At 37.7% G+C, this 134,914-nt stretch overlaps 3 protein-coding genes across 24 annotated transcripts; 2 read left to right on the top strand and 1 right to left on the bottom strand.

The window, feature by feature from the left end:
* Nucleotides 1–20,420: 20,420 nt before the first annotated feature.
* LOC306879652 (mitochondrial import receptor subunit TOM70-like) lies at nt 20,421–30,317 on the top strand. The gene is made up of 12 exons (XM_079432793.1): nt 20,421–20,750; nt 24,181–24,354; nt 24,451–24,577; nt 25,622–25,731; nt 25,839–25,987; nt 26,656–26,863; nt 26,965–27,099; nt 27,973–28,080; nt 28,279–28,395; nt 28,522–28,619; nt 28,711–28,833; nt 28,961–30,317. Exons 1-12 carry the CDS (start codon nt 20,514–20,516, stop codon nt 29,112–29,114), a joined length of 1,740 nt encoding a protein of 579 aa, XP_079288919.1. The 5' UTR covers nt 20,421–20,513; the 3' UTR covers nt 29,115–30,317.
* A 5,863-nt stretch (nt 30,318–36,180) lies between these two features.
* tbc1d23 (TBC1 domain family, member 23) lies at nt 36,181–67,470 on the top strand. Of its 6 annotated transcripts, none has more exons than XM_079432736.1 (20): nt 36,201–36,247; nt 37,316–37,367; nt 48,340–48,454; nt 50,565–50,670; nt 52,122–52,326; nt 52,672–52,795; nt 53,188–53,312; nt 53,435–53,475; nt 53,580–53,683; nt 53,840–53,962; nt 54,439–54,531; nt 54,732–54,902; nt 55,026–55,068; nt 55,303–55,409; nt 57,907–58,034; nt 58,330–58,374; nt 60,194–60,282; nt 61,072–61,207; nt 63,967–64,161; nt 65,677–67,470. In XM_079432736.1, exons 3-20 carry the CDS (start codon nt 48,452–48,454, stop codon nt 65,759–65,761), a joined length of 1,923 nt encoding a protein of 640 aa, XP_079288862.1. In that variant the 5' UTR covers nt 36,201–36,247; nt 37,316–37,367; nt 48,340–48,451; the 3' UTR covers nt 65,762–67,470. The 6 variants fall into 6 exon arrangements, with proteins under 6 accessions (XP_079288865.1, XP_079288860.1, XP_079288861.1 ...); XM_079432737.1 differs by having other exon boundaries at nt 37,316–37,373; XM_079432739.1 differs by lacking the exon at nt 58,330–58,374 and having other exon boundaries at nt 36,181–36,247; nt 37,316–37,373.
* On the bottom strand, nt 67,089–107,928 carry tp63 (tumor protein p63; the record flags this gene model as incomplete). 17 transcript variants are annotated; one of them, XM_079432740.1, is made up of 14 exons in its annotated part: nt 67,089–68,429; nt 69,404–69,497; nt 69,600–69,747; nt 71,061–71,203; nt 75,299–75,423; nt 76,118–76,200; nt 76,423–76,559; nt 76,641–76,750; nt 76,907–77,022; nt 77,121–77,307; nt 85,152–85,400; nt 99,008–99,137; nt 99,497–99,628; nt 107,658–107,928. In XM_079432740.1, the coding sequence occupies 14 exons, from the start codon at nt 107,708–107,710 to the stop codon at nt 68,127–68,129; spliced, it is 2,010 nt and encodes a 669-aa protein (XP_079288866.1). In that variant the 3' UTR covers nt 67,089–68,126. The 17 variants fall into 17 exon arrangements, with proteins under 17 accessions (XP_079288866.1, XP_079288875.1, XP_079288868.1 ...); XM_079432749.1 differs by having other exon boundaries at nt 76,435–76,559; nt 107,658–107,710; XM_079432742.1 differs by lacking the exons at nt 99,008–99,137; nt 99,497–99,628; nt 107,658–107,928 and adding an exon at nt 91,209–91,386 and having other exon boundaries at nt 69,581–69,783.
* Between the last annotated feature and the right edge of the window lie 26,986 nt (nt 107,929–134,914).

Genomic DNA, 134,914 nt, shown 5'->3' with positions numbered 1-134,914 from the left:
TTGACCAATGGACTTTCATTTCTGTCCTGTGTAGTTCCCAAAACTGGATTTATGGTGTTTGTAAATCAGCAAAAGCAGAAAAGACTGTGGTTAAGAGGGGATGTAGCTCAGTGGTAGAGCGCATGCTTTGCATGTATGAGGTCCTGGGTTCAATCCCCAGCATCTTCAAGCTTTCTTTACTGCATTTCACCAATGGACTTTCATTTCTGTCCTGTGTAGTTCCCAAAGCTGGATTTATGGTGTTTGTAAATCAGCAAAAGCAGAAAAGACTATGGTTAAGAGGGGATGTAGCTCAGTGGTAGAGCGCATGCTTTGCATGTATGAGGTCCTGGGTTCAATCCCCAGCATCTCCAAGCTTTCTTTACTGCATTTCATGCAAATTTGACCAAAGGACTTTCATTTCTGTCCTGTGGAGTTCCCACAGCTGGATTTATGGTGTTTGTAAATCAGCAAAAGCAGAAAAGACTGTGGTTAAGTGGGGATGTAGCTCAGTGGTAGAGCGCATGCTTAGCATGTATGAGGCCCTGGGCTCAATTCCCAGCATCTCCAAGCGATGTTTAATCCAAATAGGAGCAGAAGAAATTCATTTCAAGCAGATTTGAGCAAACGACTTTCATTTCAAAAGCAGAAAAGCCTGTTATTAAGACACAGCTGGATTTATGGTTTTTATAAATTTATAAAAGCAGATGAGAGCTTAGTTAAGTGGGAATGTAGCTCAGTGTTGGAGCGCATGCTTTGCATGTATGAGGTCCTGGGTTCAATCCCGAGCATCTCCAAGGGTTGATTAATGCAAATTGGAGCAGAAGAATTTTGTTTCATACAAATGATTTTCATTCATGCACTGTAGAGTACCCACAGCTGGATTTATGGTGTTTGTAAATCAACAAAAGCAGGAAAGACTGTGGTTAAGTGGGGATGTAGCTCAGTGGTAGAGCGCATGCTTTGCATGTATGAGGTCCTGGATTCAATCTCCAGCATCTCCAAGCTTTCTTTACTGCATTTCATGCAAATTTGACCAATGGACTTTCATTTCTTTCCTGTGGATTTCCCAAAGCTGGATTTATGGTGTTTGTAATTCAGCAAAAGCAGAAAAGGCTGTGGTTAAGTGGGGATGTAGCTCAGTGGTAGAGCGCATGCTTTGCATGTATGAGGTCTTGGGTTCAATCCCCAGCATCTCCAAGCTTTCTTTACTGCATTTCATGCAAATTTGAACAATGGACTTTCATTTCTGTCCTGTTGACTTCCCAAAGCTGGATTTATGGTGTTTGTAAATCAGCAAAAGCAGATGAGACTGCAGTTGAGTGGGGATGTAGCTCAGTGGTAGAGCGCATGCTTCGCATGTATGAGGTCCTGGGTTCAATCCCCAGCATCTCCAAGCTTTCTTTACTGCATTTCATGCAAATTTGACCAATGAACTTTCATTTCTGTCCTGTGGAGTTCCCAAAGCTGGATTTATGGTGTTTGTAAATCAGCAAAAGCAGAAAAGATTGTGGTCAAGTGGGGATGTAGCTCAGTGGTAGAGCGCATGCTTAGCATGTATGAGGCCCTGGGTTCAATTCCCAGCATCTCCAAGCGGTGTTTAATCCAAATAGAAGCAGAAGAAATTCATTTCAAGCAGATTTGAGCAAACGACTTTCATTTCAAAAGCAGAAAAGCCTGTTATTAAGACACAGCTGGATTTATGGTTTTTATAAATGTATAAAAGCAGATGAGAGTTTAGTTAAGTGGGAATGTAGCTCAGTGGTGGAGCGCATGCTTTGCATGTATGAGGTCCTGGGTTCAATCCCCAGCATCTCCAAGCTTTCTTTACTGCATTTCATGCAAATTTGACCAATGGACTTTCATTTCTGTCCTGTGGATTTCCCAAAGCTGGATTTATGGTGTTTGTAATTCAGCAAAAGCAGAAAAGGTTGTGGTTAAGTGGGGATGTAGCTCAGTGGTAGAGCGCATGCTTTGCATGTATGAGGCCCTGGGTTCAATCCCCAGCATCTCCAAGCTTTCTTTACTGCATTTCATGCAAATTTGACCAAAGGACTTTCATTTCTGTCCTGTGGAGTTCCCACAGCTGGATTTATGGTGTTTGTAAATTGACAAAAGCAGAAACGGTTGTGGTTAAGTGGGGATGTAGCTCAGTGGTAGAGCGCATGCTTAGCATGTATGAGGCCCTGGGTTCAATTCCCAGCATCTCCAAGCGGTGTTTAATCCAAATAGGAGCAGAAGAAATTAATTTCATGCAGATTTGAGCAAACGACTTTCATTTCAAAAGCAGAAAAGCCTGTGATTAATTGGGGATGTAGACCAAAGGGCATTCATTTCTGACCTGTGGAGTTCACACAGCTGGATTTATGGTTTTTATAAATGTATAAAAGCAGATGAGACTGTATTTAAGTGGGGATGTAGGTCAGTGGTAGAGCGCATTCTTTGCATGTATGAGGTACTGGGTTCAATCCCCAGCATCTCCAAGGGTTGATTAATGCAAATTGGAGCAGAAGAATTTCGTTTCATACAAATGATTTTCATTCATGCACTGTAGAGTTCCCACAGCTGGATTTATGGTGTTTGTAAATCGGCAAAAGCAGAAAATACCGTGGTAAACTGGGGATGTAGCTCAGTGGTAGAGCGCATGCTTAGCATGTATGAGGCCCTGGGTTAAATTCCCAGCATCTCCACGCTTTCTTTACTGCATTTCATGCAAATTTGACCAAAGGACTTTCATTTATGTCCTGTAGAGTCCCCACAGCTGGATTTATGGTGTTTGTAAATCAACAAAAGCAGGAAATACTGTGGTTAAGTGGGGATGTACCTCAGTGGTAGAGCGCATGCTGTGCATGTATGAGGTCCTGGGTTCAATCCCCAGCATCTCCAAGGGTTGATTAATGCAAATTGGAGCAGAAGAATTTCGTTTCATACAAATGATTTTCATTCATGCACTGTAGAGTACCCACACCTGGATTTATGGTGTTTGTAAATCAGCAAAAGCAGATGAGACTGTAGTTGAGTGGGGATGTAGCTCAGTGGTAGAGCGCATGCTTCGCATGTATGAGGTCCTGGGTTCAATCCCCAGCATCTCCAAGCTTTCTTTACTGCATTTCATGCAAATTTGACCAATGGACTTTCATTTCTGTCCTCTGGATTTCTCAAAGCTGGATTTATGGTGTTTGTAATTCAGCAAAAGCAGAAAAGGCTGTGGTTAAGTGGGGATGTAGCTCAGTGGTAGAGCGCATGCTTTGCATGTATGGGGTCCTGGGTTCAATCCCCAGCATCTCCAAGCTTTGTTTACTGCATTTCATGCAAATTTGACCAATGGACTTTCATTTCTGTCCTGTGTAGTTCCCAAAACTGGATTTATGGTGTTTGTAAATCAGCAAAAGCAGAAAAGACTGTGGTTAAGAGGGGATGTAGCTCAGTGGTAGAGCGCATGCTTTGCATGTATGAGGCCCTGGGTTCAATCCCCAGCATCTCCAAGCTTTCTTTACTGCATTTCATGCAAATTTGACCAAAGGACTTTCATTTCTGTCCTGTGGAGTTCCCACAGCTGGATTTATGGTGTTTGTAAATCAGCAAAAGCAGAAAAGACTGTGGTTAAGTGGGGATGTAGCTCAGTGGTAGAGCGCATGCTTAGTATGTATGAGGCCCTGGGCTCAATTCCCAGCATCTCCAAGCGGTGTTTAATCCAAATAGGAGCAGAAGAAATTCATTTCAAGCAGATTTGAGCAAACGACTTTCATTTCAAAAGCAGAAAAGCCTGTTATTAAGACACAGCTGGATTTATGGTTTTTATAAATTTATAAAAGCAGATGAGAGTTTAGTTAAGTGGGAATGTAGCTCAGTGTTGGAGCGCATGCTTTGCATGTATGAGGTCCTGGGTTCAATCCCGAGCATCTCCAAGGGTTGATTAATGCAAATTGGAGCAGAAGAATTTTGTTTCATACAAATGATTTTCATTCATGCACTGTAGAGTACCCACAGCTGGATTTATGGTGTTTGTAAATCAACAAAAGCAGGAAAGACTGTGGTTAAGTGGGGATGTAGCTCAGTGGTAGAGCGCATGCTTTGCATGTATGAGGTCCTGGATTCAATCTCCAGCATCTCCAAGCTTTCTTTACTGCATTTCATGCAAATTTGACCAATGGACTTTCATTTCTTTCCTGTGGATTTCCCAAAGCTGGATTTATGGTGTTTGTAATTCAGCAAAAGCAGAAAAGGCTGTGGTTAAGTGGGGATGTAGCTCAGTGGTAGAGCGCATGCTTTGCATGTATGAGGTCTTGGGTTCAATCCCCAGCATCTCCAAGCTTTCTTTACTGCATTTCATGCAAATTTGAACAATGGACTTTCATTTCTGTCCTGTTGACTTCCCAAAGCTGGATTTATGGTGTTTGTAAATCAGCAAAAGCAGATGAGACTGCAGTTGAGTGGGGATGTAGCTCAGTGGTAGAGCGCATGCTTCGCATGTATGAGGTCCTGGGTTCAATCCCCAGCATCTCCAAGCTTTCTTTACTGCATTTCATGCAAATTTGACCAATGAACTTTCATTTCTGTCCTGTGGAGTTCCCAAAGCTGGATTTATGGTGTTTGTAAATCAGCAAAAGCAGAAAAGATTGTGGTCAAGTGGGGATGTAGCTCAGTGGTAGAGCGCATGCTTAGCATGTATGAGGCCCTGGGTTCAATTCCCAGCATCTCCAAGCGGTGTTTAATCCAAATAGAAGCAGAAGAAATTCATTTCAAGCAGATTTGAGCAAACGACTTTCATTTCAAAAGCAGAAAAGCCTGTTATTAAGACACAGCTGGATTTATGGTTTTTATAAATGTATAAAAGCAGATGAGAGTTTAGTTAAGTGGGAATGTAGCTCAGTGGTGGAGCGCATGCTTTGCATGTATGAGGTCCTGGGTTCAATCCCCAGCATCTCCAAGCTTTCTTTACTGCATTTCATGCAAATTTGACCAATGGACTTTCATTTCTGTCCTGTGGATTTCCCAAAGCTGGATTTATGGTGTTTGTAATTCAGCAAAAGCAGAAAAGGTTGTGGTTAAGTGGGGATGTAGCTCAGTGGTAGAGCGCATGCTTTGCATGTATGAGGCCCTGGGTTCAATCCCCAGCATCTCCAAGCTTTCTTTACTGCATTTCATGCAAATTTGACCAAAGGACTTTCATTTCTGTCCTGTGGAGTTCCCACAGCTGGATTTATGGTGTTTGTAAATTGACAAAAGCAGAAACGGTTGTGGTTAAGTGGGGATGTAGCTCAGTGGTAGAGCGCATGCTTAGCATGTATGAGGCCCTGGGTTCAATTCCCAGCATCTCCAAGCGGTGTTTAATCCAAATAGGAGCAGAAGAAATTAATTTCATGCAGATTTGAGCAAACGACTTTCATTTCAAAAGCAGAAAAGCCTGTGATTAATTGGGGATGTAGACCAAAGGGCATTCATTTCTGACCTGTGGAGTTCACACAGCTGGATTTATGGTTTTTATAAATGTATAAAAGCAGATGAGACTGTATTTAAGTGGGGATGTAGGTCAGTGGTAGAGCGCATTCTTTGCATGTATGAGGTACTGGGTTCAATCCCCAGCATCTCCAAGGGTTGATTAATGCAAATTGGAGCAGAAGAATTTCGTTTCATACAAATGATTTTCATTCATGCACTGTAGAGTTCCCACAGCTGGATTTATGGTGTTTGTAAATCGGCAAAAGCAGAAAATACCGTGGTAAACTGGGGATGTAGCTCAGTGGTAGAGCGCATGCTTAGCATGTATGAGGCCCTGGGTTAAATTCCCAGCATCTCCACGCTTTCTTTACTGCATTTCATGCAAATTTGACCAAAGGACTTTCATTTATGTCCTGTAGAGTCCCCACAGCTGGATTTATGGTGTTTGTAAATCAACAAAAGCAGGAAATACTGTGGTTAAGTGGGGATGTACCTCAGTGGTAGAGCGCATGCTGTGCATGTATGAGGTCCTGGGTTCAATCCCCAGCATCTCCAAGGGTTGATTAATGCAAATTGGAGCAGAAGAATTTCGTTTCATACAAATGATTTTCATTCATGCACTGTAGAGTACCCACACCTGGATTTATGGTGTTTGTAAATCAGCAAAAGCAGATGAGACTGTAGTTGAGTGGGGATGTAGCTCAGTGGTAGAGCGCATGCTTCGCATGTATGAGGTCCTGGGTTCAATCCCCAGCATCTCCAAGCTTTCTTTACTGCATTTCATGCAAATTTGACCAATGGACTTTCATTTCTGTCCTCTGGATTTCTCAAAGCTGGATTTATGGTGTTTGTAATTCAGCAAAAGCAGAAAAGGCTGTGGTTAAGTGGGGATGTAGCTCAGTGGTAGAGCGCATGCTTTGCATGTATGGGGTCCTGGGTTCAATCCCCAGCATCTCCAAGCTTTGTTTACTGCATTTCATGCAAATTTGACCAATGGACTTTCATTTCTGTCCTGTGTAGTTCCCAAAACTGGATTTATGGTGTTTGTAAATCAGCAAAAGCAGAAAAGACTGTGGTTAAGAGGGGATGTAGCTCAGTGGTAGAGCGCATGCTTTGCATGTATGAGGCCCTGGGTTCAATCCCCAGCATCTCCAAGCTTTCTTTACTGCATTTCATGCAAATTTGACCAAAGGACTTTCATTTCTGTCCTGTGGAGTTCCCACAGCTGGATTTATGGTGTTTGTAAATCAGCAAAAGCAGAAAAGACTGTGGTTAAGTGGGGATGTAGCTCAGTGGTAGAGCGCATGCTTAGTATGTATGAGGCCCTGGGCTCAATTCCCAGCATCTCCAAGCGGTGTTTAATCCAAATAGGAGCAGAAGAAATTCATTTCAAGCAGATTTGAGCAAACGACTTTCATTTCAAAAGCAGAAAAGCCTGTTATTAAGACACAGCTGGATTTATGGTTTTTATAAATTTATAAAAGCAGATGAGAGTTTAGTTAAGTGGGAATGTAGCTCAGTGTTGGAGCGCATGCTTTGCATGTATGAGGTCCTGGGTTCAATCCCGAGCATCTCCAAGGGTTGATTAATGCAAATTGGAGCAGAAGAATTTTGTTTCATACAAATGATTTTCATTCATGCACTGTGGAGTACCCACAGCTGGATTTATGGTGTTTGTAAATCAACAAAAGCAGGAAAGACTGTGGTTAAGTGGGGATGTAGCTCAGTGGTAGAGCGCATGCTTTGCATGTATGAGGTCCTGGATTCAATCCCCAGCATCTCCAAGCTTTCTTTACTGCATTTCATGCAAATTTGACCAATGGACTTTCATTTCTTTCCTGTGGATTTCCCAAAGCTGGATTTATGGTGTTTGTAATTCAGCAAAAGCAGAAAAGGCTGTGGTTAAGTGGGGATGTAGCTCAGTGGTAGAGCGCATGCTTTGCATGTATGAGGTCTTGGGTTCAATCCCCAGCATCTCCAAGCTTTCTTTACTGCATTTCATGCAAATTTGAACAATGGACTTTCATTTCTGTCCTGTTGACTTCCCAAAGCTGGATTTATGGTGTTTGTAAATCAGCAAAAGCAGATGAGACTGCAGTTGAGTGGGGATGTAGCTCAGTGGTAGAGCGCATGCTTCGCATGTATGAGGTCCTGGGTTCAATCCCCAGCATCTCCAAGCTTTCTTTACTGCATTTCATGCAAATTTGACCAATGGACTTTCATTTCTGTCCTGTGGAGTTCCCAAAGCTGGATTTATGGTGTTTGTAAATCAGCAAAAGCAGAAAAGATTGTGGTCAAGTGGGGATGTAGCTCAGTGGTAGAGCGCATGCTTAGCATGTATGAGGCCCTGGTTCAATTCCCAGCATCTCCAAGCGGTGTTTAATCCAAATAGGAGCAGAAGAAATTCCTTTCAAGCAGATTTGAGCAAACAACTTTCATTTCAAAAGCAGAAAAGCCTGTTATTAAGACAAGCTGGATTTATGGTTTTTATAAATGTATAAAAGCAGATGAGAGTTTAGTTAAGTGGGAATGTAGCTCAGTGGTGGAGCGCATGCTTTGCATGTATGAGGTCCTGGGTTCAATCCCCAGCATCTCCAAGCTTTCTTTACTGCATTTCATGCAAATTTGAACAATGGACTTTCATTTCTGTCCTGTTTAGTTCCCAAAGCTGGATTTATGGTGTTTGTATATCAGCAAAAGCAGATGAGACTGCAGTTGAGTGGGGATGTAGCTCAGTGGTAGAGCGCATGCTTTGCATGTATGAGGTCCTGGGTTCAATCCCCAGCATCTCCAAGCTTTCTTTACTGCATTTCATGCAAATTTGACCAATGGACTTTCATTTCTGTCCTGTGGATTTCCTCAAAGCTGGATTTATGGTGTTTGTAATTCAGCAAAAGCAGAAAAGGCTGTGGTTAAGTGGGGATGTAGCTCAGTGGTAGAGCGCATGCTTTGCATGTATGAGGCCCTGGGTTCAATCCCCAGCACCTCCAAGCTTTCTTTACTGCATTTCATGCAAATTTGACCAAAGGACTTTCATTTCTGTCCTGTGGAGTTCCCACAGCTGGATTTATGGTGTTTGTAAATTGACAAAAGCAGAAACGGTTGTGGTTAAGTGGGGATGTAGCTCAGTGGTAGAGCGCATGCTTAGTATGTATGAGGCCCTGGGTTCAATTCCCAGCATCTCCAAGCGGTGTTTAATCCAAATAGGAGCAGAAGAAATTAATTTCATGCAGATTTGAGCAAACAACTTTCATTTCAAAAGCAGAAAAGCCTGTGATTAAGTGGGGCTGTAGACCAAAGGGCATTCATTTCTGACCTGTTGAGTTCACACAGCTGGATTTATGGTTTTTATAAATGTATAAAAGCAGATGAGACTGTATTTAAGTGGGGATGTAGCTCAGTGGTAGAGCGCATTCTTCGCAAGTATGAGGTCCTGGGTTCAATCCCGAGCATCTCCAAGGGTTGATTAATGCAAATTGGAGCAGAAGAATTTCGTTTCATACAAATGATTTTCATTCATGCACTGTAGAGTACCCACACCTGGATTTATGGTGTTTGTAAATCAACAAAAGCAGGAAAGACTGTGGGTAAGTGGGGATGTAGCTCAGTGGTAGAGCGCATGCTTTGCATGTATGAGGTCCTGGGTTCAATCCCCAGCATCTCCAAGCTTTCTTTACTGCATTTCATGCAAATTTGACCAATGGACTTTCATTTCTGTCCTGTGTAGTTCCCAAAGCTGGATTTATGGTGTTTGTAAATCAGCAAAAGCAGATGAGACTGTAGTTGAGTGGGGATGTAGCTCAGTGGTAGAGCGCATGCTTCGCATGTATGAGGTCCTGGGTTCAATCCCCAGCATCTCCAAGCTTTCTTTACTGCATTTCATGCAAATTTGACCAATGGACTTTCATTTCTGTCCTGTGGAGTTCCCACAGCTGGATTTATGGTGTTTGTAAATCGACAAAAGCAGGAAATACTGTAGTTAAGCGGGGGTGTAGCTCAGTGGTAGAGCGCATGCTTTGCATGTATGAGGTCCTGGGTTCAATCCCCAACATCTCCAAGCTTTCTTTACTGCATTTCATGCAAATTTGAACAATGGACTTTCATTTCTGTCCTGTTGACTTCCCAAAGCTGGATTTATGGTGTTTGTAAATCAGCAAAAGCAGAAAAGACTGTGGTTAAGTGGGGATGTAGCTCAGTGGTAGAGCGCATGCTTAGCATGTATGAGGCCCTGGGTTCAATTCCCAGCATCTCCAAGCGGTGTTTAATCCAAATAGGAGCAGAAGAAATTCATTTCAAGCAGATTTGAGCAAACGACTTTCATTTCAAAAGCAGAAAAGCCTGTTATTAAGACACAGCTGGATTTATGGTTTTTATAAATTTATAAAAGCAGATGAGAGTTTAGTTAAGTGGGAATGTAGCTCAGTGTTGGAGCGCATGCTTTGCATGTATGAGGTCCTGGGTTCAATCCCCAGCATCTCCAAGCTTTCTTTACTGCATTTCATGCAAATTTGAACAATGGACTTTCATTTCTGTCCTGTTGAGTTCCCAAAGCTGGATTTATGGTGTTTGTAAATCAGCAAAAGCAGATGAGACTGCAGTTGAGTGGGGATGTAGCTCAGTGGTAGAGCGCATGCTTTGCATGTATGAGGTCCTGGGTTCAATCCCGAGCATCTCCAAGGGTTGATTAATGCAAATTGGAGCAGAAGAATTTCGTTTCATACAAATGATTTTCATTCATGCAGTGTAGAGTACCCACAGCTGGATTTATGGTGTTTGTAAATCAACAAAAGCAGGAAAGACTGTGGTTAAGTGGGGATGTAGCTCAGTGGTAGAGCGCATGCTTTGCATGTATGAGGTCCTGGGTTCAATCCCCAGCATCTCCAAGCTTTCTTTACTGCATTTCATGCAAATTTGACCAATGGACTTTCATTTCTGTCCTGTGGATTTCCCAAAGCTGGATTTATGGTGTTTGTAATTCAGCAAAAGCAGAAAAGGCTGTGGTTAAGTGGGGATGTAGCCCAGTGGTAGAGCGCATGCTTTGCATGTATGAGGTCTTGGGTTCAATCCCCAGCATCTCCAAGCTTTCTTTACTGCATTTCATGCAAATTTGACCAATGGACTTTCATTTCTGTCCTGTGTAGTTCCCAAAGCTGGATTTATGGTGTTTGTAAATCAGCAAAAGCAGATGAGACTGTATTTAAGTGGGGATGTAGAGCGCGTGCTTCGCATGTATGAGGTCCTGGGTTCAATCCCCAGCATCTCCAAGGGTTGTTTAATGCAAATTAGAGCAGAACAATTTCGTCTCATACAAATGATTTTCATTCATGCACTCTAGAATTCCCACAGCTGGATTTATGGTGTTTGTAAATTGGCAAAAGCAGAAAATACTGTGGTAAGCTGGGGATGTAGCTCAGTGGTAGAGCGCATGCTTTGCATGTATGAGGCCCTGGGTTCAATCCCCAGCATCTCCAAGCTTTCTTTACTGCATTTCATGCAAATTTGACCAAAGGACTTTCATTTCTGTCCTGTGGAGTTCCCACAGCTGGATTTATGGTGTTTGTAAATTGACAAAAGCAGAAAGGGTTGTGGTTAAGTGGGGATGTAGCTCAGTGGTAGAGCGCATGCTTAGCATGTATGAGGCCCTGGGTTCAATTCCCAGCATCTCCAAGCGGTGTTTAATCCAAATAGGAGCAGAAGAAATTAATTTCATGCAGATTTGAGCAAACGACTTTCATTTCAAAAGCAGAAAAGCCTGTGATTAAGTGGGGATGTAGACCAAAGGGCATTCATTTCTGACCTGTGGAGTTCACACAGCTGGATTTATGGTTTTTATAAATGTATAAAAGCAGATGAGACTGTATTTAAGTGGGGATGTAGCTCAGTGGTAGAGCGCATTCTTCGCATGTATGAGGTCCTGGGTTCAATCCCCAGCATCTCCAAGGGTTGATTAATGCAAATTGGAGCAGAAGAATTTCGTTTCATACAAATGATTTTCATTCATGCACTGTAGAGTTCCCACAGCTGGATTTATGGTGTTTGTAAATCGACAAAAGCAGAAAATACAGTGGTAATGCGGGGGATTTAGCTCAGTGATAGAGCGCATGCTTAGCATGTATGAGGCCCTGGGTTCAATCCCCAGCATCTCCAAGCGGTGTTTAAGGCAAATTGGAGCAGAAGAATTTCGTTTCATACAAATGATTTTCATTCATGCCCTGTACATTTCCCACAGCTGGATTTATGGTGTTTGTAAATTGGCAAAAGCAGAAAATACTGTGGTAAACTGGGGATGTAGCTCAGTGGTAGAGCGCATGCTTAGCATGTATGAGGCCCTGGGTTCAGTTCCCAGCATCTCCACACTTTCTTTACTGCATTTCATGCAAATTTGACCAATGGACTTTCATTTCTGTCCTGTGGAGTTCCCAAAGCTGGATTTATGGTTTTTATAAATGTATAAAAGCAGATGAGACTGTGTTTAAGTGGGGATGTAGCTCAGTGGTAGGGCGCATGCTTTGCATTTATGAAGTCCTGGGTTCAATCCCCAGCATCTCCAAAGGTTGTTTAATGCAAATTGGAGCAGAAGAATTTCGTTTCATACAAATGATTTTCATTTATGTCCTGTAGAGTCCCCACAGCTGGATTTATGGTGTTTGTAAATCAACAAAAGCAGGAAATACTGTGGTTAAGTGGGGATGTACCTCAGTGGTAGAGCGCATGCTGTGCATGTATGAGGTCCTGGGTTCAATCCCCAGCATCTCTAAGCTTTCTTTACTGCATTTCATGCAAATTTGACCAATGGACTTTCATTTCTGTCCTGTGGAGTTCCCAAAGCTGGATTTATGGTGTTTGTAAATCAGCAAAAGCAGAAAAGATTGTGGTCAAGTGGGGATGTAGCTCAGTGGTAGAGCGCATGCTTAGCATGTATGAGGCCCTGGGTTCAATTCCCAGCATCTCCAAGCGGTGTTTAATCCAAATAGGAGCAGAAGAAATTCATTTCAAGCAGATTTGAGCAAACGACTTTCATTTCAAAAGCAGAAAAGCCTGTTATTAAGACACAGCTGGATTTATGGTTTTTATAAATGTATAAAAGCAGATGAGAGTTTAGTTAAGTGGGAATGTAGCTCAGTGGTGGAGCGCATGCTTTGCATGTATGAGGTCCTGGGTTCAATCCCCAGCATCTCCAAGCTTTCTTTACTGCATTTCATGCAAATTTGAACAATGGACTTTCATTTCTGTCCTGTTGAGTTCCCAAAGATGGATTTATGGTGCTTGTAAATCAGCAAAAGCAGATGAGACTGCAGTTGAGTGGGGATGTAGCTCAGTGGTAGAGCGCATGCTTTGCATGTATGAGGTCCTGGGTTCAATCCCCAGCATCTCCAAGCTTTCTTTACTGCATTTCATGCAAATTTGACCAAAGGACTTTCATTTCTGTCCTGTGGAGTTCCCACAGCTGGATTTATGGTGTTTGTAAATTGACAAAAGCAGAAAAGGTTGTGGTTAAGTGGGGATGTAGCTCAGTGGTAGAGCGCATGCTTAGCATGTATGAGGCCCTGGGTTAAATTCCCAGCATCTCCAAGCGGTGTTTAATCCAAATAGGAGCAGAAGAAATTAATTTCATGCAGATTTGAGCAAACGACTTTCATTTCAAAAGCAGAAAAGCCTGTTATTAAGACACAGCTGGATTTATGGTGTTTGTAAATCAGCAAAAGCAGATGAGACTGTATTTAAGTGGGGATGTAGCTCAGTGGTAGAGCGCGTGCTTCGCATGTATGAGGTCCTGGGTTCAATCCCCAGCTTCTCCAAGGGTTGTTTAATGCAAATTAGAGCAGAACAATTTCGTCTCATACAAATGATTTTCATTCATGCACTCTAGAATTCCCACAGCTGGATTTATGGTGTTTGTAAATTGGCAAAAGCAGAAAATACTGTGGTAAGCTGGGGATGTAGCTCAGTGGTAGAGGGCGTGCTTAGCATGTATGAGGCCCTGGGTTCAATTCCCAGCATCTCCACACTTTCTTTACTGCATTTCATGCAAATCTGACCAAAGGACTTTCATTTCTGTCCTGTGGAGTTCCCACAGCTGGATTTATGGTGTTTGTAAATCGACAAAAGCAGAAAATACAGTGGTAATGCGGGGATTTAGCTCAGTGATAGAGCGCATGCTTAGCATGTATGAGGCCCTGGGTTCAATCCCCAGCATCTCCAAGCGGTGTTTAAGGCAAATTGGAGCAGAAGAATTTCGTTTCATACAAATGATTTTCATTCATGCCCTGTACAGTTCCCACAGCTGGATTTATGGTGTTGGTAAATTGGCAAAAGCAGAAAATACTGTGGTAAACTGGGGATGTAGCTCAGTGGTAGAGCGCATGCTTAGCATGTATGAGGCCCTGGGTTCAGTTCCCAGCATCTCCACACTTTCTTTACTGCATTTCATGCAAATTTGACCAATGGACTTTCATTTCTGTCCTGTGGAGTTCCCAAAGCTGGATTTATGGTTTTTATAAATGTATAAAAGCAGATGAGACTGTGTTTAAGTGGGGATGTAGCTCAGTGGTAGGGCGCATGCTTTGCATTTATGAAGTCCTGGGTTCAATCCCCAGCATCTCCAAAGGTTGTTTAATGCAAATTGGAGCAGAAGAATTTCGTTTCATACAAATGATTTTCATTTATGTCCTGTAGAGTCCCCACAGCTGGATTTATGGTGTTTGTAAATCAACAAAAGCAGGAAATACTGTGGTTAAGTGGGGATGTACCTCAGTGGTAGAGCGCATGCTTAGCATGTATGAGGCCCTGGGTTCAATTCCCAGCATCTCCAAGCGGTGTTTAATCCAAATAGGAGCAGAAGAAATTCATTTCAAGCAGATTTGAGCAAACGACTTTCATTTCAAAAGCAGAAAAGCCTGTTATTAAGACACAGCTGGATTTATGGTTTTTATAAATGTATAAAAGCAGATGAGACTGTAGTTGAGTGGGGATGTAGCTCAGTGGTAGAGCGCATGCTTAGCATGTATGAGGTCCTGGGTTCAATCCCCAGCATCTCCAAGCTTTCTATACTGCATTTCATGCAAATTTGACCAATGGACTTTCATTTCTGTCCTGTGTAGTTCCCAAAGCTGGATTTATGGTGTTTGTAAATCAGCAAAAGCAGAAAAGGCTGTGGTAAAGTGGGGATGTAGCTCAGTGGTAGAGCGCATGCTTAGCATGTATGAGGCCCTGGGTTCAATTCCCATCATCTCCAAGCGGTGTTTAATCCAAATAGGAGCAGAAGAAATTCATTTCAAGTAGATTTGAGCAAACGACTTTCATTTCAAAAGCAGAAAAGCCTGTTATTAAGACACAGCTGGATTTATGGTTTTTATAAATGTATAAAAGCAGATGAGAGTTTAGTTAAGTGGGAATGTAGCTCAGTGGTGGCGCGCATGTTTTGCATGTATGAGGTCCTGGGTTCAATCCCGAGAATCTCCAAGGGTTGATTAATGCAAATTGGAGCAGAAGAATTTCGTTTCATACAAATGATTTTCATTCATGCACTGTAGAGTACCCACAGCTGGATTTATGGTGTTTGTAAATCAACAAAAGCAGGCAAGACTGTGGTTAAGTGGGGATGTAGCTCAGTGGTAGAGCGCATGCTTTGCATGTATGAGGTCCTGGGTTCAATCCCCAGCATCTCCAAGCTTTCTTTACTGCATTTCATGCAAATTTGACCAATGGACTTTCATTTCTGTCCTGTGGATTTCCCAAAGCTGGATTTATGGTGTTTGTAATTCAGCAAAAGCAGAAAAGGCTGTGGTTAAGTGGGGATGTAGCCCAGTGGTAGAGCGCATGCTTTGCATGTATGAGGTCTTGGGTTCAATCCCCAGCATCTCCAAGCTTTCTTTACTGCATTTCATGCAAATTTGACCAATGGACTTTCATTTCTGTCCTGTGTAGTTCCCAAAGCTGGATTTATGGTGTTTGTAAATCAGCAAAAGCAGATGAGACTGTATTTAAGTGGGGATGTAGAGCGCGTTCTTCGCATGTATGAGGTCCTGGGTTCAATCCCCAGCATCTCCAAGGGTTGTTTAATGCAAATTAGAGCAGAAGAATTTCGTTTCATACAAATGATTTTCATTCATGCACTCTAGAGTTCCCACAGCTGGATTTATGGTGTTTGTAAATTGGCAAAAGCAGAAAATACTCTGGTAAACTGGGGATGTAGCTCAGTGGTAGAGCGCATGCTTAGCATGTATGAGGCCCTGGGTTCAATTCCCAGCATCTCCACACTTTCTTTACTGCATTTCATGCAAATTTGACCAAAGGACTTTCATTTCTGTCCTGTGGAGTTCCCACAGCTGGATTTATGGTGTTTGTAAATCGACAAAAGCAGAAAACACTGCGGTAATGCGGGGATTTAGCTCAGTGGTAGAGCGCATGCTTAGCATGTATGAGGCCCTGGGTTCAATTCCCAGCATCTCCAAGCGGTGTTAAATCCAAATAGGAGCAGAAGAAATTGATGTCATGCAGATTTGAGCAAACGACTTTCATTTCAAAAGCAGAAGAGCCTGTTATTAAGACACAGCTGGATTTATGGTTTTTATAAATGTATGAAAGCAGATGAGACTTTAGTTAAGTGGGGATGTAGCTCAGCGGTAGAGCGCATGCTTTGCATGTATGAGGTCCTGGGTTCAATCCCTAGCATCTCCAAGCTTTCTTTACTGCATTTCATGCAAATTTGACCAATGGACTTTCATTTCTGTCCTGTGGAGTTCCCAAAGCTGGATTTATGGTTTTTATAAATGTATAAAAGCAGAGGAGACTGTGTTTAAGTGGGGATGTAGCTCAGTGGTAGAGCGCATGCTTCGCATGTATGAGGTCCTGGGTTCAATCCCCAGCATCTCCAAAGGTTGTTTAATGCAAATTGGAGCAGAAGAATTTCGTTTCATACAAATGATTTTCATTGATGCCCTGTACAGTTCCCACAGCTGGATTTATGGTGTTTGTAAATCGACAAAAGCAGGAATTACTGTGGTTAAGTGGGGATGTAGCTGAGTGGTAGAGCGCATGCTTTGCATGTTTGAGGTCCTGGGTTCAATTCCCAGCATCTCCAAGCGGTGTTTAATACAAATAGGACCAGAAGAAATTAATGTCATGCAGATTTGAGCAAACGACTTTCATTTCAAAAGCAGAAAAGCCTGTGATTAAGACACAGCTGGATTTATGGTTTTTATAAATGTATAAAAGCAGATGAGACTTTAGTTAAGTGGGGATGTAGCTCAGTGGTAGAGCGCATGCTTTGCATGTATGAGGTCCTGGGTTCAATCCCTAGCATCTCCAAGCTTTCTTTACTGCATTTCATGCAAATTTGACCAAAGGACTTTCATTTCTGTCATGTGGAGTTCCCACAGCTGGATTTATGGTGTTTGTAAATCAGCAAAAGCAGAAAAGACTGTGGTTAAGTGGGGATGTAGCTCAGTGGTAGAGCGCATGCTTTGCGTGTATGAGGTCCTGGGTTCAACCCCCAGCATCTCCAAGCGGTGTTTAATGCAAATTGGAGCAGAAGAATCGATGAAAACTCACGGGGCAGGTAGAATCGGTGGCAAATAATGGAAAGATGTTAGGGCGAGCAGGAACGCGACAGAATGGAGATATTCCTGGGATCACACCATTTCTTGTTAATCATGAAACACACTCCTCCACCCCTGGATTTATCGGCCTCTGCTATTCTGTCCATCTGAAAAACAGAGAAGTTATTACTTGGCATTATAGCAGTGTCCGGGACCATGGACGAAAGCCACGTTTCTGACAAACAAAGGATGTTGCAGTCCCTTATGTCCCATTGGAAACTAATCCAGGCTCTAAGATCGTCCATCTTATTCTCCAAGGATTGGACATTTGCGAGCAGAATGCTCGGAAGAGGAGGACTGTGAGCCATTTTCCTGAGTCTATCTCGAATTCCAGCACGTTTCCCGCGGTGTTTCTTGATCCGTCACCTCGGAGGATTATTGTTCATCTCTGCGTTCCGAAGAATCCATGCTGGATTCCTGGATAAAGTGTCCTGGAACAGGTTGGTGTAGCGGTTTCCAATGCCCAACAGTGTTTCTTTGTTATAGGTGATCAGTGCCGACATGAGATGTGTAAAAAGAGAAAGTAAAACTAAGTAAAAAAGTAGATAAAAACACAATGTTAGCGGAGCAACCTGGACGGCGTCCGAACAAAGCGGCGCCATCTTGGCTGATGTCTTGCAGAGTTTAGCTCCAATCCTGAAAAAAAACTCACCTGCCTGTAGCCCTAGTAATTCCGAAGGCCTTGATTAGCTTGTTCAGGTGTGTTTGATTAGGGTTGAAGCTAACCTCTACAGGACAGTGGCACTCCAGGGGTGCTTCTCAATATCCCTCCTCGTTTCCTCGCTCCTCCGTCCTCCATCCTATGACCCGGAAACCGATCGAGCTCAGCCATCTTGAAGGACATCTCAATTCTCTAGTTGCACCATGAGGCGGCGAGGATCGAGGATGCTTCCTGAGGAGTCATGAGCAACACAGGTGTATCCTTTGCGGAAGTGTTTTATCGACTTCCCCTTCATTTCTGTCACAATAATTTACATTTATATTTTACCTTTACAGTTTAAATAAACCTCACATGTCATATATTTCAACAGGGCATCTTGCTTTATTACTATTTATTATGAATGCCTTACATAACGAATTTTAACAACATAAGGGCAGATCCCTTTAGCGCAGCTGATGACGCTTTGAAGTGACGCTTGAGTGGTCAAGAATATTCCAATGTTCATCCTTTGATTCCTCCATCCTCATTTCCTTTCCTTGCATCCTTCCCTCGTATCCTAAGGGGGTGGAGGTAAGACACAAAGAAAGGAACCGAGGATGCACAAATAAGAATTGAGAAGCACCCCAGGACCGACGTTGACTCAAGCTCACACCGTTTTGCTATGGTTTCCGAGTTGAACGACATGTTTTCTGGAAACGGTGTGCAACAGGGTTTGAGATATGTTTTCTCTTGTTTGGTGGGTGTGTCAAAAATGTCAGCCCAATCAGCAGCAGCATGTATAGAAACCACACGGTATTAAAGATACAGCTCGCACAATGGGTCCAAGTAAAGTCGTTTACAAATGTGTCCGCTGCAGCTTGGTATACACAACAATTGAAGATATCAGAAGACATGTTTGTCGTAAGAGTTTTATAGTAACATAGCATATCAACATGATGATGATGAATGTAAGCAAATGTAATTAACATCAAAATAAATTCAAAAGAGCAAGTATATTGTTTGCACATGTTTATTTAGATTAAAGGCAAAATAACTGAAATAATAAGAGCACAATATAGATCTGGAGCTTCTTTAAGTCTGTCTAAATATCATGTAGTAATTGCAATGTCTTCTGGTCCATAGCCTTTCCTTAGGAAGGTGTGCTAGACACTAATTAATGTAACATAAAAATACTATACATATTTATATATTTTGCTATTGTATTGTGGAGTGACACTTTTATAAACTTGTCTATGCTCCTTTGATTATATAATGGTAAATATTACAATATCATAGCACAACAACAATGATCAGCAATAATGGTAAGCCTAATACTCGCAATAAAAATAATAAGGTCATATAGATCATAACACAGGCTCTGAGGTAAGAAGTGGACTATCCTTCACCTGAAATGTTTGTCTTTTCATCCTGAAATGCGAAGGAAATGTTGGATCACAATAATTAGGAACCACAGTCAAATCCCTTTACTCGATTGGGATGTTCTCTTTTATTCTGGACGGCAAGGGCAGTGACTGTAACATCGAGCGTATTTTGCAGTATTAAACACACATTTATACTGATTTCATCAGGCTCTGAAAATGATTCAAAAAGAACACACAGAGTGGCCTTCTCAGCTGCCATAGTTGCAACACTTGCGTCATCAGAACAGTGTGTTCAACGCATCACCGTTTCCGTTTAATAAACGTTTTGCACCGTTTTTTCGGGGCTGAACGCAGCCCTGCTCTATGGAGTTCACGTCAGGTGAGTTGGTTGGCCAATCAAGCAAAGCAATATCATCAGCAGTTCATAGTATTTTTGGCCCTGTGGGCAGGTGCTAAGCCCTGCTGGAAAAGGAAATCGGCATCTCCATAAAACTTGTCAGTAGACTTTAACATGAAGTACTCTGAAAGAGTTAGCATATGACATGACACCCCAAATCGTCACAGACTGCTGTATTTCAAGAAACTTGGATTCTGTGCCTCTTCACTCTACCTCCAGACTCTGTGGAGGGTGACAAAATAATGATAGTCTTCTGGATTACTGTCAAGTTTTGAGCTAGACCAAGAGCTGGTATTTAGAGTATGAATGCTAATTTAATTAAATTTAAAATGAAATATTCTAATATTTTGAGAAAGTTTTTATTATTTACTTATTTGCTGTAGGCCATAATTGTGGATTTCAAGTTGCAATTACAATATAGAATCAGAATCAGAATGAGCTTTATTGGCCAAGTATGTTTACACATACAAGGAATTTGTTGTAGTGACAGAAGCTCTGCTCCACAGTGCAACAGAAAGACAGCAACAGGACAGGACACAGATAATAAAACAATAAGAACAAATAACCAAATAGGCAATGTACAAAGCAGCAAAAAGACAATATATGATATAGACAACATATATACTTGTATATGCGGAGTAGGGGCAAGATCCTTGAACAGCAGTGCCCAATTTCTGAGAAAAAAAATAACAAAGAAAAGAGGGTCTCTGCAAATAGACTACAAAGTTCAAGCATTAAAAATAACATGGTTAAATGAAAACAAAACAAAAATTTTAATAAAATATATATATATTTTTTTCTGTGGAATACTGATTAAGCAGTTTACCACATTATGGTTTAGAAGCAATCTATCCAGCCCTTTCATATTTTAAAATAAATGCTGAATACATATATCAATATAAAAAATTCTGTTCATTGTGGATAACAAGCCGTAGTCCTCCAGTATCCCATGATACCACCTGCTGAGTGCTCAGCGCGGCGACCTCAGAGTAGCTTGTGTAAAAGAGGTGGTTCGTTGTTGCGTGCGCACGTCAGTGTCTGAGTTTGCGCGTTAGCTGGGTGCTGCTGCGTGGATGATGGCTGCATCGAAACCCGTAGAGCCTCAGCCCGGGAGTGGGCTCCCCCGTTGGCAGCTAGCGCTCCTGGTCGGGACTCCGATTGTCCTCGGCGTCGGAGCTGTCTACCTGTGGAACCGAAGTCGCGGCAAAGAAAAGCAAGGGAAAGGGAATGGGGAGAGGAAAACCCCCGAAGGAAGCGCTAGCCCTGTCCAGGGCCAGCACGGTGCGAACAATCCAGAGCTGGAAAACATGGTAATGAGCCCATTTATAATGCCAAACTGTCCACGTTTTTAATACACATTATTGATATATTTGGACCTGTTATTTTGGCTGTAAATATTTTCTTGACACACCGATATTACCGCATTCTCAGTCAAGGACACTGTTTGACAAACTAGCCCATGTTAGCGAAAGTGCATTAACGTTAGCCAGTTAGCTTCAAAACCTGAGTTTCTGATCAGAATATACGTAACGTTAGTCTGCTAGAGTTGTAAACTTCTCTTGGTTTTATAAGTTAACACTTTATAATGCAGGATATATTTTGATCCCACGCTTAATGGTTCAGATTTTTTGCATGTATAAAAATTATTGTGGTGTGTTATAAACGAGGGCGGGGAGGCAGTCAGAGTGGGACAAATCCACATGTGACAGTCTTCTTATAAACTATTAGTCGTGTTTCTGTTTAATTATTGCATGCTTGTACTTCATATGCTGACAGCGTCGCCTATATTTTAACTATAGTTCAGCCTAAAAACTTTGTCGCACATGGACCTATGCATGCTTAGCATTTATGAGACAGTATAGTGTCAGTCACACAGTCAGGGTCAAACACAGTCCATCCCCTCAGTTCACATGGTTCCGGTCAAAGAAAACTTAACTTAGTGGTGTTTGATTTGTGAACTAAAGCGAACTTGATTCTTTTTGGTCAAACTACTAGTTTGTGAACCATTCTGATTAAAATTCTTAACCAGTAATATCAAATGACTGGAAAGTAATTAGTCCAAAAATGTGGGAACATTTGGTCACATAAAAAAAAATGTGTGCATTAATTACACGTAGAAATCCATTTAAAAAAAATATGAAATAGCCTCCTGATTAAACCAGTGGAAATTGAAGTTAAATTTGTGGAACATAAATGTGAGGATGTGTGGTAAGTAACAGTAATATGTAACAATACATGAATGTGATACAGCAGCTGTATTTAATCTATTATAGGCTTGCTCTGCCAAACAAAAATGAAGAAGCAAAGCATGTACTTGCAGTTTCCAGCCATAACGTGGAGTCATGTTCAGATTTAAAGATCAGAGAATTCCATCCTTTAGAGTTTCTGAATAAGAGATGTGTATATCAAGCAATAGTACATTGCATTATATCTTGCATTGTGTGCAAGGTGCATTATATCTTTCAGTGTATTTCAGTTGTACAGAAAATTTTAGGTGTTCCTTTTTTATTGTTAATTTTTCTTTTCATGCATATGGTTAACAACAGTTGGCAGTATGCTTCCCTGTTTGTATTGTTTTGAATGTGCTGAAAAGGACATCTCAATAATACTTCTGTGTATCCTACAGCTGAGTTGTGGAGTTATTGAGCTATTAAGATGTGTTGACAAAATGGCATGGCAATATCTAGTTGGAGTTGCAGGGAATGCGTAGATACTTCCATCAATATATACACGTTGCAATTTGTGAATGTACACTGAACAAAATTATAAACGCAACACTTTTGTTTTTGCCCCCATTTTTCATGAGCTGAACTCAAAGATCTAAGACTTTTTCTATGTACACAAAAGGTCTATTTCTCTCAAATATTGTTCACAAATCTGTCTAAATCTGTCTTAGTGAGCACTTCTCCTTTGCCGAGGTAATTGATCCACCTCACAGGTGTGGCATTTCAAGATGCTGATTAGACAGCATGATTATTGCACAGGTGTGCCTTAGGCTGACAATAAAAGGCCACTCTAAAATGTGCAGTTTTATCACACAGCACAATGCCATAGATGTCGCAAGTTTTGAGGGAGCATGCAATCGGCATGCTGACTGCAGGAATGTCCACCAGAGCTGTTGCCCGTGAATTGAATGTTCATTTCTCTACCATAAGCCATCTCCAAAGGTGTTTCAGAGAATTTGGCAGTACATCCAACCAGCCTCACAACCCCAGACCACGTGTAACCACACCAGCCCAGGACCTCCACATCCAGCATCTTCACCTCCAAGATCGTCTGATACCAGCCACCCGGACAGCTGCTGCAACAATTGGTTTGCATAGCCAAAGAATTTCTGCACAAACTGTCAGAAACCGTCTCAGGGAAGCTCATCTGCATGCTCGTCGTCCTCATCGGGGTATCGACCTGACTGCAGTTCGTCGTCGTAACCGACTTGAGTGGGTAAATGCTCACATTCAATGGCGTCTGGCACTTGGATGAATCCCGGTATTCACTGTACAGGGCAGATGGCAGACAGATTGTATGGCGTCGTGTGGGTGAGCGGTTTGTTGATGTCAACGTTGTGGATCGAGTGGCCCATGGTGGCGGTGGGGTTATGGTATGGGCAGGCGTATGTTATGGACAACGAGCACAGGTGCATTTTATTAATGGCATTTTGAATGCACAGAGATACCGTGACGAGATCCTGAGGCCCATTGTTGTGCCATTCATCCACGACCATCACCTCATGTTGCGGCATGATAATGCACGGCCCCATGTTGCAAGGATCTGTATACAATTCCTGGAAGCTGAAAACATCCCAGTTCTTGCTCGGCTAAGGAGAAGTGCTCACTAACACAGATTTGTGAACAATATTTGAGAGAAATGGGCCCTTTGTGTACATAGAAAAAGTATTAGATCTTTGAGTTCAGCTCATGAAAAATGGGGGGAAAAAACAAAAGTGCTGCGTTTTATAATTTTGTTCAGTGTGTATATGCTTCTTTTGTACTATCTGTGATATAACTGACTTCATTCTCAAACGGAAGATCACCTCTGTAAACTCTGAGGATTAGACCGACGTGGGGTGGGGGATTTGGCCAGGACTAGACAGGGGGAGGAGTCTTAGGCAGATATTGTTTTTTTATGCAGTTAGAAGTGTTTTTGGGTGGTTTATTGGCAGGTGAAGGGGAAATTATTCTAAAGTTTCATTTTCACTTCATCTAGGTCTATTTGTTAAAGCTTTACAAGCTCAAAAGGAACATCAACATGGAAAAAAAGAGACAGTTTTTTCATTTGTAGATTAGGGAAAGACATGCATTAGGCACACAAACAGAATCACCATATGAAGCTTACTGTTGCAATACCTACTAATCAGTAGCTTCATTTGAGAATAACATTGATTAAGCTTACGACAAAGAACTTTGCGAACACAATTAACTTTTTTCTGCTGGTCTGTTTGCTGATGTCCCGTCAGATTTGACAAATTCTTGTATGTAGCCTGTCTTCTGAAAATGTAGGCTAATTGCTTTTTTGTGTGTGTTTGTAGCTAGAATATACAATTTTCTAATTTTCTAAATTACAGTGATTTAGTTTGTGTTTGAATTTACTGTCATTTGAAAAGGGAACTAGTTAATTTCTACTCTGGGTTTAATTAAAAAGATTAATAGAAGCATAAATATAACGTATAAAAATAATCAAAGCATGCTTTTTTTTTTGATACTTTTGTCATTTTGATTAAAATAGCTGTGTCTGCCCATCCAGAGTCCCCTTGACAGAGCACAGTCTGCTAAGAATAAGGGCAACAAATACTTTAAGGCTGGCAAATATGAGCAGGCGATCCAGTGCTACACCGAAGCAATCAGCCTATGTCCCAAAGAACAGAAAGGAGATCTGTCCACCTTCTACCAGAATAGAGCAGCAGCCTACGAACAACAGGTTTGTCTCTGTCAGATTGTCATTTGTATCACATACAAAATGTTACATGTCTGAATGATTGTTTTTTTTATTTTTATTTTTTTTATTGTATTGTAGCTGAAATGGACAGAAGTGATACAGGATTGCTCTCAGGCAGTTGAGCTGAATCCTTGCTATGTAAAAGCCCTTTTTAGGCGTGCCAAAGCCCTGGAAAAACTGGGTAACAAGAAGGAGTGTTTAGAAGGTAAGCTTTATTGCTGGTTTTTGATCTGTGTTTTTGTCATTTGAAATTTACTAGAATGTTTGCTTTGTGTGGAAGATTTTAAAGTCATGAATGATGTTTCATCTCTTAATGCTTTTAAGCACCACATGTTGCTAAAAAAACCTGCTGTCACAATCACAGATATTTAGTGGTCGACCGATATTGTTTTTTTGACAGCCAATGCCAATATCTTGGAAAGCAAGGTGGCCGATATAATTTTATTTATTTTAATTAATATTTAAGAAATTTGAAATTATTTGTAAATGGATTAAAACATAAATGTGTAAAATAAACATACTTTAGATGACTTTTTTTTTTTAACACATAAATATTTAATAAAAACTCAATTGAAAAGGAAGTAAAGACTGTAACTGGTCAAATGCATAAAGCGCAGCATAATTTGAAATCACGTGTTTAAAGTTAGTCGATTGTGTGTCTCCAGTGAAGCTGAACTCTCCTCCTGTCCGCATTCAATTCACACAGATCGACCGACACACAGAACACACAATCATACAGGATACAAATTCACACTTCACAAGATCTCACAGCTGGATTAGACTAAGTTTACAAGGCTTCTGAAATTAAATGTTCATTAGTCGTTCAAAGAATTGTTTAAATGATATAAATGCGTATTTGCTGAATGCTGATGGAAAACGAGAAAATATTATAATGTTTGCCTTTCTATTACTACTAATATGAAAGCAATCATTATAATACGTTTTGTATACATATTAATTCCTTTGATTAATCGTTCTATGTGATTATTAGACAGACTTCTATCCGTATTAGACAGAACTGTTAACTATCACAGCTAACAAGAATGAGTCAGGGAGAATGTGAGAGCTGTGTGCTCAGGCGCTGCCATTCTCAGAGCAGCCAAAATAAAAGTCCCGCCTCGAACGCATCGGCCAAACAGGAAAAACTTATCGACCAATGCCGATATTTGAAAGATGCCAAATATCGGCCGATATATCGGTCGACTACTTTAGCTATCAAGTTGTCATGATTTTTATTTTTGTTTTGAAGATGTGACAGCAGTATGTATTCTGGAGGTTTTCCAGAATCAGCAGAGCATGCTACTGGCAGACAAGGTTCTGAAACAGCTGGGAAAAGAGAAGGCCAAAGAAAAATACAAGGTGGGAATGTGACTGAAAGGTACAAATCTAAGACTTAAACTACATCATATATTTATAGCATCTCTCTCTCTCTCTCTCTTTTGCTTTCTCATGTTTGCTCTTCTCAGAACCGGGAGCCCCTTATGCCATCTCCTCAGTTCATCAAGTCCTACTTCAGCTCTTTTACTGATGACATAATTTCACAGCCTTTACAGAAGGGGGAAAAGAAAGATGAGGATAAAGACAAAGAGGGTGAGGCCTCAGAGGTTACAGGAAGGTGAGACCCGAGGGCATTTTATTTTGCCCATTCACACTGAGATTTGTACACTCAGTGTTTACTTTCATTGCTTTTAAAAATAACTGCAGGTTTTTAAAAATGTAAGCTGTTCTTGCAGCTCGCTGTTCTAAATTACGGAATTTGGATGATGACTGGTGATCTTTGATATGTTAAAAACATTAATTAGGAGTAGTTTACAAGGCAGAGAGCTGAAACAATTCAGTTGCAAACAAGTTCAAGATCACTTGCGATTCATAGATTTCACATCTGAAAGAGAGGCATATGTGCATTTTCTGTGCATACGTTCATTCTATGAATCTCACACGCATATTTGAGAGATGATCATAAGACCATATTTTGGATGTTTTCTGCACAACATTTTATAAATGAGGCCCCTGATCACAAGCTAGGGAGTGTACCATTGCAACCCCGGCGGTGTAAAGTAATTTGCCTTCACTTTCCAAAGATAATCTACTAGCTCCCCTTGATCAGCAGAGATGAATGAATAACTTATTCATAACCAATAATTCAATAATTTACAAAAGTAAAAAAAAAAAAAGATTTTTATTGCTGCTATTGTTTTTTTTTTTTCTCTCATTTGAATCAAAATTATTTTCTAAATTATATATATTACTGTTAACTACAGTATTGAACTTCCATTTCCTCAGCTCAGGCTACTTAAAGGCTAAGCAGTATATGGAGGAGGAAAACTACGATAAGATCATCAGTGAGTGCACAAAGGAGATCGAGTCTGGAGGAAGGTACACAGCCGAAGCTCTTCTACTGAGGGCCACCTTCTACCTACTGATAGGCAATGCTACAGCTGCACAGCCTGATCTTGACCGTGTTATCAACATGGATGATGCCAGTGTCAAGGTAATGGGATTAGGATCAGAAGAAGCCTTCTCTTACTGCCATCATCTTCCAAATGAAGTGTCTTATACTATTTGTGTTAAAGCATCTTTCTGATGTTTCAGTTACGTGCTAATGGACTCATTAAACGTGGAAGCATGTACATGCAGCAGCAGCAGCCCCAGCTCTCCACGCAAGACTTCAACATGGCTGCAGAGATTGACGCCCGTAATGCAGATGTCTACCACCACAGGGGACAGGTATGATGACTTTGCATACATGTTGGAGTTTTCATCAAAAGAAATGCTTAAAAGAAAGTCCTTATGTAGAATGTTCTTGATGTTAATATTTTCAGCCATAATCTTCATTTACATTTTTTGAAGAATAAGGTGCCGTTGCAATAGCAACTCCGATCCCTGCTGAGTTCATGACCCTGCCAAATTCATGATCTTGTCACCTCAAATACATTTTCTGGCCTGCTTAATATTATCGGTAGAGGAGAGTTGTGAGCTGCTTGCATTGAAAAATTGACTACCCAAATTCCTATATGTATCTAATCCATGCTAAAAAAATAATTAATAACTTTCTGAGGCAAAAATTTGTTTTTTTTTTGTTTGTTTTTTTAAAATGATAAATCTTTGTCTTGTTTAGTCGGTCAACTCTTTTCTATTCTTAATGGGCAGTCAAACTACATTTTTTGTTCTAGTGACTTTCATTTACACACGTTCATATGAATTTTGTTGAATTCCAAAGTTTGGTGAACTCTAACCTGCAAATTTGTATCACATAAACAGATTTGACCAATAGAAGGTTTTTATAGAAATCTACCAATCAGTAGATGGAAAATCCTCTGTGAAAATAGTTGTTGTGAGTCAGTTAGTGACTTAGATGTGCTTCTGGGCATTTTGGATTGTTTCTGTCTGTAACATTCTTGATGGCGTTCACCAATTTACCTTAAGATGTTTGTACACCATAGCAGCTATGTGGAATTTATGACGCTCGTTTTCATTTACTATCGGTCTTAATTACAATTTGCTTCGCTGCTCTGCAACATTCTCTAACAGCTGGTAATTAGCAACGTCAAACTTGTGGAAATGTCTTGACATCCTATTGGTAATGTTTTCATTTCTCAGTTGAAGATTCTGCTGGATCAGGTAGAGGAGGCTGTGGGAGATTTTGATGAATGTATAAAGCTTCGACCAGACTCCGCACTTGCCCAGGCCCAGAAGTGTTTTGCGTTGGTAAGTACCACAGGAAGGTTGCACCTTTATGCTGGTACTGTTCTTGAAGCTGTTTGAATGAGACTGATACCTTTGCTTAATATATGTGGAATGTGGTCTACTACTATTGACTTTCAACTAGAAGAACCTGATCTGAGAAATTCTAAATTTTACTCATTGTAAAAATGATATGAATGTTATTGGCATTTTTTCTCATAGTACCGGCAGGCCTACACTGGAAACAACCCATCCCAGGTTCAGAAAGCCATGGATGGTTTTGAGGATGTCATTAGGAGGTTTCCAAAGTGTGCTGAGGGCTATGCTCTTTATGCACAGGTATTGCTCCCCTTGATTGCATAAAACCATTTATAAAATATGCGTCATTTGTTTACCTCTTTATCATTATTTACTTAACTATGATGTATTTTCTACTTTTTTTTTTCTTTTTCTTTTTGATGATAGGCACTAACAGACCAGCAACAGTTTGGTAAGGCAGATGAAATGTATGACAAATGTATTGAACTAGAGCCAGACAATGCCACAACATATGTCCACAAAGGGTTAGTTTTATGTTTTTTTTTTTTTTTTTTTTTTTGTATTTAAAGAATCCTGTTAAAAGTTCAATTAAGAAAAAACTTGTTTCTTTTGCAGTCTGTTGCAGCTTCAGTGGAAACAGGATCTGGAAATGGGCCTTGAACTCATTAGCAAAGCCATTGAAATTGACAATAAATGTGACTTTGCTTATGAAACCATGGGAACCATTGAAGTCCAAAGGTTTGTGATGAGTCTTTGGTTATATTGAAACTTGTATGTGGCTATTACAACCTTATGATTTTAGCTTCGGGTGTGGGGGACAATTTTTTTTTTTTTAAAACAAAAGATTTTAATTTTTTTTCTACAGAGGAAATCTGGACAAGGCTATAGACATGTTCAACAAGGCCATCAACTTGGCCAAGTCAGAGATGGAGATGGCCCATCTCTACTCCCTCTGTGATGCTGCTTATGCCCAGACAGAGGTGGCCAAGAAGTATGGGCTCAAGCCTCCTACGTTATAACTCTTGCCTCCTTTTGCCACTCTCTACTGCTGGGCCACAGTACACATCCCATAACCCATTATTTTTTTTTTTCCCTACATTATAAAGATGATCATTATGAATGGGGGGGGGGGAGGCCGGACAGGTTCTGCTACAATGTTCACACCAGTTTTTATTTGAGTACTGGAAGAGGTGAAAATGGTGGAGGAGCAGCAAAAAGAAACAAAACAAAAAGTGAAAAAGACTAATGGCTGCTTTGTTTGATGTCAAATCATCAGTGGCATAGCTCACATCCTCCCTCGTTGAGTATGGCTTAGGCTATCTTGCAACTTGTAACAGTACTCATTTGTTCATCTTTAGCCTCCCCTGCCAATTGGTGTGACAAATGTGAATCGTTTTGATTTAATCTTAATTTAATTGTCAACTGTGGACACTGGGGTCCTTAATCAGTACTTTTTACTTTTTTTTTTTTTTTTTCATCCAAGACACCAGATCGAGTAAGTTTGTACCATTAAACCAGTGTATGCCATCAGCAGGACTGCATTATTGATTCATTGTTTGCTGTAATGTGCGCAAGTTTTGTCCTTTTACTGTCACATCCTAGCAAACTTATTTACGGTCTTTGTTGTATGGGAAGTGAGGGATTAAAGTTTTAGTTGAGATGTATTTGTGTTATAAATTTGTTCTTGAGGTGCCACTCCTGTGATGACACTGTGTTTATAAGAAGGGGATTATATTGAGGGTAAATGCGAAATTTGGCCATACTGTTATTCATTTTTGTTTATTTTTACCCTGAGCTTTGGGATTCCTTTTTTTAACATTCTGTGCTGCATTTAATAATACATGTCAATACAAATTATAATATCCTATAGATGATATTCAGCCTATTAAAAAAAAAATCAAGATAAAGTGCACATTATTTAATATAGTTAAAGATCGTATAATTACTTTAAAGTCCTTTTAGCCCTGTACAAGAATTTAGCTGTGAAATCACCTTGCCCATCTCTTCAAAATGAGGCACTAAAGTGTTAAATGTTAAAAACTTAGCTGCGAGAAACAGTTTAATTTTTGTGCAAGAACATGAATCTAGAAAAAAATGTGAATCACCAAAATTACATTCCTGTCTGTGAAATAATGTCATTGAGGTGTATTTTTGAAGAATGGCTCCCTTCTTTATAAATCTTAATGCAGGAAAATAAAAGAAACGCCTTGCATTTAGCAACTAAGTTCTTCCTCCCTGGTATTTTTTTTGTTCAAATTTTGCATTCATTTGTAATCTTGAGATATTAAGGTACTTTTAAAGTCGAAGTGGCATGCCCTTAAATACATACTGTATATTTGTGTAGAATCCAAACTAGTGTGTGTATATATATATATATATATATATATAATAAAAATGAACACACTGTTAGTAGTATAAGTCCCTGCTTTCATTTAATTTAAGAATGGCATTGTTCTTGTTCATATTTAATAAAAAAGTAAGATTTTTTTGTTCTTGACTATTGCAGCCATGACTTCTTCACTACATTCATATATCTATCTTTTAAAAGGAAATTGATTATATATTGTTTGCCTGCTTAAGTTTTATTACATCAACAAAATCAAAGTGGCATTACTGTCTTTCAAATATGGTTTGAGATATTTTCTCTTGTAGCTCTATTTTTAAACCATTGTTGACAATGTGTAACATGGTGGTCTTGGACTTTAACCTGACCAGAACTAATAGTTAACAAAAATAGGATTTGATCATTTCCCTGTATGCATGTATACATTGATAATTAAGCATTGCCTAATGTAAATGTTTACATCTGTTGGCTTATTTCTATTAATCCAGTCTGATCAATTAATAGTAATGGATTTACTGACCAATTTTGAGGGAACAAATCATTCAAGACTGCTGCATGTTTGAAGAGCATAACTGATTGTTTAAAATACACTTTATAATGCAAGCTAAGTGGCGCCACCTAAAGGTTAAAAATGAATTTGTTGTGCTTGATCTGTTGAAAATAGCTGTGCAAAAAACGCCTCAAGTAAAAATAAATATAATAAGAGCGGAAAATGTGGTGTTGGTAATATTAATGTATAATAATGTCAAATAAAGAAATGTGTTGCCCACAATTATTCAAAAAGCCAGCTTGGTTTTGTGTTTTGATGCAAATTACTTTCGTCTTTAATTACTTTTATTTAATGTTTATTAAATGTGCTTTTTAGATAAATGCATGACCGCCACAGCAGATGAAAACGGGCTATTTTGGCTTAAACTGGCACATTTATACATCTCCAATATTAATGTGTATGGTTCTTAATGAATAAATAAAAATAGTTTTAAATTTAATTATTTTATTATTATACATCTTTGTGGAAGTCAGTGTTTCAATTTCTGAATAATTCTGAAAGTAAAATGACAATGACAAGAGGCACTGACCAATATTTCTGTACTGGTACTTTCACTGGTATGGGCTCTTCAGAGTTCTTTTCCCAAATGTTGTAGAAGTGGCACATGTGTTTCCCGTGAGATCCTGTGAGGATGGCATGCCTCTGCACTTTTTGCCAGGGTAAAAATATCTAATGAGATCAGTAAATTAGTATTTGCATGCAACCCTTGATTTCAAAGGCATAAAAAACTCATTTAACAAATGTGTTCTTTAAAACAGGTGTTACTCCTTTGTCTTGCCAACATCCATCTTTCAGTTGTTCTTTGCATGAAAGTGTAGACGTTATGAAGATCATTGTCATGATAGCCTATAATAAAAACAAAGTACATCTTAAAAAAAGGCAAAAGTACCTACAGAGCCAGGTTGATGTAATAACTTGAAGTCAGGGGCGTAGCCATCATTTCAGAAGTGAGGGGGACAGAAATGTTATATATATATATATATATATATATAACATTACAATATAACTTTCTGTAATATATAACCTACCAGCCAAAAGGTTTTGAACAGTAAGATTTTTTTTAATAATTCTCTTCTGCTCACCAAGCCTGCATTTATTTAATCCAAAATACAGTTTTACTATGCAAAACAACTGCTTTCTATTTGAATATATTGGAAAATGTATTTTATTTCTGTGATCAAAGCTGCATTGTCAGCATCATTACTCCAGTCTTGTGTCACATGATCCTTCAGAAATCATTCTAATATGCTGATATGCTGCTCAAGAAACCTTGTTTAATTATTATTATTGTTTAAAACAGTTGAGTAACCTTTTTCAGGATTCTTTGATGAATAGAAAGATCCAAAGACCAGCATGTATCTGAAATAAAAAGCTTTTGTAACATTATACACTATACCATTCAAAAGCTTAGAGCCAGTATTATTATTATTTTATTTTATTTATTTTGGAAAATAAATTATTAGTTTTATTTAGCAAAGATGGTTTAAATTGATCAAAATTGATGATAAAGACATTTATAATGTTACAAAAGATTTATTATTTCAGATAAATGCTGTTCTTCTGAACTTTCTATTTATCAAAGAAACCTGGAAAAAAAATTCTACTCAGCTGTCTTCAACATCATCATAATAATATGTTTTTTAGTTTTTTTGCAGGAAATCAGAATATTAGAATGATTTCTGAAGGATCGTGTGATTGGAGTAATGATGCTAAAAATTCAGCTTTGATGTCACAATACATTTTTTAAATATAGGCTATTCAAATAGAAAACAGTTATTTTAAATAGTGAAAATATTTCAAAATTGTACTGTTTTGCTGCAGGCTTTGGATCAAATAAATCCAGGCTTTCTGAGCAGAAGAGAGTTCTTTAAAAAACATTAAAAATTTCATCAATCTTTGTTCAAAAACTTTTGACTGGTAGTGTATAGGCAACTTCAATTTTTCTCTTTTTCTAGCTTTTAATTGGCTTAGAAATCAGATACACTGCTGGACAATAACCAATAATAATGATTTGTTTATATAATACAAACGCTTTTTTATCCCATGAGGCAGAATAGTTTCTATACTGTAATGAATGCTATTAGTAGCTACTGCATTGTTCATATGCTTTATTTATTACATTTACATTTACATTTAGTCATTTGGCAGACGCTTTTATCCAAAGCGACTTACAATTGGGGAATACAAAAAGCGATTCATCTTGAAGAGGCAGTCAGACAGAGGAAGTGCTCGTCTCAGTCATTGTTCAAATAAGTACAAACTAGTAGGTGGAGAGAAAGATAGAGGGAAAGTTTTTTTTTTTTTTTTTTTTTTTTAAAGTTTAGGATGAAGTCAAGTACTGCCGAAAGAGATGAGTTTTGTTACCTGGAGACTTGAAAAACCTAATTAAACATTGTTGCAATCGCAATTCCAAACTCGTCGTTTTTTTCTGTGAAAACAGCTGTTTTCATTCATTTCATATAAAAGGAATTTCATGGTGCAACATTCTGCACGAGAGCGTCCTCCGGCTTCGAGTATGAATGAACACACACTGCATGTAATGAACGTTTAGCGCTCCGTGATGTTCATCTCACCTTATTCTGCAACCGAATAAAACATCAGGTCATGCAACAGACTATCCTGTCTCTTTGAATTTAAATCTATATTTATTCACACCGGCTCTTGAAAACCTTTATGCCAACACACTTGCCCAAAAAAGTGCAGGGGACGAACTACCAAACTGTCCCTAGCAATAATTTTGATCAAATAATTAAACATATGTATATGTTTTTGTCATTTCAGACGCATCTGAAACGTCAAATCATTGATGTTAGCCTCCCTAACAAGTTACGCTAGAAAACTGCGCGCTCTCATGGACGCGCCTTTAATACATGCGCGGAATGTAGTCGGACACCTGACGAGAAGCGCAGCCGTGTTTAGAACAACTCACAGGTATCGCACCCAATTCAAGACAGCAGTCCAAAACAGTTCATATAAAAGCCCACATTCAGGAATGAACAAAGTTGCATCGATGAGTTCGAAGTGGTGTTTGTTTGACAAAACAGAGCAAACGGAAAGAGAGCACGATCTATGCCTATTATCAGCTCCCTCAGTGGCGGACTGGCCATTGGGAGCACTGGGAGAATTCCCGGTGGCGCTGGCCGCTGCCCTACATATTTTTGTTGTTGCTGTTTTTGTTGCCTGCCGAATGTACTAAAGTGATTATTTCCGAATTCGCCATTTAATAATATTAATTAAAAAAAAAACACCAACAACGAATTAAAATAATAAATGATGAAACGGTTAGTCTTGACTGGCATCGCGCTTCGCCTCGCGCACGATCCGCGCGTCCGCCAGAGGGATGCGAGACTGGAGACTGGAGTGGAAGCGACCAGGTGGAGCAGAGAGGCAAAACGGTCTTGTTCAGGACTTCAAGTGCTGACACTTTTTTATTTACATCTGTAAATAGACTATTGTAGTTTTGTTGTACTGCAGTTTTGTGTTTGTTTACTAAGTTAAACATATAAGACTGCTAGCAAATGTTAGCAATAGCAGCCACTTAATACTGCAAAACTACCAAAAGGACATAGTTACTACTGTAAAGAGTAGGAATTTAGCAGACAAATATTCACATCGTTTTATAACAGGTTTAGAGGGAGCTAAGGCAAACAACAACACAACTAAATTTAACATGGTTACTATAGTTAAACCATGGTTACCACAATTAAAATTTGTTTTACACTATATAGTTCACCATGGTATTTGTAGTAGTAAAACTCTGGTTATACAATTGGTAATTAGTCTACCAAAAAAAAAGGGTTACTTTTACCATAGGCCTATAATACCATGGTTAATGTTCCTTGTAGGACAAACCATGACCCATGATAATGCAAAAACATGTTCAGTGTTAAGATTTTTTCTATAAAGATATATTCAGGATAGCTTGTTGTACCAATTTTGACATTTAGGTAAGATAAAACAATAACATATGGTCCTAATGTAATACTTATTTTTTTTCTAAAATAAAGTATGCTATGTGCAAACAATTTATAATGAGGTGGTTGTTTTGCAACAAGGTGGAGATGTGTTGATGAGAAAAAATAGTGAAAAAAGTAAACGCATAAGGGACAGAGAGATGTCAGGGAAAACGAAGAGAAGAGACTAAAAAGGGAAATGGAAGTTCAAGTGATAACCTTGAATTATTCTGCACGGCCTCAGCCTAGAGAGTTAAACATTTCATGTGATGATGATGATGGTCATGCAAAAAATATAGTTGTCCGTGGTTTCCAATTTTGTTGTGGGTTTATAGGATGGCCTGGATGAGTGTGAGATTTCCTGGCCCAGTCCACCCCTGCTCCTTATATAAAGGACAGAAAGACAAACGTTGTGCGGAAAGATACACAATCTTTCAGCCTAGGATAAAGCCATGAACAAAAACAATAATTTGGAACAAATATAATGTGATTTTTTTGTTTTTTGGTAAACTATGCAAGTGTAGCAGGATTTGGAACAGCAAAGAGTCTTTAACTTTAAATTAATGTTGTTCAACTGAATGTACAAATCAAACTGTTAGCTGAAATATCCACAAAATAAAAAACAACACTGATATAAGAGCGTGCAGTTTATCTGTCAATCAGTTTGGTTACTACAGCAACAGCAGAGTATTGGGTTTATGTCCCCACCAATGCCGAAAGCAAACCTACGCCCTTGTATGTATGTATATATATATATATATTTTTTTTATATTTCAGCTAACAGTTTGATACACACACACACACACACACACACACACACACACACACACACACACACACACACACGTGTTAATTAGAGCTAATTAAAAATTCATCAAGAAGTCGTCTAATTTATTTATTCAATAAAACGTTACAAATTACATACATCATACAACAAGGAGATGCAACATTAGAGAAAAATTATGTCTATTTACAATTCATCCCAAATCAAATTCAACAGCAGCAATTGGACTAGGCTGCATGCATAACACAAAATGAACGATTGATTTATTTTGGAGTCAGGCAACAAGTGTCATACCATGTCGAAACCGAGCGGGTTTAGAAAGCTATTTTTTTATTTAATAAGCTAAAATCTCGGCCTTGTAGAATAAATACACAGTTCCGCTGATTATCGCCTTCTACGTCGCGTCTATAGCGCGTGCGTCTGGTCGTAGAGACAAGACGCTGGTATTTACGACACAGTTTGACGTGGACCGTCACCACAGCAATGGCGGATGCTGTAGGGGAAGAGCTTGAAGGCAGCTGGTAAGAAAACACAACTGATCAATTTTACCGCAGAGTGATTCACGGTTCCCAGACTGATATTGTTATTGAAACTTGAAGTCCGTTGACGAAAGACTATTAATGTTGTAGCTTTTTCTCGACAGCCGTTTAAGTGGCATGTAGACAGCGATGCTGTGCTAAACAGCTAACTTAGTCTGACTAGCCCAGGCAGCCAATGTATTTTTTGGACACTCCAGCTGTTTTGCAGACCTTCTCAGCAGTTTGACATTGCCGTTTTATTCATATTGTGATCTGTTTAATGCGCATTTTAAGTGATTAAACGTCGCTGTGTTTGCGTAGAAGTTGGTTGTTAAAACAGCTTTTGCTAGATGTTGCGCACAATAGAGTTGTGATGATTATGAAACAATCTTAGTTTTCATTACCATTTCACTATGGCCAAGTTTTCCCCCACTAATATAGTAACGTATGGTTCGTGTTTACGCTTCTCGGCCTTTGTTAAAAGTGTGAATTCTTCTGTTTGGCTGTGCAAGACGTCTTTAATAGCTATTTAGCTTTTCTTAAACTGTTATCACGTAAGTTAACTGTTTAGACTGAAACAGCATTACTGAGTTGTTCTCGAAATAATGACAAGGATCATAGTTTTAATTATCTACTGAAATAACAAAATTGAATGGTGGATTACTTTACTGTAATCCAACTAAACTGACAATTTACTGTCTTTTTTTTTCTTTTATTTGTATTAAAATAAGTTCAACAGAACTATGCTGAAAAGTATTTTAAATCTTGACGTAATACACAGCCATGTGTTTGTTACCATTTGTAACTGTCTTTTACCTGCAAAGCACACTTTTTCTCGTAATCTACCAATACCATTATAGTTTTCTAAACCGTTTTGCTTAACATTCTAGAAAGGAACTGCGTAATGACAAGAAGTTAGGCAAAAATAGTTTTAATCCTAGATTTTAAGTTTAGTGGTTTTTCTACAAAAGGAAGAGGTTCATGCATAGAAATCACAAAGACACACCTCTTTTTGTGAGCATTTGTGTCCTCTTCCTCTCCTGCTGAATATGGACCTTCCTGTTTTCACAGACAATGACCACAAAGACAAATGATCCCGTAGGAGAGATAAATGGAGCAAAGTGTGAGGGTGACGTATATTTCAGTCTGTAAAATCAAAGTCCATTACCCCAGATAGCGCTTTACATGTTCTTTTAGTTCCTAGTTTTAGTTTTACCTAAAAAAAGAGAATATGTTGGCTCTTAAGATTCCTCTCTCATTATTAAGGCATTCAGACAAAATATCTGAATGTGGCAACTTGCATTTTTCTCACTTCAGTTTGGAATGCTTTGTATTTTATTTCCTAAGTGTATGTCAGGAATTTAGAATGACAGTGAAACCTATCATCTAATCATCAATTTTGGTTTCTTGATGTATTGTAACTAATTCCATTAATGCAAATAAATGTCACCATGGTGATGCTGTTAGGGTGGATCACAAATTATTAGAAATTGAGAGAATGTGTCTTAATAATCAGTTGAATGGGTAGAAAAATATACAAAAAAATGATAAAAATTGATAAATAATTTAAAGAAAGAAAAACAGTTTGTCTTTATACACATTAAAGGGTTAGTTCACCCAAAAATTAAAATTCTGTCATTAATTACTCCCCTTCATGCCGTTTCAAACCCGTGAGACCTCCGTTCATTTTCGGAACACATGCATTATCTACTGACGAGCCTTCAGTGGGCGTGACGGATAGCACACAAGATTATATAATATTACAATATGTAATACTGCCTATTTAATATATATATATATATATATATATATATGTATGTATATGTATGTTTTCCCACTTACAAAGAATGGAGAGATCTGTAATTTTCATCGTAGGTACACCTCAACTGTGAGAGACAGAATATAAAAAAAAATAAAAATCCAGAAAATCACATGGGTAACGAAATGCAGTGAGCATCTAACCAGAAGTGCAATAAGCAGAGGTACAGGATATACAGTGCCTACAATATGTTACATATGTACAGAAATATACAGATAAGGCAGTACTATGGACATAATTTACAAATTTTTAAATACTATCAGTATGATATACAGATGGGTTATATGAACATACTATGCAGATGGATTATGCAGTAAATGTATGTACACTATGAGCAAAAACTATGAACATAATTACAAATGGATATGAATAAGCTATACAATAAGATATATAAACACTAGTGCAATGAACACTGAAAGTGCATAGAAAATAAAAATTTCCAGTACATAGTACTCAGTGTGTAGATGGATTTAAATTTTTTTAATCCGATTTAGTGATGGGGAGGAGTGAAGAGTTTGCAGTGGTGTGTGAGGGGGGTATCATCGGGCAGAGTTCAGTAGGGAGACAGCTGTAGGGAAAAAGCTGTTCCTGAGTCTGCTGGTCTTTGTTCAGATTCTCCTGAAGCGCCTCCCAGAGGGCAGTAAGTTAAACAGTCTATGGTCAGGGTGAGAGGAGTCCTTAAGAATGCTGCGAGCTCGACGTAAACAGCGTTTTGTCTGGACTTCCTCAATGGCAGGAAGTGGTGTCCCTGTGATGCGTTGGGCAGTTTTCACCACCCTCTGTAGTGCCTTGCGGTCAGCAACTGAGCAGTTCCCATACCAGACTGTGATACAGTTGGTCAGGATGCTTTCGATCACACACCGGTAGGGCTGGGTATCGTTCAAAAATTTTCGATATCGATACCTTGAGTTCGATACCGGTTCCTGAACGATACTTTTTTCGATACCAGTTTTATGAAATCAGTTTTAATAAGATTACATTAACTCAAAAAAACTATTTTTTAATGTTGATATTTATACAGATTCAAAGCCTCATCTCCTGAGCCACTGCACAAAGGAACAAAATATATCCAACACACAATAAATAAATAATTTTAATAGTTCAAATTGTTTTCAGTTTACACATCTGTTAGGCTACGTTTACATTAGTGCATGTTCATTTTAAAACACATCATCATTTCTAGGTTGTTAAAGACTTCAAGAAATTTAAAATCTTCATCCACTTTCATAAGTGGGTGTTTTATTTTCTTTCACCATATGTTTTATTGTTATTAAATTCTGGTGTAGTATGTCTAATTATTTGAATGCATAAAAACAACTTAGTTTATTTAAATGTATTCTTAAAATAGCCTTATGAAATTTTTTATTTTTCCTCAGAAATTCTGTGTTCTGTATCTGGTTTTCAAATGAAGACATAAAACATTAATTTAATTTATTTAAATTATTGAAAATCAAAGTTTATTTATTTTGGCAAACAAAGGGGGTTTACTATTAAAATAAAAACATTTAATAACTGTTGTGTGATCATTACTAAAAAAAAATTATAATAAAGTTTTAATAATTTTAATTAGGGATGCACGATATTGGAATTTTTGCTGATATTCGATATGCCGATATTTTTCAACTCATTTTGGCCGATATCGATACCGATATATTTCCTTTTGTTTGGAAACAACACCAAGTCTCTCCTGTGCAGAAATTATAAGCAAAATATTATTAATTTTGGTTAGTTTTTAACAAGAACTTATTTATTAGAATTAAATAAAAAATAATAAAGGTTTTTTAACAGTACATTGAAGCTTTGAAAATAAATATAAATCAACTATATCAATCGCTGCATTTTTTCCCCCAGAAAGATGCAGTGTTAACCCTAATATTTTATTTTAAGATTTAACATTTGTAGATGGTCTAAAACAAAAGAGTTGTAAAAATTCTGAAAATCTTTTAGAGCTCATGATTTGTTTAAAAATAAAACGTTACACATTAATGAATAAATCAGTATAAATTATTTAATTTACAAGTGTCATGTTTGTGATTTTTTTTTATTTTTTTTTTTTTTTTTTTATGTAAGCTATAGCTTCTGACCATTAAATCAAAACATACTTATTTTATTACATCAATTACTGCTTTATTTAATCAGAAACACAGTCTAAATGTTATTTGTGTAGGCTATTTTACTTTTAATTTAATTAGAAGTAGGCCAACTGCGCCCCTACTATTAAAACTACTTACCGAACGGGCATTAGGACCTGGGGGAGGCTGTCACTGCTGCCCCTGCTTGTGCTATAACTGTTTACTCTATCCCACACCGAACGCGTCATTCTGTACATGCCTTCACACATTAAATGCAGCGATCCAAAACAGTCAATCTATTCATCATTCAGACAAAACTTTGCTTCACGAATGAGCCACATTGTTGACATGATCTAATCGCTAGCACACCCTGAGCACATGCGAGTTAACCCCTTCCCCTTATCGGCAAGACATATCGGCATAATTTTGCATGTCAGGCCGATGCCGATATTTACATTTAAAGTCATTATCGGCCGATTTCGATATCAGTCCGATAATATCGTGCATCCCTAATTTTAATAGTAGCCTAGTAGTAGCAGTATGTACTGTCCGCTGAACAATATTAATATATTTCTGCCGCAGTGTCTTCCAATTTAAACCGAACTTTTATTTTGACGGGTTGCCTGGAATACCTTTACAGTTCTGTGTGTATATGATATGACGTTAGTTTTACTCGAATCAAACGGTAAAATGCTCATTAATTGACTCTCACAGCAGTTCTGAAGATGTTGTTCATGTGTTTATGTCCTCATTTAGTTAGGCGGCAGACACTGAAATCACCGCGAGCGTCAGTCTGTGTGTAGTAAACAAACTGCGCGATATAGAGAGCAGACTGCTCCGTGTGCTTTCGAATTGCTCTCGCGGATGTCAAACACTGATCTATCAGCGCCGCGCTGCTTCTAGTCAAACACACCTAGTGCTGCAGGCTTATTGGCTCACTGACGGTGATGAGATTAACCCCTTAGGTATCGAAATTTGGTACCGAACGACAAGACGTTTTTCGATACTCGGTGGTATCGAGGCAATTCGGTCGGTGCCTAAAAAGTATCAAACTCGATACACAGCCCTACACACCGGTAGAAGTTCACCAGGATGGCTGGAGACAGGTGGTTCTTCTTCAGTGTCCTAAGGAAGAAGAGGCGTTGGTGAGCCTTCTTGACAAGACTGGATGTGTTGGTGGTCCAGGTCAGGTCCTCCGAGATGTGGGTTCCCAGGAACTTGAAGCTGGAGACACGTTCAACAACCATCCCGTTAATGTGGATGGGATCATGCGTGCCACTTTTCTTCTTCCTGAAGGCCACAATAGGGATGCACCATTCCGATACTCGGTATCGGTATCGACTCCGATACGCCATTTTCTGCGGATCGGGTATCGGTCAGATGAGACCGATCCAAATCCGATATTGTGCGTATACTATTATGTTATTGTTGAGCCCCACGAAAGGCACAAAAACATTATAAAGCACCATAAAGTTTTCGTGCACTATATTTCAAGTGTTCTGAAGCTGTTTAATCTGAGGTATAGATGAATATTTAAGTCTTTAAATTCAAGTTCAGGTAAACTCTTCTCTCCGCTGCGGCTGTCTGTCATCCTCCATTCAGCGTTCAAACTGCGTGTCGCGTTCGGTTACTACAGTCAAACTGCAGTATAGGTTTAAAATGGTTAAAAGAAAAGGCTTAATAAACGTACGCACAGATTTAATACACTACGCATCAATATCTCTTCCCTTTGTACTTTGAACGTTTCTATGCGGACTCAGAGGGCTGCGCGCTGTGACTCTGTGTCGCTTCAAGCGCATCATTCTGCGCACGGGATGCGCATAAGCGCTTTCTGCTGCTCTATATTGGAGCCTTACATATTATGATACTTTTGCGCAATGAAAGATTATTAACAGTCTTTCTTGTTCTGTCCTATCTATCATATGTTGCTGCCTTCATTACTGTGCTATAGATTTAAAAGAAATATATTTTAATTTTATAGTAGCCTATATATTTATATATAAATGTATTTGCTTGTTTTTTCATGAATGCATTTTACAACAATTCAAAGAGCAATGTGTATAATTTCACCAGATTTAGTCCTACACTTATTCACTTTTAATTGTAAATAAAAATGTTTCACTAGGTTTTATAAAATTATTGTGCACCCATGATTTTTCTAGAGTATCTTTTGCTGTATTTTAAACCAAGGTTATAATAGTATTTTTGTCATAGATTATGATTATATATTTTTTCATTTGTTATTTTTCATTAAAATTATGGTATCTATATGTAGTAGATTGTGTTTAACACACAAAAGAGTAACACACACTGACACACAGAAGTATAGAAATTCTACATCGATTAAAAAAACTGCGCTGGTATCGGATTGGATCGGTATCGGCAGATACTCAGAATTTTCAGGATCGGATCGGTTCTGAAAAAAATGGTATCGTTGCATCCCTAGTCCACAATAAGTTATTTTGTCTGGCTGGTGTTGATGAGCAGGCTATTGTCAGCGCACCATGCAGCCAGGTGCTGTACCTCCTACCTGTAGGCAGTCTCATCGTTGTCTCTGATGAGGCCAATCACTGTGGTGTCATCAGCAAACTTGATGATGGAGTTGGATCCATGCACAGGCCTGCAGTCATGGGTGTAGAGGGAGTAGAGAAATGGGCTCAGCACACAGCTCTGTGGTATGCCGGTGTTGAGTGTGATGGTGGTGGAGCAGGTGTGGCCTGACCTAACATACTGAGGTCTGTTGGTCAGAAAGTCCATAATCCAGCTGCAGAGGGAGGTGTTAACACCCAAGTCTCCAAGTTTAGTGGTCAGCTTGGAGGGAATGACGGTGTTGAATGCTGAGCTGAAATCAACAAACAACATCCGTACATATGTGTTGTTGTTATCCAAGTGTGTGAGTACCGAGTGCAGTACTGTGCATACTGCATCCTCAGTGCGCCTTTTGCTTCGATAGGCAAATTGGTGTGGGTCCAATGTGGGTGGGAGGCAGTTCTTGGTGTGCCAGGACCAGTTGCTCAAAGCACTTCATAACAATGGGTGTGAGTGCTACGGGGCGGTAGTCATTCAGGCACGTCGGGGAGGAGTGTTTCGGCACTGGCACAATGGATGTGGACTTAAAGCATGTTGGCACAGTTGCTTGGGTGAGGGACACGTTGAAAATGTCTGTGAAGACCCCTGTGAGCTGCTCTGCACATGTCTTGAGCACACGTCCAGGAATGCCGTCGGGGCCAGCAGCCTTGCATGCATTGATCCGGCTCAATGCTGTGCAGACACCTGTGGAGGTGAATTTGAGGGTCTGATGGTCTCCTGAGAATGTGATCTTGGTGGCTGTCTCCTTGTTGTTATTGTCAAAGCGAGCATAAAAGTCATTTAGCTCATTAAGGAAGGAGACGTCTGAAAATATTTTTTTCCCCTCTTAATTCTGCTACTGGTTAATTAGAATATGTTGCAGTATTCTTGATACTCACTTTATATTAACAGAATTTATAATTTTAATGTACACTACCGTTAAAATATTTGAGGTCGAGACTAAATTAATAATTTTCAGTAAGGGTGTATTAAATTGATCAAAAGTAAAGACATTTTATATGTGACATTATGAAAAATAAATGCTGTATTTGTGAACTCTTTATTCATCAAAAATCCTGAAAACTATTTTGCGGTTTCCTCAAAAATATTAAGCAGCACAGCTGTTTTCAGTATTGATAATAATAGAAAGAGCAATGTTGCTTGAGCGTCAAATCAGCATATTAGAGTGATATTGTTACAATGAAGAATTAATAAAATGGCTACTGAAAATACAGCATTGCCATGACAGGAATAAATTCCTTTTTACTTAAAAAAATAAAAATAAATTAAAAAAATAAATAAGTATTCTATTAAAAGAAATATTCACAATATTTCTGTTTTTACAGTATTTTGATTAAATACACATAGCCTTGGTGATAATGAGACTTTTTGTCCAATATAGAATAACGTAGAAATTTGCTGTTGAAAAAAAAAATTACTCTTGGTAGTGTTTTCTAGCAAACACATTTACACTTGAATAAGGTTAGACTCTATCCTTGACTTCTAAATGTAGTTCGAGTGATTTGATCACAGTGTCATATGCATTTATTGTGTGTGTTGGGCTCTCGGGGATGGTACTCCAATGGTTCAGGTCATACTTAGAAGGGAGAGGTTATTATGTGAGTATAGGAGAGCATAAGTCTAAGTGGACGTCCATGACATGCGGAGTCCCACAAGGCTCAATTCAATCAAGTCAAGTTGAGCTTTATTGTCATTCCGCTACATGTGGGGACATACAGTGGAACGAAATGTTGTGCCTCGCAGGACCACGGTGCTACATAAATACAGACATACAACAATGAAGTAAAAAAAACAAAACACTATAAACCTATACACAACTAACCTACTGACAGATTTTAACTAAGTATACTATATATAAATATTTACCCTATACAAACTAAAAAAGTATAAGATAAAAAATACAAACTATACGAATGTTTCACATAAATACTGTACATGTGCAAGGAGAAACATTTTGAGTCAAGCAGCTGGTTGGGGAACAGTGCAGGATGATTTGTTGTGCATGAGCATGTAAACATACATATATTCCTGAGTCTTTTGTGGGATTGAGTACACGCAGCAGTGTGTGTAAAGTGTCTAGTGCACATAGAGGAGAGTGTGTTACTACAGGTGGTTTGTACAGGCCCATTCACCGGTGTGTAGTACACTTCGAATTGCACAAAAAAGTTCCATACTGTTTTTTTCTTTGGTGTGGTAAGGTTTGGGGTGGCGGGTGGTCCATGTTTTAGGAGGTAGGGGTTTGCATGGGGTTTCAGAGGGGGGCGGGGTGGTTTGAGTTCAGTGCTCTCACAGCCTGGGGGAAGAAGCTGTTGAGCAGTCTAATGCTCCGGTACCGTCTTCCTGATGGTAGGAGCTGGAAGAGACTGTGGGATGTATGGGTGGAGTGCTTCACGATGCTGTTTTTTTTGCTGGAGCATCGTGTAAGGAAAATGTCCAGGATGGAGGGGAGAGGGGCACTGATGATCTTTGCAGCTGTGTTCACTGTCCGCTGGAGGGTCTTGCGGTCAGCAGCACTGCAGTTCCCGTACCAGACAGTGATGCAGCTGGTCAGCACACTCTCAATGGTGCCCCTGTAGAATGTGGTGAGGATGGGTGGAGGGAGACTTGCTCTTTTCAGCCTGCGGAGAAAGTGTAGGCGCTGTTGTGCCTTTTTGGAGAGTGACATGGTGTTGGTGGTCTAGGTGAGATCCTCTGTCATGTGCACCCCCAGGAATTTAGTGCTGCTGACTCTCTCCACAGTCGAGCTGTCGATGGTCGGGGGTGGCCAGCGGAGTTTCTCCTGAAGTCCATTACAACCTCCTTTGTCTTCCCCACATTGAGGGCCAGATTGTTAGTGCCACACCATTCAGCCAGCTGTGCCACTTCCTCTCTGTAGTGCGTTTCATTGTTGTTGCTGATGAGACCTACCACTGTTGTGTCATCAGCAAACTTGATGTGGTTGGAGCTGAACTTGGCAGTGCAGTCGTGGGTCAGCAGTGTGAAGAGCAGCGGGCTGAGCACACAGCCTTGTGGGGCACCTGTGCTCAGTGTGGTAGTGCTCGAGGTGTTGTGGCCGACACAGACTGACTGAGGTCTTCCGGTTAGAAAGTCCAGGATCCAGTTACAAAGGGAATTGTCAAGGCCCAGCAGGTTTAGTTTATTTATGAGCTGTTGTGGGATTATCATGTTGAATGCTGAGCTGAAGTCAATGAAAAGCATTCTAACATAGGAGTCTTTGTTTTCTAGGTGGGTAAGAGCTAGGGGTCGACCGATATGTGTTTTTCAGGGCCGATACCGATTATTACAGACCAAGTAGACCGAGAACCGATATATATGTCTGGTGTAAAAACGAAAATGAATGTCAAAATTAAGAATAACAAGGGCTCTGACAAAAACGGCCTTCCCTAGTGTTGGTTGCACTTCTTACTCTTGTCTTCCCCCATGCATCCATCTACAATAAGGGTAATATATAAAGAGAGAGTTAAAAGTGGGGCCACTGTATGCTTCATGATTAAGCCTATGAATACTAAATACTACAGCTAAACAGCTTGGGGAAATGCAAGTATTTGGCTTCAATAATTTACATGTTAGAAATGTATGTGTAATAGCATAACCTCTCATAATTCTTCATTAATTATTTTCGGTTGACTAAATCATAACCTACAAGAGGGGACTATTCAATTCATCATCTAATGCACATCAGTTGATTAATTTAAAAAGCGCAATGTATATAATAAGTGTAAATAATTTAATTGTCTTCATAGCTCCATTGTAGAAGTTGCGAAGAAGACCGCAACTATTTTAATGAAACTATAACACTAATAGCCTGTTATAGGCTCACTTGGTTCAATAGCCTATTGAAATGTCTCAATCATCCTAATCTTGGCCAATGTGACAGTAACTTAATCTTGGCCTATGTGACAGTATCTTAGTCTTGACCTATGTGACAGTAATTTCCATTAGTTTTCATTTACAGAGCAGTGCAAATGAAGGCATAAAACATTAATTTAATTTATCTTTTAATCAAATGAGAGTTAAACTATTTTTTGGCAAACAAATGTGTTTACTATTAAAATTAAAACATGTGAGAAATAGCGTATTGTGTGATAAAAGTTGTAGTAATTGTAGTAGTATTAGTAAATAAACCGAACTTTTATTTTGACGGGTTGCCACGAGGACCTCTTAAGTTTCTGTAGCCTATTTATGATATGACGATCGTTTTACTCAAACGAAACAGTCAAATGCTCATGAAGTAACTCTCAGAGCAGTTCTGGGGATGATGTTCATGTATTTATGTCCTCATTTAGTGACATGGCAGATGCGGAATACACCTCGAGCGTCGCGCACTTCAGTGTGTGTGTGTGTGTCAAAACCGCGCGTCTGTGCCTTTCACATATCAGAGACACGCCGAACATGCAGAATTCATATTTAAATAGTATTTTTGGAGCTTAATGTTTACAGATAGTCCATATCATGAGTCGATTTAAGTGTACTGACCTACTTTTGATTAATTAATCCAAACATGACTCCAAACGTGTAGTAAATTACATTTTATATGACTGGATTCCGCGATTTCCCCCTGCGTTTCCCCCATCTCGGAAACCATAAATAGATAATATTGAGGTTTTTACAACTTCAGTGTAGTGGATTGTAATTTATTGCAACTTGTGCAAGGTCTGCTGCTGCCTTTGAGAGATAACTGATGCGAGATGAAGCAGCACCAGTTAGCAAGCGGTTTCGGTGTGAGAGTGCCTTTAGTCTTCCACGTTGATTGGTCGGACTCCTGACTCTCAACAAATCAGATGCGCGGTGGGCGGAGACTGCTCTAGGCCACAGAGTGGTGAGTTCCGAAAGGCTGCATCAGAGCCAAATAGCGCGTTTCAAAATTAAATAATGTTATCGGCACATCGGTTTTGAAAATGACCGATACCAATTATCATAAAAATGCTTAATATCGGTGCCAATAATCGGCCAGACCGATAATCGGTCGACCCCTAGTAAGAACCAGGTGGAGGGTGGAGGTTTAGCTATTATGCCGCCCACAGTTGGAACCAGCTTCCAGAAGAGATCAGATGTGCTAAAACATTAACCACATTTAAATCCAGACTCAAAATCTGTTTAGCTGTGCGTTTGTTGAATGAGCACTGTGCTACTTCTGAACTGATTGCACTGTATTTTATGTATAATCATTTTCTATTCTTAACTGTTTTAAATTAATTTTAAATCAATTTTCATATTTTAAATGTTTAAACAGAAGGCTAAAGTAAGTGATGTGATGGTAAAGAGAATGTGGGCAAAGAAAGACAAGTGTATTGGTTAATCAGTTGAAAGTAGGACCTCTGAGTTCTATTTGTTTGGTTTATGATGGTCAAAGTAAGTAGGGGGTGAAGTAGTGGAATAGTTAGGCGTTTTGGAAGGTTTTTTTCACTTAGCGCGGAAGCGTTTGAACAAAGCTTGAGACTGTTTGTTTTTAAATTCCTTGTTTTTATTGTTGTGATTATTATTAATTCCTTATTTTTATTGTCTTGATTATTTTTTAATTACTATTTTACTTCCTTTTATGTAAAGCACTTTAAATTACCACTGTGTATGAAATGTGCTATATAAATAAAGTTGCCTTGCCTTGCCTTCTGAAGGACTCATGATCTGGCTGACGCACTTGACTCAGCAGAATGTGATCTGGACACTAACCAGGATGGTGTTATCCAGCTCCCAAACCTACCCCCACAACAGCGGGCCAAGTTATGGATGGTAGGTATACTATGTGTGTGTGTGTGGGTGTGTTTGAAGATAAAATGGATTGACTAATCAGCCTGCATAGCATCATGTGGAAATATTGACTTTCTGGATTATGAAAAAGCTTTGAAAAGATTGTACGTGCTGTGTGTTGATGAGAGAGACAGAAAAAGCATTCATGCTTATGGCAGAATACGAAAGAGATCCATGCAGAGCTTTGTTTAAAGGGTTTCCTTTAGAGTCAACGGTCCCAAAGGGCTTTAGAGAGCCTCTGTATCGATTAGATGGCCATTAAGGAAACTGTAGTAGGCTTAAAGTCAGGGCTTGAAAACGAAAAAAAGTCAATCGGTTCACTCCGAGCAGAATCGATATTTTAACGTTTCCGTTCCTGCGTTCCTCTGTATTACTACGAGTAGAAAAATAACTAATAATAATTATATTTTAATATTTTTAAAATAAAATATTATAATATTTTTTAAATTGGCTTTGCCAATAATATAATAATAATAAAGTACAGTGTTTTCTTTACACAAAAAGAAAAAAAAAAATACAGAAAGAGATGGTATCTTAACCCGCTGCGCTTAGTCACAGCCAATACAGCATCATCTTTTCTAGATTTTTAAATTTCTAAATGTAGGCTACTAAACAAAAGAAAAAAAATCTAATAATGCTTTAAAGACATTAAAGTATTTTTTAAAGATATTTAAAAATGTTTGCTGCAAATTGTTAACAAAAACGCTACTTGTATAAAATTGCGTTTTGAGGAAAAAAAAAACAAAGGCTAAGCCGCGTCGCATTTTATTAGGCTATTATTGAGAAATGATGTAGGCTAAAATGCCAGTAAATCAAAAATGTTTACAAACATTATAAACGCAGTTATTAGTTTCTCTCCACAACGAATCCTCTAAACTTAAGGATGTAGCCTATAAGCTATAAAAATGGCATTCGAAAAACAAATTATAGGTGAAACTGATACCTACCTCTCTCGCTCGGCATGAATCCAAATGTTTCCATATTCTCGACGTATACTAAAATATTATTTATTGGCTTTTACTTTCATCGGCATAAAACATCATCCTTTACATCGGCAATAACAGCACAGTGAGGTGGTGGTCACGCTGAACGCAACAGATTGGACAACGGAGCACTGTAACTTTTTACACATTCCTTTAACTGTATTTTATTTTGATGATAAACTGGCTGCAATGTCGCAAAAATATGTGTCTTTGTGTGCGTGAGGCGCCAGCGCGGTATGGCCATACCAACGCTGGTTGGTTATACAGATGCAAGACATCGTTCAAAACTGTCAAGCTATTGCAAAAAAAATAAAACTGTAAAGGTTTTGCAAAATAAAGAAAACTACTTTCTGCCGTCTCGTTTTCCTTTCCGAGAACGCGTCATAAAGAACCGTAGGCCTAACTCAGCATATTTTTTTTTTCTTTCGTTTGGTTAATCTGTCAATGATTTATGTGAAATATATTTAGTGTATAGGCATATATATTCCTTTTTATGTAAGCCTATAGTTTTGTTTTCTCCGTTTACAGAAGCGCCGCAGGTGCGCAAGATCTGTTGAATCCATCTTACACTGTCGTCGGATAAACTCTAACGCCCATGTTCTGACGATTTGTGCTACCCTGTCAGATTTTGCTACCTCCCATTAAAAAAGATGGTAGCAGAATTCATTGCCATTGCACTAGAGTTCACAGCTGAGCGCGGCGTCAGCCTCACATTTGCATAGTCTGTAGGCTACTGCTTGAATTCCTGAATGGTTGACAGCAAATTTCAAATATTAAATGGAACGATAAAATAACGTTATTAACCGGTTAATGGCCATTTCAAATTTTCGATTCTGTTCGGAACTATACAATTTGATTTAGTTTCTGTTTCCGGTTCTGTTCCAGTCAAAATTACATTCGTTTCTGGTTTTCATTTTCGTTCCTTGAACCGGTTCAGAGCCCTGCTTAAAGTGTAGGACCCTTTAAACTTACACCCATGGAGATGGCATTAGCTTATATCACACAGTGAACTTCACGAGGAACTGCAGTTGCTTTCATTGTTTCCACTAATCTTTTCCTAAATTTTAGTTTCTGGCTCTGATGATTGTTGATTGTGTCTGTGTTAACAGATTGCTTTGAACGTGTCTGGTAAAGGAGATAGTCTGTCCTCATGGGATGGGGCTTTGGACCTACCAGAACAGACGCTCATTCACAGCCGCAGTCAGCAGATCATTGGTGAATAACCTTTGCACACTTCACCTCATTTTCATTGTGCCATTTATGTGTAGTAATGCACTACACATTTATAGCATATCAGTTCTATGAATGTGTAGTCAGACACTCTACATTATAAGTCTACTGGTTATTCAAAACATCCTGTGACATTGTGCATTCCACACACATTTACCTGTTGGCAAGTCTTTCTGTTTGTGTACTTCTGAAGTTTTAAAACACTTACTGCAGGTGTGAGTTTAATTGTAAAGCATGTCTTGAAATTAAATTAGCAAATTACTTTTGAATCAGGAGTACCTTCCTTACCTGTTAAACATTATTTTGATGTAATCTGTAATACATTTTTATTAAGAAGCTTCATTGGAGAATTTTAGTAATGTGTCATGGTAAAGATATTATTGTGAATTATTCATTCATGTATATTTCTTTTTCTTTTGGCCTCATAGTGTATAATAAAATATCATAAGTCAGTCTTCCAGGGAAAGCTACAGATCTCTGGTGACATGCTGGATTTGTCCAGTCACGTAATCTACTTTGACCACCCCTTCACAATCGACTACAAACTCTCATTCATTTTTGTGTGCAATGCCCACATCTCAAAATCCAATCTGTTTTTTCCCCCCTGCTTTTTTATGATCTGTTACTCTCGAATATGTCACAATACAGAAGGAAAGATCTGCCGCTATTAAAGTTTCATTGCGACTTATTTGTTTTTTTAATTTTCTGTATAAATTATTTAGTTGGTCAAATTAATTGGTTTGTTTTTCCACCTCATTGTTTCTGTAAAAATAGCTGACATGGCAAGAACAGGGCGTCAGGCAATATGTGGCAAGAACAGGGCGTCAGGCAATATGCTGCGACTTGTAAAGTAAAGTCGTGACGTATTGTCAAGTATGGTGACCCATACTCGAAATTGGTGCTCTGCGTTTAACCCATCCAAGTGCACACACACAGCAGTGAGTAGTGAACAAATGCACACACACACACACACACACACACACCCGGAGCAGTGGGCAGCCATTTATGCTGCGGCGCCCGGGGAGCAGTTGGGGGTTCGGTGTCTTGCTCAAGGGCACCTCAGTCGTGGTATTGAGGGTGGAGAGAGCACTGGACATTCACTCCCCCCACCTACAATCCCTGCCGGCCGGGGACTCGAACCCGCAACCTTTCGTTTACGAGTCCAATTCTCTAACCATTAGGCCACGACTTCCCCCAGTCGTGTACTAAACATAACTAACACTAAGAAAAGAAGGTCACACTAAGAAAAAAGTGGTTCTATCACATGATCAGTCATGTCTTGCAAGTTAATAAACCTACAGCACTATCTTGGAAGGATGCTCCGCGAGTCATGATAAATCCCATGCATTCTTTTAAGTTCTGTGCGCAAACCCATTCTCAAACAATATACTAGGGAAAAATATGAATATGAATTTTTTTTTTTTTTTTGCATATAGATGAGCTAGGGTTACCAGCGGAGGAAGGGCGGGACCTGGTATCAGATGTGGAGTCAGTGATCAGCTTTTACTGCAAGTCCAGAAATGTCACCTTTACACCAGATCTTAGTTGGCCACACATCCTCAAGCCACTCCTGGGCTTACAGCTGTCCCGAAAAGACCTCTACAACTGCTTCTACGCCATCGTGAATAAATACATCCCACGGTAGGGGTGTTCATATGTCTGTCTGTGTGTTTTTCTCTACTTTAAAAAAAAATAATGATAAAACCCCCCCCAAATTACCTCAAAACCAACTTTGGAAAAAACTAACTAAAAAGTAATAATTATAATGAAATGTTGCAGATAATGTAGCAAATCTGAATCCTTGAAATGATTTAAACTGTAAGAAAGTTTCAGTTTGGTTAAAGGTGGTTGAATGCTGCTGAGTGCCACCTCTTCAGACGTTTTCTGTGGCCAGAAAGGTCAATTGAGACCATGTTAGGTTGGCAGAGGGGGAACATGCATGCTTCAGTTTTCTTGAAATAGGGTCATATTATTTACCGTTTGCAGAGACTGCGTTGCGAAGGGAAGACCATTTCACCTCTTTAGACTCCTGCTGCAGTACCATGAGCCTGAATTCTGCTCATTCCTGGACACAAAAAAGATCACTCCTGATTCCTACGCCATCAACTGGGTCAGTCGATCTCTGGCATGTTTGAATATTTTATAAAGTATTTGGCTTAGTACACGTTTGTCCAATCCTGCTCCAACTTGCCACAACACATCTTCCTAGAAGTTTCTAGTACAATTTATTAATACCTTGAACAGCTGTTCATGTGTGTTTAATTGAGGTTGAAGCTTTTATTCTGCAGGATAGTGGCCATCCAGGAGCAGGATTCGAAACCCCTGGCTTAGTATATAAATTATACTTTTACACACTATGGATCAATTCTTAAAAAGTGTTATGGTCATTTTCCTGACCATAACCATTAATGAATAAAAAAAAGTTATTAGGAGCTGTATGTTAAAAATCTTTTTTTTTTTTTTATCTTTTTTTTTTTTTATTATTTTTTTTGTCTCCTGCAGCTAGGCAGTCTCTTTTCTAGCAGCTGTCTCCCTGAGGTGTCACAGGCCTTATGGGATGTTTATCTCCAACAGGCTGACCCTTTTCTCATCTTCTTCCTCATGCTCATCATCCTTGTCAATGCCAAGTATGTGACAATTCAGACTGTTCAGTGAACTCAACTGATTAATGAACTGCACCAAGGCAGTTTTACTTTCCTGTTTATGAGATCAAGCAAAAACATGTTTTTCTTTGTTTTTTCATGTCCAGAGATGGCATCCATGAAGGAGAAAGCAAGGAGGAAATTATCAGTAAATTCTTTCATGCGTTATTTATTAAAGTACAAAAATCTGTTGCATTGTACTCTATGACCAAAGTGTACAGCTGTAATTCTTTTTTTTTTCCTTTTTCCCAGGTAAACTGAAGCATTCACCAGAATTCCTAGATGTAGAGGACCTTGAAGACTTGTTTTCTTTAGCACAGTATTACAACAGCAAGACGCCTCTATCTCTTAGAAAGGTAAGCGTTAAATCTGTGCTCTTTGGGCTGTGTATTAACAACTTCCTTTCAATATGATGCACATCACAATAGATGCAGCAAGATAGAAATGTGGAGTATCACAATAACAGTTTAGCAGGTATCGCATGACCAATTATCTGGTTTATGTGTGTGCAGGAGAACCATAATCTGTTTGGCAGCAGTCTGGTGGCTCTGAAGGAAGAAGACATGGACCTGAGTCAGGCTCTCTGTTTGCCTGTATCAGTCCCTGAGATCCTGCAAGCCAACCAGCTACAACCTGTGAGTTCACAGTCATCTTTCAATCATCTTTCAGATTTATTTATGCTGATGATCAGGACTCAACATTCTAGTTCACCTAGAATTTTTTACTTGTCCTCATAATCTTTGTAAACCAATAAGACTTTGTTCATGTTCAGTACAAGTGGAGATATTTTTAATATTATCTCACTATTCATCAAAAAGCATTGTAAAGTATGAGTCAAGTGGTTTAATCCAAGGAGACTAGATTGATTGTACGCACATTTACAATATTTTAAGTCAAACACACTTTTACTGCTATTTTATATGTTCAATGTATGTAAATTGCAAATAAAATAAAAAAGAAATAAAACCTTGAAAAACAAATCTTTTAAGTATATTATTTTATGACACCTGTGCACACGAATCACTAACAGATGTTTCACCATGTGATGCCCTATTTCTAGTGATCTTATTCCTATTTAAATGTATGTTCTTGTGATTTGCATGCTGTTTAGGAGGGCGTGAGGTTTTTTGTAGTTGACTGCCGTCCTGCTGAGCAGTACAATGCTGGTCACCTCTCCACTGCCTTTCACCTGGACTCTGACCTGGTAAGAATTTTTGCAAGCAGAGAAAGCTGTATTTGTTCATAATAGTTCTAATAGAGATTGATTTCCTTTGGATGCACTTTGTTTCCTCAAAAATAACATTTTTAATATGTGTAGCTGCCTCACAGAGTAATTGTGCACAGCTCTATGAACCTCTGTGTCCTTGACCTGTAAAACTGTAATGATATGGTATTGATTCACAGATGCTTCATAATCCCTCTGAGTTTGCCCTGTCAGTGAAATCTCTTTTGGAGGCACAGAAGCAGTCTCTGGAATCAGGCTCTGTGGCAAGCGGAGAGCATCTGTGCTTCATGGGCAGTGGACGTGAAGAAGAGGACATGTACATGAACATGGTGCTTGCCCACTTTCTACAGGTCAGAACTGCATTTGCTGCTACATATTGAATTGTGCGAAGTATTATTGAAAGCATTTAACAAATGTTAAGAATGTAAGTGGTAAATCTAATTGTTTTTTGTTTTCTTTTCTTTTTGGTCTAGAAAAATAAAGAGTTTGTGAGCATAGCAAAAGGTGGTTTTATGGGTAAGTTCTTTTTTTTTTTTTTTTTTAGTTGCAAAATTACTAACACTTGGTCATTGCACAGTACTGTCTGACCAAATTTGAGACCAAATGTAATCAAATATAAATAATTAAATAAATGTAATTGTATTCAAATACAAAAAAAAACAAAATGTGATCAGCAGGTTTACATAGTGACAGCAGCAGTTAAATTGTGTTGATGAAACTGAAGCTAATTTATTTTTCTTTAATGCTTAGCATTGCAGCAGCACCTGGCAGATATTAATGTTGAAGGGCCGGATAATGTTTATGTTCACTGGATTGTGAGCACCTCAGGATCCCACAACAGCCTCAGCTCCGCTGACGTGAGTTTAGTGTGTGTGAGATGCATTTTACATGATGTATTAAAAGAGTGCTACTCAGCATGAAGCCTTCAAACCATGCTTTTGTGGCCCATGTTCTCATCAATTTTCTCAATACATTTTCAACAGAGGTTCTATGGGTCTTAAAGTCCTAGTTTGTCCTTCCACAATTTAAGGCTCTGTAAAGGTTTTTAATCTGAGCAGAAAGTCTTAAATTCACAAGTTATTTTGCATGCATTGCAAAAAGGAACATCTTTCTCTATATTTTTGTTTATAGTAATATCTAAATATCTAATATTTTAATATCTAAACATCCTAAAATCAAGATAAATTTACTTGAGGTGCAAATGTAAAATGAAAAAAAAAAAAGCAAAAATAAAAAACTGAAATTATTTCAGTTTATGCTTAAAACAAAAACAAATGTCTTTCAATGGGGTAACTTTTCTGTAAAATGAATTCAAAAGTAAAGGAAATCGTTTTTAATTTTTTTTTTTTGCTGTTTTTTTTTTTTTTTTGTTGCTAATTCAACTCACTGTCCCCTCACTAGACATTTACATTTAGAGAACATATTGGTGTATTGTGTTCCCTTCAATTGATTCCTCACATTTTCTTTACCTAAAAGGTCTTAAGTTGTGAAAGTCTTAATTACCTCCATAAAACACTGTTTTAAGTGTATTTTTGGTACACCTCTGAAGCTATATCCACCTTATTTTTTAAGTGAGAGCAGTGCCATTTTTATCTCGAATGTGCAAGGTGTCCTTTGTCTTTTGCATATTAGTATTTATAATATTGAAGACATTGGTTTGTAGCTCATTGGTTTGTTGTACTTTATTCTTCTAGTTATTTACTTATAGTGGATAATGAAGTCCAAATAATGTACATTCAGAGGAAATATCTTATTTCCGCATTTGAAAAATAAGGTGGATACATATAGCACATGAGTGTCAAACTCAGTTCCTGGAGAGCCTCAGCCCTGCAGAGTTTAGTTCCAACCCTGCTCCAACACAAAAACCATGTAGTTTTCAAATAAGCCTGAAGGACTTGCTTAGCTGGATCAGGTGTGTTTAATTAGGGTTGGAGCTAAACTCTGCATGGCTCTGGCCAGTACCGCCGCTCCCTATACGCAGAGTACACAGTTTGCATAGGGCACCAACTCCCATGGGGGCACCATCCCAGTTCAAAAAATAAAATAAAATAAGAAATCTTGACACACACCATTCCCGCATCCGCGGCCGCTCACACCTCATGTTTGCGGCTGAATGCAAATGATCATAATTGCTGGACAACTAAGCCTGTGAAAAGACATCAGCAATCCGGCGACTAGAAAAAAAAAAGTGGAAGCCTATGCATCACTTCATAATCCTGTGAAACTTTTTTGGCTGTTGACATTAATAACGTGTTTTGATGTCGGAAATAATTTCACCACCACCAACGCATCGAATATTCTCTCTTGAGTTTCCATGTCCTCTTACGAAAATTAGTCATGGTTTTAACACTATTAAAACCAAAAATTATTATTCTTGTAGCCATGGTAACCGCAAATTAACCATGGTTTTGTTACTTCAAATAATAATTTACAGACGTATTAAGAATTTTTTGGGTTATAAAAACAGACCTAAGCCAACAATAGCCTTTAAAATGACTTAAAATGCATTATATAAAAACAATGAGGCAATAATGATTGGTAAATTAATAATTATATGGTTTCATCGATTAACTGTTAAAATACATAATGTAGGCTAATACAAAAGAAACTATTAATGTACATTACATGTTATACAAATGCCTGCAAACGGAGCCAAAGGCCTGGTAAGTGCTGCTGTTATAGTTACAGGATGATCAAATCCTTGTTTAACAGGCTATTGACCAAACAATTTAATTCAAATATCCACTTAATCTTTCATTTTTGGCCACCTTTTTGCTATATAACACAGCCTCTATAATTTCTTGAACAAAAACATGTGGACATCACAGCCTTTACAAAAATGAACTGGTTTTATCGTAGTAAAACTGCTTAATTTTCTTTTGCGTGCTTTCTGAATGCTTGAGACTATAAAATCAATCAGACAACTGTATTAATACAGTCATAGCCATAGGTAACTGTTTAGAGCTACTTGTTTTTGTAAATAATACAATTTATTTATTTATTTACTTGTATATTCTATTAAAGTTCTATTTTGACCCTTTTGAGTAGGGTTTTGTAAAAAAAAATTTTTTACTTCCATAATATTTGAGGGAGGGGCCCGAGGGGGGCACAACAATACAATCCTGCTTAGGGCACCCATTTGGCCAGCAGCGGCCCTGGCTCTGGCCCTCCAGGAACTGAGTATGACACCCCTGATGTAGCATATTCCTTTCATTTTCTGGGTGGCGTGTAGTGCCATCTTGTGGACAAGCCATTAAAATGCGTTAACTTCCATTGTGATAAGGAAATACCTCTTTTGGTTTTGGATGAATTAACTTCCAAGTTTAACTCAGCCCATCTCTTATATTGATACAGGGGGAACTGAACAGCACAGGAGTTAAATCGCTTGTCAACAAAATGACCTTTGCACTCAAGTCAAAGTCGGTTAATGTAAAAGAGAAGGTGATCAGCTTCATTGAAAACACTTCCACACCGGTGGACAGGTGAGCATCTTTCATTTTCTTTGCATTCAGGCATTGTTTCACATTTTTTTCTTTCCAGATATGTATTCTATTAGTTAAAAAAAATAATTGAGGGCTGTTTAATGATCAGTTGCAAAAACTTAGCCTCTAGACTGTCGTCTTTTTTTTCTCTCCCTGCCCTACTTTTATTTAAAAAACAAACAAACAAATTATATAGTATAGAGGAAAAATTTTAAATTTATTACAAAAGATGGGTTCTCTGACATCTTTCTGTTTTAATCATCCTCCCGACCTATGCCCTGTTATTTCACACTAGAATGTCTTTCAATCTACCCTGGCCAGACAAGGGAATACTGGATCGGTAAGACTTCATTAATGTTTGTCTGTGCCCCCACCAGCGTGCATCCAGCGTGCTCTCTCAAGGTGGCGCCGTCAGCTTTAGCTCATTGTAGGGGTTTTTAAAACCCTGATTAAATGGCACACTCATGTATGCTCTAACACCATAAGCATCTGCATCACCTGCATCTATAGTACTAATATCCTTTTCATCCTTTTGAATTTCCTGTTTCCTGCTAAAATTCTTCTGAGAATATCATCAGAGTAGAGTAACATTCTAGAATTTGCTACTTTGCCATCCACTACCAGACATTCACACGCATGTGTAGTTGAATTCACAAACACTTGGAATGGTGGAATCTGTGAACCACTGGTCTTGTCACTTTCTGACAGTGTTGGCTGCTTTGACCTCTAACAGTGCGTTTGCCACTTTGTGCCTTTCTTTGTTTTATGCCAGCAGTTCTGTCTCCACAGTCTGAAGTCTGATCTCTGCTGTCTGGGTCCTCTTATATGTTCTTAATAGAGATACACCGATCGGCTGCCAGGGAATATCCGTGAATATCCGTGAATATCACTGCAATATGACACTGATTTTATACTATAGTAGTTCAGTAAACAAGAAGTTAAAATTAGATTTTAGAAACAATATTGACTTTTATTTTTTTTGCTCAATTTCGTTGACGAAAATAGTTCCTATCAAAGTTTCAACAGAGCAACACAGCGGTGTTTCATTACTGAATGAATCCACGTTTTTGAATGAATCAAGTGAGTCAATGATTCAGTAACCCATTCATAGAGAGTCGCTTGCCTTGTTTTGGAGTGGATCAGCCGTAGGGACAAATCTGTTGAACTAAATGACGCACTCATTTGCCGCCACCTACTGGTGATTTGATCTCATATTTAAAAGTATCGTTGCATTTTTCCCAACATTTCTTTTATTTGCATGTGTAAAAAATGTAAAACATTATTCTTATAAAAATCTTTATGCATTCAGTCTGTGTAAATACATCTAGTGCCACTTCAGATGCAGCTTCTGTGTTTCCTGCAGTGGAAAGAGGGAGTGTGTTGATTTAATTTGAATGGTAACAACTCTACAGTTTCTTATTATTTTAACTAAATTAATTGAAAGAATGTAAGAATTTGATGTGAAAGATGACACATTTAATAAGGTTAGGGAAAAATTACCATTTAAAAACATAGTGGGAAATTACATAAATTACATGTACAGCAACTCCTTTTCAGTGAATTATTTCTGCCTCTTTTCAGTCACAGAGCACTTTATTTTGAGAGCTGTTTAAGTGAGAGAACATCTGTAGTTAGTCCAGATTTTTTTTTGCATTGAAAAAAGTATAGATTTTTTGTTTGTTTGTGCTGTCAATTATAGTTCTTAGAAGAAAATCGGTATTGGCAGGTCACACTTACAAAAAAATCGGAAATCAGAAGCGGCCAAGGAAATTGCAATCGGTGCATCTCTAGTTCTCAATGAAGGACTGTAGTCTCTCTCCAAACAAATTGTTTTTATACAGATTTGATCACAGCTGTGGAAGACTGGGGTAGTTGTGATTAAATGTTAAAGTAAAATGGACTCAAAACATTCACTTTTGTGAATTACCTGACCTTCCACACTTTTATTCTCATCTCTGGTAAAATGCAAACATGTTAACTTGCCTTTCTTCCAACTAACAGTGCTCACCTTTCTAATCCTGGAGGATACCTCATCTCACTGCCATTGCTTTTAGAATGCCTGTATTAAGACAAGGAAAACAATGTTGGTGTGAAGGACAAAACGTTATTCTTTTAGTGGGTCTTGTAAGTACATGTGATGTTTTTCTTATATCCTTCAGGCACATAAGCAGCAGTGATCGGGTGGGGAAGCCATACAGGGGTGTGAAGCCGGTCTTCAGCATTGGTGATGAGGAAGAGTGTGATACAGGTAAATACACAAATTTAACATGGAACCTGCCTGAAGAACTCAACTTTTCAGCAATTTTCTGCAGAGTTAGTTCATACACATTTTCACCAGTGTTGTTATCTATCTATAAGAATGATTATTTTTATTTATTTATTTGTTTTTTGGTAATTGAAATAAAGCTGTAATAAATTGTAAATCTTAAATGAGAAACTTAAACTTACGAAACTTGAATAAATAGAAATGTTGCTGTGGCAACTAACTGAAATACCTTTAAGTTGAAGTAGAAATTTTAAATAAAACGGCATTAAAGCTAAACAGAAATGTATATAAAAAAGGGAAAAAAAATGAAAACTGAAAATATAAAAAAGCTGATTGAAAATATGAATGTGAATACTAAAATAGTGTTATTTTAGCATTTATATACTATTTAATCAAGGTCTTCAAAGTTTAGCTGCAGAGGCAAGTTTGAGTATCCTTGATCTAATGACTTTGTCATTATATTTACATTTGATATTACAATTTTTTTTTTTTTATTGTGGTGGTTTACCAAAGAAATTTAAATTTGGTCGTTAAGTTTTGGTGTAAACTTTTGGTCATTTACTTTTGTTTTTCAAAAGCCATATTACCTTTTTTTTTTTTTTTGGAACAAAAGAAGAAATTAAACAGAAAGATGATGACCATTTTAAGCTTAGAAAAACAAAAAATATCCCATGTAACGAATTAGAAATTCAACATTTGCTACACTCCATCTCGTATCTTTGTTCCTGTGTTTTTACTTAATGTTTTTCTTATTTCCTTCCCTCTTTTCAGATGAGATTGACAGCTCATCAATATCAGATGATGACAGGAAAGAGATTGTCAATATTCAGACTTGGATCAACAAACCAGATGTGAAGCAACATATTCCATGCAATGAAGTTAAGGAGACTGGACACATGTTCCCAAGGTGAAGCTACCTTTCTGAACACATGGCATAAGAATGGCCAAGAATTTAAATGGCCAAAATAGTCAAATATAAGTTTAAATACAAAAAAAATAATAATTACACACACACACACACACACACATATTAGGGCTGCCACTAACGACTACTTTTATTTCGATTAATCTATCGACTAATTTATCGATTAATCTAAACAATTAATTTCCCACAAAAAAATCTACAATTTTACTTAAGAATATTTTATTAAACGAAATGAAATCCTAATTTCTATAAAATCCTTTTTTAAAGCAAAAGTAAAGTGCAACATGGAGTGCAAGAAGCAAGTGTTCATCTCATAGTCCAAAGTTCAGTATTACAGTGCAAGAATGACAGCATATCCACGTGTTCTAGTCTACTATTAATACAATTATAATCAAAAAACAGTTTTTAAAGGAGTATTTACCAGAATTTATTTAGGTGAAAAATGTAAATGTGCAGTATTTCTGAAAAAAATAAAATATAAAATCAATGAATTGGAGATGCTTTTGATTATTAAAATTTAATGGAACCATTAAAATGGCATCCAGAAAATAATGGAAAACAGAATTTGGTCCAGATAAAACTGTAAAACTCAATTAATTAGACCGGCTTTTTGATTAATAAAATTTTATTTAACCATTAAAACAGAGTATAGAAAAAAGAAAATGGAAAAAAAAAATGAATTTGGAAATAAAAACGGCCCATAGGGCCCTATAATTATAATACTTTTTTTTTTTTTTTTTTGTGGTAATAGATGTAAGTGAACAATAGCTTTTAAAATGACTTAAAATACATATATAATAGCAATGATGCAATAATAATTAGTTCAAATAATGTATCAAAAGCAAGAAATTATATGGTTTTATTGAACAAAACTGTTAAAATACATAATGTATTATAAACTATAGAGCGAATGTGCATTACGCATTACAACAAAGGCCTGCAGGGGGCGCCGACGGCCTGATGATGGTTTTTACACATTACTGTGTGATCTAGTCCTTGTTTAATATTGCCCAAGCACCATTTAATTCACATGTCCACTTAATCTTTAATATTTGCCCATTTCTTTAGGACAGAAATGCTATAGCACTGTAATTAATTGAATATGTGTAAACTCAGAGTGAGGGTTTGAGCTTTTATTTTGAAAGCGCGATGTATTCTCCTGTTTGCAACTTTACAAATCTGATGAAATGGCGCACGTTGCGTTCCCAGGTGAACGTTATAGTAAACCCAAACTCACAACAACATGCAGAGATGAGTTTGAGACGCTCCACACATGTAAATGATAACAGTTTCTGCGGAACTACTGTGTGGTGCACTTACTTAACCTACACACATGGAAATAATTATAGCTCATATACTGTATTAGAACTGCATTGCATAAAATTATTTAAGTCATAGCGTCTGAGAATTCACAATTATGCTTAATTATGATTTTTAAATGGGTTTAATATATCATGCAGCCTGAGAAAATAATGTGAGTTATGGATTCTCGTCAGTGAAATGTGCCACTTCTGGTATTTTTATATATATATATATATATATATATATCTATCTCACACACACACGCATGCATACACTCACTGGCCACTTTATTAGGTACACCTTGCTTGTACTGGGTTGGACCCACTTTTGCCTTCAGAACTGTCTTAATTCTTCGTAGCATAGATTCAACAAGGAGTTGGAAACATTCCTCAGAGATTTTAGTCCAGATTGATATGATAGCATCACGCAGTTGCTGCAGATTTGTCGGCTGCACATCAATGATACGAATCTCCCGTTCCACCACATCCCAAAGGTGCTCTATTGGATCGAGATCTGGTGACTGTGGAGGCCGTTTGAGTACAGTGAACTCATTGTCATGTTCAAGAAACTAGTCTGAGATGATTTGAGCTTTGTGACATGGTGCATTATCCTGCTGGAAGTAGCATCAGAAGATGGGTACACTGTAGTCATAAAGGGATGGACATGGTCAGCAACAATACTCTGGTAGGCTGTGGCGTTTAAACGATGCTCAATTGGTACTAAGAGGCCCACACCATTACACTACCACCACCAGCCTGAACCGATGTGACAAGGCAGGATGGATCCATGCTTTCATGTTCTTTACGCCAAATTCTGACCCCACCATCTGAATGTCGCAGCAGAAATCCAGACTCATCAGACCAGGCAACATTTTTCCAATCTTCTATTGTCCAATTTTGGTGAGCCTGTGCGAATTGTAGCCTCCGTTTCCTGTTCTTAGCTGACAGGAGCTGTACCCGGGCTCACTGGATATTTTCTTTTTCGGACCATTCTCTGTAAACCCTAGAGATGGTTGTGCGTGAAAATCCCAGTAGATCAGCAGTTTTTGAAATACTCAGACCAGCTCGTCTGGCACCAACAACCATTCCGCGTTCAAAGTCACTTAAATCCCCTTTCTTCCCCATTCTGATGCTCGGTTTGAACTTCAGCAAGTCGTCTTCACCACATCTAGATGCCTAAATGCATCGAGTTGCTGTCATGTGATTGGCTGATTAGCAATTTGTGTTACCAAGCAATTGAACAGGTTTACCTAATAAAGTGGCCAGTGAGTGAGTATGTATATGTATTATATTAGCTAGTGTAGTCAGTAAAATAATCCTGATGCATGTGAAAAACTGTTACGTTATAATACTTCAGCCCATCAGATATTGGGCCATTCCAGCTGGTGGATGGTGGGTTGAGTATAGTGGTGGATAATTCTATCATTTTATCTTCCACAGCCATCTGCTCATCACTGCAACACACATGTACTGTTTGAGAGAGATCACTGCCCGAAAAGGTTTTGCTTACATCCAATCTAGGCAGGCCCTAAACTCTGTGGTGAAGATCACCTCCAAGAAGCAGCATCCAGAACTTATCACTTTTAAGTTTGGCAACAACAATGCTGCAGGAGTGGAGGTACTGGCCGTGGAGAGGTATGGTGACTGACCACTGGACACCAATGTTTTATTTAATTTAATTTTGTTAACCCTTTTTACACATCCCCTAATCTGTTTACTATATACCAGTGTTATTTTAGTATTACTTTTATATTATTGTAGTTTTAGTAATATTTTTAATTAGCTTTTGTTTTATACTTTTCGGTTTTCATTTTAATTTGTTTATAGTTCTTCATAAGAAAGCATTAGTCAATGTGTTAACAATAATTAACTATGAGTAATACATTCAAGATTAATAAATGCTCTAGAAGTATTTTAATTGTTTTGTTAACCAATGTTGTAAACTAATGGAACATTATTGTGGTGTTACTTTTTTTGTGTGTGCTTGTAAATTTGAGTCTTTTCAATGAAAAAAATATTTAATAGTTTTAGTTAATGATAATAACTCTAAATAGCTAATAGCTTAATAGTATATACAGATATTTGTACTTTTGATTAAAAACTCAAATTAAACTCATTGACTGTTCAGTTTTAAAATGTTTACACATCCTTAGTGTTTAGTATGTTTAGGGTAAACGTACCTATTAAGCTCACCAAAATCTACATCGAGACATTTTTAGTGCACAAGATATTGGTTTCAGTACAAAAAATTGTTAAAATATTAATCTCTCACACACATTGAATTTTATTTTAAATGACAAAATAAGAGTTTTTAAATTAAATGCTTTTAAGGAACATTTTTAAAGAATAATTGTAAAAATATATATTTTTTGAAGGTACAAAGTAAATCACAAAAAAACAGAACACATGAATTAAAATGACAGGAGTCTAGAATAGTCTAGGTCATGTATTAAGTTCATACATATTTTAACAACTATTATTAACAATATCTATGAAATTATACTTTTTCTTATTGATGTCACTCTGAAGCTGAAAATTACAGCACTGTAAAACGAGAGACCAGCAATAAACTGTCAATTTATAATATTATGGATGTAAACGTACAAGCCAGTAATGCCTGTGAAATAATATATTAGCGTAGCACACAGTTTTATACAGCTAGTCAGCTAACTGTTCTGTAGCATCTGCGCTGTGTTACTAAAACTATCTTTTGGATCTAATGTAATTATTTCCCACATCCAAGTTCCAGGTTATAATATGCAAAAGTCTGAACATTAATCTCTTAATTTTACAATAAGTAGTGAACTTACCCAAAATCAAGGCTTAAACATCTAAAAAAAAACCGCACATTTAAGGGGCTCCTCTTTTGGTGAATGTTTATAGACCGCTTTCAAAATGGCCACCAGACAGTGTGAACACATGGAGAGCCATATCTCAGTGTGCTATGATCTGATTGACTTGAAATTATAGGAGGTATATAGTAACAAACATATCACTTGGTTAAGACATCAAGTAGGATAATAAATATTTTTTCTTTTTTATAATCTGATCTCAAAATGGAAGTGTGCTTAATTGGGTATTTGAGCTTAATAGGTACGTTCACCCTACTTATTTTAGGCAGTGTTCTGATATTTCTTGTCTTTTCTGAAGGTATTTAATTCCAAACGCCGGTGACGCCACTAAAGTCATCAAACAGCAAATCATGAAAGTTTTGGATGCTATGGAGAGCTCTTAATGACAGAAACATCAGAGATGCTGCACTCTGGTCATCCAGGAGACAACCACAGCTTCAACCAAAACCACCGAAAGGGGAAGGAGGGAGTAGAGCATTCCCACAGTTTTTTGTCATCAGCCCCCCTCCACCTCCTCCCTGGGCAACATTGACGTGGAGTTCTGTCATGACTGTTTGGGCACGTTGCCATCAAGATTGACAGGAGTTCTAAAACTTTGGGCTTGGAGATTGGATAGAAATGGTTATTTTGTTCATTTTGCTTTGTGATTATGATTTCTGTTTTGAGAAACTGACCTAATTAAGCAAGTTAGATTTATTATCTCTCCTTTATCTGTCTCGAGCCTTAATGAGCTATAGCTTTTTATATGAGTCTCAAACAGCTCCTGTGGATGAGAATACGGTTTTGGAACCTAAATCAAGGAACTTCATTGCTCTTTATCTGCTTCAGTGTTTGAAGTCACTAATTCTTTAGCCATTTAAAGATGTAAACATCATATAATGCTGTATACTTATGTAACTGAGAAGAGTTTAATTTATTTATCAGAGCAGCGTTTTTACAGCAAACAGATTCTCCAGGAGCCTCATCACAGGTATTGAGGTGAAGAAATATACTTCATTTTCATATTTGGAAAGTACGCTACCCTACAGGATGCAGCTTGCACAAGTGGTTACACCAGTGTGACACATGAATACTTCCATACAACTCTGCTGTTGTCTGTGCTGATTGACTAAAACTCCCTGAAATTATTAGAACCTTTTGTTAGTTTCTGCAATTTTGTGATCGCACCTTTCAAGAATAAAGGGAACTGGTTTGTGAGGCAGTTAAAAGTCAAATGGGTCTTCTAAGCAATGGCCAAGTTTACCAAATAATGTATTGAGAACCTGAAGTTTAGGATGCCTACCAGCTTTTATTGGGAATAGCTATTGAGTAATACAAGTATTTATATATGCATTCTGAAGCACTAAAGAAAAAATGGCTTGTGAATGCTGTAGCCGTCAAAACTATGTATATACACAAGTCCAGTGAGTGTAAGGAAAACTAAAGGTAACGTTAAGATTAAGGGAGGGTGATACGTAACATTTTGTCACACTATGCAAGTTCAAAAAAATAAATTTGAAAGTCTTAAATGAGAATAAGATTTCCTTACGTCCCCAACATGAACGGATATTCAGAGGATCGTGTTCCCAATGCTCAACTTTTTAACCTTTGTTTATTGTCTGTTAAACCACAGAATGCTATTGATATCTCATATTTAAATAAATCAAAATAAGGTCCACAATGTCTGACTATTGTTTAAATAAAATGATTGTTTTTGTACAACAATACAATCAATGTTGCATGATATGTTTTATTTTGTTTATATCAAAAGTACATTGCAAAATATTTACAATAATAGTTTGATAAAGAATTGTCTACTCAGTTGACACATGAAAGCGTAATAAAAAAAATCTGTACAATATTGCCACAACAGGCTAATAAGTATCAAGTGAAGTGGAAATTTGTTTAAAAATACTGAAGCTACATTAGCAATGTATAAAGACATTGGCCAATGTATCAATGCAAGTCACTTTTATACTTTTAGAGGCCAGTAAACAGCATGTCTATGCATTATCACAACTTTCAACTATTGCATTGCAGTGTGTAAGTATTGAATTGAACCAGTGTTTGCGACTCACAAATAAAAGATACAAAGAATGGTTTACAGTATTACATAAAGGCTACATGACAACATCAGTCTTACACCACGGATGAATAACACTTTCTGTGAGAATAAAGAACCATGTGGGATTTGAAATACATACAATCAAAGCTGACAAACGTCAACATTTATAAAAAAAAAAGACATTGTTCGACCGCAAGGAATGATCATCACAACACAGAATACAATTAACATTAAAGCTCCTGCTGGGAGGAAAATAACCCAAAAAAACCATGTAACAAAAAAGAAACCCCCGAAAGTTCAGTGTGTATTTTGCAAGTAGTAACAATATGTTAGCATTTCTTAAGTGCTCTGTCTCAAGAAACAGTAAAAATGACAATTTAGCAAAGCACCATTTCCCCTCAGCTACAGCTGTTTGCGTTTAATAAAGGGCTTGAAATGACAACCAGAGCTAAATCCACCAGAAGAAAAATGAAACCATAAAGGACTTTAAGTGCATTTTATCTGCCCGTTTAAGTTTAAGTGAACAAGACTATGAGGCTCACAGTTTTTTTAATCATCACTTGCAGAGGAAAACTGTGAAACGATCTGGACCAACACCAAGTGTGTTAATATAAAACAGCGCGTGAGTGTGTGTACAGTAAATGTGCACTGTTGACATTGTATGTATGTATGTATGTATTATTGTGAACTGTGATGCACTACATTCATTCTCCCTCCTCCTTGATACGCTGTTGCTTGTTGCGGCGAGAATCTGGAGCCAGGTCAAAAGAGAAATCGGTCCAGTCGTCTCTTGGAGGAAATGAAATGGTCTGACGAAGAGTGAAACGCACTGCATCGATCACACGCTCGCCTCTGGCTTCGGTGGAGCCCACGCTGACGGTGGATGTCCCGCTAGAGGTGCGCAAGATGTGGGGAGGTGGAGAAAACTCCATGGTCTGCCGGTACTCCATGATTCCTTTCCAGATGATGTGCTGGAATTCTGTGGGAATCTTCAGCCTGGACAAGTCCTGTGGATAGATATACCACAGAGCTCATGAATACAGTAGCCATTGCTCTGATCTCTCCGTCAACCCAGTCACACCAGATCCAGATTTTCATATGGATCCTCTGCAGTGAATGGGTGCCATCAGAATGAGAGCTAAAATGCTGATTAAAACACAATCCAAAATGAATCCACACAACTCCAGTTGATAAACTGTTCCCGCTTTTGAATTTGCTGCCCCAAATGATTGGAATGTGCATTCAAAAAATTACTAGTAGTGCTCTGAGCTTGACCTGTAAATTATGTATTGTAATATGTTTGTATGTTTCTCAGGATATATGTTAATTCTCCTGACAGGCTGTTATTGAAAATAAGAACTTGTTCTTAAAGAACTTGCCTGTTTAAAAAAAGGTTAAATAAATAAATAAAAAGCTGCTTGTTTGTTAGAAACATATCCATCAACATGTCTGAATTTTAAACCATCAAATGAGTCCATAATTCATAAAAACGCTACCTCTATGACAACGTCTGTTCTCTGTTGTCCTCTCAAATTACACCAACATATTTGCTTAGAACCGTTTTCGTCTGTTATAGACAATGTATCTATGCATATTTCTCTCCTAATTCAGGAGAGACTTTTTTTCTCTGGAGAAAGCAATAATATGAATAGAGGTTTTAAGTTAGAACGTCTTGATTTATTTACATGCAGTTTTTCAGTTCACAAAATGTTAAACGAGTTTTGTTGTGGACTATTGTGATGTTTTGATCAGTTTGAACTCATTCTGACGGCACCCAGAGAATCCACTGGTGAGTAAGATACTAAATTTCTCAAAATCTGTTCCGATGAAGAAGAAAAACCTCATCTACATCTCGGATGGCCTGAGGGTGAGCTAATTCTCATTTTTACATGAACTATTCCTGTAAACATGCACCTGCTAAATAGTTTTTCCAAATATGAATGAATATGAAAAACATTAAGGAGAAAGGCAAATTCCTCACCTCTAAGTTGTAATTCTCAATCTGGTAGATATTGGTCAGTCCTTGGGCTGTGAAATAGTCCAAACAGGCTGAGCAGCCCAGCCTCAACAGGAAGCTGCAATTGACAGATATTAAGCTTTAACACATGATTACAGTAATGCTATTACACTTTCATTGAGCAATTTCAGAGAGACTTACTGTAAGTGTATTTGTGTACCTGGAAATGCTGTTGTCCATGGGGTAGGGTGGCGGAGGTGTGCAGTGAGAGGGCACCATTTGTAACTGAGGCTGCAGGGGGTTGGTGGGGCTCAGGGCACTCATGTCTGTGTTCATGGGAACAGGGCCACCCATCATGGGAGGGGTCACTGAAGGGAGGGGAAAGGGTTGAGACTGTAATAAACCTCAAAAGAAGGGAAATAAAATGGTAACACTTTACAATAGGGTTCAATGTGTTAACATCAGTTAATGCATTAGGTATCAGAAACTAATCATATATAAACTTTTACGGCATAATACTTGTTCAAAGTAATTTGTACAAAACAATGAAAAAACAAAAACAATGAAGAATACACTGCCGGTCAAAAGTTTGGGCGTTTTTTATTTATTTATTGTTAATGTCTCTAATGCTCACTAATATTGCATTTATTGAATCAAAAATACAGTAAAAGCTGCTCTCTGTTATAATATTTATTATAGAATGTAATTATTTCTATGTTAGCAAAGCTGACTTTTAGAAGCCATTACCCCAAGTTTTCAAGGTTACATTGTTCTTCAGAAATCATTCTAATATGCCGATTTGGAGCTTAAGAAACATTTTTATCTATGTCAAAAACAGTTGCTGCTTAATATTTTTGTGGAAACCGTTATGCATTTTCATTCAAAAGTTTGGGGTGAGTAAGATTTTTAAAAACTGAACTGTCTATTTATTAAAGAATACTGAAAAAATGTTTTACAGTTAAAACGTTTTTTTGTGAAATATTGTAATATTTCACAATATCACTTTATTTTTTTATTAAATAAATGCTGGATTAGTCAGCATAAGAAACTCATTTTAAAAACATTTTTATAAAATCTTAATGATTCCAAGCTTCTGACCGATATGGAAAAATATTATTCATTGTTTATTCATGAAACCAAATGCATTAATGTTTATCCCTATTGTAATGTGTTACCAATAATATAAAATCATGCAATATTTTCTGTCCCCATCCTGCTCACATTTATTATAGCCTATATATTATACACACACACTACATAAACTGTCAAGTCTTTGACTGAAATCGACTGAAATAACAAACACCTGAGGGCACTAAATATGAATTAGGTCATCTCATCTCATTTCACACAGCAGGCCAAAGGAGAATGCATATTTGTCATGTGTAAGTACATTTTGACAGTGCCAAAGTGTGCCGAAGGGAAGGCAGACTGTCCCACAAAGATCTAGTTCAATTTTAAAAGGAAACTCTGTCAGATTGACATTGAGAACTGAGTGTTTCTCAAGCCCAGACAGGATATTCTTCACTAGGGAGAAAGTGTTCACTTTTTGTACAATTTAGATCCGAAATCACTTTAACTCTATTATAAGATCTTTTGTTAGCCCTAAACGACACTGACACATTTGTAGACAAACTATAAAGATATACGAATTAAATGATTAATGATTTTATAGAGGCCTTACTGTCAGTTAGTCCTCCAGCCATGCTGGATGGGGTGAGTGTGTTGCGATGTTGGGGATTGATGAGCTGACTGACTGATGGCAGTTTGTTCTTGCAGAGGGTGGGTGAGCAGGACCCAAAAGCAGGTTGGGGTGGCAGAGAGCTCCTGAGGGAGAGAAGATGATACAGATTCTGTATTAATAATGCCAAGTCTCTTGCATAGGCTTTATTATAGAAAATGTGCAACCTTGTCATGATTAAATGCTTTCTTTTAATGTTTTGGACACTATGGAAGGCCTAAACTGTGGAGAAACACAGAACATGTCTGTGTTGTTCTGTAATTCTTAATGAATTACATACTTTACATACTTTATATTATAAACTTTTAACCATATGGGTTACAAGTCACATTGAGAGGAAACTAAATCCATATACTTGTGTAACATGCAACTGCTAAACTGCAGATCAAACAATATTACTACTTTAAATGACTGCTATACTGTTTATGTGCAATGGATTTCTGTGCAATAACAAATGAAAAACTAACATTTATTGGGCATTTACATGAACTACTTGTGTAATATAATATTAAAAGGATAGAACTATCCACATACAAAGAAAACACCATTATTTAATTATGTTATAAAAATTTATAGTTTCTTTTTGTTTTTTTAAATCACAATGATTTGGTTACATTCTTCAAAATATATTTTATGTTCATTGGGGAAAAACAATACTGGTTTGGAATGCCATGAGGCGAAGAATTGCTGAATTTTCATAACTGAGTGAATAAATTATTCTGAACCTGAATGTTACTATCTTTGTCGATATTATTGATATTTTTAAATGCTCTGACTAAAAGCCCCTGACAATTCAAGTAAAAAGAAGAGTCGAGAAATAAAGAAAAGAGAACAGAGAAGAAGAGCAGGGATAGGAACACAAAAGCAGAGAAGTCATTTATTGAATAGTAGTAACTGACAAAAGTGCAAGAGCCATTGAGAATACAACAACCATTAATTTCATATGAAACAACAAAAGAATCTGTCAACACTATAGCATTCATTTCCTTTTCTCTTAACTGCCATGTACACCGCAGAAAATACATCTTTAAGAAAATGAACAAATAATCAAGACAAAACACACAAATTACTGCCCAGCAGTGCACTTTACAAAACATGACCAGCATTATCAAAATTCAGTCATCGATAAAGTCTATCCCCCCACATTTATAGACAACTCAATGAGTCCAGCTCCAATAATAAAATGAAGACAGAGGCAAAAAACAATAAGCTATTTAAGATGAACCATCATCAAGATCTTAAAGAAAAACTATGAGTCCCATAAAAAATATGTGTGCTTGGTTCCTGGTCAGTTTCGACATTCAGGATTGTTTAGATAGATAGAAAGAAGAAAAACAGATGGAAAGAAGAGAGAAAGAGAGAAATAAGGTGGTCAGCTGAGAAGTTGCTATACTGTTTATGTGCAATGGGTTTCTGTGCAATACCAGCAGATCAGTCCAACAAACACATGCTGAGGAAACAAACCACCTCAGTCACAAGGGCCCTTTAAGTAATATTAAAAAAAAGTATGGACAATGAAATGTTTTAAGAAACTTTTGACACTTCAGATGATTGAACAGTAATACAAATGCAACTAAATCTGACTGTAAGGTGAGTGTAAGCAAATTGAACACACAAATGGATTATTTCAATTAATAAATGAGCGCCATAGTCTAGATAATACACTTTGGAGGGACAAAATCATGCAATGAACTTTCCAAAAATATCTAAAATGACTTCACTTGAGAGCTCACATTTTTAAAACGAGGTGTTCAGGTGGTAGAAACAAAATCCTGCATTCAACCTATTTGTGGCACAGAAAAAGTCTAGGAGTTACCACAGGTGAAGCACAGGGAGCCCCTTTGAGGGGTAGAGGATGAGATGAAGAAGAGATGGAGAGAGATGAGGGAGGGATGCTCTGAGGGAGGAGGAATGTGATTCCTACTTTCAGGAAGCACTGAAGCGCCTCTTCTGCTCACCTATTGGGTCCAGAAGCTCAGAGCGCAAACGGGCCCTTAACAGGCTGTAGGAAAGAGTCAAAGATAGACAGTGAGAAATAGAAAGACAGGAAAATGCAGGCAAGAGAGAAGAAAGAAAGAAAAAGTGGAGGAAAATGTCAGGAAGAATGGAACGTTACAATATTGAAAGATATTAGACTGCATCGTTAAATAATAGAAAGAGAGAGACCCCAGTGATAAGCAGTTGATGATGAATAAATCAAACTTGAATTGTACAGAGTATTTGCCTAAAATAAATGTGGTATGTTGTAAAATCATGCAAATACAAATCTTTCAAGCCTCATTCATTTGAAAAAAATTTCATTATGTGATTTAAATGCGCTGAAAAAATTTATGTCAGCTAGTAAAAAGTCTCAAACAAAGATGAAACATCTGATAGTAATGAAACAAGATGCATGATTTTTTTTCTTCATATTTTAGCAATGTGCAATCTCTCCACAAGTTGGCAGTACGTTGCAACTTCGGAAGTAATTTCAGTGTTTGGACTGTAGAAAGAGTGAGAAAGTACGAAAAGGAAAATCAACAAAATAAAACACCCAACCCACTGAATCTAAGGCAGAAGGAGCTTTATTGAAAAGGAAGAAAAAAAGTCTAGTCAGAAAAACAGGTTTATGAATGAAAAAGAGAAGTAACAGCATGCAGACAATGCTGATAAGGATCAAACAACATTTGCTGCTTGGAAATGTCAACCAAAAATCTATCAAAAATCTGAACAAGGATGGGGCTGCCTTTAATATATACTGCATTAACATGCTATACTCGAATAATAGTTTAGGAGAGTCAAAAGATGCACATTTCACAGCATGTGTGTTCGGTCTTTGTCCTACAACGGGACAGTTTTAAAGATAATGGCTACCTGGTCATTCTTACCTAGTCATTTAGCTCAGACCAAAGCTTGAGAAGATCAAAAGAACCCAATCAACAGCCTTTCTATATTTTCTCACACTGAACAGAACACTTTGAGCTGTTTTAGCAGCTTATAGTCCTAAAACCCAGTAGAGAATAAGCATTTTTTAGCCATGGGCTCCCTTGGGAATATCTATGTGGTTTTAGAATAGTGATTTTTGATTTAAACGTATAGCGTGTTCTGTGGTTAACATTACTGAACCATTTTCACATTCTGTTCTACAACAATTGCTAACATAATGACTACAATTGCCAAAATATGTGTGATTACGTAAACCTAACTCTTTAATTTACTCAATAATTGAAAATAGGCTATTAGAACTTCCCTAGGGAATCCATGGTGAATCCAGTTGACCTACAAACTGACGTCATGACTGAACAGCTCAACTGGGTGTGGATGGTTTAAGCTGTCTTAAAGAAATTTACAGGAAGAAAAGCATTGACATCCAAATCCCAGTGTAAGGGAGACAAGGCTCTCCCTCCCCCTCTGTTGAGCACTATTACAGCAGATACAGAATGCATTTCTGAGAAAACTATGCTCAAGGCTAAAGGCAGTAGAGAATACAGACTTAATTTGCATTTACCGTGAAGACCAATAACAATTTGTAGGCAGAGTTTTAACTTGTTTGACTCAGATTCAGTTCTGAGGTAATCCGAATGTCATAAAATGGGGAGCTGAATAAATCAAAGCACCATCTCAGCAAGGTACACCCTTAATGAGAAGCCAAGCAGAATTTAAAACAGTTATTAATACTATGTGCATTTATGTCGGTCATAACAGCAGGGTTTGCTTAAGGGCTAACAACATCAATGATGCACAACACAAATCTCATGCAAGATGCAATCCAACCTCATACTTTCATGCAGTAGCCAAGATTATACCATCAGTGTGAGAGAATTAAACTGCCACGTTAAGCTCCAGTGTTTGCACTATAGAAACTCTGAGATGGGGCAGAAATTAATTGCTGAACAAACAAGCCAAATACTTAAATGACAAAGTCAGTTCACAGTCAGTCAATGAGCAATCACAATCAAATCCATAAGTGTTAAAACCAAGCAATAAAGTTGATCAAGTTATTAAAAAACTGACACACAGATATCAATCTGTGGGTGGACCTTGCTAACACTAGTATGTGCCTATAGTTTGACTGGCTAGTCACATTATAAAAATTAAGAGATGAGGAAAAATTCTCCATTTTTGTTTTTTATTAATTTTCAAATGAGGTAGTACCACCCCATTTTTATTGGGGAATCTTCCTGCATGTGAAAGGTACTCACTGTTTCTGCAGTAGGTTCTGCTGTTGCTGTCTGTATGACTCAATAGTCTGCTGAGGGAGGAACTGCATAAGTTCCAAAGACTCTTTGATTTTCACCAAAATCTCATAGATTTCACGGCCTTTAATCTGAAGCACAGAGAAGGAGAGAGAAGGGGTAAGCCTGGGTGTCAGACTCCTGAATTATGCTCAAATCTTCACTTTGAATATACTTTAAGAATGAGAGATTATGTTTTCAGTGTCAAATAGTTCTGTGACACTTTCTATAAAGCCTACATATAAATTTAAATGTAAAAGTATTCTTAATGTGTTGTAAGGTGTTCATCATTCATCCGTCTTGATGTAAATTTTTAATACAGTGCTGTTCATGTACAATTTGAAATATGTAATATAGTATATGTAAAAGCATGTATGTAAAAATTAACATTAACCTAGATTGATAAATGCAGTAAAATATTTTGTTGATCATTTATTGCGAGTACACCCAATGCATTGATGTTAAAATGATGAATTATACTTTTATTATGAATAACAGTTATGAACAATCAATTATTATAATTATATTTAACCAGTTTTTTAATGGATTATATAGTATGAATAATACCAACAATGCATAATATAAGCAGGTTTCATAAAAGTTTCTACCAACACTTCCTTATCAAGTTAGGGACTGTTCACAAAGGCATCATTCTTGTGTGTAAAATTAATTAAATAAAGAGCAACAGAATGGAAGACAATGCAGATTTATCTTTAAAAGCGGATTAAAAAAAAAACCTTTCCCTAGTGAATATTTACATTGGAAAAACAAATTTGAGATACTCACAGGCAGACAAAACACTTCCTCATCAGTGGATCTTCGCTTCTTGATGGAGTTTAGCTGAGAGAGGTGAGAGGCCTGACGGAAAGCTGTGGAAGACGGAGATAGAGGAAGTGAAATAGCCATAATACAAGTTCTTAAGCACAAAACACAGAGCTAAAGCAGAGAACAGGTGGAAAAGCTGCAGTGTGTGTTTGTACAAGAGGGCATGCAGTATGTATGGAGGTAAGAACTATCTAGGAATAAGAAACATGCGATGCAAATGTGTTTGTGTTAGATAAAGCCCAGTCACCAGCCCCAGCACTACTTACGGCGTTTCGTACCCTCGCTGCTCTTTGTGCCATCGCTGACATGCTGTTTACGGATGCTGTCCTCGTCAGCTTTGCGGTCACGTCCAGGGCACGCACATATACGAGCCTCAAAACAGCGTCGGCCCAAAACCTGACCACTGAAGAAACAATCAAGCAATTAATGCATATTTCTATATTTCCTCTAAGGGAATAAAATCCAGTGTTTAAAATGGTCTTACTCTCTGCTTTCCAAAGTGACGATTATGAGGATAGGGCGTCTGTTCATTCCACCAACACAGCTGGAGTTACACATAAAATTGTACAGGATGGTTGTGAACTCTGTGCCCACCTGTTAATAGGGAACAGTTGTGTCATACACTACTCACTGTTGTTCATTTCTCTAGAGTGTTTATGTTAAATTAACATCTGTTGGGAATGATTTCAGGTGTGCAGTGTATGTATGGACAGCCAGGTTTCTCTGAAATGTGTGTGAGAGTGTGTTCACCTGAGGGGGCTCGTAAGGCACCAGTACACTCTGACGCCCAGTAATGGAATCCTCCATGTACTGAGCATGACTGTTTCCCTCAACCCTAATCAGGTGACTGGGTGGGGCTATTTGACCTATTAAACACAAAAGTCAGTCAATTATATCACAAAGCTGAAGATTAAAAACATGTTTAATCGCATTTGCAGACAACAAATTTAGAGAAGTAATATACCGTCATTGAACTCTCTGCTCAGTTCATGGTTCGGGCATCGTTTGACCACCTCGGTAACATGCTCAGCTTTCTTATAGACAGGCATGGCCCGTATGACTGCACCCTGGGGTGGGTTGGTAAGGACCTTGATTTGAATGGGACATGTTTTGGCAATCTGACAGTACAGCTTCTTCAGTTCTGTGGAGTACTAAAGAAAAGAGAGAATAGTTTGGTTAGTAACTGCCATAAAACAATTAAAATTTACTTTATGCATCTGTAATAAAAGTGAACTCCTATTTTAACAATATAAGCTGATTTGAATCTGTATTACTAAAGTGTTTTTGCTTTGAGAGCTTTTGTCAGATGTTTTAATGCTTAAAAAGTTATTTTTTTCTTCGTTGTTTAAAAAGAAAATCTAATGGAATAGTAGTTGCTTTAAACTACCAAACATCCATTAAAGGTCACTTCTTTATCTAAAAGAAAAGAAGCCTTTCTCACAAACACATGCAATGTAGAGCTAAAACAGCTGCAGTTTGGCAACCCTTTAGTGGAAGAAGTGCCATATAACAGTCTTTAAAGGGAAGAGCAGCTGGCTTCAGGCGGCAGGACTTCTGGATTTGCCCTACCTGTGATTAAGGACACACACTGAAATGTGCTTTCCAAATCACCTGAAGAATGATTAATCTATGAAGACGTCAGAAACATTTTGACACAGAAATCTGATGTTAAAATTATTGCCCTGATGTGATGATTTTTCTAGTGTTGAGCAATGAGAAGCTTAGACTTGCCCTTGGATGCCTTTAAAAGGCCTCATTCATGTCATAAAACGAGTAAAATAAATGTTTATTTGAATCTAAATCAGTGGTTCCCAACCTTTAACATTTTTTGACCCCCCAGTACTAAAAATACTAAAATAAAAATGAATTAAATTGTAGAAGTCCAGTTCTGGAGTTTGGGGGTAAATGTACTTAATAAATAATTATTTTTGTTTTGTTTCTTTAAGCTTGCTTTGTCTCGTTTTAAAACATTTTAAGCCAGCTTGATGCCCCCTCGGAAGTTTGCTGAGGTCTCCTATTGGGCCCCAGTCCCCTGGTTAAGAACCAATGGTCTAAATCATTCATAATGCCATTCTAATATAAATTGACATGTTCAAATCAACATTTACTTTTATTTATTTATTTATTTTATTGAAACAGAAGTTTGCTCTGCTGAAGTTTCAGGAATGGGGTTTATAGTTTCTCAATGTGCAACTTTACTTATAATTATTAAATACAAATTGTATAACGAAATCTCAACTGCATTTCCCAACATCCTCTTTATCACTGATGACAGCTTGATGTTCAGGGTGTCACTGACCACAAAAATCACAATTGCATCACACCGTGTGCTTGAATCATCCTCATCACCACAGGCTAACACTCAGGTGTTACTCATACTTACAGCATTGTCAGGTGTTTAAGATACTGTCTAACCATACACAATAGGTGAAAAAGAAAGGTCTACATGATTAAATAGTACCACAAAGTGTGACCGCCAACATTGTGACAACTGCAAATCATCACTCAGCCACCAAAGTTGCAAAAACTAATGGCATGCCACACATTTTGTATTGTAGATAATGACTGGTTGCACATCACTTCTTTTTCAAGAAAAATAGCACAGATACTTTTCTTTAAATTAATTCTTGTGCTGAAAGCAGCGTATCAAGTACATGGAAAATAACTGAAGAAAAACAAAGTTCGTTTGAAAAGGTGCAGAAGAAAGAAAAAAAGAAAGAAAGAAAAAAAGGGCTGTGAATGTTGCCAGGGGCTGTTTTGAAGAACAATGCCACATTAAATTCCATCTCTATTAACTTTTGATATGAAGTGTTCCAATGAGCTGAGCCCGTCCCAACACCAGCTTGTGAGCTTTCAGAATATTACACAATCTTGACATGAACACACATACTTAAAAAAAAAACTTTACCAAAGCTTAATCTAGCATAATGTTAATTTCTGCATATAAGAATACATTTGTTACATGTTAAACATTAACATTTAATTCACAAATTCACAATAAAATATTATGTTTAAAAATAACAGAAATTAACAAGTTAATAAATTGCTTTACACATCATTATTAATTAATATAATACAAAAACTCATTGTTAGTTTATGACTAATGCATTAATTAATGTGAACAAATTTAGCCTTTTTTGGTACACATTTTATGTCAGCTGCACTGAAAATAGATTTGAATAGTACATATTTTTGGCCCCTGTCCTGCCATGTCACTTGCTGATGATGTCTTCATCAGAATATCAACAGCATGAAGTATCATCACCTGCACTGTCAGAACTGACTTGACCCATTTTAGCTGTGACTAATTTAGCACCAGGGTGCTTTCACCGGTGGATGATGAAGGCGTTTTGTGCGTGAACTGAATGCTTTTTTAAAAGGTGCTCTATAAAAAAGAAAGATAAATAACTGTAATTGCCTCTCTGCTCCCAACCTGATATGCCTCTGTATGCTCCTGTCATTCAGTTAAATGAGGATAGTGAGAGAGAGAAGGGGAGAGGAAAGATCTCTAGGACCAAAGAGAGAGTTGTAGACATGAATGCCAAAGGGTCAGCTACACAGAGGCCCGGCAAAAATGCCAGAGACAGATATAAATGACAGAAGCTTGACATACTGACAACAAACACCGTTCTTACATATTTTGGAACATTGTAGACTCCAACCTGCAAACCTTACCACATAAACAAAGCAGTTGATGTACCAATTCTAGCCCTAAAGCAACAGATTTTGAGAATGCAAATATGTGTGGAGGCTGCTGTGTTTGCTTGGGGCCAAAGAAGCCGCTTCTGACAGGGAAAAACACACACACATACATACAAGGGTGGGGCCACAAAGTGATCTGATGAATTGGAGGCATTCGTTTTTTTACAGGGAGGGGCACAGTGGTGTTAGCGTGTAATTATGTTCCAGTCATGGGCTACAATGTGAATTACACACACACACACACACATACACACACACACACACAGGTTAGAGTAACTGTTTAAACAGAAAAGAGGGATTTGAGAGAGTGACAATGATGCGATTGTTCATTGTTTTTAATGTTACTTCATAATACTAAAAACAATACATTTTAACGTTACTTATAACTAATGTATTATATTATTATATACCATGTTAATGGTATAACATGTTAATATTTTTATATCTCCAGTTTTCAGTTTTTAATGTTAGTTTCAGTACTTTCGTTGTGGATTTGTAGTTTTAATTAGTTTTGACATTTTATTTTTCTATTTAGCTTTTCTATTTACTTTCAGTTTTAGTTTGTGATTTTAGTACTTCAACTTAGTTCTGTCAACATCGATCAAATAGTTAATAGCAGTGTTGGGGGTTGCGGGGAAGTCGTGGCCTGATGGTTAGAGAGTCGGACTCGTAATATCGGTCACCATACTTGGCAGTACTTCACTTCATTACAAGTACACAGTTACGTAATCAGATTACTTTTTTTCAAGCACCTAGTAAAGTAACGCATTACTTTTCAATTTAGAAAGAAATATCTGAGTTACTTTTCCAAATAAGTAACGCCAGTTACTTTGTTTCCCATGTCTTGACTGATAGCTCGTGAGTAATCGTGAAAAAATCGTGAGTAAGTGCAGAGGCGTGTGCACTGTGTGAACATGATGTTACTGTAGTTCTAGACTAAATGTCAACATGTATTTACTCATCTCACCTGCACAAAAAATAGATTCAGTATGTGCAGAAACAGTTGTGCTGCTTTTTTTCTTTGTATATTTTTTTTGGAATGTGTAATACTTTTTCCGGGATTCTTTGAATAGCATTTATTCCAAATAGAAACATTTTCTAACTAAAGTATTTACTATCAGTTTTTTTTATTTTTTATTTATCACAACCTTGCTGAATAAAGTATGAATTATATATTCATATTTATATTAAGCAGCACAACTGTTTCCAACATTGATAATAAATTAGCATATTAGAATGATGGAGGACCATGTGACACTGAAGACATGGCTGATAAAAATTCAGCTTTGCATCACAGGAATAAATATCTTAAAGTATATTAAAACAGAAAACAATGATTTTAAAGTGCAATAATATTTTGCACTTTAAAAAAAAAAAAAAAAAAAAAAAAAAACCCAGATAAATGCAGACTTGATGATAATAAACTTCTTTGAAAAAAATATTTTAAAACTGGTTTCTTCAAGAGATTTCTACATACAGAGATTTGTGCACACACAGTAAAACCACAGTCGCACCAACAACAAATGCACACACATACAGTGTTGTACGTGTTGTGACAAGTTTGCAGCTGTAGTTTGTGTGTGTTTGAACAGAGCAGGGCTGCAGGCTAAGGCTGTATTCGTGTCTCAGCATGGCAGGGCGGGTTGGCCCAACGCTCTGGCGCCTCTGGTCTTGTCCCACCTCATACCTGACATGTACTGTCATGCCTGTTGTCTTGCCCAAAACCTGTTTCATTGGGAAAAAAATTAAACGTGCCCCCCCCCCCCCCCCCCCCCTCTCTCTCTTTGGCGCAGTGATAAAAAATACCTGTTTACAGAGTTTTGCTTTCCAAACATTTGAAATAAAACTTTGAGCACAGGGTGCAAAAATGCAATTATCAATAGGAAAATGCAATGCTGTTCAAAAGCAAGTTTCACAGGATATTGCTCATTATCTGTGCTCAATACTTTTTGCTAGAATAATATTTCTTGCAGCTAATAACTCATGCATTGCACAGGAAAACAGGGCTACAAATGTTTTCTCTAGTGCACGTTTGCACCACTTAGTTTGAGCAAAATGTATGCAGCTACAGTTCTGAATAGCGAATCAACAGCCGTAATATTGCTCATCATGCCTGAAAACTTTGGATGGTATTTATATACTTCAGTTGATTCCAAAGTGAAAAATATGCACAGAATATTGAAGCAAAACATAAATATGAACATTTAAATGTAACTGGTTTTCAAGCATCAATAACTCGCCATGTTTGTAGTGCATTTGGAGGAAGATCATCATGTAACCAACCCTCATCAGATTCATACTTTCTCTAGTGATGTAAACAAATGCCCCCATACTTCCTGGCACTAGTTAATGCCCTGTGATTAAATTATATGCTTTGGAAATGTGATCTTTCCCAGAAAACGTGTGACAAGCTTTGGTGTAATTATGCTGGATTTCCCCTCGTTTTGCTCAATGGTTGCCCTGAGTGCTGCCAAATTCTTTCCATACAGCTACCTTTATTCCTTCTTTCGCTGAAAATGAAGGTGTTTGCATTTCTGTTCTCATTCAATTGCACAAAAAAGGTGGGATTTAAGGTCACGTCTAATAAGTAGATGGCGGACCTTTTCAGGTAGCACTATGGCATCTCGACTGCATGAGAAGATGGAGATTATGATCGTGCAAGTGAGCTAAAGCAGACGTGGCGGCATACTGGGGCTGACAGACTGGTCTTCTCTTTGACTCAGTCCAGCTCTACCTCTTGCATGGTCATTAAAAGCACAGGTAATCTTTCATTGTTCAAAGACACAAAACAACAAGAACAACAGATCTCCAAACAGAACCTGTCAGAGAAGTGGGCTTTTCCAGATACGCCTTTCTTAGAAATCATTTCCCTATCATAAAAATCTTTTCAACCCCAGATTTTTTTTTTTGGTAAATTAACCTCTCCCTCCTTTTCTTTCTTCTTTCTCTGCTTGCTCTAGGTTTTAGGGCTTTACGTGGCAATGTCAGACGAGTCTTGACAGGCTCGTTGACACAAACAAGTCTCAGCTCCATCTCACGAGGCGTGGGACGGGCCTGCAGATGTTCCATGAACAAGTTGTATCTTGCCACATGAACACTCGTCTCTTTGAGTGCTTCTGTCCTCCCCCAACTTCTATCCTCGTTCTCATCTCCTTGTCCTACGGCATTATAAGAGACGCAGTCGACAAGCTTTACTCATTGAGCAAGTAACAGCCCCTTCGGCACTGCAGGGTTCAGGAGGAAGGCATGGAGTATTTGCACGAGTATTACTGACCCATTCTTCTAATCCCCAGCTCACTTCTTGAGACAACAACTCCAGTGGTCGCATTCCTTTAGTCACAGCGCTCTATACAGGTGAATCAATGGGCAAACAAAACCGTGCCGTACCGTTGGATGCGCTGTTGATAGGTTGACAGGAAAATGCAAATGGTGGCTCTGCTCAAAAGAACATCAAACAAAACAAACACCGCGCCAAAAAACTGAACTGAAAATGATAGAGGGGATGGGTTTCCTCTGAAAATTGAAAATGAACAAAAAAGGTTCATGAATGGTTTGTCTTATCATTGACATCAACAAAAAAGCAGGATTGCAAAAGCTTTCCAGTAAATGAGGAGTGGTAGGATGCGATGCCAGGAAATACGTGTGTGTGTGTGTGTGTGTGGGTGTGTTTTTCATGGAAGCTATATGCAGGATAGATTGAGCTGTGTACGAAGAACAAGTTTGGGTTACATTAAATGTAAGCCACAAAAATGCCTTTCATTTGGCTAAATTGTTATTAAATTAAAGGAAGAGATATTCTTCACAATGTTCTGTACACTGTGAGAAACGGAAATATGAATGAGTAGGGATGTATTAAATGAGACAACCAAGGGTGTGGTGTCTTTCTCACACCCAGAAGTCTGCTCTAAGTACGGTGAGGTGTCTGACAACTTCTGCTGTATTGGTAAAGTCAAGGAGTGAGGATGACAAGGGCTGTTGTGGGAATAGGGTAAATGTCACAATCCCACACTGCACTGTAGCCAATGAGCACTGAGCAACTCGCAAACCAAACTCCGCTCAACTTGTTTACTCAAAGATGTGAGACAGCATTACCACAACTGACTCACTGGTTTTTCAAGACCACAATCTGCCAAATTCAAGATTAATGAGGCATTGGTTTATAATGGCTGGGATCAATTAGCCTAAAATAATCATAGATATTTATCTCATTTAATGTTTGTGATTAAATAACTTCCACTGAAGCTCTCAATTTAGCCTAGCCAGATTTAGCGCAAAATTACATAATTGTAATAGTTCTTATAGCCAACATACAGTAAATGTAGGTAATGGTGTGAAGATAAGATTTAAGACCTTAAGTAACTATAGCTAGCTAGCAACCGCTAGGGTACGCTGTCCAACCCAAAGCCACTTTTTGGTTGATAGACATCAGGCTCCCTGTTCCCGTGCTACTACAACTAGCCTTGCGGGTTTAGTTGGTTTAGGTGACACCTATCTATGCAAAACAAAGTGACAGTGACACAGCTATTGTAATGCTCACTGATGTGCATTGTTTCTGCTATGTGGACATAGCGGTTTAAGAAAAAGATGATGCGCCATCAAACAGCTCACCAGTAGGGGTCAGTCATGGCCCTTTCTGGATAGAATTTTCCTTTTGTATATTACAATTTTAACAACTTTTATTGAAATAAAAAAAAAATATATCAAAACTATTTAATTATTTTTTTTATACATTTTATTGTTTACATAATTTAATACGATTTTTAAAAAAAAATGAATATGGTTGCAACTATTTCAACTAATTTTGTGCAAACACTCAAAGACAGCAAAACTCAAGTAGTAGTCTACTTTGCAGTAAAACAGACCGCTTTAAACCTATGCCTGCCTTTTTTTGCTTTGGTCAGGTGGAGTTTTGTAACTGAAAACTTTCATATAGATAAAAAAAAACACTCAATTCACAGACAAATGCCATGTATGGGATGAATGGTTATGAGTGATTTGTGACCAGAGGGCAGGAGGTCCAATTTCTGCACCAGGAAATATTTGGTTGTTGCCCTAAAGCCAGACACTTAACCCCAATATAGACTGAAGGGACAACATGCTCTCCTCTCTATGCTCCCGTATTGGTTTGACCCCAATACCTTACCACAAGAAATCTTTTTTTTTTTTTTTTTTTTTTTGGTATAATGGTATAAATGGGTTTTGTTTGTAGTTTATTAGCAATATTGAATATATAATAATGCAAAAATTATATAAAAGTCATAAGTATTACACACATACTTCCATTATGTCTTACCGTCCAGGTGGCTGATTTGGCTGTGCTAGACTGCTGGAAGGACACATCAAAGGTGTGTGGGCCAGCATAGTCTGTGTTGGATGGGATGGCAGGTGATGGAGACAAGGCCTCGAAGGTGGAACTGGGTTGGGCGTAGGGTGATGGAGCCGTTACATTGTTCTGAGCATGCTCATTGTTGTAGGGGCTGGTGGAGGTGGAGCCACCATTTTGATCCATGCTGTTGAGAAGCCCCAGGCTTGTATACTGTGGCTAGAGGAAAAACAGAGAGTATTTTTATCAGTATAAAATCTTTTCAAGTGTTTGTGGTATTAGAATTGTCACACGAACAAAGACACAATATTCATCAAAATACTAATGAGTTGTTGCCATAATACAGCTTCTTTTGATGTTAATACATCAGGCTATGATGTAATGGTGGGCTTAGAGAAACAGATGATGTGCATAACAGCCAGTGCTTGGCAAACTTAAATAAGTCTTTGTATAGTATATGTAAGTCAAAGAGAATTATGACCCAAGAGGTTATGCTCTTTATCAAATTGTTCATCAAATAGCCCTGTCTGTGTACTTGTGTAAAGAAAGGCAGTAAATGTCCTTCTATTACAGCCACAGATATGTCAACCGTGACAGGTGAGAAGGGCTTACCAAAAGAATAGTGATGCATTATGTAAAAAGTAATAATTTACAAGATGTAAATTTTCTAGTTATGCTGTCACTTAGACAACATCACTATCTAAAGGAAAGGAAAAAGGAAAGGACGTGACGTGTGGCCAAGTATGGTGACCCATACTCGGAGTTTTTCTGTTTTTCATAGCTCTGTATTTAAACTATCCAAGTGCACACACACAGCAGTGAGAAGTGAACAAACACACACACACACGCACACACACACGCACACACACGCGCACACACACGCACACACACACACACGCACACACACACGCACACACACAATCACGTACACACGGAGCAGTGGGCAGACATTTATGCTGCGGCGCCCGGGGAGCAGTTGGGGGTTCCGTGCCTTGCTCAAGGGTCATGTAATTGAAGGTGGAGAGAGTGCTGGACATTCACTCCCCCACTGACAATTCCTGCCGGCCTTGAGACTTGAACCCGCAACCTTCGGGTTACAAGTCCGACTCTCTAACCATTAGGTCACGAATATAAATTACATTTTCTTTTTTCTTTCTTTTTTTCTTTTTCAAAGGAAAGCACAAAAAAGTGTCAACATCACTATAAAACACTACCTAAAGTATTGGAAAAAATAATTCCAAGCCATGATTCAATATGTGATGATCCAAGAAATTTAAAGTAGCCTAACAGGGACTAACAGGGTCTTAAAATTTATAAGTAGCTAATTCTGAGTTAATTTGAAGCGTCAATTAAGACGTTCTTTATCCCAGTCATTTTTATTCTATAGGTGTGAAACTGCAGTTGTTTACAATGTAAATAATTTAGGACCAATTAAGTCTTTCGCCTGCCTTAATTGCTCTAAGGTTGTTGGTGAGGTCTGTAGGAATGAATAAAGACTCTAGATGAACTGGAAGATGTAGTAATAACAAAGGAAGGTGGGTACAGCGAGGGGGGTCAGCAGTAAATGGGCGATACACAGTTCACACGGCTCCTGTTGCCTTGTTCCAGTGAAGGCGCAGAGAGGAATTAAAATGACTGTCATTTGAGAGAAGAAAGAATGTTCTGGAGGTAAGCCAGCCTTCTCCAACCCAAACTCCTCCGGTCCATTCCTTTCCATTTATACACGCCACATTCCTGCATGAGGTGCCATGGTTGTATGGCTCTTTAGACCGTCATTAATCTCAACCGAGTCTCTTGTTTATTTCAGGCATGGATGGAGGCAGCTGTCCAGCTTGCACGCTTATTCCTCTTTCTCTCTCTTTTCCTGTCTCTTTCTCTTTCACTCTCTCACACAAAATTCTCCTGGTGCTGCTTGAGGCTCGGGTCAATCACCATCATTCAAATTTTTTTTTCAATAGAATTATGCATTTTGTACACCTGCACACCTGAGAGTGGGTCAAATCACTGACCTCAACAACCCTCTCCAGCAGTGCCGTAGGGCATAAGAAAAGAGGTGCCATTTGCGATGTACAGACAGGGGTCAGTGTGTGTGTGTGTGCCACGAGTCTGCTCAGCCTTCTGGAAACAATGAGTCTCAGGCTTTTAAGAGCCCGTCTGAAGAAACAATAGACCAGGTCTATTGGTGTATGAAAAGAAGCGTATTGTAGAACAGACGCACATACCCACACAAAGAGGACCCAAACACTAGAGCTGTACCCTCCAGCCTCAACAGCGCTTCTCAAACACACACATCCTTTACAATGAAGCAATTAGGACATAATGGAAACTTTTAGAGACAGTAAGGCCACATAAGTCAGTCTGTGTGTCTGATCCCACTAGGGAGGTGTAGGGCAGTGTGCCGTCTACTTAAAGCCATTAGCAGTACATTAGCATTTGTTTGAAATTTACTTAAACTAATCAGAAGAACAATTTGCACAAGCCTGTAAACTGTAAAAATGCAGAAGGAAAAACGTAATGCATTATGTATATATATAATTGATATATATATATATATATATATATAAAATATACTCTATATAAAATATACTCTATACTCTCTACTTTTATATATATTTAAAAGTAGAGATTGTAAAGTATATAAACAAATGCACTAGTAAATAACATCTGTGCCTATTCATGTATAGTTTAACTCCAAGAGCTGGTCTCATGTAGTGCATAGTAAAATGTGCAGATGTTTACAAAAATTCCCCTAAAATTCCCCAAACTTCCTAATTTCTAAGACTCTTAAGCAATACTTAGCACTGAAGTTTGCACTGATAGTAAAATGAGGGGGACATTTATCAACCGTGCTAAATATTAAGAAACAACTAAATCAATTCAAATGTGTGTGGACATAAAACATCCAGTACAACAACATTTAGTATTTAGTCCACCTTTTTTGATCATATTGTGATTTTCTCTAGCACCTTTTTATCAAACACTATTCCTCCACAATGCAACAACCATATAACAACTGCTTTAGCTGCTCTTAAAAATACCAGCCTGTTTATAGCCTCCTCAGAGAGTGAGCCTCTGGGATTGTCAAGATGCTTAAGCAGAACCATAAATCAAATGGCCATGACGCATCTGTCTTTTACAATACCAGTGGGGAAAAAAAGTGTAGCAATAATAATGCAGGTGCATATATGTTGATATCCATGACCTCAGTATTATTCAGTTTAAGTTGATATATTTATTATATATTTATATGCAGTGGGGGTGCTCAGTCATTCCCACAGAGTTTAAATTTAAAATGATACTGAAAAATGTAATATAATATAATATGATATAATATATAAAGTAACAAGCTCAAAGTGTAGAACATGGCACCAGCAACACCAATGTCATGGTTTTGATTCCAAGGGATTGCATGAACTGATAAATGCAACGCAAGTTGCCTAGGATAAGGTCTGTCAAATGCATAAATGTAATACTATAATAATATATACAGCATTTACTACATTTTTATTTGCAAGCAAAACCCTCTTTTAATCCGAAAGATAAATATGTCTGTTTCTAAAATCAAGACAATCTTAAAGTTCAATATTTATCAGTTTCTTATTACAGCAAAATAACGAATGATTAAGATTTCAGTTTCAGTTCTGGATTGACAGTCTCAAATGAATTCCCGGGTAAAACAAAGAACTGCAGTTGCATCTTTTAACGATGCATTCTAACAATGTGCTGTTGACAGATGTCAGCAGTGCCAGCATTACAGTTGATTTTCAACCTCAAATGCTACCTGTCTTTGTTCCTGTTTCCACAAGATGAACCCTAATGGCCAAAACCACTACATTACTACTTCATTCTAACAACTACTTAAGTCTAGAGTTTGAGAGCAAAATGAGGGCTCCTAACTCAAGCGTAGTGACAGGAGCTGAGGCTGTCCTGGCCTGGGGGGTGAAATGGCTGCCATTCCTGGGTGTGTTCCAGTGACCTGGGCAGTTTGTAACCCGGGATGGGTGTTAAGAACATCTGTGAGGCCTTGATGAGTGACCACAGGGGTAGAAAGCATTAAGCACTAAATTGGGGTGTGGCGGGGGGTTAGGTGGGAGCGCTCTTATTTTCTTCGCACTTCGTACCCAGTGGGCTGGGCAGAGCAGATGATTGTATCTGTATCCACCAGAGTTAAAACAATTACAATTCCTAGACTTCTCAGGTTCACTTTGATGCACACATTCTTCAAATTGGCTCCGCAATCTATCAGTCAGACGAGCGGGAGTTTAACCTGAAGCCCTTACAAAGAGAGAAAGATGGACGCATCTTTAGGGACAATCTGCTGTCAAAAAGCAAAACCAAACCTTAACCTAAAACTAAAAGTAAGCAAACCTCACCTCACAAAAAAAGATTAAGATGCAACAAATTACCAAATTAGATCAAGAAATTACCACATTTGATCTATTTGAACCATCATTTAAAACATTTACAAAATTCCTTGCACCTCTATGTCTCCTCTTACAACACAAAACATGCATGTCTACGGACCCGTAACCCCTACCATGATTAAAGAGAGTGAGAAACAGAGTGTTTTAAAAGCATTAATCAAAGCTGTGTGGGCTGTGGATTGGTTACCTAAAGCCAGCTTTAAAAACACAAGGGGGGGGGGGGGGGGGGGGCAGGACTGTGTTTCTACCAACAGGTCTGTCTCTGAGCTAACGGTGTTGTGTTGACAACTGCTTTGTGCAAGAGAATGGCAGCACTGAAATCACAGTCTGAACTACCACCTGTCAGGAAAGAATGGGGGTGCTTTTAGACAACAAGCACAGATCCGGCCGCTGTCTTAGATGGTTTACAACGCATTACATTATACTGTTACATTATAAATACAAGTTACATTATACTGAAAGTTCTGTTTTATTCAACTTATTCAACATAAGGTAATTTTTATTATTACACAAATGAATACATTATAAAAGTCAAAACAGTATAATTTTGGGGTAATAAATAAATATGCTTTCCATATATTAGCGCTGGCATATTGCTGCATTTTAACAAAAATACACACAGAAATTTGATAACCATAATCCATGACGATTCAAAAACACATTAGCAACCTGACATGAAATTCAAGCTTATCTGTGAAATCATGATCCTTTTGACACCTCTCTCAATTATATGGGCGTAAATTATTATGTATTTTTTTTTATTGTTTTTTCCTGTCCTGATATAGCAGCGCAATGACTTGAAATGACTAAAGTGCAAATGCACAAATTAAGCTAAAGAAAGGCTTTAGAGCAATTTCACATAGCACTTTTTTTATATATATACACATAAAAATCCCTGCTGCAACAGTTTGTAAACAAAGGTAAACATTCACTGAGTGATATTAAGCTTAAGTAAAAGTAGATTCCATTAGTACTTTCTCAAAGCAAACTGCCCAATCGCAGCCCATTGTTCTATACAAACAAGATTATCAGTCTCACCGTCCCAGACAAATCCATTATTTGCCAAATACCTTGACTCAACCCAAGAGCACCGTACACCGTAGACAAAACAGCAGCTAAGCAAACCATTAAGGCAATACACAATGATTTTTATCTGTATAGACACATGTCCGATTTTTCACACCCACACATCATTGTAAAATCCATTATCACAGTTCAAACCGATGACTTATTAAATGCAAACATTTCACTTTCTAAAGTGTTGATATAAAACAAATTGCCAAACATGTGCACAAAGCAGTAATTAACCAATAAAAACCAATAATTAACCAATAATTTCTTGTTAAAATTCAAATGCAAAGTGTTATACTAGGACCACAAATCACAACATATTCTTAAGTAACAGCATCCCATCAAATGTTTTTGGTTAACACCGTAAGAGGCGAAAAAACATACGGTACACAATATATATCCTAAAGCCTTTACAAGGCCTACTTTTGATGCCACTCTTGCCAGTTACTCCAGAGGGTTCCCTGAAAACACAGAATTTAGCACTGGGACCAACTCAATCTCCAGATGGGCAGTGGTAGCACAAGGGCCTTACCTCACTGTATGATGTGGGAGGATTGGTCTCCAGGTACAACATATTGGCGCTGAGGTTGAGCAGTGCAGCCGCTGTTTGCTCCACAGGCTCCAGGATTCTTACCCCTTGTTTTTCTTCTTTTATCCCCTAAAAGTGTGATGTGGGCTACAGAGGTGAACGGGACAGGCTTAAAGTCTCTATAGGAATTCAATGGGATTGCCATATATACCAGGGACGAAGAGGGAGGGCCTGAGAAATTACCTGTCCAATACCTGAGTCCAATACCACACCCTACTTTTGGGAAGGTGTTGCCTGTCTTCTGGCACTTCCTTTAAGATTTAACCCTAAGGAGTTGCGAAGCACTAGACCTAGATGTTTTGCAAAGCAACTATTTAATTGCTATTATTTTTCACTATTGCTTTTTTTATACATATTATCTAGACAAATAAGTGTTCTTTAATGTATGAAGTGATTTTATTTTACTTAAATGTTTAAAATGAGTAAAATGTGAATCAAACACTAATTAAAATCTGTGCAACTGAGATGATAAACAATGAAACAGGCACTAACAGCTAAAAACATTAGTCAAAAGGAATTATATCAGGTCAGCCATTTAACTGACTTATTTTAATTCAATAAAGAAGCACACTTAAAATTAAAATCAATTACCTATAAACTAGATTTATTTATTAATAAAACAAATTGAAAACTTTAATGATTTTAGTATTTGATGACATGATAAAATATGATGGATAGAATTGTGAGACACAGTAAATGATTTTGCACTGAAACATGGAGCCTCCAGACAAACAATTCTCTCTTGCTTTTGGAGGGAATCCTCTTTATAGTTCTACAATGACCTTAGAGCACTAAATTCTCTCCAGTAGTAGCATCCATAGCCCCTGTTTGCATAAGAATGAGCCCTCCCCAGCAGCCAAAGAGCCTCTAGCATGGCCCTATGACAGTCTCATGAGGAACAATACGACTACAGCTGATGGCTTGTATCTATCAGAGATGACTGGTGTAGATTTGTTTTGAATACATTAATGTTGTTTCAGATAAAGGTAAATCAACCCACTTCTTTGTGAATATTTAAATGTATTCATGTTAGAGTCAACAGGTGATAGAGAAGAAATGCCATTAAATCTCTTCTCAGCTCAAGGTACTAAGATGATTTTATGCACTACATAAATGTAAACTGTTGTTAAACTGTTACTCTATTACATCTCATTTATGATATTTGCCCTGTAAATGATCAGATACTTCAGCAATGGATTCAAAACCATCTTTTCAAACCTAAAACAAATGTGCTAAATTTGGTCCGTTTACCAGACTGACTTAAAACTGTTCACTTATGTATTCCTAAGGTTGGCAGTCCCATCCCCATGTACAGCAGTGTCATGCCACTTAATCGTTCTGAAATTGGCAGACTGTATTATTAATGCACTATGAGTCACTTTTACAGTATATGGCACTAAACTAGCATAAGAACACATTTAAACTATTACCACCTATATAACACCTAGAATATGCTTCAAAATACTTCAAAAGAGTAGCTCACACCCTCCTGGGGGTAGATGTTATTCAGAGCACTTTTGATGGGGGGTAATTAGAGTTAGCTAAACAAACTTCTAATTACTTTAGAAAAACACTGCTGCAAACAACAATAGGGGTTAAGGCCCTCGCTGCAGTAGAAGCACTGAAATCACTATGGGCTTCTGCTGTCAACTCACCCAAGGTGTTGTGATTAATTTAGCTGACGGTAGCGGAACTCTTGCAAAAGTCTGAAATCATTTAAAAAGACCAGAGCTAAATATTCCTTGTTTACGTACAATACGCAATTCATTATGCAGTGTGCACATTTGCTATTAATTATAGAAAGTTCTTATTGATAATAAGAAAACCTGCTAACTACAGTATTAAATATCCTGGAAGCAAAGCTGTAGCGCTCCATCAGTCTGCAAGAATAGATGTTACACATACACCGTTTAAACGTTTTAAGTCAGTTTGATTTTTGAAAATACTTTTATTCAGCAAGTGGGCATTCAATTTAACAAAAAGTGACAGTACACAATTTGCTAAATATTTATAACATTTTACAATGTTGCAAAATGTTTATTTCAAATAAATTTGATCTTTTTAACTTTATTCAAAGAATGTTGAAAAAAAGCACATTTCTTGAGCACGAAGGCATAACAGAATGATTTGTAAAGGATCACTAACCTGATATACTTAAGTCTGCTAAATTGGAACAACTACGGTAATTTTGTACCTAATGGACGTTAATTGTGCAGAAGAAGTGAAGAAGTCCAACTAAAGATATACTGAAATATATTTGATTGCGCTAAAGTGGAACTATTGCAACTATACTTTAGGTACACTTTAAATATCTAACTTTTAAAGACGATATTATTCAAAGATCATACAATTCTCATCAGTAGTGACATTAAAACACATTTGAGGCTTAAAATTAAGAAATGTACATAGTGTACAAGTAGCACTCCAAATAAATTTTAATAAACATTTTTAGATCAGTAAGTCTCAAGCGATGTGTCAGTAAATATGTAAATAGATTTGAACTATACTTTGTATGAAATAAATGTATATTAAATATATTACCTTTTTTTTAAACCACAGATGTAATTACTGTTTATACTCTATTTCTGATCAAATAATTGCAGAATTGGTGAAAATACAAGACTTCTTTCAATTTTTATTTTTGAAATTCTAGAATATTTGTCTGCACTTTCATTATTCCTATAATCTTAGATTGTTTGTACTGTTTGTATGTTTTATTAACAGATGTTAATATGTAAAATGTTTTTAAAGTGTTTATTGCACTGCCTTGTAAGGCTACTTCTGGTTAAGAACTTATTTATGTGTCCCGTGGGGGTCAGAGGTGACAGAATTAAGGGACAGCCTCAGGTAACAATAGTCATGGTGCACAAAGGGCTGGACCCCTAAAGCTGACCCACCTAATAATCACAAATTATACCACAGACTAGAATCAGAAGTAATAAGCCCCTAAAAAGATTTTGCTTTAGGGAAGCATGGCCATTCATAAAACAGAATATGTAGATTATATTTACTTAGATCATTAGATCAAATAGATCTGACTGTTCTGGTTATCGATTGTATATAAAATGTATATTACATTTAAATTTAGATAATGATGTGGCCGTTTTTATTATTTATTTATTTTTGTCCTATCCAAGCAAACATCCCAAACACCCTATCTGAACCAATCTGAATAAAGATTCTACTTGTCAAGTCAATTCCTATTTGTGTGATAAATATATATTCATACAGACATGTAAAACAATTAGGCTAAATTAGGCAACTGCTGTCAGGTAATAAACAGGCTCTGCATAAAGGTGGTGAACCCAGCTGAAGCTTCCCGGTGGCTCAGACAAAGGATGCTGCACTTAGATCTATATGGACACTTAAAGGACTGTTTGGGCTTACAACTCTCGGATTAGTGAGGTGTCATGTGTCAGGTGGCTTGTGTTTTGAAAGACACCTGTTCAAGAAAGTCTGCATCACCCCTTTAATAGAGGAGTAGGAAATAAATAGGGGTAAGAAGTTTTTTTTTTTTTTTTTTATTTTTTTTACTTTAACTGAGTTCACTAGCTGATGGGCAATAGTGCTAGTTCAGGATAATAAGCCGTTTGTGATGTCAAAGACTAAACACCTGTGGACATCAGAGAGCAAAAGTCAACACCTGTACTCTGAACTTTAGAATAGTTTTACAGCATAATTGGCACTAGTCCTCACTATCCTGTTTTGATCCATGTCTAGTCTTCGAGGGATGGTTACATTCTGTTATTAGTTAAAAGTTATTCGTTTCAAATCATTATGATGTCTGACCTGGTATACTGGTGACAAACATTTGTAAGACGAATTAAAAAAAATGCCAACTACTACACAATCGTACCACAATGCAGAGCCTTTCAAACAAACCAGGTCAAAGGTAACTGCTGTAATTTTCAGTATGAGACAGAGGTAAGACAAAGATATTTTAGTAATTTAGAGATACATTTCTTCCTTTAGTTTTGCATTTATATGGAGTCGTCTAACTCTTACAAATACTTAGCATGTCCTAATGCTTTGATGTAAGTTGTAGTTGATGTAAGAGAAAACCGTGTAAAAGGAAGAGAGTGGAGGAAAGGAAAGAGACAGAGGGAAAAAGAGAAAGAGAGAGAGAGAGAAAGAGAGGTAAATGTTTAGATGGATTACTCTGTACCTTGCCAGTACTGTTTCATTTTGCTTGAGGCAAACTGGTGGGGTGAAGAATCAGCAGTGATTTAGTCGTGAACTGTGGAGTTAAATCTCAAATCAAGAGTCAAAGAGAATTAATTGAAATATATTTTTTTAAGAAAACATTTTTAAGTGGCTCTGGTGATCTGAACTGAACATGCATCAGCACTATGAAAACGTTCACATTTATTCATTCATTCATTCATTCATTTAGCTGACGCTTTTATCCAAAGCGACTTACAATTGCTATATATGTCAGAGGTTGCACGCCTCTGGAGCAACTAGGGGTTAAGTGTCTTGCTCAGGGACACATTGGTGTCTCACAGTGGATTCGAACCCGGGTCTCTGTCACACCAAAGGCATGTGTCTTATCCACTGCGCCATCACCACCCCATTTACACGTAAAAACATGTTTTTTTTAAATAAATGGGGAGAAATTTACGAATTTGATTAAATAACAAAAAATGTACTAATCAAAATTTTAAATAATTCACAAGAAATGTTTAGGATAAAATATAAGATGAACAGTAACTACAGAATGGATGGATGGCAGAAAGAAGCACGCCTTAATTGTGTGTTCCTGCCTAATGCTGAGTCAGGCTCTACTTGAAAAGAACACTACAAATGACTAATCAAGGGCTAGGGCACAACACAGCCTAAACAAACCATTGCCTCACCACCTTCAATGTATTCAAGGGACATATTATTTTGAATTTTTGCTGCTCAGCAACACCCAGATCCAAAAATGTACTCAATGCACAGCCGTTTTCTCTCACCAATATGTCAGTACCTATTTATAACTGAAACGGTTTGCAAAATATAGAATGGGTTAATGTGTCACTTTATTTCGTTTGATACTGGTTTTGATGGGAGAGAAAAAAGCAGCACTGTGCATTGTACTGTGTAGAAAAGTGATACAAGTAAAAGCCGTCAGGCTTAAATTCATTTCTGTCTGGAGTGTTTATAAGAGTTGGTGTCACCCACACAAAATTATTTAAGGCTGCACATATACATACATGCATACAAAACAAAACAAAAAATCTGTTGAACTGCAGTTTTTATGTACCCCTGGTTGAGCATCACTACTTTAAGATCAGGCTACACCAGGCTAAATGTCCAAAATGTGGGACAATGCATCTGTGATTTCACCACATCTCACCGTGATATCAGCTGAGCTGTTTGATGTCAGGACACAACCTTTCCTCTATCACATTCCTCCATTCTACCTGACTCTACACCTCTGTTTCTCCTCCCCCATCCCGATCTAACACAGACAGAAAAGGACGCAAGCCTCAGTCAGTCACAGCGGCAGGTGCTGCTCTAAATTGTTGCCCTGCAGCTACAGAGAAAGCACACCTCCCAAAGAAAGAGCAATTTCAGATTAAAACACAACACCCCTGCACAATACAAACACAGAGGACCCTGAAGGCACCAAACAGTGCACATCATCCAATAATTAATGAAGGCGGCAAACCTTTTTCTTTTGGTGAAGGAATTCACCGAACACTCATAAACTGAAGATAGTTTAGCAAAAAGGAAAATTCTGTCTCAGTATTTGTTGTACATTTAATAAGTCCAATATTGCTTGGACCCCAACATTCTTCAAAATTCCTACAGAAGAAAGAAGCTCATACAGGTTTGGAACGACATAACGGTGAGTAAATAGACAATTTTGTACTTTTAGGTGAACTATTCCTTTAATGGGGTGGCAACTATGCCCACCGCTGTCTAAAAGTTTGTTCCTCAAAGTTTGATGAGCATCATTGCAGCAAACGAATGGCAGGTTGCCACAGTTTTTCTAGGTTTTCGATCAACACGAATGCTAGCTGGCAAGGGACGGAGTGTTAGCGTGCCAGTGTTAGCGCACCACGCCCGATCTTCACTGCGAGGAAGATGGGGGCGGGTGGTGTTGTATGGGGGGGTATTAATCACCAGATCAAGAGAAAAGATAATCCCTCAGGGCCAGAGAAGTAAAGCGTTGCTCAGTCTCTCCCTTTTTTTCCCCATCTTTACTACCAGACAACTGCATTCCTCTGCTGGGAGGGGAGCCACATCCACCTAATTCTCCTGCGTGCCCAGAGAAAACCGACAAGGCCTCAGCGTCAGCTACAGGTCATACATTTAATGTCAAACTTTCCATTGCTCTTCTGTTGTGTATAAACACAATGTTAGAACTAAACGTGTTGATAGAATCTGCCCAAGGGATACACAGATTTTGCATGACCTACATCAAATTACGAATGAACAGTTGTTAAACAGTGTTACAGATTACAAGAACAAATTTTAGAATGAGTTAGAACAAGAAACAAATCTTGTCTTGAGTATAGAAGGGGAAAATGCTAACTTACACCAAAGAAGAAACTGTCTGATGTGTAGTATTGTTGAAAATCTTCATCTTCATAATTCATCGATCCACTTCAGACCCTTAGATTTTTATGCTCACCCAAAAAAATATTTTTCTTGCATGACACAATGAAAGTTGCATCTGAAGCACTTCAAACAGGACGTTCCATTGCAGGAAAGCAAGGCTATCGTCATCAGGACTTTTTATTTAGTGTGTTCATCCGGACCTGGACAGACCTTTTGACTTTGTTACCACCAAAACTATCCAGAATGACCAGGGAAAACCCACAAACACACCCAATAAACAGTAACACCTCCACATGAAAGTGCAAAATAACTGTTTTTGCGGGGGCTTACCACTAAATTCCCCACTACTGAAATTATTCACTTGATTGGTCACACTAAACAAAACTAAGTTTCATAAGTGATAAAATAATTGTGGTACTCTACTTAACAAATTTCGTACGCATTCAAAAATGTTTGGTTGCTGTTCAATATTTAAAAGCAAATTAGACAAACTAAAATTAAAAGGCACTAAAACAACTGGACAAAAATATTACAGAGATTCAAACGGTTATTATTGTATTGAAAATCTAATTATCTTCTGCTACCATTAAAAAAAAAAAAAAAAAAAAAACAGCCCGTATGAGACCTTTCAGTTGGAGGTTTAAAAAAAAATCCCCATGTACATTTGCTTTAAACTTTGCAGGGGATTTTGACAGAATTCAACAATTAAATGCTTGAGCGCTACAAGTAGTAGGAAAACAAGCTAAGTATTGAGAAGATATTCTGTATTAATCACTTTTGTTCATTTAAAAAATCTAAACTTTTTGTAGTTTTAGGCCACATGAAGTTACATTAATGGTCAATTTATAAAACAGCCTAAAGGGCTATTTATGTCACTATTACATTACATAGGAGGTATATCTGGGAGATAGTTTGATTCAATAACCAGTTATCAACAATCTACGTTGGCTCCTCCTTTAGAAAAATGAAACCTAACTAAAATTAATATTCAAAGAGGATTTATTCATTCAAGAAGTTCACAACTTGCATTTTGCATAATCTGCCATCTTGAAATGTGTCAAGAACAGGGTACCACAGTAATTCCTCAGATCTTTGTGACTCACTGCAATATCTGACATTGTTATTGCACTTTAGTGCAGTTTTTAAATGTGAAAATGTGTGAAAAGCTGTTTTTAGTGAAATGAAGTACTCACTGTAAGGGGCTCCTCAGGCCCACGCATTGTGATGCAGTCCATACTAATCTGTATGGTGTTGGATGTTGATCCAACTGCAGAGCCCTCAGAAAAGTTGAACTCGATAGGCTGCATTGAATGTAGCGCAGACCTAGAACAGAAACCAGTAAATTGAATGAAAACAGTTTTGTTTTCTTATTATTTACAATTGTATATTTTTACTCTTAAAAAGATAAAGTAAAATGTATTCATTAAAACTTTTGTTAAATAAAATGTGATCCAATAAGTGGGGGACTGCTTATACACTAATAACTGGTGTTGTAACTATTTTTATTCTTAAGTTGACAGTAAATTTCACAATTACAAAGAAACAGCAAGTAATACATTGAACTGAAGAAGTAGAAAGACTGAAGTTGTATTTTTATTTGTATTCATTTTTTTACAGTTTATTGCTTTTATTTAAATATTTATTAAAATATGAGTGAATTTGCAAGGTACTTTATAACTCACTGGTCCAGCATCTCCAGCAGCTGGTTGAGGACGTCTTGTCCGAGGATATCTGTACCCTGAGAGCCCTGGCCTTGTGACATGGAGGCCAGGAAAGAACCTTCAGCCCATGAGAGACAGGCTGGTTCTCTCAATCTAAAGAGATGGAAACAAAATTTTAGTCAGTAATTCTGCCAAGTGTATCAGGGCACAATTTCTATGTAAAATGTTTCTCAGGTTAAGAAAAAAAAATGAACAGTATTTTGATAAATTTCCAAAATGGCAGGTAATTGTATTGGAAACATTTTAAATTATCTAAAGAAAACATGGGTGTTGGTTTTGCCATGCAAAAGTCACTTCCAGGATTTTGGAGGGTGTTGTGGGTGGTTTCCAGGGTGTTAAAATATAGTTGCTATGGTTTTCTGAATGGTTTCTAAGGGTGTTGCCAGGGTTTCATTAATTTTAGATGGTAGCTTCAGGCAGTTACTTATTGGCTGTGTTATTTTAGTATCATTGAGATAGTATAGCTTTTATTAATATTTCAAATTCATTTTTTGTGTAATCAATTTCATTTTCATTTTAGTAACCTGTGTTTTTGTCATTTTTTATAGTTTTTTTATGGCTATTTTCTATAAATATAAATACTGTCACTTTTTTTATTCATTTTTATTTCAAGTTTAGTTATTTTTGCAAGTCAAGTTACACTAAAAATGAGAAATGTCTGGCAACTAGCTGAACTAAAATAGGTTTACCTATTTCAAATATTTAATTTTTATTTTAGTTAACATTTATTTTAAATAGTAAAAATGTTTTTAAATAGTTTTAGTTAACTATAATAATAACCCTGCTTACTGGCTCTGAGTCTAACCCAGCCTATATTTTTGTCACAAGAAAAAAACAAAAAAAAATCACAACCTGCACATTTTGAAAAATCATCCATATCTTGACTATGAGAAACAGAAACAGTGATGTGAGTTGCAATACTGCTAATTACAGTAACAACCGACTTGAACTCAAATCTCATTTAGTAAACTGATACAGTATTCATTACTGCGTTAATGGTGGAAAGAAGGCACTGCACCCATTCAGAATGTAAAAACACAGCCCATTCTTAATTGCCTCTCCCCCCACAAAGGCCATGCTCTGTGCCTGTCTAATGCAACACCAATAACCAGTGTTAACATGACATTTAGGAGCAGTAGAGAGAATAAGACTGTCAGTGAAAACACAATGACCCTCTCCATCTGAAATATGACACCAAGCCAGAGCCCAGCGTCTCATTGTTCCTGCTGAGGAGCAGCACACGCTGACGACCAAGCAGAGCGGAATTCCCCCTCACTGTCTATATGATAGCAACACCACCGCTATGCAGCATTCGGAATGTGTGTGGCAGAACTGGGCTTGGCTGTGGAAGGGGGTTGAAGGTAGTAAATGTATGTATGCGTGTGTGTGCGTCTGGGAGTTGGGGTGTCAACCCATAATCTACCGTTGGCACTCGGGTGTGGGGCCGGAATTCCCCTACATTCTGTGAGGTGGGGAGATATTAATATACTAAGCTATGCAGGCATGCCTAATAAATGCTGAATGCTTTAAGGCCGAAGGATGTCAGATTACTGTATCCTAGACAGATACACAAAGTAACACTAGTCTTTGATATCACTGTAAAATGACACTTCCATGCCAGCCTTTGAAGATAAAATTCAATTTATAGTATTTAAAGGGAAGGTTCACCCAAAAATGTGAATGATGCTGTCATTTACTCACCCTCAAGTTGTTCCAAACCTGTCTGAATATTTTTTTTTTCTTCTGTTAAACATAAGACATGAAGAATATGGGTACATTTACATTACATTTACATTAAGGGTAACCAGCTGACTTTCATAGTACAGCAATTAAAAAAGAAAGTCAACTTGGAACGGCTTTAGGTTAAGTAAATGATTACAGAATTTTCATTTTTGAACGAACTATCCCTTTAAGATTTTTTTTTTTTTTTTACATTCCTTTGATGAGTTTAAAAAGTTTACATAGTTAAAGGGGTGGTTCGCCTAAAAATTAAAATTCTGTCATCGTTTACTCAACCTCAAATTGTTCCAATTCTGTATGAGTCCCTTTCCTCTGTTCAGCACAAAATAAATTATTTTGAAGAACGTAGATAACAAATGGAAATGTATCAGGAAAAAAATACTACGGAAGTCAATGGCTACCGTCAACTGTTTGGTTACCAACATTCTTCAAAATAACGTTTGTGTTCAGCAGAAAATAAGAGACTCATACAGGTTTGGATGGACATAAGGTTGAGCAATTAACAGACCTTTCGTTTTTGTTTGAACTATCTCTTTCTCCTAATGAACGCGGTTCATACTTTTTTTTTTTTAATGTACCATATATATATAGAATAAGTTGGGAGCAATGGGTGTTTTAATTAAACATCTTTTGTGAAGAAGACAGAAATGCATGCAAGTTTGGAATGATACGAGTAATTTCTGAACAGAATTTTCATTTAAAGGGATAAGGGTCAAAATGCACGTTCACTTTTTACAATATAATAAAACCAGTTAAAATTACGCCCATTTCCTAAAGGAGGAAAATGGGAGGTGCAAAAAAGGATTTGGAATTCAGCTTCAATACCATGAAAAAATTCCTCTTTTCCATTTTCTTTCCATGGGTTCCCCAAACACAGCTCTTCAGAAGAAAAGAAGTGTATATACTCTTTTTGTCTTTGTTCAGTTGAAGAGGTGTGGCACAAAGTGAATGCTAGAGTTGAATTACTGGGACAACGGTGTGCTGCCAGGCCTGTCACTGGGGATAAAAGCTTTTTCAACCCTAATGTTTACTTTAAGCCTCATAGATATTGTCATTTGGCACACTGGAAGACGCACAAATGCCAAGCCCAATGCGTCAATTGTCACGGTGTGTCCACAGGTCCATACCTCAGCATTCCTACTTCCCATTGTAAGATACAAATCTAAACCCCACTGCATTTTACACTGTGAACATGAACAGTCTGAGGGGCTTCTAAGGGAGTAAGCAAATACAAAATAAAAGCTGGGGCCTAATTTACTGACAGCTGTTCATATAGTTAGTTGTATTAATGAATTAGTCACCCATTACAAGTACAATCAAAGAGAATGGCGCTATGGAGAACAAAGGGTACTTATTTATTGGATGTCATTTTTATGAAATGGGTGGGATCTTGCACAGATAAACAGAACTGTGTATAACATTGAGATGATTTTGCAACGTTTTTAGGTTTTGCAATTTTTGCAAATTTTCGCAATCTTTGCATCTATATTTTTTTATTTTAAGTTATAAACAACATAAGGCGATGCATCTGGAAATAAAAAAGAGTGGTATATTCTACTGCTAAGAAAAAGTAATATTGCTATTCATTATTCCATGCAGAAATCAATTGTGCTATCACAAACAAGCAGCATCACTCCATCACTGTAGATAATATTTTTAGTATTGGTTGGTTTACTTTTTATGCTGAAACAAATACAATCCCTCTAAGCAAGAATGCAATGATTCTGATAGAGACCCTAAGTCAATACATAGACAATATTAAAATTATATACTAATAACTTTGAAAATAAATAAATCATTAAATTTGAAAACAAATAAATAAATTAATTAATAAATAAATAAAGTGGATTTAAGCATTACAATATTACACCATTACAGGAACACCATAACAAATTATATTCATTTTTGAAATGATGTAAAGATTATATTTAACAGTGTTATCAAATTATTAGTGTTTTTAAAGATTAAAGGGAGAGTTCAATAATGTTGTACAATAATGTAAATGATCAGTTTCTTGCACAGATCGAATGTTTCACTAAAAGTTCTCAATATAACGTCAGGAGCCACAGGTATTAATGTTGTGTTCCTTTTTATTTTATTTTCCTTTTATTCTCAAAAACAGGCAGCTGCTGACTTTTTATGAATTTCCAAGGACCACGGTTTCAGTTAAAAATCTCAAGAAAAAAAAAGTCACCTACATCTTGGATGGTCTGAGGGTGAGTAAAATAACTGCAAATTTTCATTTTTGGGTGAACTGTTCCTTTTATATATTTATTGGGATTATAGAAACAACAGCATTTTAATTACACAAAGCTACATTTTAATTTTCCTTGCACTTGAATTATCTCTAAAAATCCTTATAAACAACTCAGCAAGAAGCAACGGTCAATAAACCAGCGGAAGCAACTTAAGCAAAGTGTTTATGTCACAGGGGTATGTCATCTATATCACATATCATGGAAGACTGTTTCATTTATAGTTCTCTGAGAGTGCTAAATGGCTCTACAATTGTCAGAACGCATACATTTAGCTTTTGCTATCACACTCAACAAAACCACAAAACAAGATACTACTTCTCTCATGTCAGAGAATGTAGTGGCTAATAACTTACACAAGGTTCAGCAGCTCTCTGTATAGGGATTACATGTCTCTCTCTCTCTCATTGATATGTTATTGCATTTAATATTGTCAACATTACAGGTTGGTGAGAGCATGAGGACTATATAGGTCTCCAGCAGGTGCTGAGTGGCTGCTGTCTCAGGTCACACATTGTGACAGGACATGTTTCAGATCCCTGGCCGAGAAGTGAGAGCTGGGTTGACAGCCTTGGTGTCATGACATCATCATCATCATCATCATCAAACCGGTGCCAGGGAAATTATCCCCTATAAAGTTGAGTGAGGATGCAAGCCCTTCAAAAGGTCAGAAAACGAAGGACAAGCGGAAGAAATACAATACGGTTGACAGAGATTTTCAGCCAAGAATGACATCATTGTCCCACAAAAGGTGCAGCACCCATGCATGAAAATATCCAGCTTTGATTTACACCCACAGATATGACAGCTGACGTTTATGGGCAGATTTCTGATCCACCATCAGCAAAAGTGGGAATGACCAGCCCGATCTCACGGCAATTCGTACATATTTTATGAGGTGGCTAATTCGGACGACCTCACTCGTACAAATTCATACGATTTTTGCTTAATCGTACATATTTTACGAGTTGCCAATTCGTATGAATTTGTACGAATGACCTACACCTAACCCCGCCCCTAAACCTACCCGTCACTGGGGTTTAGAAATATTAGAAATAGAGTAAGGTCGTATGAATTCGTACGAAATAGCCACCTCGTAAAATACATACGAATTGCCGTGAGATGTGTTGGAATGACCATTTCAATTAAACATCTAGATAATTTATGTTTACTTATCAATTGGATCAAACATAACAGCCTGATAAAGCAAATAGTGCAACCTGAGAATGAGTAATTCTAGAGTCATGCAGCAAAGGAACACTGTCACTCTCCGTCAAGTTACTAAATCCTAAACATGCTCAGATTTCCTCTGAATTCTGCTTTAACACTTTTGCTGCCACATCTGTCATTATCTCAAATCAATCATCACATCCCCCAATTTAGCCAAGAAATCATGCTTCTTTTCCTTTATTTTACCCTATAATGGGTAATAAAAAAAAGTGAGACAAAAAAGAAAAAGGCTTAGCTTCCTTTTTCAATTCCTCTAAAAATGGCATAAACTTCTTGGAGACAAAAGTCAACTGTAGTTTTTCATTGTGGATATGTGTAGGGTGGGCTTCATCTCTAGTGGTAGCTTCTTTGGAAGCTGTGGGTGGGTGTCTGGTTACTGGGGGGAGTTATGCATTCTGCCTGAGGGAGAGGCTGCACTGCGTCCACTTAAACACAGACCAGGCCCCTCGCAGACAGGACGGGGTCAAAAGTCGCAGCTTAACAGGGCTGCCCATTGTCTCCTGACAGGTTGGGCACATCCAGCGATGAAAATGCAATCAAAACAAACAGAGTCCTGCAATCTGGGGAGACAAGTGAGAGGGGCTTCTCTACTATCTTCATTAATCAGAGGCCAGAGAACGTTCAAAGGGATCTGCCAACCCTTCCCTCATCCCTCAAACCCGGGGCTGCAGGATGGACACGGTGGCTCAAACAAAAGAATAGTGGCCCCCATGATTTCTCCTCCATTTAGACGCGTGCTTTCACTGTGAACAGCCCCAAATTCTGTTAAATGTGGCAAAGGACTGAACCGTCCCAAAGTTATACAATTTCATATGGACTTATTTCACTCTGCACTCGTTATTTATTCATTTTTAAAAGTATTCTACAAGTATTTAAAAGTGTCTGATGCCAATAAGGAATAGTCATGTATTACATTTATTTTTAATATTAGACTTTATTCAATTTTTTAATTATAATAAATGTTCACTGTTGGTTGTAAGAAATAGACAGAAGGCTTTGTTCAAAGAGCATTATTAATGAGATAGGTAAATATGTGAAGTATGTTTTTTCCTAACAGAACATATATCAGAGTAAACAGGTGTGTGACAATGATTTAACTGTTTGGCAATTAAATATTACTCAAACACAAAATCTACACAGCATTTTCACCCATTTGATTATTTATCTTTCCAAGAGGGTCTAATTTTGTAGGATTCGATTAAAAAAACAACAAAAAAACACAACTTTGAGCATTTGACTTTAAAGGAAATTCATTTTATTTTGAGAACCTCTTTACATGTCTGTTTCTCCTGTTTTGTGGTGTAGATTAGACCTACTGATAGCAGCTGGATCAGTCACAAAAACAACCGTCTCTGCAGGTATACCTACATGTGCTCAAAGGCTAAGACCTTATAAGTGAGGCTGCTTCATGTCGAAAAGGGATATATTATGGTAATAATAAGGTTTTACATCAATTACAAATGTTGTCTCTGGTTTTGTTGGTTTAAAACTTGACATTAGAATAGTTTTTTTGTGAATTGTATACTTCAGTAAAATTCCATTATAGTAATTTTTGTCTCAGCTGTTGGGTAAACAAATGAACACTGTGTAAAACTACACTAGCATTCAGACAAGGGTAAAAAAATAAGTGTATATTAAATCAAAATAAATTTTTAGGGCAAATTCAGCTAATACTTAAGCCATCACATGTTTTAAATTTGACATTTACTCAATTTATTAAATCCATTTTTGCTTTCCAACTTTCATATAAAAAGGAATTTTATATTTGCAATTTTTTATGTTTAATGAATTGTCATAATTTGACAATCTGAACAGTAATTTGGCTGCAAATCAAACAAAAAAGGGGAGGTTCCTTTGAAATCACTTCCCTCACATAATTAGACAATGCCCCATGAATGAACATTTTATTTATTCATTCATTTTTTTCTTGAACAACCTTTAGGGTTGGAAAGATAGTGGAATTTATATATTTTTAAATTACACTTCATATTAAATGCCAACACAAAAAGTGACAACTAGCACCATTTTTTCAAAAGTTTTTTTTCAACAGATATTTACATACATTAGATTAGCAATGTTTTTACATTTAAGTACATTTAAACAGAGAATTTTACAGACCTGAAAATAACCAGACATGAACAAGCATTCATTTTTCCCATCTTACCTTGTGACTACTGTCAACATACCAAATTACATAAAGGCCACAAGTATCTCATTAGAAAAAAAATGGTCTTATTCATTTTATATAACCTATTTTACCGTAATTTATTAGTTGATAGATTAAATATTCAGAGCTGCTAAGGAAAGCTGGTATTTAAAAATGCATGTAGTGTATGAAACTATTTCAATCGCCTTTTTAAAGAGGTGCCAATACTCCATTGAAACGGAATATTACATTAGAACATCATTAACGATACAAGCATGAAAATTTAATTCCTAGCTATTAATACAGCTTTATTTAGATTTGAACTCTGTTCAGAATGTCCAGTAGCATGTGCATGAAGAGCTAACAAACAAGCAGGCTGAGGATCGAGTATCCAGACAGTTCACCTTAAACTGCACAAAATACTTTCTTTGTCGCCATAAGAACACCACACCTATAAATATCATAGCCAGGCAGCAGCTGGAGAACCAGACACAACTGTTAGCACCTACAGCACGTCTCAGTCCAGACAGTAACTCTTTAATGAGCAGAATAAGAACAAACGCACTGTTCTGGACCATAGTAACAAGCATGCATTGCTTTGCAATATGTGCTCGTATCTATTTACAAATGAAGCAACTAAATAAAACCACATGCACCATGTGTGCATGCCCAAGTAAGTGGACAAGATAAACCTAGTGACCCTACAAATGGCTCTTCAGAACTGGCCAAAAAACTGTAACTCCTGTCTTACCGTTGAAAGGCTCGCTCTGGGCACAACTGTACTGCTGCATAAGGAGAGGTCATACTGCCAGACTGGGGTCTTTACTGAGGTCGTCAAGGTTATCGGCAAGTGGCCCAAGCACATGTATTACAGCAGACCTGGAGTTACAAATAAATGAAAAACATGAAAAACATAAACAAACAAAAAAGAAACCGTGAGGCAGATTAAAGTGCTAGAAGGTCAAGTGCACAGGAGTGAATCAAGTGTGGAGGATGTTTTAATTTTGGTTTAATCTTTCTACAGCCCACAAGCAAAGGGGCGGCGTCAATGCCAACATGCTGACCAATCCCTGACAACAACTGGACATGGTATCATACCCCTTCAGTTGCTAGGATATAGATATTAAGAAACAACCCCCACCCATTCCATTTCTAGTCCATGTCCCCAGTGATGTCTGTCTAAGCACTAACCTGAAAAGCACATTCCGCCGTCCATTCGCTGGCTGCAATTTCTATCCAGAATCCCAGGAGCTTTAAGCTATGCGTGGTGATTGCATCACACCAGCCGCTAAGTTCTATTTTAACCCGACCAGGTGAAAAAGATGTCACATCAAATAGCCCTCAGTGACCACGATGGCTTCCTGACCTGTCAATAAGGCTGAAACCCTGTGTTAGAAGTTTATCGCCTTGCGTCTCTTCATCCGCTAACATGCAGAGTGAACGCCTGTGACAAGATACTAATCTTAATTGCCAGATTCCTGCTGTTATAAAAGCAACAAATAGATGTTCCGCTCTTGATGTCAACTTGTTGCTTGCTAGCCACCAATTCTATAGGGCGATTTAAATTAACCTGCTATTGTATCCTTTAGTGTTCTCTAGACACAGCATACTGCATGATGGGATTCCAAAAATAAAGGCATCAATACATCGCACAGAAATTATTGAAAAATCTCACTTCATTTACGCCTGCTGACGGTATCGTCCAGAGGCTGTAAACTTAGAGGTGTTTTGCGGTTTTTAGGGGTTGAATTGCAGATGAATCAGAGGTTTAAAATAAAGGGGAGGTCACAGAGGGGAGAAGGATAATAAATAGATGCTGGGTATCCAGGGAACACGATCTGGTGTGCCGGACTTTTGTACCTTTAAAGAGAGCCTCAGTCAAGTGTCATCCTTCATCTATCCTATGCCACTACCCATGATGCACCATAAAAGGGACCTTTTGTAATGGAGACACTACTGAGTTCAAGACATGGGTGTTTACATGTACGTGTACATGAATTCTCATTCGCAGCCCAGTTAACTAACAAAAGCGGAAAATGAAAGACAAGACTTGATTTTGTCTATTAGGAATTTACTGAATTTGTGAAAACTGCGAGTCCCATACCAGAGCTGATTGCAGGTTTGTATTATCCAATAACCTATGTGATTGAAATTCTCAATAGAAAGAGTGAAAATGTTGACGTCATATTGACTTAATGTTCTTTTTGACAGTAATATCCCTTTTGAGACAAACTGGCCAGCAGTCTCCCAATCTCATGTCCTTTACGCATGCCAAAGCAGCTAGTTATTTTAGATCACCCCCCCCCCCCCACTACACACACCCAACACAATGTTAAGCACACACTACACACACCCAAGCAGATAACTTTACAAACATCTGCAAATTGTGGGTCCTCATTTTGCCATTCTTGAACAGAATCCAACTTAAACGACATGTTTTGGTCTGCTGTACTTGGCTGTAGTTTATTGGGGGTGACAGATTCCCACATATCCACAGCCGAAGTGAAAATGCTTTTAACTTAATTATCAATGGATACAATCCTAGTTATTATAGACTTCTGCTGTGAACTGGATGAATATTAAATAACTAAATGCATTAGAGAAGTGATTCCTGCACCTCTTTTAGGAGGCAGAATCTTTCAGTGCAGTCCACACGGGTTGTGAATGTGAGCTTGCAATCTGATTAGATAAAAATAATAAAATTAAACAATTGCAAGAAAAAGTGCCTTTCTGTTGAGTTTACCTTGTGGGTAAATAAGGTAAACAAAATACAAACATATGAGTGACATGACAAGTGTTGTCCGATTCTGAAACAAGCTAGTTCTTTTAATGAATCATTTGAAAAGCTACTCGTCTGAATCAGAATGATGAATCCTTTACTGGATGAACTTGTTCAATCTGTTAGAGCAGTAACTGAATGCATATCTGACTCACTGACTGAAAGTCAAGTACTTGTCTGTTTCAGAATTAAGTAAGTGTTGTATACATTAGGTTGTGAAACTTGAATCAGTGTAATATATAGACTATATACTGACTGAAAGGTGCACAGGGACTCCCATGAAAGACCAGCTGTGTAAATCAAAGACAGGTATTGTTGCATGCAGGTATTTACCAAGATAATAACATGCCAACAAATTAGATTTAGGTAAAGATCAAAGATTTTGTCAGCAGGTAATAGTTTTCTTAAGGAGTTGCAGAATCACGTCATTTTTCCAAACACACAATTGTTACAAAGCCATGCAAACCCCAGAGCTCTCTTTCATAGCTGTGTTCTATACAGCATTTATCAACTGGATACACCCTGAATCAAGTTTGCTAAATTGTTAATAAATAACTACAGGAAAATACAGAGAATTGTTTAAATCTCACTGCAACAATTTAACAAAATTATTTTTCTCAAGACATTATGTGTTACAATTTCTGTCTACACAGGCACGCAAACATTATATTGCATTTGCTTGCCTTGTGGGTATCAAAAAGTTTTCAGTTTCCAGTTTTTTTTGTGAAATGTCATGTTTTGCAACACAGTCTTGACATGCTGCTCAATGTGTAATGTGAATGCCCCTCTAATTAGTGGGATTCTTACTGTATAATTTGGTCTTGATGGTGTACATGCAGTTACAAAATAAGCTTTTCCTTCTTCTGTGTTTAGGATTGAGAATGTCTTATTTTATATTGAGATGGTGTATAGTTTTTGGACAAATATTTTTTGGAGTCATGTGAACGGACAGTAACATTTTTAACCCCTGGATAAGCAGTAGGCCTATGTCTGGTGTAAAAAAAAAAAAAACAAGACTCACGAACAGAACACCATATCTGTGGTCAAAAATTTAAGTAGACCAGTCTTATAACGAGGGTGCTTTGCTGTTACAGGAAGTGGAAATCTTGACTGCATGAAGGACATGGATTCTTTGAAGTATCAGGCCAAGATTGTGATACCTTTGGTGCATGAACTGAAGCTGATGATCACTGGACTTTCCAGCAGGACAATCATCCCAATGTATACATCTAAATCTACTTAAGCTTGGTTCGTAAAATATTCTAGAGGGACCTGTTCAGTCTTCAGTTTTAAATATCATAAAAAATATTTGGTGGAATGTGGTTTTTTTTTGGCGGGACAATGACAAATGACTTGCAGATCCTGAGCACCACTGACAAGCATCTGATCTTGTATAATGTGTAGTAAGTAGCCTACTGTCGCTCCATAGTATAAACAGAGCTGCGGATCGCGAATCTCGAAAGTGAAAGTGAAACAAAAAAGCGATTGTGCAACCAAAAGAAGTTTCAATGCCAGGCATAATAGCGGCTCCCTGATGCACGCAATTTTATATACAGTATGATCACCCAATGATAAAACGGTGAGAGAAAGTATTGAAGTATTGAGCTTATTCTCAGTCTGTGATCGATTGCTTCAGTCTGTTCCTGTCTGTTGTGCTGCTGAGAGGTTTGCATTTGTAGCGCTGCTTTTTTGTTGAATCTTTACCTTACTTTCACTCTCTGTTGTTTAAAGTGATAATATATAACTTAATTCCCACCATATTTCTGGTATTATCTATCAAACTAATCTAACTAATTTGATCGTTCGCTTTTTAAAACCAGTGCAGCGCATCAGCTGGTTAGCTTGTTACTCGCGGTTCCATTCACGTTTCTATTCTTGCCTATTATTGTTTTCTTTTTTTCTCGCTCCGTTTTCATTTCTCTCTCGCTCCGTTTTTCACGAGCTCATCAAACAACAGTGGTAAGTGGTAAGTTAAGTTGGTATCATTCATCAGTCACGGTGAGTAATGGCTTCTTCTCCTGCTATTGTTGTTTGCACTTCATGTCACATGTATAGTTTATCTCTCTCTGTCGGCGATGAGGGATTCACATGTGATAAATGCAGGGAAATAGTTAGGCTGACAGAGAAGGTTTCAGAATTAGAGACACACATCCAAACTTTAGTTGAGGATAGTAAGAATGTGAGGGCTGTAGATACTGCTTTGGATGCGACTAGCTCAGGGAGTCCTGTACATTGTTCGGTTCTGGTGGAGCCCATGCAGCAGGGCAGCTTGGTGACTGTAAGGCGGCCTAGTCGCAGGTCAAAACACCACTCTTCCGTTCCGATCAGAACATCAAACAGGTTCTCCCCACTCAGTGAGGCACCCACTGAGAAACCTGATGAAAGTGCTCTGGTTATTGGCGATTCTATTGTATGGAACATGAAAATAGAGACACCAGCCACCATAGTCCATTGTTTACCGGGAGCCAGAACGCCTGACATCTTGGCAAATTTAAAAATGCTGACTAATGCTAAACGTAAATTCAGTAAGATTGTTATCCACGTCGGCGCTAATGATGTTCGACTTCGCCAGTCGGAGATCACTAAAAATAATGTTAAAGAGGTGTGTGAACTTGCAAGTACGATGTCAGACACTGTAATATGCTCTGGTCCGCTCCCTGCTTACCGTGGCGATGAGATTCATAGCAGACTGTCGTCACTCAATGGCTGGATGTCTAAGTGGTGCTCGCAGAATAGCATAGACTTTATAGACAATTGGACGAGTTTTTGGGGCAGACCTGACCTGTTGAAAAGAGATGGTGTTCATCCATCCTGGGGTGGTGCCGCTCTTCTCTCTAGAAATATGGCACATAGTCTTAGAGTTCGTACTTGACTAACTGGGGCCCAGGTCAGGAAGCAGACAGACTGGCTAAACCGACCGTCTGCTAGCCGCCTTACGTCATAGAAGTCAGTTAATTCTCAGCACATAGAGACTCCTTCACCCAGATATCACACTATAGAGGCTGTGTCTGTTCCCCGAACTAGAAAATACAGAAAACGTCCAAAACAAATTAAGAGTAACAATTTAATTGATGTTCAACAAATAAAAAATGTTTACAATGCAGAGAAACAATTGATAAAGCTTGGCTTACTGAATATCATGTCCCTTTCTACAAAAGCACTTTTTGTAAATGATTTGATCAATGATAATAATCTAGATTTGCTCTGTTTGACAGAAGCATGGCTAAAACCAGATGAAAACATTACTTTAAATGAGTCCACCCCCCAAGATTACTGCTATAAAAATGAGCCACTTCCGAAAGGTAAAGGGGGAGGTGTTGCTACAATTTATAGCAATATTCTCAGTATTTCTCAGAGGGCAGGCTTTAAGTATAACTCGTTTGAAGTTATGGTGCTGCGTATAACATTATCTAGAGAAACACGTGTCAGCGATAAATCCCCTGTGATGTTTGTACTGGCTACTGTATACAGGCCACCAGGGCACCACACAGACTTTATTAAAGAATTTGCTGATTTTCTATCTGAGTTAGTACTGGCTGCAGATAAAGTCTTAATTGTTGGTAATTTTAATATCCATGTCGATAATGAAAACGATGCATTAGGATCAGCATTCATAGACATTCTGAACTCTATTGGGGTTAGACAACACATTTCCGGACCTACTCATTGTCGAAGTCATACTCTAGATTTAATACTGTCACATGGAATTAATGTTAGTGGTGTTGAAATTCTGCAGCAAGGCGATGATATCTCAGATCATTATCTAGTCTTGTATAAACTCCATATAGCTAAAACTGTAAATTCTTCACCTTGTTACAAGTATGGTAGAACCATCACCTCTACCACAAAAGCTTTGTAAGTAATCTTCCTGATTTATCTAAATTCCTCAGCATATCCAACAGCACAGAAAAAAATGATGATGTAACAGAAACTATGGACTCTCTTTTCTAGCACTTTAGATACAGTTGCTCCTTTACGCTTAAGGAAGATCAAAGAAAACAGTCAGACTCCATGGTATAATGAGCACACTAGCACCTTAAAGAGAGCAGCCCGGAAAATGGATCGCAGATGGAGGAAAACAAAACTAGAGGTATTTCGTATAGCCTGGCGGGAAAATACCCTATCCTACAGAAAAGCATTCAAAACTGCTAGATCTGATTACTTTTCGTCTCTTCTAGAAGAAAACAAACATAACCCCGGGTATTTATTCAATACAGTCACTAAATTAACGAAAAATAAAGTATCAACAGGTGTTGGCATTTCCCAAAAGCACAGCAGTAATGACTTTATGAACTACTTTACTGCCAAGATCGATTCTATTAGAGATAAAATTGTAACCATGCAGCCGTCAGCTACAATATTGCATCAGATATTGCACTATAGATCCCCTGGGGAACAATTTCACTTATTCTCTACTATAGGAGAGGAAGAATTGTATAAATTTGTTAAATCATCTAAACCAACAACATGTATGTTAGACCCTATTCCATCTAAACTACTAAAAGAGCTGCTTCCAGAAGTCATATATCCTCTTTTGGCTATTATTAATTCATCACTGTCATTAGGATATGTCCCCAAAACCTTCAAATTGTCTGTTATTAAGCCTCTCATTAAAAAACCACAACTAGATTTAGTTAATTACAGACCGATCTCAAATCTCTCTTTTCTGTCAAAGATACTAGAAAAGGTAGCAAATTATATTCGCAATTATATTCATTCTTAGAGAAAAATAGTATTTGTGAGGAATTCCAGTCAGGATTTAGACCGTATCATAGTACTGAGACTGCTCTTAGAGTTACAAATGACCTGCTTCATGGTTGTATCTCTTTATTAGTTCTACTGGATCTTAGCGCTGCGTTCGACACTATCGACCACACCATTCTTTTAAATAGACTAGAACACTTTGTTGGCATTAGTGGAAGTGCATTAGCATGGTTCAAATCGTACTTATCTGAACGCCATCAGTTCGTAGTAGTGAATGAAGAGGTATCATATCGATCACAATTGCAGTACGGAGTACCTCAAGGCTCAGTACTAGGGCCATTACTTTTCATGCTTTACATGTTACCCTTGGGAGATATTATCAGGAGACATGGTGTTAGTTTTCACTGTTATGCTGATGATACTCGGCTCTATATTTCTTTGCGGCCCAGTGAAACACACCAAGTTGAGAAACTAACGGAATGCATAGTCGATATATAAAACTAGATGACGAGTAACTTCTTACAGCTAAATTCTGAAAAAAACAGAGGTGTTAATTATCAGACCTAAAAACCCCACATGTAATAACCTAGAACACTATCTAACACTTGACGGCTGCTCTGTCAATTCTTCTTCATCAGTTAGGAACCTAGGTGTGCTGTTTGATAGCAATCTTTAATTAGAAAGCCATGTTTCTAGCATCTGTAAAACTGCGTTTTTCCATCTCAAAAAACATATCTAAATTGAGACCTATGCTCTCAACCGTCAAATGCAGAAATACTAATTCATGCGTTTATGACCTCAAGGTTAGACTATTGTAATGCTTTATTGGGTGGTTGTTCTGCACGATTGATCAACAAATTACAGTTGGTCCAAAATGCAGCAGCTAGAGTCCTTACTAGAACCAGGAAGTACAACCATATTAGCCCGGTTCTGTCAACACTGCATTGGCTCCCCATCAAACATTGTATAGATTTTAAAATCTTGTTAATTACTTATAAAGCCCTGAATGGCTTAGCTCCTCAGTACTTGAGCGAGCTCTTATCACATTATAGTCCTCCACGTCTGCTGCGTTCTCAAAACTCTGGCCATTTGATAATACCTAGAATATCAAAATCGACTGCGGGCGGCAGATCCTTTTCCTATTTAGCACCCAAACTCTGGAACAATCTACCTAATACTGTTCGGGAGGCAGACACACTCTGTCAGTTTAAATCTAGATTAAAGACACATTTCTTTAACCTGGCTTTCACATAACACACTAATACACTTCTATTATTCAAATCCGTTAAAGGATTGTTAGGCTGCATTAATTAGATCAACCGGAAACGGGAACACTCCCCATAACACATGATGTACTCGTTACATCATAAGAAGAATGGCATCTACGCTAATATTTGTCTGTTTCTATTCTGTTTCTCAGTCTGTGTCCGGATCAGATGGTGGATCGGCGCCGGGAGATGATGTATGTGGCCGGACACCTGGATGAGGGTGACCCAGGGACATATCCCCAGTCACCATAGCCACCCGATCTGGTCCGTATCCAGCCCAGATGGTCACTGCAGTCACCAAATCCAGATATAGATGGTGTATCTATATATACACCATCGTATCCAGATTAGATTGTGGATCAGCACCCAGAGACGACCTCTACAGCCCTGAAAGTCAGCGGAGACCAGGACACCGAGATGAGCGCCAGAGACAGATCCCCAGTGAGGACCTGCTTAGACAGCCATTGGGAAAGACCACTGGAACCAGTTGAGCCCTTACAATCTGACTTTGCTGCAGTTGGAATTGAACTGCTGATTCGTTTGGCCAGAGGAGAACTGGCCCCCCGACTGAGCCTGGTTTCTCCCATGGTTTTTTTCTCTATTCTGTCACCTGAAGGAGTTTTGGTTCCTTGCCGCTGTCGCCTCTGGCTTGCTTAGTTGGGGACACTAAATTTCCAGCGATATCGTCGACCTGATTACAAAGACACTATTTAAACGTAACTGAGCTGGATGATGACATCACTGAATTCAATAATGAAATGCCTTTAACTGAAAATCTTTTTTTTAATCTTTTCATTTTACATTATTGACACTATTTTCCTTTTTTGATATTGTGCAGTTGCTTTGACACAATTTACATTGTTAAAAGCGCTATATAAATAAAGGTGACTTGACTTGACTTGAAATATATATTTTCCTCCCATCTCGTATTTATTCCCTTTAAGGAGTTCCGTAGAACACGTAATTTTCTTTTCGTTCACATTATTGGGATGCAGCGGATTGCGGGGGGAGGATCACGATGCCGGCTTAACATCATGATGTCTATCAGCCATCGGCGATGGATGGTAGCATCGTCTGTCGGCCCAACCACATTATGGCAAATACGCGGCGGGAGGGCTGAGCCCATTCGGAACTACGGGAGCTCAGAGGGGAGCGTCGGCAGATGTTAAAGAGAAAACCGATTTTCATTCAAACAAGTCGACGTAAACTACACAGTTGAGTTAATCGATAAAATCGATTTATTGTCCAACCCTACTCAGAGGCTTTTAAGCACTTTGGGCAGGGGTCTCCAACCCTGCTCCTGGATAGACACCATACTGCAGATTTCAGCCCAAATTAGTTTTCAACCCCAATCAAACACACCTGAACCAGCTACTCAAGGGGTTCAGAGTTACTTGATAATTACAGGCAGGTGTGTTGGAGCAGGGTTGGAACTGAAGTCTGCAGGGGGTTTTCCAGAAAGCAGGTTATGTGACATATCCAGGTAAGTTTAAGGGTAAGTAAGAGGATATAAACAGCTTTCGGTCCCACAAACGGAGGTAAATTTCATGGTATGCAAATAGCCACAGAACATAAACTCCAGAGCAGGTTATGTTAGAGGTTTAGTTTACTTGAGAGTTATTAGTACATGGCGTGACCTAATGACAAGATTCCAGTGGGCATGTTTATTTTATTTCAATATGGTTATTATATTTATTTTATCCACACATATATAATTTGAGGATAATTTTTCTGATCATTTTTTTATGTATATAATTTTTCTGGATTCTGTTTTTTTTTCCTGTTTTAATTTTTCTAGACTCTGCATAAACATGTTAATTAAAAAGCATGTTTCTTTCATTGAAATCATGAAACTTACACAATTTATTACGCAATTAAAATTTCTAGATTCCATTTGAATGGTTTCATTCAATTTTAATAATCAAAAGCATCTCTAATTAATATGTTTTTTTCTGGTAAATATTCTTTTAAAAATAATGTTTTAATAATAATTTTTTTATTAGTAGAAATACTATCATTACATTTATATTTCTCTTACAGTTTCTTCAAGTTAAAGACAATGTGAAGACATTGAAGTTTCTGTTTATGATATGATTTTTGTTTCTCAAAAGAAATGGTAAATTGCTCACAAAATGACTCTCAGAGCAGTTCTAACGATTATGTTCATGCACTCATATATTGAGGTGGCAGAGGCTGAAAACACAGCGAGTGTCACACCACTAAAAATCACCTTCAGACCAGCTGGTTAAAGTAATTTAAAAAGCGGCTAAGAAAAGTAATATTTGTCCTGAGAAAAACTCCAGCAGCAGATGTTTACAGAAGCCACTTGGTTTGTTTATGTTAAGTGCAATGAAATTTGTAAATTTCTGTGATTTAAGTGTCCAAAACCAGAAAAATGCTTATTGGGCTTCTGTCTATGAAAAGATCATGAGGACTTTGTACAGTGCATACAGCATCTTCACCATAAACATTTATTTTTGGACAAATTGTTCAGACTTGGACTAAGCTCTGTAGTGATTACCACCCCTGTTCTCCAAGCAATATTTCATACAACAAAATAACATTACTAATATGATCTCTGGGTGCGTGCAGGTGATATTGCAGATGCCACATGAAACCCTTACATCACTGCAGTTGTTAATTGCTCTTAAAATGCAGGGGATGGAGTGACACTGAATGTTAGTCACTCCATCCCCATTACTTCATATGAAATACACAACCTCATTTAGGGCCCTAGTGATTACGTCAGTCTCTACAGTGGGCTGTGTGGCCGGTGTCCAATCCCACATCACTAATGCGCTGATTATCTCTTTGCAGTGTAGCTCACAGTGTGTCGCTGGCTTGGTTTGCAGGGTTAAGCCCATGTTAATCTGTACTTGCATAGATGGGTTAAAAGTAGTTGTTTATAAGGCAATGACTGAAGCACATGCAACTTTAAGTACATCATCCCCCTTAATTCATCTTCATGCCTTTATCTTCCTTCATGCATCATGGTACGGCAGTTCACACCGCCTATTACTGTCCTACCCTTGCATACGGCACTAAGCAGTTGTCGGGGGGCAGCTGGTGAGGATGGTCCTCAACATGAGGTCAAGTATACACTGCGTGGGACGCACATACACCGGCCACTCTATGCAGGGGTCAAGCGTATGCGTATATGTCTGTATTGCCCGCTGTGACTAATGGTGGGGGTATCCATATGAGTCAGAGGGACTGGTGTCCAGTGTGGTGTTTGAGAGGTGATAATTCATGGAGTACAGAGGCTTCTGAACAACTTCAAAACTGCCCGGCAACTCACCAGTGTTTACACGAGCCTGCCACATTAAACATAAAGAGGGATCATTCCTTTTAAGAACAAAATAAAGGGTGAAATAATCTACTTGTTGCCCAGTTAGACAGGGTCGTTATAAGTTCATCACAAAGGTGCATTATTAAAAAAATAATAATAATAATTCCTAAACTTGTATAGAGCTATTTAAAAATCATGATATCCAATTTATTCTCTTGGCCCTATAGAGCAGGGCTGTAAAACTCAATTCCTGGAGGGCCACAGCCCTGCAGAGTTTAGCTCCAACCCTAATTAAACACACCTGATCCAACTAATCAAGTCCTTCAGGCTCAATTGAAAACTAGATGGTTTTTGTGTTTGAGCAGGGTTGGAACAAAACTCCGCAGGGCTGTGGCTCTCCAGGAATTGAGTTTGACACCCCTTTTATAGAGGGGTCAATTTTCAAGTAAAGTTTAAATGTAATTAAAAAAATATTTTATGTGGTATAAGTATCAAATATAAACAAATATTTTCATTACCCCATGAATAGGCAATAATTGAGTGTGCATCATTATTATTTTTAATAATATGTCTTTTGTGGTGTTTTCTTTAAATTACATTAATTTATTAATTGTGAATTCTAATGCATTTTACAACCAGAACTACCCTTTCCTTGTCATAAAAGTATTAATAAGGTTTTTTTAATTACATTTTTTAAAATCTTTTTGAGGCTGTTTTCATCCCGTCGATCAGGACAGTTGTATCACCCTGACATTTTGTTTTATTCATTCATTTTAATTCAGAAACAAAAAACATGCTCATTGGGTAAATTCATGTTATTGTATTTGTAAACTTGTATATGTAAAAAAACTAAACAAAAAAAACACCTCCACTTCTCACATAGGTCATTAAAGAGATAATACTAGTTCCTGCACCTTGTTATTATTGTAAGTATAAAACTGTAGACAAAGACAAATACTTTCCCACGTTGTGAATCACACTATACTACCCTTAGCTCACTTTTGTCACAGTGACTTCCCCACCTAAAATCAGTTGTGTCACCATTCATGGGAAAATTCATGTTGCTGGTGGCAAAGAGTAAAAGGCGAAATGCCAAATTTGAATCATCCAGTAGGACAGCTTTTGGTGGGAACCAGATTTTTTTTTTATTTTTTTTTTTTATATCCTCTGTTGCATTATTAATGACAAACAGGTTTGGGATTATTGCTGAATATTATTCACATCTAGTAAAAGCTGTAGGTCCACAAACACATCATTTGTTTTGTTATTCATGTCGCACCAGTTGCAAAACACGTAACCCTTCCTGAACTGTTTAATAGTGCCGTTTTACACCACACACTTTTCTGGCTTTCCCTTTGTTCTTGTGCATGTGCCAGTTTAATTTAAAAGAAAAAAGTTAATGCTGCAAAGGTTGAGTAAAGAACTAAAGATCATATGCATGTATGCCAGACAATATCCACAAGTTATCCAAGCAACATTATAATCGCAAACTTATAATGATTAATTATTATTATTATAAATTTTTATTATTATTATTAAATTATTAATTGCTAAACAGATTTTTGTTTAAAAAGGTAACAAATAAAAATACCTTTCCACTGATCGTATTAAAATAGTGGAGCATACATTGACATGGGTAAGCCACCATTCTTGTTTAAACAGGTTTTTCTGGACTTTGTTTTTTTCCTTACCTCTCCAGTACAGAATCCTTTCATTTACAGACAGAAAATACTCAGTAAACATGACAAAGTTCATAACAGCAAAGTTGTCCAAAACAACAACAGTCATTTCAAGCCTCAGATCTCAAGCCTTGTTCACACCGCCAGCATCGCTGAACGTTGCTAGTTGCTGCACTGGTTTCTCTAGTAATGAATATCACCACTGCTAAGATGTCATCAGATCTGTTTTTATGCTACTAAAAATATAAATTCTCGAAGAATGGAGGATGTAAATAAACTCTAACAGTGCATAATGCATAATATTTAAAGCAAGAATCAACACAAGTATCATGTTGCTCTGCAAATTTTCTTCTAAAATGAGCATTTTGCTCCTATGTTTATGCTCAGTTATTTCACTTTATTGGCAATAAAAATAACCTATTTATTACCATTGCAGTGAAATTACTGAACCTACACATAGGAGCCTGATAGAATTGCTCATCTTAGAAGAATGTCAAATGGCAATTGGATGCTTTTGCATCTGAACTCTTCAAATATATATATAGTGGTGATATATACAGTGGCATGCGTAAGTTTGGGAACCCCTTGCAGAATCTGTGAAAATGTGAATAATTTTAACAAAATAAGAGAAATCATACAAAATTCATGTTATTTTTATTTAGTATTGTCCAAAGATATTTTACATAAAAGATGTTTAAATATAGTTCACAAGTCAAAAAAAAAAATAAAAAATTATTAAAATAACACCCTTCAAAAGTTTGGGAACTCTTGCTTGTTAATACTGTGTGTGGTTATCTGGATGATCTTTGTTTTGTGATGGTTGTTCATGAGTCCTTGTTTGTTCTGAACAGGTAAACTGAGCACTGTTCTTCAGAAAAATCCTCCATGTCCTGCAGATTCTTAAATTTTCCAGCACCTTTACCATATTTAAACCCTTTCCAGCAGTGAATGTATGTTTTGAGATCCATCTTTTCACCCTGAGGACAATTGAGGGACTCACATTCACTGATGCTCCAGAAGAAAACAAGATGCATTAAGAGCCGGGGGATGAAAACTTTTGAACCGTATGAAGATGTCCAAATATTTCTTATTTTGTTGAAATTACCCATTTAGTACTGCCCTTCGGAAGCAACAGAAGATACTTGCATGTTTCCCAGAAGACAATTTAAGTACAATTTACCTTGATCTTCAAATTCAAAAAGTTTTATGTAAAATATCTTACTCAAGACTGTACTAAATAATAATAAAAAAACAAAACATGGATGATCTTTTGTATGAGCTCTCTTATTTTGTTAAAATTATTCACATTTTCACAGATTCTGCAAGGGGTTGCCAAACTTTCGCATGCCACTGTGTGTGTATTGCTTACTTACAATTTAATTAGACTTCCAATTAACACCATCATTTTGTTTATTCAGGCTAATTTGCGAACAAGAATGAGCACAAACACAAGAGGCGGGATTTATCGTGTGACTCAACCATAGCCTATCATAACCAGTCATATCCAATTATATTGCGATGAAGGCATTGCCTCCCCTCACGTGACTTTCCCCCATTCATTCTCAATTACCCCCCCACCAAACCCACAGCATGCTTTAGGGGGTCTGTTAAAACTCAATGGGCTCAGGGGAGGCAAGAGAGACACAAACTCCCACTGCAACTTAACCTTAACTTTATAAGCTTGTCATATCTTGTAATATTTTCCTTGTTTCATTTTTGAACAATGATTTTATATTTTCATAATTTTTTGAGGTGGCATTTGAGGTTATGTTGAACGGCACTTGATTTTGTCCTTTGGGAATTGATTGTATCATTTGATTGATGTGAGTGACAAGATGCTAGAGCGGAGAGGTTACTAGGGTACATGATTTAAAAATAAAATAAAATCTTGTGCGTGGATTAAACATTTATAATACATGTTGCAATCTTTCATGAGTAAGAATTGTCAATCTTGATTTCATGGTGACTTTAACTTGTTGGCCTTTATGTCAAGTTTGAAATTTTGACATAAAATGTTGCTGTAGTTGACCATATAAAATAAGTGACTGCACTGCTGACAGAGTTAACGTATATATGCCTTGGTGCAGTAAGGGGTTGTGTAAAGAGAGACCTCTTTTAACAGCCCTTGTACACATCTCAGCAGGTGTCTCCGGCTCAGCACTTCTGTGAGGTAACACTATCTTTGATATTCTAACTTTTAGAAAAATAGCTCATGATGTAAAACTTATGGCCTGGTGTTTAGCAACCAAGAGATTGGTATCCACGCAACCGAGTGACAAGTGTGATTGGTTCCCCTGTCAAACCATTAAAATGAATGTATGTGTAGTACATAATTTGGCATCTCAATGACATCTCATCCTGGGTCCATGAGCTACCACATATCCATGCGTAATTCGAGCGAGGCTCTAAGGTGTCTTTTGTCACTGGATAGGCTTTAAAAATAAAACCGAGTGAAATGATGTAAAGGGCTGCTTTAATGCTTGAAAACAGACCTTACTGGGCTCAAGAGTTAGCTGATAGCAACAAGTCAGGTATCAAGAGCTACGTGTGTGAAAATCATAGACTCTACATGACCATTATGGCCAGATCCACATATTTTGAGTTGTTATGGAAACAGACTTCATCAAATAAGAGCCATACATTAGTTCTAGCTGCTGCCTTTGGCAGATGTGTTGGCCTGTATCCACATGAATACATTCGCCATTAGATGGATTGATGCCCAATGGCTACTTTACAGTTAAAGCCATTCAGTTCACTTTGTTAAATTTCCATTGTGAGTCATCTCTAAGAAAGCATGCTGATGTGACAGTGTTTAACAATAACTGTGTTTCCATTGGCTCTCAACTGTAACAATCTTTTCATACATGTAATAGAGAGTCATGGGCTCAGTTAGATGCAAAGGCCATGTAATCTGTTTTTCTAATTGGATTGGCTCAAGGAATTTACATTGCCGTGGAAGAGAATGAAAGCCGATCTGAGGAGATGAGAGGGAGGTAATTGTAATGTATGTGTGTGTACATGAACACACACAGTAAGGTGGGCCAGGTTCCTATGAGATAACGTCACCTGCCAATCAACCAGCTGCTAGAGTTTGTATATGTGTGTGTGTGTGTGTGTGTGTATGTACGGATGTTTCCAAGGGACACTGAAGCAGTTGTAAAGACTAAGGCTTATACCTTTATTTAATGATATAAAGAACCCAAACACATCATCTCCTTCAAATGACCTTTCCTTAATGAAAAACTATCATGTGTTAAGCAATTCTGTGTGTCGACGATAGCACTGATTGGTTGTCAAAAGGCTAAACCTCTGAGGCGCACTCCTTGGGATATGATTAATACAGCGTTCAGGGTGATAAATACGTCAGCAGCTGGATTTACACCAGTCTGGATCACCATCTACTTTATCTGTCTGATGGTTAGCCTTACCATGGGCTAATGTTAACTACACCTCTTTTTTGGATTTAGATGTTAACTAGACACCCAAGCACACAGGTACAAAACATTTCATCACCTGGGTTAATGGATAAATCTGTCTTGGATAAAATGTCAAGTGTAATAAGCAATTTTGGTTTCTCATTGCTGGACACAGCATTCACAAATGAAATTAGTATAAAACTACTGGAAATACAAAGGGGTGGAATATCAAAGAGCAGGAAATAGCATGAAAGTCGATGCTGAGTCATTGAGTGTCCTATCTTAACTTGCAAAGTCAGGCGGGTTGAATGGAACACTATAACTAATGTAAAAATATATGATTACTGCTGGTAGCGCCTGAGATCTGTGGGAGCGACCTGAGGCTATATCCATGTGGGTTTGATGTATATATATAAGTGAATTTGCGTCAGTGCGTCACTTGTGGGAGAGAACAGAGGATGTTAATTTAAAAAAGATGAACTTCAAAACAGGTTGTCCCGGCTCTTCTTTACGGGCTGTGCACCCAGAGGGCAAATTCAGCTTACTGGAGACTAATCTACCACAGAAGACAGAAAATCTACAGACACAAGCAGTTACTCACTACTTGTTTCCACAGAGTTAGTGACATAGTAAGGACGACTGCTGCAAAGACTTTTTGTCAATGAAGCAGTACTATGAGAAAAATAAATAAATAAATAAATAAATCAAATCGATAGTACAAAACCACATGTAAATTGCAAAAATTTCTAAAGTAGATTAAAATGTTATATTCTTGTTGATACTGCAGGACAAATGATGTTCCGTATACTATCCCTAACCCATTGTTTCAAATAAAACGAAAACACAAATTTACATTGAACTCTCATGTACCATATACAGCAAATTAGCTATCGTTAAAACATTAGTAATGGACATTTTAACGTAAAGATGTTTTCTACATTTTACACTCAGGGTAGATTTTTTCCATTAAAAACTGTATCAACTAGGAGTCAGACGATGTGTCATCATTACCAGCATCCCAGCTGCACTCTTAGTAATGAATTGCATTAACTTTGCTCATACTGTCTTTTACAGTAGATTAAAAACAAGTCATCAATCAAGAAAAGGTCATATGACATTCACCAGAACCTGGAATCAATGTATACATGTGCTGTACTCATGTGCTCTTCCTGGTCTTGATTATAGAAAACACGTACAGGTGTGTCTCTAACAGGCTTTTAGTAATGAAAAGGTATTTTCTATTTTAGTGGTGTACCATAAATACATTTTTTTTTTAAGTTCAACCTCCAGTCAACTGTAGCGTCTTTTTTAAAAGCATAAATAAATCTATGGAACATAAATAAATAAATAGTTCTTGTGAAATAGTGAATACAAGGAATAAAATCACTAATGAGTAATAGTTTCTTTTAAATAAAAATTATGAAATCAAATTTATAAGTGAAATAAAGTCACATTAAGGGTTAAAAGTTGTTACTGCAAGATATAAAGTCATATTATGAAGTGTAAAAACACATGATAAAGTAGTGATTGCTAAATGTGCTAAAGTTGTATTGGGAGTTAAAAAGGTGCAATTATGAAAAAATAACATTGCAGTTGTGAAATATAATTTCAGTTGGGAGATAAAACGTCTTAAATACAAACAAACAACATTAAAAAGAAACTCCAAGGTAGAATTTTCACTGTTTCAAAACATAGTGTTCACACAAGTGTTTCAAAACACTTTCAATGTTTTTTTTTTTAACTATTAAAAAAAGGTTATAAAAATGCATTAAAAAGTTATAAAATGCATTAAAAAGTCAAGAATCACACACTGCTGTAGTGTTTGAGGGATTTTTTGATTGATATATCATTGTGTAATTAATGGGGAAATTCACAGATTATAAAATTCTAATATTATAACAGACTTTACAATGATGCCCAGTGTCAAAGCTACAGATGTGAATCCACTTAAACAAGGCACCCCAGTCTCTCAGCACCACCCAGGTTGTTAATGTCAATTATGAGACTACTGTCCATCATTTCAGTCTGCAATGCATCAAGCCATGCCAGTCTCGCCCGAGAGAATTCTTCTCTCCTCCCAACCGTTCCTCCCCCTGTCATTCGCAGAAAAAATATTTACCGTGTATCCCAAATACATCCAGAGCGCAAAGAGGAGGAGGGTCCAGAGTGGCTCATGTCTGACCGAGGGTTAGCACCCAGTGGACATCTGGTGAAACTGTAACCCCCCAGCTGTCGTTCTCATCTACTCACTCGAATTTATCTCCCACCGCACGGACATCTGCGAGTGGCATGCCAACCATTTCAAGGAGGACATATTTGCATGAGCTCCAAGGGGTTGTTGGGGACACAGCAGTAGTGTAACAGTAGGGATACAAGAGACTGAGCAAGCACACAAAACACAGCCAACAGAAAATAGGAAGAAAGGGGATACAATTCAGTGTTGTGATTCTCATTCACAGAGGTCCAAATCACAATGCTCTGCTTTAAGAGGTCAAGAGGAGAAAAGCTCCAGGGTACAGAGGGATGGAGGGAAGATGGAGCTGGGGTGTGGGATATGGTGGCGTGCACTTTGGGCGTTAGCGTTCCTTGAACTCATGCACCCGCTGACATCTTAACCTGGATCATAAACTTTCCCACTTGTCAAGAGGGGTTTGAGGCTTAAGGGCCACAGGCGCTGAGGGGTGAGAGGATGGCCATTGCTTTAGCTCAGGTCACCAATAAGCAGCCTGAATGTAAATACTTGAGCTTTAGCTGGCTCATGTTTTATGTGCAATATTTATGAGTTTATGAGTATTTATTTCTATTTTTTTAATTGTGCATACTCAGACTATAAAGCATGTAAGGCTGGTGGAGGAAAACATTTCTACTGAAGTGAATGCTTCGCACAGTTACAAAGTAAACACAACATGACAGAATGATGTGCTTTTTAAGACTGCTTAGAAAGGTGTAAGCAGTTGTCATAGGCAGCACAAGAGTGGAATAACCTGAAGGACTACAAACTAATTTATTTATTATAAATTTACTCCTTATATATTAATGCGTCAAATAACGGGTCCTTTCTAATATATATGTACACATACATAAATAAAATCATGTAAAGCTATTTTTCCCACAGGAATGTGATTCTTTAAATGTGTATTTTTCTTATTACGACATTAGAACAGCTCACCTTTTTTATTATTTTTTTATTTTTATCTTTATATCCTCCCATGATTATCTAACTGAATTTACCACAGAAGTTGTAGGGGTGGTGATGGCGCAGTGGATAAGACGCATGCCTTTGGTGTGAGAGACCCGGGTTCGAATCCACTGTGAGACACCAATGTGTCCCTGAGCAAGACACTTAACCCCCTAGTTGCTCCAGAGGCGTGCGACCTCTGACATATATAGCAATTGTAAGTCGCTTTGGATAAAAGCGTCAGCTAAATGAATAAATGTAAATGTAAGTTAAAAACCAACTCTTTTTTTTAAGGCGAGACACTGCAGGTGAATACGGTAAAAAAAACAACAACAACTTATAGTTATCGCCTGACCCAGTTGATTGATTACATTGATAATTGCAAAAAAAAATTGTATTACAAGTTTTAGAAAATGTTAGGTTTAAATATGCAAATGAGTCATTATGTAATTAAATATGCGCTAATTTGCATACATTTCTAGTACAAAAATCTAAACTCTGGATGATGTCAGTTTCAAAATTCTTGTTTAATTTTTTTTTGACATATTACATTAAAAAGTTTTTACAAAGTGCATTTTGGGTATCTCATTTTTGTCACTCCATACTTTAGAAAATGCTTAGAACGGACAGAAAACACTATATTTTCAAAATTTTGGGGGGAATAAAGTATAATCAAGCAAATTATATATGAACAAATTCCTCTGTAAAAACCTTCAGGATATAGACAGGAATAAAAATGTAAAGTTTAGTGTGTGTAAGTGCTATTGAAGTGGAGATTTATGGCTCAGTGTAGGAGAAAAAAAAAAAAACTATTTTGAGAAAACGGCCTTTAAAAATATGTATTGTAATTGAAATCTATTTACACAAATAGATAAAGTGCTGTAAAGAAACACTTTTAGTGTCTTTGGATGTTTTCTTTCCACTAGTCTGAAAAAACAAGCAAACAAAAAAAAAACAACACTTTATGAAAAACCAAAAAGCCCAAAATATCAAACTTGACAGGTGCATAAAAAAAACAGTGTTTTTGCCCGCAGTGTCTCCCCTTAAATTTTATTTTATGTGTCGGTCACCCAACTGCTTGCTTGGTTTTTAGTGACTACAAACTCACCACAATACATTGCATTGGATTGCATTACATTGCATAAAGGCATGCATTGCCCCCTGTTGGCAAACAATCACATATATGAAATTGAAATATGTGGCATACTGACTTCAAGTGGGACAAAAACAGATGACGAATGGCATCAATGTCAAATCAACTTGCAGGTGCAATGCGTGACAGAACCAGAGGTAATTAAATCTCAAGTCTACAATTCTACAATTCTTACCCTATATTTACCACACAGAAATTCAGCAAAAATGTTTGAGATTGTGGTGGAATGCATTTGCATTGCAGCTGCTCGTTAGCTGTGGTATCCTAAACGCTCAAACCAGCGAGGCACGTAGGGGTTTTTTGCGGGTGCATTTTTGGGGCTTCGGTTACACTGGGGGGCATAAAGATTGAGATTGCTGGGAGTCACAAGAGGCATGGAGTGTGCACTAACGCACCTTCAGGGCTTAAGGTGGGCCCCAGAACAGCGTCTGCTCTTTCTCTTACTGATCTGCTCCCTTAAAGCGCCTGTCAGCAGGCCTCACGCTGGTCCCCTGCAGTCTCAGTAGCTGTGTGGCCTAGCAACAGTTTTGACAGGGTACAAATATCACTAGGGTTTGCACTTTGTAAGATTGTATTATTCTATCAAGAAATGACAGTTTGGAAATTACTTGGAATTTAAATGCAATAAGCAACGGATAAAAGATACCAAGTATATGTTCTATTCATTCAAAAATCTGACATAAGCATGTGGGGGTTTTGCTTTTTTAGCGCTGATAGACACGTTAATAATAACAAGCTTTCCTTGTCCCAAGAACACGTTAAACAGAAAATGGCTTGGGGGAACTTTAGGGGACAAGAATATGGAGGTATCTTCATGAGAAAAATCACAGAAGAAAAGCCTCATTTGTCACCTTCTTGTAAATGCAGTGACTAATGCATTTCTGGATCAAAGATCTTTATCGTATCATGGTATGTTGTATTTCTTTCCTCTTTTCCTCTTCTTGCTAAGATAACAAGTTGCGCAAGTGGCCATTATTCATGAAATGGGTCTTCCCCTCCTGGGTATTGATTACAACATGATTCCCTTGAAGTTGTAAATAAAACAGATTATTATGTTTTAAAAGTAAATATTTTTTCAGTTTATTTCAAAATTCAATTTTACACACCCATTTCTTTGCAATTATTTGCTTTGAATTGAACCCTACACCATTTTTTCAGGGCAGTTGTAAACTGTTGGAAAAAAAAAATCACCAAAGGTGTTGCCACTTTATTAAAGGACACTTTAACATGTTATCGAAGTGAAATTTCCATATCTATTTCCCTTAGCTGGAAGGTAATTTGTGATAAAGCGGTTATTATTTCATTGCTTTGTAATGATGCAATTGTTTAAAGCATATTTGAAAGAAAAATGTCTCTTTTTTTAAATGAATCAATGGAAAATAATATCGTTTTCTTTTGGATTTGTAAAAGGATTGTTCTCAGCTTAAATGGTCATTTTCTCATCTTCATGCCACTCCAAAACATTTTAACTTTATTTTGTGGAACACAAAAAGAGACATTTTAAATGACCTTCTGGTCGCTCTTTATCATGCAACAATAAACAAGAATAGGAGGTTTTAACCTTAAAGGGTTACTCCACCCCAAAATGAATATTCTCTCATTAATAACTTACTCCCATGTCGTTCCAAACACGTAAAAGCTTTGTTCGTCCTCGGGACACAATTTAAGATATTTTGGATGAAAACCGGGAGGCTTGGGACTGTCCCATTGACTGCATAGTAAATTGCACTATCAAGGACAAGGTCCATAAAAGTATGAAAAGCATCGTCAGAAGAGTCCATCTGCCATCAGTGGTTCAATCTGAATTTAATGAAGCGACGAGAACAGTTTTTCTGCAAAAGAAAAAAAAAAAAATATTTTATTCAACAATTCGTCTCCTCTGTGTCAGCGTAGTGTCATTTTGGAGAATATCCGCTGGACGCAAGCAGTGTGTCAGCCGCGCCTCACGGATGCGCAGTCTTCAATCATTCAATTTCGAATCAATCATTTGATTTAAAGATGCTTTTACAGTGTTTTATGGCATTTTGAACTTTCATAGTTTCAGTTCTCCAAAACTTAAAAAACCTCAAATAAAATAAAATGTCACCTTTTAAGTTCCACAGAAGACAGACAGTCATACAAGTTTGAAACTATAAGGGCAAGTAAATAATACATTTCCATAAATCTTTTTTTTTCTTTAATGTGTAGACCTTTGTAGAATATTAACTAATTTGGGACTGTCTGCAATCTTTGTCAAGAGGTTATATAAGTCACCAATAGAAAAACCTATTTTAAAAAATCCGGAATGTAAACATAAATCATCTTTTAATATTTAGAGATTAATAAAAATTATTCATTGTTGTAAACAAAATGACAGGGGCTGGTCTTTTGCAGTGATGACGCCAAACGAGACATTTTTGTCATAGCTATTGTTTTCCATGATCTGAATCCAGGGCGTGCTCCTCTCTCCCCTCTACATTCTGCATAGCTGAGAGGGCTAGCGAAGTTGAGTCTTTTCCAAGTGTCCCATTCCCCGCTACGTTTGACACCACACTCCAGACACAACACTGACAGCTGAGGAGAAAACAGGGGGGGTGAGGACGAGATAAATAAAAACAAAGTATCCCTATCTGCGTCGCCTGACAAGCTAACACACAGCTGTATGGCTGACAGATGGAAAGAGTAGAAAGCGAAAAGGAAAAGGTGGCTGGGGTCATTAGGCATAATAAATACCACTGGACTGGTCTAGTTGGCAACCCAAATTCCACAAGCAGGTGCCTCGTGTTTACTGAACAAACAAGCAATGCTCAGAGACACTGAGACGGAGTGGCAGTAGTCTGACCTGAGGGCTGCTACAAACACTGCATCTTAGAACACTCCCATCTCTTTCATGGAAACTGGCTTCCATACAGAAATTAGTAGTTGCTCTGCTGTTTTCTGGAAAAATACAGAACTTAACATAAGGCAAGACAACTGCACTGGTCAATTTGGAGATTTATTTTTTTTTCTCTTTTTTTCCCCCTGATGCACAGAGCCAGAAATTCACACTTCAGTAGAATTTACATGCAACAAACTTGCCCATTTTATTCCTTTAATTAGTCACCTGATTTATTTAAAAATGTTATTCCTAAAAACATGGTGAACATTTCTAGTTGTTGAGCGTAAGGTCTGATTTACAGAGTGATAAAAACAGGTCTAAAAACACATTCTAACATCAAACAAATAATTTTAAATCTGGCTTTATCCACTGTTAGAATTTCTGTTCCGGGGCTTTATGCTAATAAGCACATAATACATCATTTGCATATTTAACCATTACATACATTTCATAAAACGTCAACTACAAAACAATTGTCTTCATTTACTGTGACTTAGCAACTTGGAAAATTATGGTGCTGCTATCTATCCATATTTTTTTTACGGTATTCAATTGTCTAACTGATTTGAAGAAACGTATAGTCTCTTCTCTAGAACCTGAGAGGTGACTCAAGTAAGTGTTTGTAGGAGATTGGGAGGCTACAGGCTGTGTGTCACGTCAGACTCGCGATTGACTGTTTGTATAGTGTTACTCGCTGCAGGCATGCTATGTTGCGCTGGTGTTAGACAGGTCATGTGGGGTCATGGGTGCCTTTCTCAACTCTTCTCCACCCTTGTTCACTTTGCCAATCAAATTCCACTAAAGGGCAATAGGGAGTCTCTTTTCATATCACAACAAAAACTTAAATCGGCTGTCTAGAGGACATAATTTACCTTTCCGCTGAGGCTTGACCTATGAGAAGACACAAAACCCTGCAAGGCAATACAAATGCCACTCAAACACAAAATCTCCCATCTTAAATTATATATATATATATATATATATATATATATATATACATACACGTTTAGAGCGAAGAAAAAAAAAATGTATCAGTTCTCACGAATATGTTAAGCAGCACAACTGCTTTCAGCTGTCGTCATAATTTTTTGAACACCAAATCAGCATATTAGATTTCTGAATGTATCATGGGACTAGACTCTTGACCAGATAGCTTAAAATCTAGTGACTTGTGGCTTGACTTGTGTATCTGGGGAGCAAAGCCCAAATTTTCTTTAACCAGTGGGTTAGCAATGTGTACCTTTGATGTCATAGGTTATTTAACTAATGACCTAAACAATCTATGTGGGCCTAGCTTACCAAGTAAGAAACGCGCACTGTAATTACCAAATAGAATATAATGTTGCAAGCTGATGGCACAAAACCCCAAGCAATCACCAGTTGGGGATAGCCTACATTAGCCTTATGCAAGTTACACTGCTATGTATTTTTGCCATGTAAGGATGATGTAACTACTGCTAGCACATTGCGCATAAAAAAGCCTGCTATTAGCCTGTGCCCTCTAGAGTTTTATGACTGATCTCCTGAACACACACACTCTCTCTCAACTTAGTTTGGCTTAGTATGTAAGATTTATAATGCTTATATAGGATGTCTCATTCCCTGCAGTTATTTGATCAAAAATAATATATGCACTTTCAAGTACTGCTACTAAAAGCTATGCCCTGATACAAAAATGCTATTGGACTTGCAAATGGGGAAACAGTGATTAGGATGGTAAAATATATATATATATATATATACACACACACACACACACACACACACACACACACACATGTATACATATACAGCCTTTCCATGTCAACTTTCACCCATTTACTAAACATGGAAAAACAAAAGGATGTCAGTTTGTCAGAGGCTGTGCTTCAGTTAAAGAAAATAAAAAAGTCATATTCTGTAGCCATGGGCCACGTCTTATCTTTTCACAGAAGAATGTAGCTTGAACCTCTCTAATTATAAAACCTCACGATGATTAACAGAGGAATTCTGTGTGCTACATGTTACCCATAAAGTACCTCACACCTAAGCACAGGGATTACTATGGATGTTCATGCATTACAGCATATCGACTTCCAAAACTATCATTCTATATTTATTCAAATACATATATCACTCCATGATAAGGCAGCTGTTATTTAAGGTCAAGGGCTACACCGATGCCTCCAGGTTAGAATATTTATAGTCATTTATTTGTCAAATGTCTTTAAGAGACAACATTTCAAAAATGCATAAACCTATTTACACTTTATCTGGGAACAACAATCCAAGATAAAGTTGTTAAAATATCTACTGCTTTTAAGTGTTTTTAAAATGCACTTCTGCTAATGATAAAATGTCTTTAAAGAAATTTTATGTTTTTTTTTCACATTCTGATGATACACTGATTTTTAACAAGGAAAATGTCTTGTTTCTTTTCCAAGCTCCCCCAAAAATAGCATAAATACACAAAATACTACTTTTAATTTTTGAAAAATAAAAAAAATCCTAGATTATATAACAGGTTATAACTGAAATATTTTGACAATTTGTTATATGTTCATTATCTTGGCGCATGTGCTGCTCTTGTTTAATGGGTGAATTTTTACAAAAGATAAGTGAAAGTGAGCAATCATTGTTGAGCTTCCATGGAAACACTGCTCTACAACACACAACACCTGCAATTGACATCAATGTACTTACAAAATGCACGAGGAAAAAATAGAAAGCAGTGCACAAAGAGCTTAAGTCACTGAAGTCAATATATAAAAATGTCACTTTTGAAAATAAATATGATATAACACTGGTCTTTCTGCTTCATCTCACCAGTCTCAAGTGGAATCAAGATTTTGCCACACTACAGTGAAGTTAAGGTGATATGTCTTGCCACTATAACAACAATAATAACACGGTTCATTGCTAATATGGATACTCCAATTAAAAAGACCAATATTATTCATCTTTCACTTATCCTCTTGTGAAATCCAGCTCACTTATGCAGAACAGTGTCATTCTGTCTCTTTTTAAATGCTCTTAGTTTATTTGGCATATGATCCAAGGTTTACTCTGTAGATCTTTTACGAGCAGAGGTGGAGAAGCCATGGCCCGGGGGGACAACAGTGTCTGATCCTGGATTGCAAGACACGTCCCCACTTTCATAGGAAACGCATTAACCCTTTGAGTCCTTCAAGACAAAAATACAAACCTTCATTGGTATCATGTACAAAACTAAGAGGGTAGTGTAGCTAACAGGTTGAGTAAACAAGCCATAGGCTTGTTCTGCTGTAAATCGATATTGTGGGAGGTTGATGAATGGAAAGATTGCACATATTCGCAAAGCTTCTGGTTTGAGATCTGGTCGCAGGCAATAGACGCTGAGCCATTGTGCAGCCTACAGAAATGTAATCAGATAAACAAGAGATTATCACATAACGTTCGCCAGACCATAGTTATGGTGTACATGCTTTAAGTCTGCATTCTCCACACTGGTCACGGGTAAAGATCCTGTGCTGCAGAAAGGTAGTAAACAATATATATATATATATATATATATATATATAGTACTTTAAGGTGTAAAATAACTCATGCATTATCATATATATTCATGTACTATGTACAAATTGTTCCATTTATTCAAAAGCTGCTTTGCATGCTCTCTTGCACAACCCAGTGCTCACTATGCAAGACAGTAATTTTTGTTTCACTA

Source organism: Barbus barbus, assembly GCF_936440315.1.
Source record: "Barbus barbus genome assembly, chromosome: 13".
NCBI classification, from domain to species: domain Eukaryota; kingdom Metazoa; phylum Chordata; class Actinopteri; order Cypriniformes; family Cyprinidae; genus Barbus; species Barbus barbus.
The sequence above is the reverse complement of the archived record's forward strand: the minus strand, read 5'-3'. Positions and strand labels throughout refer to the sequence as shown.

Coding starts and splice junctions, on each gene's coding strand:
- LOC306879652 (XM_079432793.1), top strand. CDS start 20,514: ATGATGGCTGCATCGAAACCCGTAGAGCCTCAGCCCGGGAGTGGGCTC. Junction 24,355..24,450: donor CAGCAGCCTACGAACAACAG/GTTTGTCTCTGT, acceptor ATTGTATTGTAG/CTGAAATGGACAGAAGTGAT. Junction 28,620..28,710: donor ACAACATATGTCCACAAAGG/GTTAGTTTTATG, acceptor TTTCTTTTGCAG/TCTGTTGCAGCTTCAGTGGA.
- tbc1d23 (XM_079432734.1), top strand. CDS start 36,210: ATGGCGGATGCTGTAGGGGAAGAGCTTGAAGGCAGCTG. Junction 53,684..53,839: donor CGCCTCTATCTCTTAGAAAG/GTAAGCGTTAAA, acceptor ATGTGTGTGCAG/GAGAACCATAATCTGTTTGG. Junction 53,963..54,438: donor AAGCCAACCAGCTACAACCT/GTGAGTTCACAG, acceptor CATGCTGTTTAG/GAGGGCGTGAGGTTTTTTGT.